The sequence below is a fragment of the Psittacula echo genome (assembly GCF_963264785.1).
Source record: "Psittacula echo genome assembly, chromosome: 11".
In the NCBI taxonomy this organism is placed as follows: Eukaryota; Metazoa; Chordata; class Aves; order Psittaciformes; family Psittacidae; genus Psittacula; species Psittacula echo.
The window spans coordinates 309,033-453,211 of NC_137746.1; the positions used below are offsets into that span (position 1 = coordinate 309,033).

Below are 144,179 nucleotides of genomic sequence, written 5' to 3' on the forward strand. Positions count from 1 at the left end.
CATCAAATGTACTTGTTGGCCCCCAACACATTTTAGTGAGAGGAATGCTATTCCAAGCTCACAAATAATGCTGTGGGGTGAGGGAAAGAGAAGAGAGAATGAGATACAAAGCTCCACGAATAAACCATCCATCTCAAGCCACTGGGAAAATGCCAGTCTCTGCTTCAAGTCTGCAGGACAGTGAAAAAAAAAAATAATCTACAATACTAATTTTTTTATTTGGTATTGCAATAGTAGTGTTATTTTCTGTTTTCTGGTTCACAGATAATCTTTTTCAGCAGCATTTCTGCACTTAAGACATTATTAATAATATAGCTACACGAATACTGTTGTGGCAGTGACATCAGCCAATCTGACAGATTAAAATTCCCCAGTTAATAACAAAATTTATTGAAAGACTCATTGCTTTCCTACATGTGTTCACTTTTTCTCTATTTTGCTCTAGAATGCATCATAACAGCAAATACGTTAGCCAGCTGTTTTAAGATTCTTGCATGCAAGTTATCTGTGACAGTTTGCTTAAAAATAGCTATTCATAATAGATGTTTTCTATCATCTTTCCTACCTTCTAATAGTCCAGAAAGCACTATGTCATTCTTTGAGAAACAACTTCAACCTGCTTCTTTGCAAATTCACAGCAAATGCATTTGTTTGGCTTTTATGCCTTTTCTGCATTGTATCAGTAATGTACAAGCTTCAGCTAATGAGGGACCCATATCATGATTAGGACATCTTCTGCACTGGTGTATTTAAATGTATCTTCCTAAGTCGCTTTCCAGCCACAGAGTTCATTCAGCTCATTGAAACTTTCTTCTTCTAACAGAAATGCGTTGGTAGGCTTTTATTTATTTTACTACTTTTCTCTATGTCCTGGGTTCAGCAGTAGCAGTCATTTTTCTCCTTCTTAGTAGCTGGTGCAGTGCTGTGGTTTTGACTTTCAGCCTGGGAACAGCGCTGATAACACCAATGTATTTAGTTGCTGCTTAGTAATGTTTAGTCTGACCAAGGACTTTCTGAGTCTCATGCTCTGCCAGGAAGAGGGGAAGCCAGGAGGAAGCAGAGACAGGACATCTGACCCAAACTAGCAAAGAGGTATTCCATACCACAGCACGTCATGCCCAGTATATAAACCAAACCACTACTGATACACATCAGACTTCCCCATCTTCCCACATTACCCATCAAGTATATCTGGGTCTCTGAGCAAAAGCAATCCCATGAGTGGGGGCCTTTACCTGAAGAAGGAATAACCCAGACTGTCTTCCCCAGCAAATTCTTTATGTGCACCACAGGAACTTTATCCCCTTCTACAGTATGGTTTATATACTGGGCATGACGTGCTGTGGTATGGAATACCACATTCCTCTAATGTCCATTTCCTTCTTTTCCTTTAAAAATAAAGGGTGGGGGAGGGGGAAGACCCCTCCTTAGGAAGCAAGCTGTAGTGAAACTAAGCTTGCATTTCCTGTGAGTATCAGTGCTGCTTCTGGTTCAGTATCCATGGAAACTTGATCTCCTATCCTGCTGCAGGAACTGACTGAAGATTCCAACCCACTTGCTCAGGGAATCACTACAGTATTATTTCATGTCAGGCTATAAGGCTCCCTTTATTATCTCAGATACTCTTTTCAATAGTTTTAATCAGAACAAAAGGTTGAGTTAGCTTTCATCAACTTAACAAAGAAAAGGCCATCTAAATATTTACCTCCTCAAAACTGTACAGCACATAGAGGCTACGTCTTGGAAAACACTCATTTCAAATGCATCTTGGCCAAAATGTCAACAGGAGATGGCACACAGTTGGGAGTGCTGTATACAAATCTCCTTTTCCATGTCATATACTCAGCTTTATTTTTCACCTATGCTGCTATAGTTGGATTATCTTGGGGCAAAAATTCACTGTCCACCCTTCAGTATCAGAACGTACCTTCCCCTTCCACAGTTCATTCTGTCCTGGTAAATAATGTGCAAAGCTCAAAGAGAATAAGCTAAAAGGGACTTTTGCTAGGGAATATTGTTTTGAGATTCTCTTTGAAAGCTTTTCATTAATTATAAACATAAGCATGTCAAGTTCCCATGGGGTCTGCTCTTGGATCATCCACCTCTGGATATGTACTTTTTAAATTGCTTCCCTCTTGCTTTTATTTCCTGCTTAATTCCCTAGTTGCTGACCCCATTCCCTTTATTTCTCTCTGATCTCCAAATCATCTTAAATACACTGTGTCTTTCCTGCTTGGACATGGATTTATTATTTTTTTTTGGTTTTCATCTTTCTGATAGTTTGTATTTAGCAGCTGGTCCTTTTGTAACCATGACAACTACCTGATGATGTCAGCAAAGGATCTCACTACTCTCTGAGGAACTGGATCTTATTAAATGCCAGGGATGCTGCTTGAGCTGATGTTTTGTGTTCTGTACCCAGGGGAATTTTGTCTGGAGTCTTCTATATTTTTCTCTATGCCAGGAAAGGCCAATTTCTTATGTTAGCTGGTATCCTTCAGATGATTTCCCTTCTGAGATACAGTCCCCCCCCACAGATGTGGGCTGTTGAGGGAGCAGTATAGCAGGAAAGATGGCAGGGATATTATGATAGAATAATCATACAGTCCTTGGGTTGAAGCCAAGAAATGATGCTGTGTTGCTCTGTTACATCTCAGACATGGACAATTCATGAGAAGAAACTGACTGGTCTCAAACTGTAATCTCAGGTGCTGCAAAAGCTGGTTATACTCAGTGCAATAGTTTTGGATTCATGGGCAAAGCTAAGTAGCACTGTTTTCTCTGACTGGTAAATGCAGGTAGGGGAAAAGTAAAAGTAATGTTTTGAACTGACTTAGTGGTAACTCAAGACATGTTAAGACAAATAGGAGGGTGAAGAAATGCCATAGACTAGTGAAAGACTGTACTGGTGTACAAGGACACCAGTATTCTTGGGGGAAATAATTCTCCTGTCTAGCTGGATTTACAAATTATATGTTGTGTTTTATTGTTAACTCACCACCATGTCTGAGAACCCCATCTGTGATTAATCACTCCTCAGTCTCAGGCCCAACATCAGACTCCTTAGGCATCTAGAGATTCAAATGCTGTCAAGAGATAAGAGTCAGCCAAATGTAGACTTCCAGGAAGAAGAGAAAGTAGGCAAACACCTACTTCCCACCCGTAGCAAAGCTAGACCTTCTCTGTGTTCCTCTTCTTCCACTGTGAAAACACCAACCCACACTTCCTTCCTCTTTCTCCTCACATCAATAAAAATCATCAGGTGCTGTGGATCTAAAATCCTGGGATAATATAACACCTCCATGAAAATACCTGCTTTATGTTCAGCTTCAGTAGGAATAATTTTTTTTTCTTTTTTTAACTCTAAGAAAGTGCTTAGACAAAAATAGCAAAATAACAAAAATAATACATACTCATTATACAACCTCTTCTTTCTTTCTTTACACACTTCAGGCCACTTAGACTTCAAAAGGAGCCTTAAAAAAAAGGGTGAGGCTAGCAAAGATAATTTGATGTGAGTTTAGAATGAAAGGATGTGCACAATGAAGCAATGAGGCAGCAAGTCTAGAACAAATAAGCAAAAGTACTTTTCTGTGGTAACGCACAATGGAGCTTAATGCTGGATGATGCTGTACAGGCCATAAAGACGAACAATTACAAAATGGACTAACTAATGAAGGATGGATCTATTGGTGGCTACTAAATATAATGTGGAAAAGCGGCCTCTGGCTTAGGAATTACTTGATAATATATTGGACAGTGCGGACAAAAGAAAAAAAATCACTCTGTGCTTGCTTTGTTTGTTATGTATTATCAGCATCTACTATTGGAAGCCCACAGCCAAGAATTAGATGGGTTAAGGAGACCTGATCTGTCATTTTTTCCAAAGGCAAAGCTCAATAAAGTACAAAAAAATTCTCAAAAAGTTCAAGTCTTGTTTTTAGAAAAAGAACAATTAAATGCAATACAACTATATATATATTAAAAAAGGGGTAAAGATATCTCAGAATGTATGAGTAAGAACACCTCAAACCAAAAAGGAATATTTCTGCACAGTACCTAACACATGTAACTGTCATGAAATACCACAGAGACATACATTCAGCAGCTGCAGAAAACATTGAGCACTACATCTGGTTAGCAAAATGTTTCAGCGTGAATTTATTCTGAAGAGAGACTCTTCCCTCTCCAACCATCGCTACTTCATAGAATCATAGAATATTTAGGGTTGGAAAGGACCTTAAGATCATCCAGTTCCAACCCCTCTGCCATGGGCAGGGACACCTCACACTAAACCATGTCACCCAAGGCCTCATCCAGCCTGGCTTGAACACTGCCAAGGATGGAGCATTCACAACCTCCCTGGGCAACCCATTCCAGTGCCTCACCACCCTCTCAGTAAATAATTTCTTCCTTAGATCCAATCTAAACTTCCCCTGTTTAAGTTTTAAAACAAAAAACAGGGGGCACTTCTTCATAACAATCCAAATAAATCTTGATAACTAGTGAACAGAAGCACCATTAACTAGGTAAAGACAGTTAACACTTTTTGCAGTCATCTACCACTGACTCTCTCAGTACCATCAGAGAAATAAACCTGGGTTGGCTGGACCACATATCTGAGGTGATTCAGCAGTTGTGTCCTGAGCTTTTTTTGGGAAGGGTTTAAAGTTTGCCACAGGAAAAACAGGAAATGGAAACTCTGTATTTCAGATCAAAAGGTAATTTAATCAATCACTTTTATATAAGGGCCTTAGGAAGAAACAAAAAAGACATCTTGTTCCATTATGACAGAAATTTCAAACCAGTATCTTAATATCTGAAATGCTAACAAGAAACTTTTATTGCAACTACACTACACGTAGCATTCTGTTTGGCTTGCTGTCCACAAGCAGTTACAGTACTTGTACATAAGTTAGGTATTGTCAGACCCCCTCGTTTCTACATTTGTTTTTCTTTGCTTTAAGAAAACAAAATGTAGCGTTTCTCAAAGAATTATGCACTAGTTCAAATGCTATTCAGGTGCTCTGTTCACCTGTATTTAGTAGGTCAGCTAATGTTATTAGTGACATTCCTTCTGGCCTTCAGATCTTTTATAAACAATCTTTATGTTTCAGCCTGCCTCTTCCTGTTTCACCTCCTTCAAAGCTTTTACTTTTTGCTTCTCTACAAACTTTTATCAGCTTCCATTGCTACCCAGAAACAGTGGTCAATAATTTTCTTCTGCTTAGAAATGTTTTGGTGTAATGGAGCAATTCTACCAAAGCTATTCAAAATTTTCTCTGTATCATTGCAGACTGATTGCCATCCCAACCCCAAAGCATCCCTCCAGCCTGTTTCTCTCTGCATTTGCAGTGTTGTAAGGGAAGGTGGCATTTGCTACACCACAGGGAGCAACATCTGAAAAGGAACAGGACAATCAATGATTCCTCAGCCACTAAGCTAGCAGCTAAAACCTGACTCTCAATGTTATTTTTTTTTTCCCCTCACTTTAACCAATTAAATGTTATTTTGGCAGGCATTTCTTGGTCTCATATTCATCCTCCTTTTGTGAAGAATCAAACATATCTTTTCAGTCTTTTGCATGGGTTTCAAAAAGAATCTTTGGGACCTACTGTGAAGAAAGAACCCAAGAAGATTCAGACTCTCAAAAGCAGCAAGAAGAGTGCTACTAATTTTCTTTTGCTTGTAATGTTTCCCCTACTACACAACTCTGTAAGTCACTGAAGTGAGAAAAACCACATTTTTCCAGTCTGTGAAGCACAATATCTTTGCTTCTGCTTTTGTGGCTTTCCTGAAGGGCAACTTAATCAGTTTAATGCATTGGAGATGGGGAAGGAGGGGAGAACTTTTGCACATGGAATTATTTCTCAGCAATAGAAGTTTCTGCTATTGCAGGGAATGGTGCAGTCCTTTAGAAAAAAATCTTGAACAGGTTAGCTCAGGTTTCTTTTAGCAGTTTTGTTAGGGATAAGATCAGTAATCAAATTAAGCTTGCCAGATTTGGAGTAGGTCCTCAAATTTCCTTCATAAATAAGGCTAGGATATGATGTATTTCACAATACATGTACTAGTATTTTCCTTCTTTCATTAGATTGAAAAGTTTACCCCAATACAACCCTTCACAGAATGAACTATGATCATATATAAAATATATAATAAATATTACTACTACTGCTACTAAATCAGCAGGTTCTATGTCAGCTTTCTTGGTGAGAAAAATATTTAAGCTACAGGGTTTACAGGATACAGAAGTGCATTGAAACTCAGCAACTAAAACTGTAGAAATGCAGCACATTTCTCCTCCCCTATTACAGGGAAGCAGTCAGGCCCTACCTTGCCCTTTCAATTCTTTCTATACTGCTGTTATTTTTAGTCTGACAAAGTTTTGCTAGTCAAGATTTGGCTCATCTATATAAAAGAGAAGAATGAAGTACAAGAATAGAATTAACAAAAACAATGCCATAAATTCATGGGCAACAGAAACATTTTCGTGTCCTCCAGGAAGACTGAAAGATACCTTTTGCAATGGTTTCATTATTTAATTATACACGATCATACATTTAATCATATGTGCCATTTAATGGACATTTATTTTCCAGTTTTTCTTGCACATTTTTAAAGCATACCTGTCTTTGCATAGTTGTACTTGGCAGCGTAAACACTTGGACAATTAGCTCTGGTGCAGTTCTCAGATCCAACAAACCAGGCAACCGCTTTCAAGTTAGATTTGAATCTGCAGCAGTCTTAAACATTACCACTCATTTTCAGATGCAATCAGTACATTGTGATTCCAGCATATTCTAACTCTCCAAATATTTTGCTTTGTAAAAAATTAACTTATTAAGTATACTCAAAAGCTGTTTATTGCCAATCAGATGTGCTTCACTTTACATTTAGTATGGTTGAATGAAATTAATTCAAAAGGGATTAACATACAAGCTTTCATGTAAGCTTTCTTGTCTCTTCAGATAGCAACATATTGCTCTTGGATAGCACATGACTTAAATTCATCTGTTAACTGCTTTGGGTAACTTTCAGAGAAGAACAGATGCAACATCTGTCTCCAGTACAAAATGATGTGGCTATAATTGCCTACTGCTAAGTTTTAAAATAAATGTTACAGATATTTTAGCTAGCTAATCTCCTGCCCTGCCTCTCAGCAGGTTATTGCTCCTGAATGTCTACTATTTACCTTTCACTTGTCAAGGTTGATCCGTGTCAAAATTCCAAAATAAAGCACAAGTCCTGCTTCAAATAAAATTTGAAGGGAAAAACAACTTTAGAATATTAAAAGATAAACCAGTGCTTAAGTATACAGTAAGTTAAAAATCACCATCCCCTGACAGGAAAAGTCTTACAATTGTTAGAATAATGGTAGACTTTACAGGTTTTACTAAGTTTAGCATGTAAAAGCTGAGGAAAGAAATGCAACTGTAATAAAACTAAAACACACTACAAACATGCTGCTAGAGGCAACGTTTGTCTCCACCTCATGACTAAAGCAGCCCAAGTCTGGACTGTATGCTTACCTTGGATCTTGGGTTTGCTTAAACTGTTCTATTACTAAATGCTAAGTTTTTATCGCAAGCTGAGCGAGACTTCTAAAATCAACCTGACTGAAAGCTCATTGTTGCTTCCTCATCAATATGCCAGAAGGACTATATGACATTTCTATGGAACGTCTCTATACTCTTGGGACTGATGATTCAGTGCAGAGCTGCTTGGAAATTCTACAAAACTTTAGCCCTCCTCACTTCCAAATGGCTTCCTTTTACAAGCCTGTCAAACTCAACTAAAAATGTTTGCTTTGTGTGCAGTAAGAAAGGGAAGGATGGAAATTTCACAGCACAATGGATTAGGCAGCTCACTAGAAAGAGAAAGCTGCATTTTCATGAGCAGCGTGAGATGTACCTCCTAGGTTTAATTCCTTTTTTTCTGCAGTTAGGAAAAAAACACTGCCAAATTTTAAGGTGCATAGTGAGCAACACTCAAGCTGAAAGAGCACGCACTTAAGATCTCTGTAATGTCAATTTGGTGAAATTTTTTCCTTGCTTGTCATAGTTTCATGAAAGAGATCAAGGAAGGAGCCATGTTTAGAACAGGGCTAGCAACTGGCAAAACAAACGTGATCAAACTGGAAGTGTCAAAACAACTATAAAACCACAGACTAATTTTGGTTTTCGCATCACTGCAGAGTTTAGAGACTAGCCTCACCTCAAATTACATGGCATTTGATGGAGAAGACCCATCTCAAGAATCATAGAATCATAGAATAGTTAGGGTTGGAAAGGACCTTAAGATCATCTAGTTCAAACTAATATCTCGTCATACCTCTCAAAATCCAGCAACTGTCCCCACAAGCCTACAGATAGGAAGGTACCAATCTGTGTCCTGTAAGTGATTCCACTACAAACTGTCCTTGGATTCACAGTAAAATACAACAGGAACAAAGACAAATGAAATGGGATCCACTGGTAAGTAGCAGTCAAAGACCTTCACAAACATTCTTCCCACATCAGCTATTTATTTGTAAATATACTTTAAACACATAATGAAACTAGCTAGAGTGGGAAAGTCAAAGCTCTCTGGATTCAATAAGGCCAATAAGAACAAATTTGCAGAATTTACTGTGTGAGAGACCAGCAGCACATTCAAAGACACTAAGGAAGACATAGTATCCACTTTTTTAGTCACAAAGTAAGCACCCACTACATGAAAAAACCTCTGATTTCTGGGAATGCTGGGATAAGTTCACTGTATGTATATTTTATATTATATTGTATGTATATTATATATGACTGGAAATTAGATCCCTTAAGCTTCCTCACAGGCAATTTCAGAAGGAAAGGAACAGAGCAATTTTATTAAGAACTTTTACCAGAACTTTTACTACATTTAATTATATATCCAGATTTTTAATTTTCCAAGGAAACAATTACTTTGAGAAAGACCTACAAAGATAACAGAAATGGTGTTGAAAAGGAACTGAGTAGAATTTTAAAACTTGATACAGAATCATTACTGAATCATATATTAAATCCACTAATGATGCAGGTTAAGATGCATTGTAAAAGCTATTGAACATAGATATGAAAACCAAAGATATCTACAATATTAACAGTTAAATTCCTTTTGATTTCAGGGGTACAGGCTATCATCAGAGGGTTAAAAGGAAAATCACAGCAAAAAGTGAATTAAAAAAAAGAAAAAAAAGAGCAACCTCAAAGGACTATGTGAATATCTACCAAGAAGAAATGTCTTTAATTACCTTCAAAGAACTCTAGAAAACAAGATGTACTGACGAGTAAGAAATCATTGGATCAATATTTGATACATATTATGGCAGCAAGAAAAGATCATTGTATTCGATTTATATTTGCATAATCTCACATGTGGGGACAGTCATTCTGCTGTCAAGAAGTCTACATTCATTACTGAACACTTCTGCAAAACAAGGATTCAGGCAAAATTCACTAAATTCAAAACATAGTGTATTTTATAAGACAACCTTTAAAGCTTTATGTATGTAAAATGTTAGTAAAATACCATCTTGTATGCCTACAAATCCATCTGCGATGCATGGTTGAGATGCATGCACAATAGGAATGACAGTGTCAAGTTAGGATTAAATGAATAAACTAAACAATGTACTCAATTACTTCTTCCTCCTTCTATAGTGAGTAGTCTTAAACAGGCCAGATTTTTTCAGGTTTCATCGTTCTAATTAACATCTTCCTTCTAGCCACTTCTTCAGGATGGGTGTTTTCTTCTGCCACAGATGAGTACATCTGTGTACAGTGACTTCATTCAACCAATGTATGTTCTCCTTGGCCACTTGTTTTGTTGTACCTGCAAGCTTACTGATAAGGTCTTCTTTCCCTGCTTCTTGCTTTTGCTTTCTTGTTGCATGGAAATTTACCATAAATCCTGGCACATAAGTTAGCTCACTCTGGAAAGAATCCAAATGTCTTTGGTGGGACTGTTTCTCCTATTTCACTGCTAGAACATATTATTACTGAATTCTGTAAAAATCAATTAAGGTTATGACTGCTTTTTTCTTTTTTTTTTTTTTTTCCCCCTGCAAGATGAGTATAGTAGCATTTGCAGTGTCTTTTTCTATGATGATGGCAGAAGCTCTATAGCAACAGCATGTTTGCATTCCTACTAGAACCACATTGCTCCTGTACTGTCTATCAGGAAAACAATTCTGACACGTAGAATCACAGTTATTTAGTTTGTGTGCCGGAGAATTTCTACTGCTTAAGAGAATGAAGTTTTAACTAAAAAGCTCCATCTACCTGTCCATAGTTACCAAAGGTTTCACTGCTCCAGCTTTCTTGGGAGTTTAGAGTGGTATTTTTTTGGTGCTAAGGAACTGGAAGTTTTGGTTTCCTTCACCAGTAATTCAGTATTATACACACACATGTAAGAGCTGTTTGGAGGGTTTAAGCATATATTCTTAAATAATTCTTAATTTCTCCTGTAGACTCTCCAATCCTTTTCTTTACATGCAGCCACTCAAAATGGTCTTTGCCCACTTAAGACTGGCCAAGAAAAGCTTTTCATAAAGTACACACAAGCAAACCAAAACAGATTAGATAAAAAGCAGCCAAATGGCTGCTCACAGTTATATGAAATGTAACAATACACATTTTTAAGGCTAAAATCAGAACATCATGGATATATCGCTGTACCCCTGATACTACCACTTATAGCCAGTAGACTAAGAAACTCTAAAATGAAACGTGGTTTTTCACTGATCATTGCCTGTAGCGTGCCCATTAGAAGGAACATAAGACCTGGCTTCACATGTGAAATCCAAGGCAGAAGCACAAATATATCATATTCAAGACAATTAATTGCTTTGTATCCTTGTTTCCATTTTGATCCTTGTCCTATGTAGCCAAATGACAATTACTATTTAGAAACAATTCTAATGGTTTCCGTATGCTAGGAAGAACAAAAATCAGCCTCCCACAAATGGTACAAAAAAGCATGCCAGCTCAGGACAGGTAATTTTACTCTTACTCCATGGGCAGTTAGGTTGATGAGAAGTGCATGTATCTCCTACTGAATGTGCAGAATGGTTCCAAAGCCTCATGGTTATCCACATGATTAAATAATGACAGCTCTCGTGAGTCAACATCATAAGCCAGGACAAATGCTCTTGACCAGATAATGACCTCGGGGATCAAAAGGATTATCTCTGTCACTGTGCTAGCAAACTAAACTGCTTGCCAATCATCTCTAACTGATTACAACTCACAAATTTAGTGGCACTTTACACTTGAGCCTGCTAGTCCAGGAGATGAGGCTGAAATTCCAGAGTTGCCAGTGTTCTAACAAACAGGCAAACTCAAAGTCCAAACCTGTGCAACTCATTAACTACTCCTGTAATAATTCTGCATAGGTCAAGTGCTGTTGTACCATATGTGAGTGTACAACAAATACAGGAATATACACACTTGTTCTCTGGGAAAAGTGGGGATATGAAATATTAGGCTTAGTCAGCAAAATAATGACATAGTATTTTTTGCACGTTCCCAGAGTCAAATACCTTCTATTTACTACATGAACATTTCAGCTTCTGACTGCTGGGGTTGGGAATGTCAACTCTGAGCTGCTGATACAGAAGCAGCAGCAAATCTGCCTCCTTCCTGAGGACATCCATGGAGATGGAAGGCTGACAATTTAGATATTCATAGCATTGGTGGGACAAACTGACAGCAAGGAGGGAGAGGAAGAGAAAGGCTCCACCTACACAAGAGTCCCAAAGGAAAACTACACTTTGCAATGGGGGGTAGTGGTGGGAGGAGGGTGGGGACTAGGCTGAGTTTTAAAGTCAAAAAGGATTTCAATTCAGTCAAAACCAGAGATTCGGTCCATTACTGCTGTTGTTAAAAGCTGGAGACCACAGTCAATCAGCTCGAGACCTCAGTACTATCCAACAAAACACCAAGCTTCTACTTGATGCCAGTAGAACCTTGCGAGATTCTTCTCTTATCTCAGTCACTACAACTGCTAGCCCTGACTACCAACTTTAGCAGGGCCTGTGGAGGATCAACTGTTGACGATAACCACAGAAAATTCTTCTCACAGCCCATTTTTTTTCCCTCGTAATTTCACACACGCTCTGCCTGTTGCCTGCACCACAAGGCTTTCAGTAAGCAAGCTGAGTTCTTGCTACCTGCCCTGCAAACTGCAATTATTTCCTCACCAGTGCAGTATTTCATGCCTGGGTATAGTAGCTAAGTAGTACTGACTAACTGTTCATGCTTCTGCACTTCCACCCAGAAATGGATATTCACCACTCTAACTTTGTACATATAAATTCATCCCACCCTCTGTCCTCCCAAGAAGTTGTTTGCAGTTGCTATTTATGCAGGACTCTGAGATGTAACAGTAATAGTATTTGATTCTGCTGTGATCTGTACCTGCAGGAGCAAAAAGTCTACTTAACAAATGTAATATGAATTCAAGTCCTCAGTTAACAGCTTCAGAAGTGGACGCAACTTAACTGAGAGGCACCATCTAAGTGAAGAAACACAGCCAGGACAAACTAGATTCTCGTAACCTGCCTTGATTTTTACACGGCACAAATAGCAGGATTCTATTAATTTTCATTATCTTTATTCAACAATGGAGGGGTAGAATGGCAGAAGACTAAACACATAAGACAGACATGGAGTTAAATTATAACAATTTGAGAAGATAAAAAACCAGCAGCCTTTTAATGAAAAATATTTACAGGCATCAATAATAAGAAACTAGGGCAGGGGTGGGAGGAAATTACGTAAACTTGGTAGCAAAGAACAAAAACCCATACTGCAGCTCGTAAACTTGTATGCTTGTTCTAGTGACACATGGAGATTTCAATTCAAATTATCCAAGACATTTACCTGCCAAAATAAACCAGGACTCAAAAGTTAATAAATAACTTCCAGAACCTCTCTCCCCCACCCACATCAATAACTAAGCCTCTAGCAAAGTAACTTTTGTCTAGAAGGTGCCACCTCTGCTTGTGTTCAGTTATGCCTAGAGCACCACTTACAAGAGATACCCACATAAAATGGCAGCAATATGTAATATTCAAAATATAGCCCTTGCATGATGCTTTGTCTTGTCAGCTGCTACAGTCTTCATCAAGTTGATGCAGCTTAAACAGACACAATATAATAAGCTTTTCCAAACACTCTTTAACCCCAACAGAAGGGCTGTATTTACATGTTCATGACCCTTATGCCTCAAAGGAAAACTTGGCCAGGAAAGATGCTTCTAGCAGAAATGTCAAAATAACTGAGAAGGGAAATAAGGATTAGCTGCCACCCCGTGGAATGAAAGCACATCTGCATCGGTAACACCTTTTCCATCACACTCTGGGAAGAAATGGAAGAAAAACAGCAGGTCCTTTGAAATAGGAGAAACTAAATGACAGCAAAAGAGCAAGACATTGAAGAGATAGTACAAGATTTTCTTTCATGGTCTTCATAAAAGATAATGTAAAAAGGTACCTAGAAAGAGTCTGGGTAACAAAGCTCAGTACAAGATTAGGATGACTTAGGGTTTTTTACATTTAAGTTGTCATACTGCAGTAAGTGACCAAACTTTTAATGACTACAAAAAACTTGTGGAAGAAGTTGAACAACTCCTTTTTCCCCCTCAAAAAAACCTAGTAACCCAGTCATTTAACATCACCACGCTTCACAGCATGGGCAAAAAGTGACAGAGTCAGGAAGAGGCTTTTCCAGTGTGTGCAATTCTAGACTGCCCACTGGTCATCAAACAGATTGAGCAGTATCAAAGGCAAGAGACTGGATTAGCTGAACCAGTTAAGTTTGGGCTGGCCTCTTCTGTTTTTCCTTTTCTGAGGTAACAGACTTTGAGCATCACAGTGGCTCCACTGATCAGTTACTGTAATCCTGTAGCAAATACAGAATGGTCACAACAGCTGGCTTTTAAATGCATTTTAGATTCTATTTAATTCAAGATATTCATTGCCCCAAATTAGAAAGTGGTAGCAACAATGCTGTAATTTCCATTCAGTTGCTAGATTCCCCATTAGGGCCTAGGAAAAGAGAAAGCTTGGAAAATACTTTGATTTGGCTTTGGCTTTACTTATATCCAGCACATTTCCTTATAAAACTGACACTGAATGTTGCTAGTAGACAGCCTTTACATTACAGCTCTGTGCTGGCAGAGATAGCCATTCACTAATTATGAGACTTAGTCATGAGGGCTCATTCCTATTTCTCTCTAGAAATGACATGTCTATTTCTTAGAACTCTTTAAATCATTATGCAATGGAATACACGCTGCTGGGCTCTCAAATATGTCAGGGCAATCCACAAGTTGTAGTTGAAATTCAGCACCTGCCTGAAAGCACTGTTGTTATTTAACTGATCGTATGATGGAAAAAATAGAACAGAAACATATCAATTATTGTTGCTGGTGGGTTTTTTGTTTGTTTTGTTTTACGAAGTCTGACAATAAAGAATCCCCAGTTCTAGTATAAATTCTATTTCTCTTTCCAACCTTCTGGTATGTCCTGAACCTTCCTCCAGTTTGTAAATCTCATTTAGGATGTTGAAAATAAAAGACCTCCTCTTTTTCATAATCAGAACGCATTATATTCCTATTAGGACTTCCATATATTTTGAGATGCAAGGTCAGATACTCTACATACCTCTTGCTGCTTCCTGCGCAACTTTCTGGCTTATCAGCCACTCTTCCCAGTTCTGCGTTATCAGCAAACTTACAGAGTACACTCTGCCCCCTTGTCCAGACCACTGTGAAGATGTTAAACAGGACGGGATGCAGTGCTGAGCCCTGGAGTATGCTGCTAGCTGCTGGCCTCCAATTAGGCTCCCTGGGACTGATCATCACCCTCCAGGCCTGGCCATTCAGCCAGTTTTTATGCACCTCACTCTGCTCATTCAGCCCATACTCCATCACCTTTTCTATGAAAATCTGATGTGAGATAATGTCAAAATCCCTTGTCCCTTTATGAACTTGTACGGTTAAGAAATAAAGTAGTCAGGGTTTTCCCTGAAATGCTTGCAACAGTAATTAGATTGTGACTGAAAAAAAACCCAAACAACCAAAGAATGAACCTGTCTGTTCTTCAGAATGCCAACTCTCTGTTGTTATGGTCACAAATTATCATAGTAACTGTTAGACACTTACGTATTTTTTAGATTAAAATTGCTTCTATTTTTACGGAATACAGATCCAATTGAAAGAAACTACTCATTCTTACAAGGAAATACTAAACAAAAAATCAGAGTATAAATTATGGCAACACTACTGAATAAACAAACTCAAAGTGGCTAATTACAAAAAAGGGGGGGGAATAAGTCACAAACACTACTATATTTCCAGGAGCTAGAAAATAGCTTGAGTGGACAACAAAAACATTTGAGGACAGCTATTCTGTAACACCATAATCTCAGCAAGCCTCAATGGGAAGTGGCTCAATTAGAAAGCCCAGCAAGATTAAACAGCCTTAGTTAACTGCAGTATTACTCCATATTTCTTCATCAGAGCCCCAGTTTGTCAGTGTCATGTTCCCCCCTCTCCCTCCCCCAGGTAGGACTTTCACTCTCATACATAGGAAATACTGACATTCAACCTGTCAACTGTTGCCAGAAAAGTCTCTGCTCTCTCTTTTTCACGACTGTATGTTATACCCTCTGGTGGACAAAATGCAATTCACAACCCTTCCCTTGCCTTATGGCCTTTAGATCAGCACTGTGCTAACAGGAACTTCGTCATGAAAATGTTGAATCAAAACCAAGCATTGCTACACAGCCTCTAATTTCTGCACTTCAAGGAAGGTCCTTCAAGTAATCTTTACTGGGCTAGATCTGTCTCAGCTTCTCCATTTTCTTACTGGGCTTTCATTCAACCCACACTGTCTCATACATAGCTCAGCATGCCTGAATTTAGACATGAATTAATGGACACATGTCAAAGTAAAAATTTCATTTATCTCTATATGACATTCAGAACCTTTGAGAAATAATTTAACAGAGGAGTCAAAGTGAGGAGTCCATCATTTCAGTGCTTTCCCAAAAAGGCAGCAGCATGAATACAAAAGGTTTGTATTCAATACCAGTTTGACAATCAGAATCATTTACCTCTTAATTTTATAAAGTCACTAAAAATTTTCAACTTGCTTGCTTTTTGGTAAGTTACTAAGCAGTACTTACGATAAAAACTTAGCTCCCTTTTATGTAAAAATCTTACATGCAGCCTCAGTCTCCTCCCTGAGCAGCTGCAAAGAAAATGACTGAATTCCCCACCTTTCATAAGTCAGTATAGCAATGTATTTCTACTGCTGCCACAAATTGTCTAGTCTCAGACAGCTATGTATTACAGAAGACTTGAATTCTTGCTCCTCTAGAGTTCACTCATTTTTTGCAGTCTTTCCAGAAATGTTACTTCTAACATTCGGCTAAACTCAGGCACACCGCTCTTGTCCAAAGGGTCTGCAGTAAACATATTTCAGCCAGAACCCACTGCAAGAAAAGGGAATGACATCAAACTATGCTATTGGCAAGAGATGCTCAGATTCCATCTGGGAATCCAGCCTTAGGCCTTGTTGTACAAGTGACTGCATGATTCTAGGTCACAAGATTAAATAATGGAAAACCACAAGATTTCAGCTCTACAAGACAGGATTTTTCATGTTTCCACACTCAGCAAAATGGAAGTAGTCCTTTGCTTCATGAAAACATGGGAAACTTAACTGGGTCATGAAAGGACAGGAGCTGAGAAAGAGAGCATGAAAATAACTGTTTGCTTGCAAGGGTTTTCAGAAAGGTTTTCGGCAAAGAAGCAGAGACCTAAATTTTACCTGCAAAACTGCAGAAAAAACGCCACCAATTTGCCACTGTTTTACTTCATATTATCTTGATTCAAATTCTCATCAGAAATAGAGTGCTGGCAGTTCTGACTTACTTTTGGGATTCTACAGACAGCTGTGTATATGAGCACAGCGAAGTCCAGCGTTTAGTTAATCCAAAACTGTAGGCTTGGGGGGAGGGGTAGTTGCCCAGATGGAAGATATCCTCTGGAGCTCCCTCAACATATCTACTGCAAAGTGATGCAAGACACCTGATACTCATCTGGTCCTCCCTGTAGATCAGCTGCCTGCAGAGGTAAAATTCAAACTTAATTGCTCTGAAGTGATGAAAGGTTCAAGAATCTCAACGTATGTTGCTCAAGCCCAACTTAGGAAGGATAAGACACAGAGAGAGGTGCTGTAAGAGAGGAATCAGGCTCTGATCTATAGAGCACAGAGTCTAAGTATTGCTTGAGGATCAGAAGGGCAGCAGTATTTCCTGGACAACTCTGTACTGTACAAAAGACAGGTTCTTAGCTGCTATGAAGGCTTACTGTCTTCCTTTACTGTTCAGTTGTTCTCACAAGTTACTCTGAACACTTCTTAAGATCTCTTCTGAAGCCTGTAGGCCTGTTAACAGTACCTGTAAATAATGTAATACCGAGTTACGTTGATTGTGTCTCGTAATAGTGCCAAATTCCAGATTAAGTCACGAGGAATCCTTTCTCCTGAATAACACTGATGCACATTCCCATACAGCATATGCATTTCTGCACAACCCACCTGTCAAATATTAAACTCAGTAGGCTCCAGACCACAAACAGCATACAGGAACTCTTGGGCAACTCGTCCTAGAAGCAAAGAGGTTGAACCAGATGACCTCCAGAGGTCCCTTTGAACTCCACTATGATTCTATGAGCTCATATAGCTTCAGAATACTTTGCTGATTTTCCATGTATCTGACTTTAGAGGCAACTCAGCAGCAGCACAAGATACTTCAGCCAGGTGGCACACTGCAAATTTTTAGTGGGAACGGCAAGAAAAGCTATACTACTGGTGAGTTACAGAGAGATGTGATTCAGCAATTCCCTAGCAAGTATCAGAGTAATGTGACAATACAGTGTCCCCATCAGAAAGAAGGGCAACAATATTCCCCCCTCCCCAGATTTGTCTCTTAGGCAATAAGCCACACTTTCCAGCATTATATGCAAGTTTGGAAGACAGACAGGAGAACTCAGCTCAACTCAATAGCTGCTCTCAAGCATACAGTGACACTTCACAGGTAACATGCAAACCTCCTTGATACAATGCTATGTGCAGATCAGAGAACCAGTGGAGTATTCCATAGTTATCCAGCTTTCCTCCTAAGGCACTATATTTCCTGCTGATTAAGATGGCAAAGAATAAACAATTTCTGGGAAGTTGAAATTCTCTAGAAATCTTGCTTTTCAAGGCAAAAATGACTTGGCCATATATTGTGAGGGAGTTACACTTCCAAGAGGGATGTATAAAAGAAGAAAGCCCAGACTGCAAAGGAACAACGAATGGAACCTCAATTCACTAAAATGGGGGAAGGTGTAGCTTCCCCAGCACAAGCTTTGCAATTTTAAGAACACCAGCATCCCTCTAATACATACTCTACCTACCAAGGAAACTAGCTCAAAAGAAATCAGAACCCTGGACCCAGAAACATAAGGCTGGAGAATCAGAAACTCAATAACGAACAGTAAGAAATTAAGATGTTGAGTTGAAGTGTAATGTTTAAAACCTGACAGTAGTCTCTTCCTATTTCTTACTCACTGTGGAGGATACTGCCAAGCAAGTAAACACTGTTCCCTTTTATGCAGCAAATCATTAAGTTTCTCAGATGGGAAACCACATTTCATTATTGTCTCTTCCAACAGCATTAACAAGGGAATTTCTACACAAAAATATGCCATCCAAAGCAGAACGGTATCTAGCAACTCACTAAGAGGTCATGTGGGTGGTGGCAGATGTGCAGAGGTTTTGATCAAGTGGAGCACAATCCAGCAGTCACATTTCTACTGAAGAAGAAAACAGTATCCATGCTAAGACATTTTTCTTGCTCTGGGTAAGTTCTGCTGCTTGACATCATCAGCTTTCTATCACATACTAGATAACAGTCCTTAACTCTACTTCAGACTGTCTCTTACAACCAGAAGTCATTTAATTCCCTTGTACAACAAAACTCAAGACTGATGCATAGCCACAGGCTAATAACATCAAGCAACAATGCTAAGTAAAAAATACTTAGCACAGGACCTAGCTCAGGAAGACAAAGGTAAACACAAATGCCAAAACTGAGTCTTCAGAAATTCTTTTTGTGCTTCAAAGAAGGAAGAGTTACTACAAATGAACAGATTCCAGAAAACATTCTGGAAAGCCACTATGAAAGCAGAGCAATCTGAGATACCACAACACATGCACAAGGAAAGCGCACAAGAATCAGCATAAGGGGCGACTAATGAATCCTTGGCTTCCAAATCAAATCCCTCACAATGATTTACATACATGACTTGCTACGGAAATTTTTAGTTGGAAAAAAAAGTAATCCAGAAATGTGGTCATACAGATCCTTGGTATATAATGTTTCTCTTTTATTCAGTACAGTAAAATCAAGGACAGCAACTCCTCGCAACTGAACCTTCCACATGATCACTAAAGATTTTTATCCCTTAGATGGACAAAGAACTTTCCTCTGGAAACAGAAAGAATTCCTGCTTCAGGACATGCTTTGCATGTACCAGTGAGACATGTATGCAGTGTTTGCTAACTAAAAAAGAACAAAATACTTGCCTTTTTTTTTTTTCTTTGTGAAACTGAAAACTCAAAGCCACATCAAGGGTTTTCTACTGCCTTCTGGGTAATTTAGGACAAGTATTTCTGGGAAGATGCAAGTTTGTCACATGGTTTGTCAAGACTTAAATTAAAAGCTACAAATAAAACTGATTTGTTTTTTAAAATAGTAAATTCGTAACAATTTTCCACCAGGACAATAGGAAATAAGAAAAAAATTCAGTCCTCATCTTCAACTTTACAAATTTTTGAAGGGCTATTCTTTAAGACAGAAATACTTGTGTAATATTACTTGCAGAAGTGCTTCTATACATCATCAACAGCAAATTACGGGGCTCTGTAAACAATCTGCTGTAATGTAAGAAATGTGACAGCAAAAGATGTGGGAAAACACAAATGTCTGCATCTAGAGCTAAGAATGATATTCCGTAGGGAAGGAGGAGCCAGGTTCCTTTGATAACTAGTTTCACTAAAGACTGAATGAATACTTGACGGTCTTAGACAACCATGTCTATAATGGTGCTCTCCCATTATAGATCTCAACAGGAACCCCACTCATCTCAAATTCCCACTGACTCTGTTGGCAGTTGTACAGGGGATCTCCCCTTAACAATGTTCAAAAGATTAGAATCCAGTATGGCTTGGCATGATGCAAATTTTCTCTGAAGCATTGCAATTTAACTCCCACAATATATATACTACATTCAAGGTAGCTCTATCCCAAGTGTTACATACTGCTCAAGTCTTAGGACACTGATAAACACGGCACATGTTCATCAAAGAAATGAAGAAAACTTGTTCAAGGGCTGCAGCAGGATAAAGCAAGAGGACTCATTGATCACTAATGTTCCTTACTCCCTGCTTTTTACCCCCCATAAAAGGAATCCTGAAATTAGCAAAATTCATATATCAGCTATTTATTAGTTCTCATACCCTGACGACTGGATTTCCTAAATCCAGTACAGAGGATAAGGGCTCCTGAAATTCTCAACATGCCTGCAGACTACACTGAGATTTTCCCCAGTCATCTGCCAGAATGAAAAAACTGTCTGAAGTAACAAGCATCAGGATGACATGGAGTTCAACCACTAAATGGCAAAGCAACAGTCTCCCCGCCAACCTCTCCCACCACATGGGACTCGTCTCACACTGATGGTCTCACAGGAATCAAAGTGAACAACAGAACCTGAAATAAAATTCAAGCAGCTTCAAAAAGAGCCAAAATCTTATGAATGCCCAACTTTCTTTCTCAATAGTTAACTGTTACAGTTACTACTGTAACTACAGTTACAGTATCTACTTCAACACAGGTGCATTTAAGAGCACATTTTCTTCATTACTCAGTTTTTCAATTATCTCCCTTCACCTTCCAGAAAAAAATTAAAACCAATCTCTTCACCTTCCAGTACTAGTAATGTGTATCTAGCATACTCCTCCCATGAGCCAGTCCATTAGATTCAAAAGCACTCAGCATACATCATTTCAGTCACCTTCTCAAAGGGGATGGACATGGTTGGTTTCAGTCCATTCTTAAGGAGGATGATTCATTGTGGGCACTTCTTCACAACACACAGCTGCAGAAGAATACCCAGAGCAAGACAAGATATTTTAGGGAGCCACTCACCCCTGTGGAACTCCAGCGTCTAATATTTTTCCAGCTTCTGTGCAATGGACGTCTCTAACCCTAGTCAGTTCTCCCACCAAAGACTCTCCTCAACTAGGTTTATACAGTGAGAATTCCAAAGCAACAGGCTATGTACAGACATATCAACATTCCCTCCAACAGAGAGATGAAAAGGAGAAAATTCCTGAGGGTGTGTATCCTCTACTCCATGTTCTGAATCCCAGCCTCCCCCTTGCCTCAGAATGAGCTCTACAAAGCAGTATCTGTTATGTACATGAATCTCAGCTCCCTTCCTTTGGAGAATTTCCCCTCAAAAGTGACAGGTAAATCCCAGGACAGAGACAGGTGCTGGGGAAGGGGAGGCTGCCTTAGGAGGACTCAACAGAAGCAAGAGAGCCTGCAGCTTTCTTCTTGGGGCGGGCTTTGACACTTCTTACTGGAAGCTGAGGAGAAAGAAAAAGAGGCATCTTGGGTTAGTTTAACATCTAAATGTCTAACAGAATGATACAAGAATGCAGAGTGAAAACAGAGGACAAAACAACTATAACACGATGACCCTATTCATAGACTTGCAGAGTGGTTTGGGTTGGAAGGGACCTTAAAGCTCATCCAGGTCCAACCCCCTGCCACTGGCAGGGACACCTTCCACTAGAGCAGCTTGCTCCAAGCCCCTGTGTCCAACCTGGCCTTGAGCACTGCCAGGGATGGGGCAGCCACAGCTTCTCTGGGCACCCTGTGCCAGCGCCTCAGCACCCTCACAAGGAAGAGCTTCTGCCTAAGAGCTCATCTCAGTCTCCTCTCTGGCAGGTTCAAGCCATTCCCCTTGTCCTGTCCCTACAGGCCCTTGTCCAAAGCCCCTCTCTGGGTTTCCTGCAGCCCCTTTAGGCACTGGAGCTGCTCTAAGGTCTCTCCTTCAGGAGCCTTCTGTTCTCCAGGCTGCCCCAGCCCAGCTCTCTCAGCCTGGCTCCAGAGCAGAGCTGATCCAGCCCTCGCAGCATCTCCGTGGCCTCCTCTGGCCTCGCTCCAGCAGCTCCACGTCCCTCTTGTGCTGTTGCCCCAGAGCTGGATCAGGACTGCAGGGGGGGTCTCACTAGAGCACAGCAGAGGGGCAGAATCCCCTCCTTGAGCTGCTGCTCATGCTCTGGGGATGCAGCCCAGCACACGGGGAGGTTCTGGGCTCAAGTGCATGCTGAAGCTGGGTCATGGGGTGCTTCTCATTGATCAACATGGCAAAGTCTTCCTCAGGGCTGGTCCTTCCATTCTCCACTAAGCCTGTATTTGTGCTGGGATTGCCCTGACCCAGGTGCAGGACCTTGCACGTGTTGAATTTCATGAGGTTCACACTGTCCCACCTCTACAGGTCCCTCCGGATGGCATCCTGTCCCTCCAGCATGTCAACTGCACCTCACAGGTCGGTGTCATTGGCAAACTTGCTGAGGGTGCCCTCGAGATCCCACTGCCCATGTTGCTGACAAAGATGTCAAAGATGACAATTCATGTCATCTGTTTTTTCAGATGAGCTATTTAACCATTCGTTTTGGTTTTTTTAGTACCCAAATCAGTCTGAGCATATCCGTCAAAGAGCAACCAGAAGAGGAAGACATTCTAAAACTGGGCAAGTATAATAATAATAAAACTGAAGTCAGCTGTCTTGACAAAAGATTAGACATAGTGATATTTCTAACTGGTACCATTCACATGTTGTAACTTTTGTGCTTCTTGACTGCCATCCCAAAGACTATTATCTGAAACATGCACAAACATCTTAAACTGGTTTGTACACTTTAGTCCAGTGTCTTTCATTCTAGATATTAGCAAGAAGAGGGCATTTATGATCTGTAATGAATTCAGACCTTCTGGGCAAATTCAGACATCTCAGTTCAAGGCCTTTTACAATTCCTACATTTGAACTAAAGATCCAAACAGACCAAGCATAAGACCCAATATGCCTGCAAAAGGGATTTACTGGAATTTCTGTATTCAGAATAAACAGCACTGAAGAGTCATTACCCTCTTTCCATGATTTCACTTTAAAAATTTCTCCCTAGGAAAGCTTAGAATCAAATGTTGTTGCTCTTGTTTTCACATATAGTCTAATATGCTAAAGAAAGAAGGGGGGTCAACTCAGAAGTAGGCTTTGGCATTAAAAAAAGATTCAGGCTGATTTTAAATGCATCTTTAGATGTACATGTCCATCTTTGAAGATATTCAAAAGCCATTTGAACATGGTCCTGGGAAACAGGCTCTAGATAGCCTTGCTTGAGCAGTGGGGTTGGACCAGATGATCTTCAAAGGTCCCCTCCAACCTCAGCTATTCTGTGGTTCTGTTATAAACAGTACTTTATCATACATAAAAGTTTCCTGTACACTGTAAGATGAGGTTAATAGTACAACTAAAAATGATGCTCTAAGCAATTACTTTCCTCCAAATAATATTTAGCCTGAAAAGCTCGACAATGTGAGCCGGGCACATAACACTTAAATTAAAAAAATAAAATTAGGAGCCTGAGCTGAATCAAGCAAACAAGAACACACTGCACAAAAACGGACAACCATTTTATCATGTGTAAATCAAACAACAAGAAACATTCAAGTATGAGTCAAAACCTGGAAAGAAGCACCTCAACAGACTGTTAAGCTAAAATGACTCTTGTCCACAGTTGCCTTTATTTTCCTATATGGTTTGTTTAACAATAGGAATACAGGCAACTCATGCCCCATCTGAATGACTGTAAGTATCCTGGATCAACCCATGGCATACAGAGGAGACGTCAACAATGACTAGTTACCCAAACTTCTAGACAAAACCCCCAGGGTGGGGAAGGAGCGGGATGGGTGTGGGGAGCGTTGTGGAGGGGGAAATTACATTTTCCCCGTATCTAATATGCAGAAGTCCAGGAAGGCCTAACATTAGTTCTAGGTACATTAGTTCTAGAACATTAGTTCTAGGTACAGAACTAACGCATTTTAGATGAGAAGAAAGGGCTGTCCCAGGGATAAATGTCACAGTAGTATTATATATTCAGACTGTAACAGACAGGAAAGAAGATATAGTAAACAAAACATGTTAAAAATATCTAACGCTCCCACTCTTCAACACAAACCTGAATGAAAGAGAAGCGAGGACCTAGCTTATGACAGAGGCTTACAGGCATGATAAAAACACAAAAGCTAGAGATGAGACTAGTATAGCAAGTAGACAGCAAGTCCTCTGATGTAGGACTCAATTAGCAAAGACTGAGTCCAACAAAGTTAGAATCATAGAATATTTAGGGCTGGAAAGGACCTTAAGATCACCAAGTTCCAACCCCTCTGCCATGGGCAACGATACCTCACACTGAACCATGTCACCCAAGGCTCTGTCCAACCTGGCCTTGAACACTGCCAGGGACGGAGAATTCACAACCTCCCTGGGCAACCCATTCCAGTGCCTCACCACCCTCACAGTAAAGAATTTCTTCCTTACATCCAGTCTAAACTTCCCCTGTTTAAGTTTTAACCCATTACCCCTTGTCCTATCACTACAGTCCCTAACGAAGAGTCCTTCCCTAGCATCCTTATATGTCCCCTTCAGAAGGCTGCTATGAGGTCTCCACGCAGCCTTCTCTTCTCCAGGCTGAACAGCCCCAACTTTCTCAGCCTGACTTCATACGGGAGCTGCTCCTGTTCCCTTGATCATCCTCGTGGCCCTCCTCTGGACTTGTTCCAACAGTTCCATGTCCTTTTTATCTTGAGGACACCAGAACTGCACACAATGCTCCAAGTGAGGTCTCAAGAGAGCAGAGGGGCAGGATCCCCTCCTTCGACCTGCTGGACCCTCCTTTTGATGCAGCCCAGGATATGGTTGGTTTCTGGGCTGTGAACACACACTGAAGCCAGCTCAGGTTCATTTTCTCATCGACCAACACCCCCAAGTCCTTCTCTGCAGGGCTGCTCTGAATCTCTTCTCTGCCTAACCTGTAGCTGTGCCTGGGATTGCCCCGACCCAGGTGTAGGCCCTTGCATGTAAACAGCTTTTAAATGCAGGGAGACTATGAAGCCAGAGCATTCCAACAAACCTCACAAATCAACATATGTACTGGGAATAATTTACCCACCAGCTTACCTCAGCTTTCATCATCTTCTTAGGAGTTTTGAGGCTCTGGGTACGTTTAGGAAGTTTATCTCCTGCATCTTCATCTGATGGGTCTGTTCTAGTCTCCAATGGGGTTCCATTAGACCTCTGTGCCATACTGCTCTCCTCTCCTGAGGAGTAACAGGAAGCTAAGGAATAAGAGAGAAAGTTTTAGCAAATATGTTTGAAAAACCACATAAAGTCTCAAATGGCCCATCCTGAAGGACCACATGAAAGGGAGATGTCAACAATTCTGAACAAGGATAATCCAAAAAGTAGAGATGTGTTAGTAGATGGCCTAGCAGGGATGTTTGTCATGGTTTAAGCCCAGGCAGTAACTCAGAACTGCCCATCCACTCGCTCACTCTCTGCCCCCTTCCTCCCCCCACTCCCAGAGGGATGGGGAGGAGAATGGAAAGAATGTAACTCCCACGGGTTGAGATAAGAACATTCCAGTAACTAAGGTATAACACAAGCCACTACTGCTACCACCAATAATAATAATGATAAGGGAAATAACAAGGGAAGAAAATACAACCGCTTGCCACCCGCTGACCGATACCCAGCCCGACCCGAGCAGCGATCTGGCCTTCTGGGTAACTCCCCCTAGTTTATATACTGGGCATGACGTGCTGTGGTATGGAATATCCCTTTGGTTACTTTGGGTCAGGTGTTCTGTCCCTGCTTCCTCCCGACTTCCCCTCCTCCCTGGCAGAGCATGAGACTCAGAAAAGTCCTTGGTCAGAGTAAACATTACTGAGCAGTAACTAAAAACATTGGTGTTATCAGCGCTGTTCCCAGGCTGAAAGTCAAAACCACAGCACTGCACCAGCTACTAAGAAGGAGGAAAAATTACTTTGACTCCTGAACTCAGGATAGTGGTTCTGTACCTGAATCCTCAATGGTTTCAAGAAGACTCCCACCAGATGGGCGCAGTTGTGGCTCCCGGCTTTGCAGGTGCACAGTATCTTCATCCCGGATCAGAGTGAGATCCTGCATGCTGAAACTTCGCAGCTTCTCAGACAAAACTCCCTGGCCCTAAGATGGCAAAATAGTAAGGGTCAAGGGCACTTCGCCTTCACCAAGATCATCTCACATGGGATCATTCAGAAGAAGAGAAAAGGTGTCCTATTCCCCAATAGAGTACTCTGGGAAAACAGAAAAGGGAAAAAGAAAAGTATGCTCCCAAGACCAAAAGAAAAGAGGTTAAAGCAAAATCCATTCCACTCTTCCTCACTTTTCTTAAGGCAAAGGATGGAATTAATCACAAGGCAAACTGGAGGAAATGAAAAGTAGATTGGTGTCCACAGGTACCAGCATCCCTAACAAGCTTATACTACTAATTGCTGGCACACAAAACTAAACTTCTGGGGGATTCCTGAATGTTACAGAAGGTGTTGTATTACCTTTGCAGCTGCAGTAACTGCTGCATTGGCAGCAAGGTTTAACCCTCTCTTGCCAACTCGCATCATGGTTTCATAGCTCTTGTCACGAGCCTGAGTAATGTATTCATCGATTTCCTAGGAAGGTAATGTGGAACACGGCATTTAGCTGCTTGTTACAAACATAATCAAAGTTTCCCCACCATCACCCTCACCCTTAAAAACCCAAAGCTCATCTGGACACTTTCTTCCAGACTACCGTCAACAGCTGTCATTGATCACATAACTGAAGCTTCTCTGCTACTTACAAAAAGCTTGCAAATGCAACTTTTCCTCAAAGTATGCTATTTCCAAATTGTAACAACCGAAACAAAGGAGCTGCTTAAACTGACAATGTGAAAAAACAGCATAACTACAGAACATGCTGCTCATATCATAATTCAAAGAGCTTAACTACTGACAATAAGGGCTCATGACACTGTGTTAGTCAAACATGCTTTCTAAGCATTAGGCAAACTACTGGCTACAGTACAATTTTCAGTAAGCTGCAGGATGTCACTGTTGTCAGAGAGAGAATCATTCTACATTGATTAATGTCAGCACAAGCACGATTCCTGCATTTCAGTTTTCATTGCAGCATAACTAAATCAAAAGTCAGTCAACTCCCAGACAGGTCAGTATCTTCTAACAAGTGAGTACCTTCTCCTTATTGGAGAGCGTTGGGTGCACAAACTTCCTGTAGAGGACACTCGAGCCCTTGGTGTAAGGGGAGAGCAGCCAAATGACAAATGCGATTTTCAGCTCGAAATAAAAGGGAAACCTGAGGGAAAGAGGTGGGGGGAGGAAGAGCGAGACAGAGAGAAAGATGGAGAACTGGTATCAAGATTAGCACAGGGACAGATGGAGACAACTGGCAGAAAGCAGTACAGGCAGAAAGAACAAAGACAAGATATAACAGCTCAGAAACAAAAGAATCAATATATCAGGTCATAACAGCAGAACCCTCTGGAATCCTAGAACATACCTGCTCCGAGTCTCACTTAGTCTTTCATCCATAGCCATGAAAACTCCATAAACAGGGCATCTCTCAGCCCTGCAAACACACCAAATTACAATCTGATAGCTACTCTCATCATTCTGAAGTTTGTTCAGAGAGTATCCCCTGGCTATTAATACTACATTACTTTCCACCTCATTTTCCAAAGTTTTCAACTATGACCTCCTTTTCTCAAATGGAGAAAAACAAATCTGAAGTTCCTGCTAAGGCTGATGGCTCAGTTTCTGAAGCTTCCAGTAGGTACTCCACGGGTAACACTCTACAGGAGGATCAGTGTAAATAGAAAAGAGCTGGCAGCATGGACATCTCATCTCTAACCCTCACCCAATAAAGTTTCTGGGAAGAAACAGTAGCAAAGATTGAAACCAGTAAATGAAAACTTTCTTTCTCTATTAGTAGTAAGAGACTTCCGGTTTCAGTAGTCCATTTTAAGCATGTGAACAAGTCAAAGCTCTTGTTCTTTTTAGATCTTTGCTTTTGAAAGTTTATGCAGGAAGAGGCAAAACTGATGAGCGCTTATGTGGCATATGTGGCCATTTCATGTTTCTTTAAGAGATACAATTCTTGACTAGTGTTCTTTCAGAGATGTATGCAAAGCTCAAAAACTAAAGCAAATGAAGAAACCGAAGATTGCCTGCTCAGAAGGTTCAGTTGAAGACACGTAATGGTGATTTGTCATTTTTGGAGGCATCCATATTGCCAAGCATGAAACACAGCACTGCAAGGATTAAGAACCTGCTTTCCACAACTCCACCCCACCCCCACTAAAAGAAGAGAATTTAATAATGGAAAACACCTCTCAGAGCACAGAGGTGCATTTGACCTGCTCCTCCATACAAGAGGCTGGCAAAGCAAAACAGGCCCCTTCCTTCTACCATCCTTTTTTTTTTTTTTTTAAGTGTCTTTTATACCTCCGTTTCTCAAACTTCACCAGTTCCAATTAAGTCTCTCAAAAATGTTTGATATTATGAAGACCCTCTTACAGACATTGGACATTTATTCCAACTGTTTGCAAGTATAGAAGAAAGGTAAGACAGCAACTACTACCCACAATATCTACAAACCTGCAGACTCTTTATAGGGACTGAAAACGCCTAAACAGACAGTTTATTCTTAGGATCCTAACACTACTCCTCCCTTCTTTAAAAAGCAATCAAACAAGCCCCAAACAAAACCCAACAAAAAAAACCCCAAATCCCATACTGCCAAGGAACTCACCAAGAAAGAACAATGTCTGTAAGTGTTTCTGCAGTGGTAAAAAAGGCAAACACAATCCAGTACATCATCCACTTCACCTGCAAAAGAGCAGCCACTCAATACACACCCATCAGAACACAGAAAAAAGGCAAAATGTCTTCTCAGTAAAAATGACTCATCATCTCTACACATTACGATGAATTCCACAACAAGAAGGGCATATATTATCAATGATGGAGGAGGGTCCATACCTAATGGTACATTATAGTTTGGGAAAACATGTAGGATTAATGTGCTCTAACTAGATAAATGCATACAGGTACACGGATGAATGCACACCCTATTGCAGTATCATGAGCAACTGTGCAAAAGCCCCCCCCAAAAAATCTAAAAAAAGTAAGCAGTTCACTTCAAGAAGTTATATTCTTTCATGTATCATGATTATTGTAAAAAATACACACACAGAAGTTTAAACTGTAGCCCTGTATTTTCCAAACCACAAAACCAAAAGACTTTGCTCTTATTAGTAAGCATTATTTGCCTTAATCATTACACCCAGAAATTACACAAGCATTTCTCTTTTCTTTTTAAATAAAGGCTCATGAAGAGAGGTAAGAAAGCAAAAAACATGTCACAAACTCACCTTCCTGTTTAAGGTCTACTTTGTGCTGTGATGGTACACCTGTATGCCTGTCATCTATCTCCCTACTTTCTCACACCTTTCTTTCAAGCAGTAGATATTTCTTTCAAAGCAAACATAAAATAATCCCTCACTAACACACACACACACACTCTCCCCCATCCTGTTTTAGTAGTAAGTCTCTGCATCAGCTGAATTATAAAAACTGCTACCCAAAAATGCCTAATAGTAGAAGAGTTGGTATCTTATATGGGAAACTGCCAATTTTCTATGCTGTGAAGACGTAAAAATAAGTAGCAGATAAATGGAAAGAAGAGGTCACCTTTGCTAAAATCAACTTAGCACTTTTAGTGTCATCAAGAATAGGCACGAAAAGTAAACTGAATCAAAGAAATTCCACATATTAAAGCCACACATAAATCCATGTATTAAAATTACATGAACAGTTTAGTGACAGTCTTTGTTACAGCAAATGAAGTTATAAAAGCAGTTATCTCCTCAAACTTGTATGTGTTGGGGAATTTGGTGATCAGTTCTTGAAAGAGCTTCCAAAACTTCCTTTAAAAAAAAAAACAAACCAAAACCAAACAAAAAACCCCACAAAAATTATACTGCATCCAACCCCTCTAACACAGTGGATGGTTCTTAAAACACGGAATAGTAGTTCAAACTATTTCCACTTTATTATGCATTTTTTCATAACAGAAAGTAGCAAAACTTGCATTTTATGGTGCTCTCCTGCCTTTAGTTTTTCCCTTGTATCATCAGTTTCGACAGGACTAGGCATCATTCACTCAACTTCTAAAGCAACTCTATGAAACAAATGGTTAACGCTTCAATTCAGCAACGTAAACCAGCTCTTTTACGAAAAAGTGTGTGAAGAAGAATAAAGCAAAGGTGGCAAATAGGGATCCCAATGGGCTAGAGATTTCAGAGAAGCTATGTACCAGTAAATCTTACTTCAATATTAGGCAAAATGAAGACAGTAATAAAAACGATCAGCACATATCATTTTGCACTATAGAAGCGCAAGGTCTATACCTGGGTTGGGGCAATCCCAGGCACAGCTACAGGTTGGGCAGAGAAGAGATTGAGAGCAGCCCTGCAGAGAAGGACTTGGGGGTGTTGGTCAGTGAGAAAAGGAACACGAGCCGGCTGCAGTGTGCGCTCGCAGCCCAGAAAGCAACCGTATCCTGGGCTGCATCAAGAGGAGCGTGACCAGCAGGTTGAAGGAGGTGATCCTGCCCCTCTGCTCTTTTGAGACCTCACTTGGAGTATTGTGTGCAGTTCTGGTGTCCTTAACATAAAAAGGACATGGAACTGTTGGAACAAGTCCAGAGGAGGGCCACGAGGATGATCAGGAGGCTGGAGCACCTCCTGTGTGAAGAGAGGCTGAGAAAGTTGGGGCTGTTCAGCCTGGAGAAGAGAAGGCTGCGTGGAGACCTCATAGCAGCCTTCTGAAGGGGACATATAAGGATGCTGGGGAAGGACTCTTCGTTAGGGACTGTAGTGATAGGACAAGGGGTAATGGGTTAAAACTTAAACAGGGGAAGTTTAGACTGGATGTAAGGAAGAAATTCTTTACTGTGAGGGTGGTGAGGCACTGGAATGGGTTGCCCAAGGAAGTTATGAATGCTCCATCCCTGGCGGTGTTCAAGGCCAGGCTGGACAGAGCCTTGGGGGGCATGGTTTAGTGTGAGGCGTCCCTGCCCATGGCAGGGGGTTGGAACCGGATGATCTTAAGGTCCTTTCCAACCCTAACTATTCTATGATTCTATATAACGAGGAATATGTTTTTTGCAGGAAAAAAATTTAATTTCCCAAATGTAGTGAAATTCTTTGCAGGTTTCCATAGCTCTTGGTACAGCGCTTTCCTCACAGGCAGGGTGCATTTCTACAAACTTTCTGACAGGCCTGAATAAACACTCAAAGAAGCTAAATTGTCAAGGATAAAAATGAAGGGACTCTTGAGGATTAACAACCGGTTAAAAGAGAGGAAACAGAGGGTAAAAATAAATTGCCATTCTTCACAATAAGGAAAGTTACCAGTGGAATCACACATGAATCAGTGTTGAGATCTGTGCTGCACATCTTCATGAAAGATCTGGAAAAGGTTGTGAACAGTAAGATGACAAAATGTGTAGAAGATACTTTCCTATACAGAGGATTAGGTATGAGTTGATTCTAGAATTCAGAAACGGATACTGATGGATCTCCAGTTGACATTTTGTCACTAAATATCATTAAATACCAAGTAATGAACTTAGACTATCTGCTTTTTTTCAAGTGATAACTATTGCGGTAACATAAATTAGCTCATGCCACTAAGAAGTGGTCACTGTAGACAGCCTGATGAAACCGTAAGCTCAGTGCTCATTGTACATTTTCATTCTGCTAATAGAATGCTAGAAGTATCAGAAGAGGAACAGAAAAGAACAGAAAACATTGCTTTGCTACTATTTAAATACTCTGTGTTCACATATTTGATATTATGCAAAGGTCTCTGTCTCCTCCTGCCACCCTTCACCCTATGCTCTGCAGTCAAAGACAAAAAGAAATATAGCTCTTAATAAAGTAGAAGGATTCAACTTCTAGCTCTAGAAGTCCCTGAAGTCCAGATGACCAGAAACTAGAAGAGCATCTTAGGATGTTTGTAAGTCACAGATTACAAACATTCAAAAACTGAGGGTCAAACCAGGCCATATTTTTCTTCAGTTCATTAAAAGGAGCCGTGTCTTATTGCTCAAGCTGATGACCACCAAGTTCAGCTAACTGCTCAGTCTCCCAAGTTGCACAAAGAACAAAAACCAAATTCAGTAAATGCATAAACATAACTGGAAGGTAGATTTGATCAAAGGTGAAGATGACACATAAAAAGAAAGAAATTACTTTTAAACTACTCTGAGCTACTAGAAGCAATCTGTCACAGGTGCTCAAGGATTTCTCAAATTTGTATCATGGTTGGCGAAAAGAGAAAGTTTGCGCTCTGATGCCACTGATGGACTGCTTGTGGTAGCTTGGTCTGCGTCAACTCAACCTTCAATACACACACTCTAGCACAGATACACCTGTAAGACCTTTCTCCCCCACCAACACTGGTTCTTAAGCACTACAAGCAAGTAGTATTACATAGACACGGCTGGCTCTGAAAATGCAGAGCACATCATTCAAGTTTTCCACATGAAGAACAGTTTGAACAGAACAGCCCCCTCTGCTGTTTTCCAAATAAAATCAGCTTTCCCCTGTCTTATGTTAAGAAGGAAGAAGCCCTCCAACCATAAGTGACTTAGGCAAATACCAGCCCAATGTCTAAATGCTTATTTCTGATACAGTGCTCTCAAAGAGAAATAATTTATATTATAAAATCAGGTTTAGTAGTTTAAATACATTTCTTTGAGCCAACTCCAGTATTTTCCCTGAAACTAAAAACAAGAGAGAATTTTCTGCTGTAGCAACCCAGAACTATGTACTTCAGGAAAACAATCTCGATTAAATGTTAAACAGAACCCCAAAATGAATGCCATACTTTTCCACATCAGCCTTAGTGGGCTCACAATCAGATGACTAATTGATATTATTGTTAAGATAACTTTATGATACTCAAGTACTGTGTCTCATTTCTTTTTTGCCGTAAGATTAGAGAAGTCTTACAATAATTTAGATAACATCTACCAAAAGAAAATCAGATTCTGCAAGGAAACACAGTATTTATGTACCTCCACAGCTAACCTACCCACAGGAAAGACGCAGGTTTTTACTGTAAAGAATACCCACACGTTCAAAGGCTCCATATTTACCAGGTCTTCAAGCTCCAGAACAAGCAAACTTTGGAGTTTCAAAAAAAAAAAAAAATTCTTTTTTCCTGTCAAGTTCTCAACAAAACGATTTTAAACTCTGACATCTGAATCTGCCTTAAAGTCAACACAGATTCTGTAGCTGGAACACAACCATTCCGTGACAGACACTCATGAGCCAGAATACAATTCTGGGTAAAAAAATATGCATTTCATGCAATAAATGAAGGTTACAGGCAACAGGAAGGAGAGAGGAGAGGAAGGCCAAAGAATGCAGTATACAATACTATTTCATACACAACTTCAAAGGTAACTATGAAGTCACAGGATCATGCAATTATTCAGATAGTTTAAGTTTCTAATGTCATAATTTCAACATTTAGTAAGGCTCTTCATATTTCTGACTGTATCTCTAATACTCACTCAAAACACTGTATCAGTTCCCTTATGAACATTTACATTTTGACTTCTCTGCTGAGACCAGTATAAAACCCCCTCAAAACCCAAGCGCAAACCCCAAAATACTTCAGCCACATGTTGTGGTTTGTAAAGCTGCCCACTATGAGCAAGACTCTCACCTCAGCTGGCATCTTCTTCAAAAACCAGTAGGCTGAATTTTAAGCCAACACATGGAAAAGGTATAGGCAATTCTAGAGGACAGAAGCACCATGAGACAGAAAAGGATCCTGCAATATTTATAGTTGACGTGTCATTTCTAAAGGAGCAATCAGACTGAGAAGGATGAGAAGTCTCAGACTGCACCACAAAGCAATGTTGACAAACTATGTGCTATTCATCCTGTTACCTTTCTTCTCCATCAGGTTACTTCTTGCTCTAGATAACAGAAACTGATCCCACCCACAAACCAAACAGCTGTTATCCCCACTGATCAACTCAGAGTACCCCTTCTGTAAGAAGATGACACATCACATTCCTAAAAAGCATTTGATGTTTTAAATGCGGCAATTTTAAGGATGATGTAAGACAGACAAGGGAAAACCGATTCCAGAACGGAAGGAAGATAAGGCCTTGACTAACAGAAAACACTGATCACAAGCAAGGCTGATAGGGAGACACAAACCAAGCAAGATTACTCAGCTTTTTGGAAGACAACAAAAGTTGCACTGAAAAAAGCTGTAAACGGACACAGAATAAGGATGAAGCTAGAAAAAAGAATTTGTCCTGGACTTCCATCTGTTTCCTGAGTGCAGTGCTTCCACCCTTTTCCCTTCCTCACTCAGCATCTCTTAAGAAAAAACAGATTTCCTAAGTTTACAGTAGGAACCCCCACGTTTTAGTACGCGCCCTTCCCCGCCAACTTCTCCCGAGTGCCGGGCTGCTGCCCGCGCAGCCGCGCTGCGGGGCCGAAGCCCCGGGGACAGCCCGGAGCTGTCGCGAGGGGCGGGAGGGTGCTGCGCCGCCGCGGCCAGCCCCAACTCACATATTCCTTCACGTTCTTCGTCTTCACGGCCTTGTAGGAGGAGTACGCAGGGTAGAGGGTGCCGAAGATCAACCTGCGAGAAGAACAGACCGCTCAGCACCCAGCACCGCCAGCTGCCGCAACGGGGAAAAGGCCCCGGCGACTCCTGGCAGGACGCCGGTGCTCCGCGACACCCCCAAGGCGGGGTTCGTTCGCCCCCTCCGCAACACCGCCCTCGGGCCGCGCAGCCCGCGCGGGCCCGCCGAAGCACGGCCGCAGCCGCCCGCCCCGCAGTCGGCCCCGCAGCGGCACCGCCGCATCCCCCGGACTCCCCGCACACCCCCCCCGCCGCGGCCGCCCGCACTCACACCACGAGGCGGGAGATGATCCAGGAGACCATGGCGGCGGCGGCGGCGGCGGGAAGCGGCTCCTGAAGGACAGGTTCCTGCAGCAGGCGCAGCCCCGCCCTGGGTGCCTGAAGGGGAGGAGCCGGCGCGTCGGAGGGCGAACGCTTCCCGCATACCGCCCCGCGCCTATGCGGAGCCCCCGGTGCTCGGCTGCCCACTCCGCGCAGGCGGGGCCTTGGGGAGCGCGAGGGGCGGCGGCGGAGCCCCGGCAGCAGGCCCAGGGAGAGGAGCTCCCGGAACGATGTCAGGAGAGCAATGTGCGCAGCGTGAGAGAATTACCGAAGACAAAGTGCTGAATTAAGACCATGGGTAGCTCGGAAGACAGAGCAATAGAGACCAGGGTGGGAGAAGCCATCTTCTGTAAAGGCGCCTCCTCTGGGAAATTAAAGGCAACAGCAGTTATGCTTAAAAGCATTTTAAAGGCCCACGGCTTCCACCCAAGCCCGGACGTAAAACAAAACTAACTTGTTTTCAAACCGGAAGGATGAAGGCTGTTATTCGTAGTTTCCATGATAATTCAGCTGCTGTCTACTGCGCTTGTTCTTGGGAAGTTCAGCAAGAGAGACCAAAGATTACTCAACTATACAGACAAGGCTGAACGGGGAAAGGGGCATAAAACCCCCTTGTTGTGGGGTGGGAATGTGCATGCTTTAGCATACCAGAGGACCAGAAATTGCTACATCTCAATAACTCGGCCAGAATCCCCATCCTCAGGCAGTGCCACAGCTAATGAATGGGCCGGTTCTGCCTCCCACTCCCATAGCCTGTATGTGCATTATAGTCGATGGAGCAGGCCCTGTACACAGATTTCTGATGATGATGACCATTATATAAGCTGGTTTTTAATTAAAAAAAATAAAAATTATTTGGTGCTATCGTGGTTCTGCTAACAAAAAAAAAAACCCACCCTGAAAGAAGGCACTATGGCAAAGTCTCATCACTTGCCAGACAGCCTGTATGAAAAGAGACCAAAGAAAGGGTAAGAGCAAAAACAATGAGCTGCTTAGGGAAGAATCTTCTAATGAGTGCATGAACTTTAGTATAAAATGAGCAACGATGAAAAATACAAAATATTAGCAACTCTCCATTACATGTAAGAGTTGAAAAAACAAATGTCTCTACAGAGAGTGATAAAGAACATTTTGTCATAGTCTGCTTTTGGATATGAATGACCACAAAATGATTGCTAAAGGGACTGTACAATTTACACCATTGATGGTGCAACTGACTTACAAACAGAACAAAAGGCATCTGCTCTCACCTCCAAGTAACTCCAACATGCATAACCTTCACCAAAATAAGTCTATTTCTAACTGCACCGGTTTCATATCAGAGAATTGCATAGCAACAGCTCTGTTACTTAAGTAATGGGTTCATATTCAGGTGAGTGAAAGATGCAAACAGAAGAAAGAAAATTCAGACACCTGGTGAGTAAAATGTGTTTAGAATGTGGGAGGGCTAAATAAATGCACCATGGGTACATGGCACCTAAATAAAATGTGCCTTACCTTTAAACTGTTCAATGTGCCCAGGAGCAGTAGGAAGACTTATAGTGCATTATAAATAAACTGTGTTAAGAACAACAGAATATGAACATTAGTAAAGCAGGTGGTCTTGGGAATGTCTGACGTGGCAGCTCATTGCTACATGGCAGACTGAGCTTTAGAGCAACCTCAGGAACTATATTTTAAGCTAGCAATTCAGTTAGCAATAAGCAGCTCAATTTCTTTCCATAAAGAATAGTAAGAAATTAGTTCATTAACTTACTTTCCCACAAGGAAGTACTACTGGTACTGAAAGGCTATTTTGGGAACAAAAGCCAGCTGCAGGTCAAATTAAAATAGAATGATTAGCAGTATTCTTTATATGAAGCTATCAGTACTATTGTATACTGGTGTGTAATTAAGACCTTAAGACCTACCCAGGAAAACAGCTCATCGATTGTTTCCAAATTAAGGCTGTATGTTTTTCCAGAAGGTGTGCTATTGCTGAAATAACTCATGAAAAATTTGTGTTCTACAAATGGTTAAAATAGGTGACCAAAGACCTATCAATCTACTATGGCCTAAACAATAAGGCGTGGGAATCAAATGAACCATTCCTTGAGTAGAGCAGCTTAAGCAAAACTACATTTAAAACAATGCCAGGTCAGATCTGAGATCCTGCTGAAACTGAAGTTCAGGCAGATGCTGCTGTAATGAAGAGGAACAGCAATTAGTCAGGGCTGAAGAATACAAAGTGCCTCTGGGCAAGTTTATCAGAATAAATAAGGGTCTCATGAAGAAAGATTAAGAACACAGTCAGAACCCTCCCTCTGAAGCTTAAAGGTGCAGGTTGTAATGGAAGAGTATCAAATGCTGGAAGGTGTAAGGAAAACACAAAAGTGCAAGCTGACAGTATAAACTGACATTGAGGGACCTTAGAATTGGAAATTCTTCTGAGAACATTTCCCTTCTTTACCTGTTGTACTTTGTGATTGAAAGCTGTTTAAGTTAGAAGGGTCCTTCCTAGGGGAAGCAGCTGTATCTTGTTACATCTAGCTTTTGAAACTCTACCGGTTTTGTATTAGCCTATATAAAAGTAGAGAGGTAATAAAAACTCTTGTAAGGCAGAAGGATGAGGGAGACGAGAGAAGTAAGAGTTCTGCCTATTTTTCAAATGTCTGGTGGGAGCGTGCAGCTGTTTTTCAAGGTTGAGAACAGGGAACTTAAAGACTCTACCAATGAAGAGGAAAAGAAGCTGTGGGCTGATGTCAAATTCTGAGTTACATTGAGAAGCGGCCACAGGCAGGCTGGTGCATCCCAGATAGGCAGGAAATAAGCTTCGGAAAACACTGAGGATGACCACCAGAAGATTAGTTACCAGTAACCAGAACCGGTAAATGCATTGTCCACTGGTGCTTCCACACAGTACTTCACTCACACACTGTGTAGTCTCAGTGCTTTTCCACCAAAGCAACACTTACAAGATGCATGATAAGCCACTAGCATGTGTCATACAGCTCAATCAATAACTCAACTGTAGAAGCTTAGAGAACTATCAAAGGGCTACCAGAAATGAGGAAGGAGAGAGAAGTTGTATGTACATAGGAGCAATAACTTTAAAGAATATCTGTGCCTGGTAACTTCTTCCTTCTTATTTGTATTGCAGGTAAATTCAACTTACTGCTTCGCATCTAAGTCCTCTGCTCCAATTCTGACTTCATATCCTCAGGTTCTGCAAGAGGCTGTATTGGAATCTTTCAGAGGAACAACAAATGGATCACAGCCTTTGATGTATTAAGTACCTATTTTTTCTCATATTTACGTTGCCTAGTTCAGTTGCCTCAGTATAGTTTACAAACAGACGAGAGATTTAAGTGTTGTAAAATTAACCCTTGCAGACTACATTGTTACATTTTTAATCAACATCAAAAAAAGTTGAGTTGTGGTAGTCTCTGTCTCCCAATGCATACAATCCAGATAAAGAATAAAAGTTTTAAAATGTAAGTTACTAGAACTCGTTTGCCAGATCGGTTTACAGATTCTTCCTGTCCTCAGCTGGTCTAAAATCTGGATTGCTACAAATTTCTTTAGTTTGTAATTTTTGTGCAAATCATTCCTCTGATTTTGGATGAATATTGCTTTAGGTTGATTCTATTCTGAGTAATAAAAGAGGAAATTCAAGAGACAGAAACAATGTTTGATATGCTCAAACCAAAGGTTCAGCATGAGATGCAGAACTCAGTGTAGATGACTGCACTTGAAGTTACTGAAGCAATTGCATTATGGATAGCCAGATCTTTTGTCTTTTTTGTCTTTACCAAATTCTAATTCCTGATATATACACACTCACAAATAATCTCAGCTGTAATTAACCATTCAGAATGGGTTATATGCACAGAGCACAACAGGAATATAGTAAAGTTGAATTGTTTGTGGGTCTCGGATAACCCTTTCCATGTGTAGCAGCCCAAATTAGCCTGTATTCACAGGACAGCAGCAAAAGTCTGGGCGTGAACTACTTGCACCCAGCAACCAACCTGAGAAATTGACAGCAGGCCACATCAGTGACCAGAACTGCTGCTGACATCACAACTCCAAGGTCAGAAACCAGTGAACCTTTACCACCCCATCTGTACCTCCAGTAGAGAGGGCAGCTCTGAACCCCAGCCTGTTAGGAAGACAATGAGAGATGGGGAGCACAGCACAAGAGATGATAAGATAGATCCTCCACCCAAACTACCTCAGAGAACCAAATTCTACAGGTACCTTGGTATGATCCCAGCATATATGCGGGCCATGAGGTGTAGAACACCCAAGCCTTCTGGTCAGACACAGGGCAAGAAGTTAACAGGCAGCTGACATTAGCAAAGGCTGACACAAACTCAGAGCAGGAAGATGAGGGTAAAAGTCTGAAAGAAACTGCTCAGGCTGTTACAGTAAATGACTTTATTTTTTAAAAAATGAAATAACCGTGAACATATTAACAGGCCTGCGGGTGGCACTACAGTACAGCTGGATATAAGGTAGATACATTTCTCCGTGTACCCGGACAATGAAATCCATTGCATCAATGCTGACATTAGTAAATTCTGAATACAGCTCTATCAAGCAGGAACATTTTACTTAAAATAGTTCTGGACAAAGTTGACACTGAAAGTTAACTTCTCCTTCACTTTGGAAAGGATAGATGTTTTCAATTAGCACTGGTATTGGGTGAACTATTGCCTGCAGTTACCAGTGCAGGGAGAGATGTACAACATCTCCACATGAGAACAGAGTTTATACTCCTTCTTACTTCTCATTCTGAGGAAGCAAAGTGTCATAGGGAGAGGGGGGAAGACGGGTGAGGAATATGGGCAAGGGAGGTGGGGTGTCGATTTCTATCCACTCTCCTTTGGCTGGTTTTGTGCTATTTTGGACTGCTTTCTAAAAATCAGTTCTTGATTTTATTGTAAGGAAGACTAAATGTAACGCGCCTTTCCTTAAAAATCCAGGAACAGTGTGGTACTTTAAAAATACTAAAAATATCTACTTTCATGAAATATTAACTGTTTCACTACAAACCTAGTTTTTCACTAAATACACAATTCTCTTATTTCTGGAGTCTCATGGGGAAAAAAAAGTGGGTTCTCCCTTTATTTCTGCAACACTACAGTGTACAGAGAAACGGCTACAAGAACGGGAGTGCAGAGAATAATTTTATTCTTTTCCTTGGCCTGTATCTCACATGGGAAGATTGCTTAAATTTCTGCAGTTGGGCTACTCTTGGTCACACTCCTTCAGCAGTTATCAAATAAGTCTGCAGTAGGACAACCCCCTCCAGCACATTTCTTCTAACTTAGTGGAGTTGTAACTAGGCATGAGGAAAAAAACCATCCACACTCTTTATACCATTTCTAACCGTAATATGCACCAAGTGGTTTCCATGTTCTTCCAATTTGCAAAAGGCCACAGGAAAGGGACATGGCACCTTTCACTAGAATCTGGAATTCTGCATGTAATAGCGCAACCTTCCATTAGACCTTGAGTGTTGAGGCAGCGTAGAAAACGGTGGCTGAAGAGTGTGTGTAATTCTGACCACACCAGCTCTTGGTGAGAAGCCCCTGCACCTGCGGAGGCAGTCATGTGCAGTCCCTGTATGTACTGTGAGCAAAAGGCTTAGTTCACAGGGCATTTGGAATTAGAAATTCCTACGATCTAGCTAGCTTGGATTCATGAGCTTTCAGTGTGCCAACAGCATCTTTCACTGCATGGTAGATAATGTTCTTCACCTGTAACAGGAAAGAAAAAAAAATCCGTATCTACAGAGTAACAAGGAGAGACTTATATATCCACAATCAACTTGGACAGCTGAATCCATAAGAGTTAGCAAGAATATTCAAAGTATATACTATCACTGCTTCAGGATATTAACAGCACAAATTTAACTGTCACAGACAGCAAGTATTTTACACAACTGCGCTGATATTAACAAATCATTTTCTGAGTATTCAGCAACGTACATTTACTCATGTGATTTTCAAGTCTCTCTTTTATGAGAGCGAGGAGGAAGTACACTATGAAGTCACATGTAAGAGTTCATTTTGAAAAGTCCTTGTGATCCAAGTCACTCAGATTCACATGAATCAAACCCCAAAGGAGCAAGAAAACAATATGTTTTAACCCTATGTAAATTAAGATGATGCAACAAATCATTCCGTTGTCTTTGTATGGAGGCTAGAAATGTTTGTAATTTGTGCATCTTTCAGAAAGACAAGGTGAAAAATCTCTGGTACTCCCAGCAACGTGTTCCACGCTTCACTATTGAACAATCACAGCTCTATCTTTGTTTCTCACTTTTCAGAAATTGAATTCAGTTTCTTGGTACTTAACAGAAAAGCTTCAAGCCCAAGTGAGCAGCTTCATTGCATTTGCTCAACCAGCTGTCAAGCACCATCAGTTTTTCCTGATGTACATACGATCTCAGTCTTTTCTATCATTTATGTGACAGTTATTATTTCTGGGGGTTTTTTTAATATATTTATATACATATAGAGACAGATGTGTATAAAAGTATTATTAAAATATAAATTAAAAATGACAAAGGAAAGCCATAAAGTTTGCGTGAGGCACAACCACAGCCAGTATCCCTGTTCACAGAAGTACCAAGTTTCACTTTGCCAGCAGTTACTTTTTTTTTTTTTTTTTTTAACAAGAACCATCAGTCATTTCCAAACTTCATTTACAGAAACGCTTCCACATCTGCATAACTACAGCTGAAGAGGTACAGTGTTAGAAGCTGGATCCCCACAGTGAGAGTTGATCCTACTTCTGCTTTCCTTTAAAATCCTGTGCAAATCCATATAGAAATTTATAGCATTTTTTCACTGAATTGTTTGGAATAATTAACATGATTAAGTTCTGACATTCTTGGGTGACACACTGGAGAACAGCTGTATACTGAGTACTCACTTTTGCAAGAACAGCAATTCTGCAGATCTCCACCATCCTTCATTTTACACGCATGAGATTACCAATACACAAAAAATGCTGACACCAAAAAACACAAACTAAACAGATACTAATTTTTCAGAAGTATACACAGGCAAAATACAAAAATGTCTGCCCTGGTCTTCTCTCTGTAGAGCTTACTGTCTTACAATGTACTGCTTCAGTGCATAGTATGTTCTGTGCATAACTATTTGTTTAAGCAGTCACACTTCTTCAAAACACATCTAATTTTCCCATTTGGGAATCAGAATCAGTAATGTTGGAAGAGACCTTTACGATCATCGAATTCAACCATAAACCTAACACTGCCAAGTCCACCACTAAACCATATCCATAATTTAAATAAGCAAACCTTTGCTTTCAGAGCAGTTTTTCTTTAGGCAATAGAGAGACAAATACAAGGTCAAATAAACATCTCTCTTCAAAATAAGCAGACTTCCTGGTCATTCAGGATCTGCCATTTAAAAACTTGTTCACGCTGACACGTGTTAGTCCAACAGGGGGAAAGTTCTCTGGAAATCCAAAAGCTTTACTCATTTTTGTTTATGTAACACTGTAGACATTGATGCATTTATTAGTTTTTAAATACTCATTAAATGAGAACCTCCAAAGTTACAGAAAGTTGCTACTTTTTCTTATATCACTAGCCACATGTTCTAGTACTGAACAAAGCTGGCAGAACACAGGATATATTTAGTGACACTGTCATAAAATCATTACCTGCAGTTTATCCTCATGGTTTGTATGAGTATTAGACAGGTGCCTAAACTCCTGGGTCAGACGGAAGCAGTGTTTCACATGTTCTGGAGATACAAAATCTTCTGCCACTTTAATGCAGCTGTACAAATTATGGACCTAAAAAAATATCCAGATCACATGATCGATACATCACGATTGAATGAACCATAAAAACCCCTCCTTCCCTCTCACCACTCCCCCCCCCCAAACAAAACCAAATCCCAAACCCCACTACCACTTAGTTAGATTCTTCCACATTTACTTGTCAGAAACAAGAACTGAAGCCTATTTGATCACACAGAACTGTGTTGAATAGTAAAACCAGAACAAAATACATGACATCTCTCACATGGTCCCTATTCTCCCACATACACCAGTGTTCCCTAAAACAAGTTCTCTGCTGTCCTCCACACTTTTTGGAATTCTGTTCCCTTGGCTGAAGTTTCACTGCACAGAAATGTTTTACCACCATTCACCCTACTTGGTTTTGGTTTTTTTTCGTTTGTTTGGGTTTTTTTTGATTCCATCACAATACTGTACACATAACTCAGGTATTTAAAGAATTTTTAGTAATATAATTACTAAAATCCAATTAAAATAGTTCCTGTAAGAACTGCATACATAGAAAAGGAACCTAAGTCAGCTGTATTATCTAACAGTTATTTTTAAGTCACAGGTCTGCTATACCTCAAATTAAATTCTATTTGTCAAATGTCCTAAAGCTGGCATACTGACCTGATGGGGAGCACCTGCAGGAATGAATACAGCGTCTCCAAGGAACTGCACTATTGCCCAGCCCTGTACACCATACTCATCATAGAGTCGCTTGCGTAAGGTCTGGTCCAAGTACCAACTTTGGTCATGAATGGGGTCATGATCTGGGGGGTTTTCTTGGCCTTGTTCTTCTCCAACCTAGGGCCAAGATATGGGGTGGGGGTGGGAGGGAAACCATGACACAGCACCTTGACATTGCTGGCTCACAAAAAGCTCTGTACCAAAAAACATAACAAACAAACTATTTCAAGATAGGACACTACTTTCCTTAAGTTCATTTAGGTCTTAACTAGCAACATGTGCATTAGTATGAAGATTATAGACTAGGCTGAGAACTTGGGAATGTAATAACTATTAATGTCCTCAAAGACAGCATTAGAATAGCTATGCATTTGATGTTGATAGCAATTTGTATTATTCAGCTGTTGTAAGCAAGCTAGTCAAGGGATCCTGTCAGCTCAAACCTCCTTTGTAATCGACATACCTTCCGGAGAAGTTCCCGTATCTTTTCAGCATCCTTGGCAGCATAGATATGCCACAATGCTCCGGGTTTCTCTCTTCCTTCATGGATTCGCTGCTTTGTTACATCGTCAGCATCTCCCTCATCAATTGTTTTCAGAACCTCTGAAAGAGGAATCCACATTAAAGAGATATGATTACAAAGCTTCTGATTTCTGACATACAGAAGAGGAAAGAATATTTTGAGCCACTAAATCCAGTCACACTGCTACTGCAACTGCTGCATCATCCAGTGCCCTTTCTAAGCACATCAAGCTTTCTTTTAACTAAATTCAGGAAATGTATCAATTGATAGCTAATCACAAAGCTTAGTCATGAATTCAAACTGAACTAACTGCAACTATTCAAATACAAGAGTCTTCCTCCTTTCTTCAGGGAGATACCAAATTTCTAGCACAATTCTTCTGTGTCCAGAGTTGGAAACCAATGAAGCATTACTGCACCTTTAAATATGCGCTGCAGTCATAGCAAACTGCCTTGTGTATATGTATTCTATATCATAGATATGACAAATGATAAAAGGTACAGTCTGCTTTCTCACACACACAACTAATTTTTAACAGACACAAAACAGCTTTCATCAAACATTACCATCATCATGGGTCCCTTCCCCAATGGGAATCCCAACGTACACCATGACATTAACAGCATCAGACACATCCAAGTGCAGGTTTGTGGTACCAACTCGTCTGTCTTCTGCAGTAATTAAGCCTATAATAGAGTGTAAAATAAAATCAAATTCTATTTAAGCTCTTACAGAAATATAACCTGGCTTTAAGATCTTTCTAGAATGCTAAATCTAGACAGTTTAGACAGCAGTAAGAGCAGAAACCAATGTCAAAGGGCACCTAAAGTAGTTATACTCATGTCATGTGTGGCTTAAGTAAAAAGTTTACTGATAACTAGTATTTTTATTTTGCAGGAAACAGAAGTAGCAAATGTAGTTCACCCAAGCCATGAGAAAAGCATTTTCGAAACAAAGCCTGAACTTGTACCTTACAATTTTGTCTCTCTGAGGGTCATTTATACAGTCTGTAGTACTGACTCATAGCTTTCATAACACAAAGTTAGTAGGCATTCTTTGGCACTGTTTTCTTTTGCTTGGAAGTACAAGAGAAACCCCAACTGCTTTAAGTGGCATTAGCATCATACTGCATGCAGCAAGTCACTAGACTGCTGTAAGTATAAACCTCCAGCAGGTTATTTTCTCATACTCAGCTACAAAATCTGTATGATCAGTTGAATTCACAGCACTTACTGTCCAATTCATCATTAACAATTCAGATGAAAACTATGGAAAAACAGCTGCAGACTCTCAAATGCTTATTATACCTTTCTACATTGAATGATCTTACACCTCTCAAGTGGTTATAAACAACCAAGAAAGATTTCAAATGTTTACTGCTTAATTCTTTCACCTTCTCACCTGACCCTTTAATAGCTCTCTCTTTTTACTTTACCATCTCCTCTAGCATGTAACAGAATCACAGAATCACAGAATATTAGGAATTGGAAGGGACCTCAAAAGATCATCTAGTCCAATCCCCCTGCCAGAGCAGGAACACCTAGATGAAGTTACACAGGAAGGCGTCCAGGCGAGTTTTGAATGTCTCCAGAGGAGACTCCACAACCTCCCTGGGCAGCCTGTTCCAGTGTTCCGTTACCCTCACTGAGAAGAAGTTTCTTCTCAAATTTAAGTGGAACCTCTTGTGTTCCAGTTTGAGCCCACTGCCCCTTGTCTTACCATTGGTTGTCACCGAGAAGAGCCTGGCTCCATCCTCGTGACACTCACCCTTTATGTATTTATAAACATTAATGACGTCACCCCTCAGTTTCCTCTTTTCCAAACTAAAGAGACCCAGCTCCCTCAGCCTTTCCTCATAAGGGAGATGCTCCACTCCCTTAATCATCTTAGTTGCCCTGCGCTGGACTCTCTCCAGCAGGTCCCTGTCCTTCTTGAACTGAGGGAACCAGAACTGGACACAATATTCCAGATGTGGTCTCACCAGGGCAGAGTAGAGGGGAAGGAGGACCTCTCTTGACCTACTAACCACCCCCCTTCTAATACACCCCAGGATGCCATTTGCCTTCCTGGCCACAAGGGCACAGTGCTGGCTCATGGTCATCCTCCTGTCAACCAGGACCCCCAGGTCCCTCTCTCCTACACTGCTCTCTAACAGGTCGTTCCCCAACCTATACTGGAACCTGGGGTTGTTCCTACCCAGATGTAACACTGTACACTTCCCCTTGTTATATTTCATCACATTTTTCACAGCCCAACTCTCCAGCCTGTCCAGGTCGCTGGATGGCGGCACAGCCTTCTGGTGTGTCAGCCACTCCTCCCAGCTTAGTGTCATCAGCAAACTTGCTGATAGTACACTCAATTCCCTCATCCAGGTCATTGATGAAGATATTGAATAATACTGGCCCCAGCACTGACCCCTGAGGCACTCCACTAGATACCGGTCTCTAACTAGACTCCGCCCCATTGACCACAACTCTCTGGCTTCTGTCCTTCAGCCAGTTCGCAGTCCATGGGAAAAAAAATAGAAAAAATCTTCATATCAACACACAAGAATGTGATTATGACCACAAGACTTCTGGTTATGTTTTATGATCACCATTGTATTTATCTCTTTTCTATTTAAAATACAAGCTTCTGGGGACAGGAACTCAATTCACTGTACAGTACCCACCACAACCAACCAGAAACAGTAGCTAATTTAGCCAGTCTGTCTAAACATGAACTTTAAGAAAGCACAACTGAAATACAAACATGGATAAACATAATATATGGGTTGAAAAAAAAAAAAAACCAGGCCAGACAAATTCACAAAAGATAGGTTAGTTATTGACCTCAAGTAATGACCCTTATAACCTCCACCTCAAAAATATGCTTTGGCAGATGCAGCAGGATGTAATTAAAGAAGCGTCATTCCTTAATTATTTGCTAGTGGTGTAAGTCACACAGAGTATGCTGGGAAATACAAATACAACATCAGTGGTAGGTCTTATGTTAAACAGTTCATGTATTTATATATAAAAATTGGTCAGTATTTAAGGCTCCTTTACACACAAAGCCTGTTGAAGGGAATAAGATTTCTTCACAGTTTATTTCTGTAAACAGTCCTTTTGTTTAGGTAACTGAATATCACTTTAAGAACCAAGCTTCAGCCACAATTCTTATATCTTATTGCTTTAAAATGCTAAGCACATGAAAGAAACTGTTGAGAACTTTTTTCCATCCCACACTCAGAAAACAAAGCTATATAATTACAACCAAAATACATTTAATATGCTACAAAAGTTACTCTTATTCAACATAGATAGAATTGCTGGGTTTATGTCTAGGTCCACCCTTTATTTTCTCTCTAAAGCAGCTAAGAGCAAAATGATACAAAACTGTTTTTGAAGACAGACCTAGCTAAGTTTTTCTTTTAACTTGAAAGTAAACAAAGTGTAATATTTTTTTTTCTCTTTGTTCCAAGACCTATACATCTAAGAAGGATTAAGTAGTAAAGGGTTACATTCTATGCAAAAAATTCAACAAAATGCAACTACTCCTTCCATTGCCAGCAACTAGCAAAACACAGCCAAGTTAGCCATGACTGATACCTTGCGTCTTGCCACACTCCTGTATATTCCTCAATGACATTATAAGCCACTTGGTGTACAGCCTTCTTCACTCAACTTACATGTCAAGTAAATCAAAACATCAAACACTGCTGAATACTGAATAAGCAAAATTTGCCTAAGTTTACAACCCCCTATTTTTTTTAACTTTTATTTGTGATGTCATACTGCTAACCCCCCCCAGTGTAACTCCACAAACGCTTCCTCAGAACTGCAAAAGCTTTAATGAGCTGAGGCGAGTTGTTAGTGTAGATATATCAATAATTGGAATGCAAAACCTTACAAAACCCTGCAACCCTGCCTCATCAATATTCTAAGAGAACTGCGGAAGTTACATTAGGGTAAATTTGTTACCACATAATTGCCTTGCAAGATGGCTGCAACTCTTTCCTTATCATTTGACATTTTTCAGTATATATGAAGAGCAACTGCTTTAAATGTTATTTATCTTACCCTAAAGTTGCAAAAGTATGTTCTTCCAAATCAATCTCCTGGAACAATAATTTCTTTTAAAAGCCTCCAAAACCTGCTTTTGACTGTGACCTCAAAGACCGTACATTCAGAACTGAAATAATTCAAGTTGATATTAACTGTTAATATATCCTCTACACTCTGCTACATTAACAATCAGTTGAAAGTTTAATGCTTCACAGCCACATGCAGGGTATGTGTCCAGACAAAAGTTTCCTCCATTTGTATGCTATTTACCTACTATATAATTATAGTCTTAAGAAGACAAAACTATACAACTCAGGTAGCTGAACATGGGGAGAGTTTTGTCTTGCATGCTGTCTGTGGTCTGTGTTGTTAGACATGGATTAAAAAAATTACAGCCCTGGTCAGAAACGTGAACACACAGACTGAAGTGCCCAGAAACCAGCTAATTTTCATCTCGTGTATCAATTTATGTCAAAATACATTAATTTCTCCTTGAACCCTGTAGTTTACAAACTTATCATATGCACATCTATTGGAAACCACACGGCAAAAAAGGGCACATCTGACAGAGAAGACTAGCAGAGCAATCGATCACAGGACCAATTAAAAAAGAAATTATGATAGTGTGCTCTAGAATAAGCACTGAGTTCTGATTAATGCCACAGCCTTGTACATGCCCTAAGTACAATGAAGACTATAACAAAGAGACACAAAAATCAACATCTACAGAACTATTCTCACATACCATATGCATTGTACATTTTGGGGCCCAAGTCAGGACGGACAAAGTAGCTTGGTAGCCTAGAAGCCAAATTAAGTCTGCCATCCCTCTTGGTATATTCAGGAAGAGGAAGGTTTTCCATCAAGTCCTCAAACCTAGAAAGCAAAAAGAGAACGAAGGCATGTTTTCCTCCTACATTGCCTACAGCAGCTCTTGTAGGTATTGATACTAACGTTTTCTTACCTTGTAGGCATCATATCTCTAAAGTCCTCCCCCGGAGGCCAGTCCTTTAACTTTAGTACCATTGGTTGACCATCCTCTGACCGTAGCCGTTCTGCAAGAAACAAATTAAGATTTCTTCATGTAGTATCTTTTTACCAAGCCCACTGCCTTGTTTAAGCACTAAGTCTATTGTACCAACACCTCTCACACTGCAGCAAAATCAATCTTGATTTTTCTTTGGGCTTCCAAGCATTATGATAGTATGCCTGAACAACAGTTTAATAATTTTTTATATCTATACATATATATCACTACGTACAGTAAAAATTTAACAGATCTTGCACAGCTGCTAAGTTCCAGAATACATTTTATTCAGCTTTGAAAACAAGCCTTTCCAACGCATTCTACCTTACTACTTTTACCAAAGTCTAAAGGAGTTTTATCTTTCATTTCAAGAGGACTGGCACTTCTGTAAAATTAAGTTTCATGCTCTGAAATCAACCCTAATCTCAGTATAAAGCAAGAAACCAGGGTACGCTACACTCAAAAAAGCTACACGGCGGGCAGCTAATGAGAAAGACAGCCTTTAGTTTTTTCAATTCTTTTTTTGCTGGAGGCACTCTAATTAGCAGGGTGCTGAATTCAAACATTTATTCTTCACTTCAAGAGCAGAATGTGAGTCCTGACTGGTCACAGATAAAGCTAGTAGCACAGAAAGATGACATTACATACACAACAGTGGATGTACAATACGACAGCACTGAACACATCAACTGCTGGTTTGCCTCAAATGTTAATAATGGCTAAGACAGTGTATGTGGAATTGGTGCGTGGAACAGCCTAGAAGGCTCAGCATAACATTCTGAGAGAAACAAAGTTCACTCTATACCAGATTCTTCACAACTCTGCATGAAGCTATCAGTTGGAAAATGGGGTGTTACTGACTGCAGTCTGACACCTTCAATCCCCCATTCCCCAGAAAGTAGTATCTTTCATTAATTACTACTTTACCAAGGATTGTCAGCCAAACAAAAAACAACTTATCTTACCTAGACCTAGCAGAGCTGCTCACAGCACCAAAAGAGAAAGCATATCTAAGAAACTAGGACTTGGAGACCTGTGACTCACATCAACAGGCTACAGAAGACAGCCTTAGTCTGCAATATATTATTTTATTGAACTTAAAAGGAATTAAGAACTGCAGATATGCAAACCAAACTGACTGATGTAAACAAAAATTTTGATGAGCTATGGATTTTAGATAGAATTTAGACTTGACTTTAAAGCTGTTTCAGAACTTCCTGTAGTCAAGATTTTGAACTCAGCAAGGATCTTTGTTCCAAACATGAAGAAGAAACTTGAAGGAAGGTTATTCAGAAAGGACAGAGTAAAGAGCTATCTGGAAGAAAACAAACAGATCTGACAAATCACACAAAATCAGACAAAGTCCAGAAAACATCTCATTAGCAAAGAAAAGCAGATCTAAGAAGGCTCAAAACAAAAACACCTGCTAGAAGTCCACTTAGAACCCAAAGATATTGAAAGTAAACTGCACAAGATTAAAACTAAAATATTATATAGAATAATGGATTATCTCAATACCACCTCCGAATTCAGTGGCTGTTCTACACGTCTTCAATAACTTAATGCAAGTGTGTGGGAACCAGCCACATATCTGAGAAATCTCAAACTCATGTAATGCAGAGAAGTCAGTGTCATTATATAATTTGCAAATTTTTCATATAAATTAAGTTTGTGAAATTTTTGGACTGGTAGCAGATAATGCTCCTCAAAACTGAGGATTGCACATGGTTGAAAAACACTAAATAAAAAATATTTAAAAGAAACCAGCGAAAGTGATCAGGTTTCCAACCTTGATCACTAACTTCTCATATGAAGTATGGAAATAGTATTGTCTAAATGAAACACAGCAACTAATTTTGTTGAAAGGAGCATCATCTGTCTGGAGACAAACAACAAATAACATTTCTCAAAGATAACTTGACCCATACAAATTTACTATTTTCATGAATGACCCTAGCACAACAATAAAGAGTTTGTGAATTTTCACAATTACCATTAACACACAGAAAGACCAGCCCATTAGTTCCTTCTAGGTCATTTATTTCTCAGCAATAATGGAAACAGTACGAAATTTAACGGTACAAAAAGTAAGACTCTGTACTTGGAATCATATGAAAACATGTTAAAAGTTGAGAGCTCTTTTACTGAAAAATTACTAGGGAAGGGAATATTCTTGGTCTACAAAACTATCCTTTTGTTTGCTATGAACAGGCATTCTATTAAGTCACCATTTCTGCTATGTGCACAAGCAATAAATACAGAGAACGCTTTATTCACAACACTAAAATCAGCAACATTGCAATGAACCATTACAACTCTAACATCTGTAACTATAAACCCACTCTGATCTAGGTATATACAATCTAAAACAGAGAACTCCTTTTCAGAAGCTCTTTAATCTGAACAGTTATATCCCCAGGAATTTTAACTGGTTAGCTTCCACATCCATACTTGACAGAAGGTTTTCCTGAAGAACTGCTCAAGCATTAAGTAATGTGTTATCACATGAGATACACATACAGCATTGCTATTTATAGTACATATACACTTGTATTTGTACTCATACATGATCTACTGCAAAATAATATTCAATGTCAAGTTTACTTAGTTGATGAATTCCACCAAGTCTGAGTTTTAGCACCAAAAGCTTCAGTCTGTGTTAAGTTTGCAGGTTCCCTTTAGTTTTACAATAAAAGTTGAGGTTGGAAGGAGTAAGGGGAGTCAAATTATTGTCTTAGTAACGGTAACTGGTGACTAATTTCACAAAGTAAAAAAACCCAAAAAACCCACCAAAATACAAAGTAGTTTCCCATTAAGTTGATCATCTTTTGACACATGAAAGTACCAAACACCAACACACTATAGTACAGATGAAGTTTTCTAGGGCAGCCCTGCCCTAATCTTCACCATTAAAGTATTATCTAGTGTGTGCGACACCTGAGGAGCAATTGCTTCTTTGGATGATGCTAATAGATATTTGGATTTTGTTGTTATTTTTTATTTTTTAAGAAAATAGGTGGAAAAGGAGGAGGTGGAGGTAGTAAGACAGACTACTCAGTTAAACTAGTCAGTCATAGGTATTACTTACTAGGTATTATCTCAAAGCCATCCCAGAAGTCACGCACTTTCACGTCTGAAATTATGGCACAGTTCCTGCAGTTCACCAAATCTACATCTTGATCTCCAAATTCCAGGCTGAAAGCTTCTGGTTTCCAAAGCTCTGACTTCAACTTCTTATGGACACCAGATACCAGCACGGGCTGAGAATACAAAGATGAATGCTTACTCCACCATAACCAAATTTCTTACACATGCAGCCAAACTTTAAGAGCTGAGACTCCTGTCTACCATCATACAGAAGACACCAGAAATCTATTTCCATCTATGTTTGGGTTTTGTGCAACAAACAAATAACCAGAGTCAAAGCAAACTTCAGTTCCAGGCCATGTGCAATTGCCTTAGAAGGGGTACTGTATTAGACTTACAAGCTTTAAGGCAAGTGTATTGGGTCTACACAGCAATGTGCTGGCAGCAGAAGTGGGCTTTGTGAGATGAGGCTGGGAGCTTCTCATAGCTGGACACAGATGGTTTCATCTGGCTCCAACAGCCCCATTGCTGGCCAAAGCTCAGCCCATAACTGACACTGGTAGCACCTCTGTGATAATAGGAAAGGGTAAAAAATGCTCTGCAGCTGCTGGGGGAAGGAACTGGAACAACCCTGCAGACACCCAGGTCAGTGAAGGAAGAGAGGGAAGAGGTGCCTGCAGCCTGTGGAGGAGACCACTGGGAAAGCAGGTTGCCACACTGCAGCCTGTGGAGGATCATGGTGGAGCAGATATCCACTGCAGCCCACGGAGGACCTCACACTGCAGCAGAAGATGTTCTCAAGCAAGCTGCCACCCATGGATGGCCCACACTGGAGCAGGCTTCTGGTAGGAGCTGCAGCCCTTAAGAAAGAAGCCCATGCAGGAGCAAGTTTTCTGGCAGAAACTGGGGCCCATTAGGGACCCACACTGGAACAGTCTGTTCCTGAAAGACTGCAGCCCATGGAGAGGACCGATGCTTGAGCAGTTCATGAAGGATGAAGGAAGGACTCCACACTGGAGCAGGGCAAAAGTATGAGGAGGAAGGAGCAGCAGAGGTGAAGTGTTATGAACTGACCACAAGCCCCATTACTGTCCATCCTCCCTGAGCCGCTCCGAGGGGGGAGTGGGTAGAAGAGTCAGGGATGAAAGATGAAAGAGGAGTGGCTGGGGGTAGGGCATTTTTAGCTTTGTCGTTGCTCCCCACCATCCTACTCTATTTTTAATTGGCAATAAATTAAATTATTTTCTCACAAGTTGAATCTGGTTTGCCTGTGACAGCAATCACTAAGTGATCTCCCTGTCTTATCTCAACACACAAACTTTTCCACCTCATTTTTTCCCCCTGTCCTGTTGAGAAGGGAAAAGAGAGAGAACAGCTGGGCAGGGGTCTGGGAGCCAGCACAATCCACCTGTGGAAGTACACTGGGTGTTGAGTCCTGCTACCTCTCCTTTTTATGCACAAATGCAACTACCACTAGAAACAGCATTTGTAGAAAAGCCTTCTCATATGAAATTTTCTTACTCTGATAGGACTTTTTTTAAACAATTTCACTCTTTATGTAAATCATGGATCATCATTAACTCCCTACGACAAAGCCAAGTAGCAAAAAAGTGGCTGTTCACTCAGCAAACAGCGTTTTAAGATGTTTAGGCTAACCATATATATATATATATATATTCCACACCATGATTTGAGTGGCCTCTCCCTCCTAATGCTCAAGGCTAAACTAACAATACTAGGAAAAGGTATACCAGACAATCTTCCCAACATTGGCCAAGACCTTGGTCAGTTCCTGTCACCCTGCAATCTCTAGAGAGAGTTACAAGACAGAAGAGTGTATGAACTTGCACATGGACTATGCCATGTAAAGAATTCTAAGGTTAGTAACTGCTACTTATGTTCAAATGCTAATGCAAGCTGTGCCCTATACAGTAACAATGACCTGAAGGTATATCTTGGCTTCATTCATATGAATAGCTCAGTACAACCATGAGCACAGATGCCCCTAGACAGTCTAGTAGTATCAGCAAATTAGGCAAAGATTACCTACAGAGCTATAGATGAGCAACTTGAAAGTTGTTTAAAAACACTCCAGCAACTATCCACTGCTTCATCTGGATTGCCCAATGGCCTTTAACAGGACTACTACCCATTTTAGTCTCTAAGTGAGGACAAACTACTCATTCAAAAATGAATGGAGGAAACCCCACAACTTTGGGGATAACAGAAATAGCCTTGGTTTTCAAATGCAACAAAACATAGCCCTTAACTTCTAAAAAGCAGCAATGAAACCTCACCTCTAGAAGAGTGCGATTTAAGAGAACAAGAAGGGGTTGTTACTGTAGTCCTGTCAACTTCAGGTAAAAAAGGCAGAAAGCTTCCACAGAACCACAGAAACATTTAAGTTGGAAGAGAACACCCACAAACTAGTGTTTTCTTTGTGTTTATGTTGAACTTCCCAGGTTTTAGTTTGTGCCCGTTGCCTCTTGTAGTCTGGCAAGGGATAGGTACAGGCTGTTCAGGAATGACAGTTCAAGTATGACAGGCCAGGAAAGCAAGGAGGGAGCACTGCCATTTATGTGAGGGAGCAGCTGGAATGCATGACATGTCATGCAAGTGTCAGTCAGCACTGCTCCCTCTTTCTCATTTCCTCTCATCAGGTATTTATACACATTGATATGATTTCTTCCCCACAAGCCTTCTCTTCTCCAGGTTGAACACTCTCCCAGCCTCTCTTCATATGAAAGATGCGCCAGTCCCTTAATCATCTTTGTGGCCCTTTGTTAGACTTTCTCCATTAAGTCCTTGTCTTTCTTGTACTGGGGAGCCCAGAACTGGACACAGTACTCCAGGTGTGGTGTCCCCCAGTGTCAAGTAGACAGGAGAGGAAGGATTGCTTCCCCTGACATAGTGATAATGTTCTTCCTAATACTGCTGCCCTTCTTTGTTGAGAGGACACATTCTTAGCTCATGGCCACCTCCTTGTCCACTGGGACCCCAAGGTACTTCCCAGGCAAAGCTACTTCCTCGCTAGTCACTCCCCATCATGTACTGCTGCAGGTGGAGGTTCAGAACTTTACATTTTCCCTTGCTGAACATTGTGAGATTCTTCTCGGTCCAATTTTCCAGCCTGTCCAGGTACCTCTGAATAACAGCACAACCATATGGTGTATCAGCCATTCCTCCCAGTTGTGTATTGCCTATAAACTTGTTAAGGATGCATGAACTCTGTTGCATCTAGGTCGTTAACAAGGATGTTAAATAGTACTCAACCCAGTACTAAACCCCTAGGGCAAACCAATTGTGACTGTGATCACAGCCCTCTGAGCATAGCGATTCAGTCAGTTTTAAATTCACTACACTATCCATACTTCATCAGTTTGTCTGATGACATTATAACAGTGTCAAAAGCCTTACTTACAGTTAAGATAAAAAAACAGTGCTCTCCCCTCATTCACCAAGCCAGCAGTCTCATCACAGAAGGCTGTACAGCAGGTTAAGCATGATTCAACCAGCATGCCTAAGCCCCTCTTCAGGACCATATCCTATGGGATTCTTGCAAGCAGATATCTGAAGAGGTGAAAGTCTGCGCTCCTGAAGTCCAGACTTGTGATCTTGACTTTTGCTTTGCTCCCTCCTCTCAGGATCTTGAGCCAACCCCTTCCATGTGATAATCACTTCAGCCAAAGCTGCCCCTTATCTTCATATCAACAATCAGTTCTTCCTCGTGGGTAAGCACAACGTCCTGCAGAGTGCACTTCTTTTGCTGGCTCCTGGACAGCTCCATCAGGACATCATCATCAATGCACTTTCAGGAGTGCTTGTGACCTGTTGTGTTGCTCCTCCAGGAGGAACCAGGGTGGCCTCATGAGGCCTAGATAATGTGAACATCAGACTTCGTCTGGATGTCTGAAGGCTTTACTGCTTTTCCTTGATCAGGTGGTATGTAGCAGATACTCGCCACAACGTTGCCAGCATTAGTCTGCTCTCTAATCCAGGCCGGTACGCTCTCAATGGCTCATAATCTGCTCCTACAGCTTCATGCATTCCATCTGCTCGCTCACATAAACAGCAGTGCTCCCTCCTCACTGTCCCAGCCTGTCATACCTGAACTGTCCTTCTTGAACAACCTCTATCTATCTCTTGCCAGACTACAGTTGCACAAGCCACCCCACTTCTCAATCATATAGGTGAGATTGTGGCTGTGCAAATGTACACTAATTCCTCCTGTTTGTTCCTTGTATCACATGCATTAGTGTGCAGGCACTTCAGAAAGACACCTAGTCATGCTGATTTCCAAGAAACATTACAAGAACTTTCCTCATAATGCTGTGAGGTACACAGTTCCGTATTGTGCATATGCTTGAGGTGGAGATCTTTCATCCCCATTTTCTTGAGTATGAGGTATCTCACATTCACACTGCTTGCTTGTCAACTCAATCAACTAATTACTGTCTTGATCACTGGTCATACTCTCCCTCCGTTATTGTTCCTGACTTACAGCTCTCCTAATCACACTGGACAGCCTGTTGGCTAAAATACTCTGATGGATCCCATCTCCTCCATGCAGACCTCAATCCTCAAAGAGGTTCCCAAAATCCCTGTTGTTGAAACTAGCTGCACAAACAACGGTTGGCATGCGGGACTGGCCAACCTCTTCTACCTACTCACTGCCAGGATTAAGAAAACCACCTGGGCTCCATGACCATTTCTCCCAGAGCCATACAGTCATTCTTGATACTATTCAGCTACTGGACTGGTACTATTGTTCATACCAATATGGAACAGCAACAGAGGATAAACATCTGAGAGACAGACAAGCTTTGGCAGTCTTTCCACTATGTCCCATGGTAAGGCCCTGATAAGCAGCAAACCTCCCCAAGATCACAAGGGAAGACACACTGATCCCAAGTTTAAATATATTCCTTGATACCAGCAGGAACTGTAGCATTCAGGCAATGGAAAGGTTTTAATCATATTCTACAAAAACCTAGGATCATGGATGAGGAGTAAAATAACAGTACCTTTCACAGGAAGGACAGAAACTGCTGCCAGGTAGACATTAAGGCTAACAGATAAATTAGTCTTCAGTCCAAGAAAATAATGACAAATTTTGATCCCTGCTGTATTTACTCAACCCATTGAACATAAGGAAAAAAAACCACCCGAACTACTTAACCTAGTAGAACCCTTCCAGCTACTAAGCAGAGAATTTCTCGTGGAAGAAAGTGTTCTCTCTAAGTGAGAACACAGCTAAGGTTGCAAGACAAAAGAATAGCTGACTTGGTTGGCAGACATTTCCTGCCAAATCTGCTCTCAGACTACAGGGAGAAAATAGTCTGCTACTATACAAGGGGTCCTCTGAATGATAATGTCATCCAAAAGCATCAATAGCATATCTTGGGGTGAAGCCTAAAATAGAGGGTCAAAATAGTACATGAGCATGACAGTTGTAGCCAGAACTTGGAAGGCAATGCACACTGCAAGCTACACATCTGACAGTAGATTGGTAGTCTCATCTCTGGACTCCACAAGTAGTCTCTCAGGACTCTTTAATAGACAAGAACCCCAAAGCCATGTGCAGCAACTTGCACACAGTGACTAACCAGCCTCATCTGCAGAGAAACAGATAAGCATGTCTTTTTTAAGTATGAGCAAAAGATTTAGGATCCTCCTCAGAGACATGACTACTTGCCGATAGAGAGGGTAGAGAAAATTATCAGAGTATGCTGAACAGAAACTAAGGAGCTCTTTGCTAAGTCAGGTGGATGACTTACACGACAGCACTGCAAAATAATAACTTGAAATCCTTTATAAACCAAAAATATTCAACAGGGTTTTTAAAAAAGAAGGGGTGGAAGGGGAAGCCAGGAGAGAGGGAAAATAAATAATAATAAAAAAAAATTTAAAAAAAAAAAAAAAAAAAAAAAAAAAAAGAGAAGAGACCTTTGTGCACTGCAAAAATCTCAGGTCACCACTGCATCAGGGGAAAGCAGCAACACCAGCACTGAGCTAAGTTTTTCAACTCAGTGTCGAGAATCAAGGGTGTGCTGCACAGTAGCCTCTTCCACCTATAAGGAGCTGGCTAGGGCAGTCAGATAAAGAAACCAGTAATTCTGTGGTTGATGGTGCCACAGTCCTTTCTGCAGTTCTTATGGCTACACGTTACTTATGCTTGTGCCCAGGGGACCCAAAGAACGTACAGTTCCACAGGACATGCTAAACTTAATTGAAAAGTAATCTGCTTCTGGCAGGAATGGACTTTGAGTGCCAAAACAGAAACATGCAGCCTGATCATTTCCTCCACCACAGCTCAGCAGTCCACAACCACAAATAAGTACATGTGATCGCCAAGAATATTAGCATAACAACAGAAGAGCCAACAAAAGACTTGATCCAGAAAACAGGATGTTAACTGTTTAGCACCAATGGTCTCAATTCTTAATAGTCAGTGAAGGTAATGGCATCAGAGGTAGCCACAGAACCAAGAACAGAGTTTGATCGAATGGACATCATATTCTATTAGAGATATGGCTGAGATTCAGCTTGTCTGATCAGACCTTTCTAGAGAAACCTAAGCTGCAGCACTACATACTGAAATCTGAAAAAGTGACAATGCTAGCAGCAGGCCTAAGGTCGAGTCTCTTGACTGAAAGCCTAACCAGCTGATGACTTCTCAGACAATCCAGACAGAGGAGTGCTCAATATATGAAATGCTGAGTTCAAAATAATACTTGGGTTCACACAGACTGTAGGCTCAGGATGAGACACAGCATCAAGTACACTCAAAATTTCAGCAGAAATTACTAGATATAGCACTTTTATTCTTGTACATGCTGCAGCTGGAAGCTGTTCCTTCCCCTCAGGCTATAAAGCATCAAGTATGGGGTAGATACTAGGATCATACAGGAAAGCATAGTGGATTTGCTACTGGGCTGAAATAGAGCAGGTTCAGCACAAACCATATCAGAAACAAAAAGGCTGTCACAGCAAACATCCTCATACTGGCAAGCTTAGAAAAACTCACTGGGCAAGAGCACACGGGCTCGAGTGAGTAAAAGCATGGAGTGGACAGGGCTGCTGAGTCCTGCTTACAGTGCTGCAGTCAAAATCTTCATCATATTCACTCAAGAGCAATTAGCCGAAGTTTGAATGGAGTTGTCAATAACCAAGGTACAGGTTAAAATTTATAACAGGGTATTTATAAGCAGTAAGAGTTGGCTGTCATCACCCACCTGGCCTTGTTTCCAGCACTCCCTGAAGATCTTCCAGTTGTTTTTGTTGCTAGGATCATGAAGGCAAAGGAGTCTACCATCACACAGCCAAGAGTGGGAAGTGTGTGGATCCAGCACATTTAAGCCCATTACCATTTCCTTCACCTCTCTCTGTGTGTCAGCTAAATTACTAGCTCGTTTTGCAGCATCAGACGTCTTCTTATTTTCCACCACAGAAGCAATGATATGGTCTAAGAAGTTAGGCAGGCTGGCTTTACCTTTGGCCCCCTAGAAGATGTAAATCGAGAGGTAAGTTTAGTCTTAAAACAGCATACATACTGACACGTATCTGCTGTCATTCAGATTTTAGTCATGGACATCTTGCTGTCAAAAAAACATCTAACTAATCAAATCAGCTCAGAGGTAGGCATGTATCTAGTAACAACTGAAACAGCTATGGCCCTACTTTATAACAGTAAAATTTAAAATAACCTGCTACAGAGTGCCTAGAAAAAATATTCAGGGAACAATCATGGAACAGAAAACTTAAGTTCTAAGAAAGTGAATTCAACTCTGGCACAGATAAGTTGCTGAGTATACAAACACTAAATAACCACTGACAGAGAGGAGAAAGTGCTTCCTCTATGTGCAACGTTAACAGAAACATTAGTAGACAGCCTCTCTTATTCTGGCATACATGCTCCTCAGAGGACATTTAAAACACCTCAAGGCATGTTTAAAATTCAGAAGAGGTTAATGACACAATCTTAAATCATGTTCTTAACTTAAAAAAAAGTAGAAGACTCATGCCTATAGCAAGATACTTAAGACACCAAATATACTTCATATATTGAACAGAAGATAGACACTAACATGATCATTATTCACAAGACATCTATGGGAGGGGGTAAAGGTGTGATAGATTTCTGGCAGCAAAGAACTTCTTACTTTAGCCAAAAAACCCGAACACCCCTCAAAAACAAACAAACAAACCAACAAAAACAAACAAACAAAACAACACCAAAAAACCCACATCCAAAAAACCAAACCAAACAAAAAAAACCCCCACACCCCAAACCAAACCCACACATAAAAAACCCCACAAAAACAACAGGGGCTGGAAGCTGAGTGAATGGAAACAGTGAAGAACTAATACTGGAACAATTTTGCCATCTTCTTTAAAAATAAAGATCAATAGGCAGAAAATTTACCATATACAGAGCTATGAATTTAAACATAACACTATTCATAACTGAAGATATTCATTCCAGGTCAGAAGGAAGACACAGATTATTCAGCGTAACTGTCTGCTGACATCAGGTTGTTACCCTGGGCTAGGTGAAGCCAAACCTAATATCTCAAGGAAGGAGATTACATCACTTCTCTGGGTAGCCTATTTCAATATTTGAATGTAAAGTGAGAATTTTTTCTTATATCCAGATAGAATTTCCCCTGAAACAACCTGTGTCTACAGCCTCTTGCCTCATTACCACACATCCTTGTGAAAGGAGCACCTCCGTGATCTCTACAACTACCTTTTAGATAGAAGATCGATCAGATCCCCAAAGCATTCTTTTCTCTAAGATGAAGAAAATCAGTTTCTTCAACTTTTCTTCATGTGTGAAACTCTTCAATGATTTAAACATCCTTCATGGCCCTCCACTGGACCCTTCTGTTTTTTCAGTGCCATTCTTCAACTGGGGAAAGCAAAACTGGAAACAGTGTCCCAGGTGTGGCCTAACAAGTGTTGAGTGGAATAATCACATTCCTTGATGTGCTCCAGATGTATGCCTCCTACTGCAGCCCAGGACCATTTGCCTTCACAGGCATTGCACACAGACAGAATGCTGGCTCATGTTCAGCTTGCTGTCCTCTAGGCTAGTCTCAGAGGGGCTACATTGCTGCCAGTTAGACCCCAGCCTGTACTGCTGCTTGGGATTTTATTTGTTTCCAAGTAAGACTAGAGCATAAAATCATCTGCTTACAATGGTCTTAAAAATGTGCCTCTACACCGATTCTACAGAGGCCATGAAATAGATAATATCCAGTTTAATAATTACAGTCAATGCTAACTACTCTTCACAGCAGAATGCCAGTGCTCCAGAAACATCAAGATGATGCTTTTCATAAACAGCCATCTATTATTCCTCTCAATTTGACCAACACAACTGTTGCTTCTCAGGGATGTTATGTTCATTCTACATAAAGCATCTAGGCATTCAAGCAGGGGGCTGGACCAGAGTTACCCTCAAGTTCTTTCAAATCTACATTAGTCTGTGAAGACCAGAAGTCAAGAAGGTGAAAAAAGACATTACACAACAGATCTGATTCAGTGTGGTAAGAGAATGCATGGAGTTGGTGGGACAAGGATACAAGTTGAGACAGGCCCTTTCAAGCCTTGAAGGAGTAACTTGCTATTAAACAAGTGATCAACATTTCTTTGCCTGAACTCAGTGATGAGAAGGGGTAGAAGTGGTATTGAATTCACTTTCCTTTAGCAGTGACGTATTTTCCTGTACAGTTCCCTCTACCAAAATCAAACAACAGGAACACGTTTCAGTATTTAAAGGGTAGCTACAAAGACAACAGAGACTCCCTCTTTAGTATTCACATGGAAAAGATGAGGCGTAATGAGCACAAGAAGTTACTCCTGGGGAGATTCTGATTGGACACAAGAAGAAAATGTTCCACAATGAGAACTATCAGCCACCAGAACAATCTCCCCAGAAGTGATGGACTCCCCAATACTGGGCACTGTGAAGATTCAGCTGGACAGAAGGCTAGGACACCTAGTCTAAGTCCTGCTTTGCCAAGAAAGGTTGGACCAGATAATCCTCGAGGTCCCTTCCAACCTGGGATTCTAGGATTCTCTGAACTGTTCTTAAGGTTCCATCCTTCCAGCCTGACACAGAGGGGAAAAAAAAAATCTGCTATGAGACAAACCATTTCATCATCTTCCTCATCCTACCCACCTAAGCGGCTGGAGAAAGTATTCTCCAGGAAGAGTTAAGCTTGATAAATTCCACAGAATCTATTCTTCTCAAACAAAATGCTTTTACCCATTTCAATAATCATTGATTTGTTCAGGGTTTTTTTAAGGTTATTTCCTCCAGAATGGATTAAAGAGAACCAAAGTACCCAGAATAAGAACCCAAAAATAGCAACTACACTTTAAATTTGATTTCTATCTTAAATGCCTTTCAAGTACAAACAAGTGTTTCTACAGAACTGGTTTGCTCATAGATTTTTGTCTTTTTCTGTGGCATGCTCTTGCAACATTTTTAAAGATGTGGAATTTAAAGCGAGCTTTTATAGGGATGCTGATTATCAGTTAAACAATTTAAAGACTATATTTAACTCACCTTTTTGGTCTCTTGCAAGGAATAGCTTCTCCACAGCAGTAGTAAACCAAACCACTAACTAACAATTCACATCAAAATTTTTTGTGTCTTTGTGGTGTGGTCAGTTTTGTTGAGACATTGCATTTGTTTCAACATTTAAAAATAAGATACTATAAAAACATTTAGAACATCATGAAATCTTCCACAGAACAGATATCAAAGGAATACAAAATTACTTACCGTAGAAGCTGCAGAAAAGACTGGAGGAAAGGGGACTCCTGTGTCTAATGGGACCTGAGGAAGCTTTCCTGGCCCTGTGTGCAGCAGATCTCTGAGGCTGGAGCCTTCGGCTTTATTGCTAGATGTCACAGGGCCCAACAACAGGCTATTAAACAGCTTTGGAGTTAGTGGGGAAACCTTTGTAGTGGAGTTGAAGGAATCCAATCCAAAGGGTGAATGGGATTCTTTGTTAAGCACTGACCTCAGTGATCCTGATTCTGCAAGGTAAATAGCAACATCAGGGGGAAAAAAAAAAAAGACAAAGTTCAAATGACTAAAAAGTTCTCTGGAGTTATTTGCTCTTGCATTACATAGGGTATTGACAGAAACTTGTGGAAAAGGTAAATTATCACTGTAACAGTGAATGAGGCATCTCAAAATGATTCACAGTCATCATATACTTCAGATAAATTTTACCCTCCGTGTACTGTGAATGTTTTGAATAGCACAGTGGATGTGAGTGCCTTTGATACACAACAAACCACAACTCTGTAATAGACTCAATCAAATAAACATTTCCTTTACTTTCTGAACTGATGTTTCAATATGAAATATTTTATATTTTAACTGTGGTCAAAATATTAGTGACTAAGCCCTAAAAAACTAGAGTCATGAACATTTAACACTGACATATAAAGTAGTTCCTGCTAGACACATGGACAGGAATAAATCCTGTGTTAGTTGTGCTACCTCTTGACAACTGGGAGGTGTATTTTGTAAACACTTACTTCTTATTGAGAATCACACTGATACTACTGAATATTAAAGAAGATCTAAGCTTTCATTCTGACCTTCCAATTGCACGCTTAATTCTTTGGAAATACACTCTTCACACAGCACACAAAACAACTTTATTTACTTCAATGAAGTGACAAAGTTGCATCTGAAATTGATTACATCACATACCAGCTGCTTATTACTTAGAAAATAAATACAAAAACTGGCAATGAAATAAACCAGGAGTGACAAGACAGTATGTTTATCTTCAGCTGTACCATCTTCTTTCCAGCTTTGAGTATTTCTAAACCTGTAAAAGAAACTGGTTCTAAGAGGCAAAGGGAGAAAAATATCATCTTGTTCTTTTCTATTTAGGGCTAAGCACTCTCACAAACAATAGCAACCAAACAGTATCTTCTAATTCCAACACCAGAGGGTATGTCTTCTGCTCACCTTTTGTTTCTTCTTTTGCTTTTTGCGTGGCTAGATCAGCAAGCCAGTGTAAGGCTGACGATGGAGCTGTTTCTGGACAAAGTGGTCTGTTAGTCTTTATTTCACCAGTGTTACTGTTTGGTAATGTCTCTGCTTTTGCAGATTCTTCTATCCTATTATCAGTTGCTTCAGATTTTGGAACGGTGTCAGTTTCTAGTTGCCCCACTCCTGCTGTCCCTGCTCCAGTAGAAAAGGTGTTCTCATTTCCAGAGACTGATGCACTAGGATTTACAGTCGGAAGCTAAAACAAAGATATAAACAACTGCTAAATGTTGAATAAAGGGAAGAGTTCAGCTTGGGAGACATTTTAGTTATCTAATGCATTGGATTTTGTTTGTTGATTTTATTTGATCATTTGCTTTAAGCACACAGTAGAATTCCTTTATGCTTACATAGCAGCAGAGTACAGGAGCTTCTTCTCCATGTACATTAGACCTTGTCGTGTGAATTCTTACCACGCCATCTTTTAGTTGTCTTTTAACATAAGCCCAGGCTTTTTGATTTCTTTTTTTATAGGGTAACTTTTGGTGTGAACAGTAACAGAATTGCTGTAGATTCAGCACAAAATTCACGAACCATAACAAAATAAATGCATACATTGCAAACTACTTGGTGGTTTGGTTTAAGATACAGTATCAACATGAATGGCTTCCTACCCAACTTTTACATAAGGGCATTAGCCCAAATATCCACTTGGTAAAAAATGTTGCAGCACACATCTCCAAAAAATACCCCAGAAGATTTTTGCTAAGCTAAACCACTCAGACTACATGCGGAGAAGTTAAAAGTTTGTGTTTCACAATGGATTATTCTAAAAGATCTAACATTTTAATAGATCTTAAAAATGTAAATGTCAAACAAGGCATTTCAGGCTCAAATTACATACCTGTGATATTCCATTAGTGACAGCCGGTCTCAATACTGATTTGTTCTGCCGGTTAATACACGGACAATTGGCTTTAATACCCCATTTGCCTCGTGCTGCATGAACCATGTCTCCAATATTGTAAAGTGCTAGGAATAAAGTTAAAGTCTTCAGTATCACATGTACAGAAATCTAAAACCAAGGCCTTAACTATAAGATCTATTCAGATGAATGGTTTGGGGTTTTTTTCTTCCCCCAGTGTTACTGCTAAGTATCTTTAAGATCACATGCTATAACAAGACACTTGTCTCTGGATAGTGTGGATAACTGCTACCACCAGCTTCACGATGTCACTGAGAGGCTGTCAAGCCTGGCAAATCCTACAGATTATCATCTGCTCCTATTATTCTATATAGGGTTCAATGATAAGAGCAATGAGGCAACTTTGAACCAGCGACTATAGTCTCAGCTAGGCCAGGTCCCACACCTGGGTTGGGACAATCCTCAATATCAATATATACTGGGGGGATGAATGGATTGAGATCAGCCCTGCAGAAAACAACCTGGGGGTACTGGTGGGTAAGAAGTTGGACAGGAGCTGGCAGTGTACGCTTGCAGCCCAGAAAGCTGGGTTGCATCAAAAGAAGCATGGCCAGAAGGTCAACGGAGGTGATTTTTCCTCTCTAGTCTATTCCACTCTACCCCATCCCACCTAGAGTCCTGCATCTGTCCAGCTCAGGATGCCCAGTACAAGACAGACATGGACCTATTCAAGCAGGTCTACAGCAGATCTACAGAAATTATGAGAGAGCTGCAGCACCTCTCCTGTCAAGAAAAGCTGAGACAGCTGGCACGGTTTGACTTGGGAGACAGAAGGCTTGGGGGAGACCATACTGTGGCCTTTCAGTATGTAAAGGGGGATCATAAAAGAGATGGGGAGACACTTTTTACCAGGACCTGTAGTGACAAGAAAAAAGAGGCAGTGGTCTTAAACCAAGAGTAGATTTAGATCAGTCACAAGGAAGACATTTTTTACAATGAGGGTGGTGAGGCACTGGCCAGAGGAGGGTGCCCAGAGAAGCTGTGGCTGCCCCATCACAGCCAGGTTGGATGGGGCTGGGAGCAAGCTGGTCTAGTAAAAGGTGTCCCTGCCCATGGCAAGGGGTTGGAACTGGATGAGGTTTAAGGTCCCTTCCAACCAAAACCAGTCTGTGATTCTATGATTTTTAGGACCAGTTATGCAAACTGTCAAGTAAACGGTCAGCATTGACTATTTACTTCTCTCCCCAAATTAAAAAAAAAAATTAAAAAAATTCTTGCAAGTTAACTAGATTTTCTGATACAATTAAAACCAGCTGAGCACAAGAAGTCACAGCCAGCATCAGCAGGGTGTTTGCTTTAAATTCACAGCTTGATCTGACTTAATTTATCGTCCCTTCAATCCTTCCACTGTCACAAGTGGAAGACTCCTCTGAATCCATGGTAGGAAAGGTATCAGCCAGAACACCAACCATCTTAGTAGTTTTTCCACTTTTGCTTGAGACAAGATTTGGAATTTTTTTCTTTCAGGTTTCAAGCATTACCTGTACCAGGAATGATCTGTGTAGGCATAAGATTCTCTGGTTCATGAGACTGACCCTTTGCACATTTCAGCCATGCAAAGACTTCCTCGTCACCAATCTCCTCTGTCTCTAGAATAAAGACACATAAAAAAGTAAAATTTTGTACAGAATTCACTAAAAATTTACAATCAGAGTATTTCTGCATCAATATTGGGTTTTGTTGCTTTTTTTGTTTGTTTTTTATTCTGTAAAGTGCAGAGATTAACCTGTTTATCTCAGAAATAAACTATAAAATACAGGCCATGAGACCAGGATCTACAACAACTTCTTTGCCTCTTCAGATTATAAAACTACCACAGTCATTTTTATTTCATCTCTAGTTACTTATTTCAGTCAGCTAAAAACCTTGGCTTCTAGCCTCAATTTTTAAATATCATACTTTTACTCTCATTATACTTTCCTAAGTTACAGAGTAATTCTATCTTTTCTTGTCATCATCTCTCAAGCTTTTTCAACAAAAAAATATCTGAAGATCTATTCCAGGAAGAGAAAACTAAGCTCTCCTGTCACCCTATCTACTTATAAAGCTGGAAAGTAGAAAATTAGTAGTTTGAAAAGTAGCCTGACAAATTTGTAATTCTTCAGATTTTACACCACATTTGGTTTACAAATATGTAGCTGCATAAAATGCATGCCATTCTCTTCCTTTAAAAAAAAGAAGGCAAGGTAGAACGACGAGTGTGATAGAGCAGGATCACATAAAACTTCATTTCAGGGTCCTTTAGACCTGGTATCTGTGTAGGTTGTTTCTACAGTTCAAAGTTCAGAAGCCTCAAAGCATGCAATTGTATTTAAGTAATGCCTTGGTTCTACATTTTGGTCCATTCTAAAATTTCAGACTTGATCAATAAAACACCATTACAACACAAGAAACCCTATTCTACTCACTTTCAGCTATATCCACTGTACCCTGCTTAACCACATCATAAGACTGTCATGCTCTCTTCTAGTGTATTCTGGCAGTAATTTCGTAGGCTTCATTATTATACTGGGTCTGGCTGTGATGGAGTTAATTTTATTCACATCAGCTCTTGCAGTGCTGTTTTAGACTTATGATCAAAACCATGCTGATAACACACTAATGTTGTAGCTATTGCTGAACAGTGTTTGCACAGTGTCTAGGTCTTCTGTTTCCCTCTCTACTTGACCCCCGCAGCAGCAAACAAATTGAGGGTGCACAACAGGTTGGAATGGAACACCACCGGGCAGGGGACTCAAACTCAGCAAAGGGATGTTCCATGCCATACAGTGTCACATCGGCAACAAAGATAGAGCGGAGGTATAGTTTGAGAGGGCTAGCCACCTTTTGCTTGGGAAACTGTTGGGAAATGGCCTGCTCCTGGGAGGTGGTGAGTGATTGCCTTTGCATCGCTTCCTTTGTTTTATTTTCTTTTTCTATTCCTCCTTTGCTTATTAAACAATTTTTATCTTGACCCACAAGTTTTCTGCTTTTATTCTTCCTTTCCTCTTTCCCAGTCCCAGTGCTATGGGAGTGAGCAAGTGGCTGCATGGTGCTTTGTTGCCTGCTGGGGTTAACCCACAACAGTGATTTAAAAATAGGTGACTTTATAATTCATTTAGTGCTCTCTGGCACCTTTATCATAATGAATAGACAGCAGTACTCACACTTATTAACATCCAATATTTTTACATCTGCTCCATATAATAAACTGTCACTAATAGCCTTACATTTGACTGTCCATTGCCAGTGTGCATGCTACCAAAGTGGTCTCAATACAATAAAAAAACCAAACCAAAACAAAACACCCCCACAAATAACCAACCAGGTACTCACTTCTGTAAACAGCGCACCTCTCTTTGTTAGAAATCGAACTTACTGAGCTTTTTCCTGAATTATAAACCCTAGTGCACCAAGGAATCAAAAAAAACTTTCTAACTCCTTGTTATAGAAAGGAATTCTCTGCAATGTTTGCGTACTATTTCATGTTGCAATGGTTCCAGTCTGTTAAGATAATACTCAATTTTTGTCTTTATACTCTCTGAGGAAAAGTCAGAACTATACAGTAGTCTCAGCAGGCAGCCTACGCCCGCTGATGTTATTTTAATAACCAAATTCTAATCAAATATATAAAACACAAGTATCTAAAGAAATTAAGAATGGAACAGCAGCACCAAAAACACTCACTAACTCTGCCACAAAACCTTCAGCAACTTCCCAGAAACTATCCCCACTGAAAGCCAGCTAGTTTAAAGACTACAGTGGGGGGAAAGAAGCCCAGCACCCACCGCTACGTGGACGGTTCTTCCTCAGCCGGTAACAGTCCAAGCAGACCCCAAAACCACATTTGCGACAAACCCAATGGATGTTGAAGAGTGTTGTCTCACATACATCACACATTTCCCTCACGCCACGTACTGCTCGCTTCCATGCCACTTTCTCTATAAAGAGAAGGAACAGTAGGAATTACTGCTCTGACATTTTGCATTTCTTCTGCCTAATTTGAGAATATCACAGTAACATCGATAAAGAAACAATTCACAGAAACATGACTTGAGGGCAGAGTATAGAAACACGTACTTTGTACATCCAGAGACACATTCTTTGAGTTGCTAGTCTTGCGACACTATTAAAGCACCCATTTCTAAGCGCAGCTAAGGTCAAGTCCCAAAACATATAAGCTACAAAGAAATGAAGCACCTTACAGAGATATGCAGTAGCTGAATTTCAAGGAGCACTTACAGAACTTAAGAGCAAAAATATAAAATTTCTGCTAGTTTTTATGAACAAATAATGTGAACTTAGAAAACTATGAAGAATGCATAGTTAACTTTACTAATTGGAAGCCTGTCAACTCTGCAGATTCTAAACTGACACATCCACTGAGGAAGGGGAAGCCCTCTCCAAATGGCTGGCCTTGTACATTCCAGAAGCTAATGGGAAAAATCAGACAGTCAGAACTATCCCACGCAATACACTGCACTAGATACCTTTGGAAAATTTTTTCTAAACCTACTTCCCCTTGTAATGGCAATGCTGGCAACCAGTTGCTCAGCTGAGTCCAGGGTGAATGCAGGTACTACTCTATCCCTAGAAAACCCTGAGCTTTTATGTGATGACCCTAGAACATAACAGGACAGGAATATGTAAGAAAAGCTGCTCATTAAAGCATAGCTGGTCAGTATGATAAGCATTCTGAACTTATTTGTATTTTCTCAGAAGCATGGGCCAGCCAATTCCTGCTTTTATTTATTGAAAAATAATTTAAGGATGTCTCGGAAAATCACTGTTAGCTTCCTGGTTAGCACTGATCCAAAAGAAAAATCCTAAATGCTGGTCCAACGATTACACACACCCCCAAAATGGTGAATATAACCTTCTCTTCAGAAGAAAAAGAGAAGCATTTTAACAAAAAATTTATTACACTTTCAACTCTATTCCACTGCATTGTACACATATTACACAGAGAAGATGGACAAAAAACACGTCAAAAGCCCAGCTTACGATGTGGCTCCACCATCATCATTGCCTCCTTCTCTGACATAACAAGCTGGCAGAACTGGTCCCCAACATTGGCCAGGATATATTTGGAAGTTTCCAGATCGATCCCCTCTGCAGGGGAGGAAGAAGGAATCCACAGGCTCATGGCATCAGGGTCACTCTGTTGTGGGTTCAAGAAACCCTCTACTCGTAGAATACCTTTCCGGGTAAATATCAGCCTGCAGAAAACAGGACGGAGTAATCGAGAAGCTGCTCAACCACCTTTAACTAACTTATAATGCTATCTATGTCAGAACATTAACCCAGAAAGAGAGAAAAGGGCTTGAACTAGGTGGTATAATCTGCCAGTACAATTATTATGCAAATCCAAATAACAGAGAATAAGGTACACAAAGGCAACGTCCACAAAACCCCTAGAATGAATCTCCAGGGCCCAGCAAGCACTGGTGAGAAATTCCACATATAGAAAATGGCTACAGTTTAGTAAGTCACTTTTCTCTATACTATTGATAGAAAGAGATGACAAAATTCAATTTATTTGTGCTCCTGCATGATGCTGCTTGTAAAATTGTGCATGGTTCTCATCCTACTCGGGAGAAAGTTATTTCCCACCTTTTGGGAAACCAATATTTCAGTTCTGGCTAGGGCTGCTAGCACTTGGCAACTGTTCTAACAGTCCACATTACAAGACATAAAAATCCTTATTGTACCTACTATTCTTGCCACTGCTCTCCACAGAGGCAAATCACAACTGTTTTACCAGTAGCTGTTGACCCTCCTTTTCTTTGTGTGGTAAAAGGTGCAACAACAAAAGGTTATAGAACCCTGAATGTCTCCTGACAATATTAAAGGTAACTTTATTTTCGAACAAAACCAATCACGTCTTTAACCTCAAAGCTAAATTAATTTTTAACAGTTTGGGAAGAAAAGCAGCTATAATCCTTACTGCATGTGTGGCACACACTAAAAAATTTACTTCACTCTTTACATGTCAGAAAGTGAACAAACATCTTTTCAGAAAAAAACACCTAGCACTTGCTAGAATAGGCAGTTAAGAAAGATGAAGAAAAGCATGAGAGGTAAAGAACTGTAAGACAGGTACAGAAGACAGAAAAAATACAGGCAGTATTCTACTCCTAAAAATCAGTTCTGTTCTCAACAGAACCTAGTCAAACATTAGCCTCATACTAGCAATGTTTTGTTACTTGTGAACTTGTAAAATTCTCTCTTTGTTCTAAACTCTCTATGAAAGAGGGAGACAATAGTTGCTGCGCATAAACTGCTACCAGCACTAAAATTCTACCCAATACAGTAAATTCAATTTCCTGAGGCTGGACGTGGAGGCTCACTTAGTACCATATACCTGTATCTTTCAACAGCAACTCTTACCACCCCAGTGAATTACAGTTAGCTGATACAGGGAACTGCAAGACATTCAAAATCTTCATTATTTTACCCAAGCATATTAAATAAGTAAAACATATTTACTTTGTGCTTGGGTACAGTACAAGCCTGCACAAAGACTACATTTGAAGGAAGGAAGGATTTGAGCACCTCCGAAAATGAAAGAAGCGACATGCCACAGTTGAGTCGTCTTGCTCTTGCTCTTTGAATTTGCGGTACCGCTCCAGACGGCACTCCCGGCACTTGTGCAGGTGTGGAGCCACATTGATGCAAGAGCCATCCTGAAGAAAAGGTTCACCTGACTGTTTCAGCTTTCTCACCTTGCTCATATCTTTCAGCACAGACTGACCAACTGGTTGAGGCAAAGTAGAAGTAAAAATCCGTTAGATAACTGCAACAGCAAAAGGATACTGGCCCCAAAAAACGTATTTTCAGAAACCTGTATGATCATATGCATGCAAAACCAATAAGACTGTTCAAGTCTGCAGCATACTGTTTTTTTGTCCTGACAAATAAATGCTTAAACATTTCTCAAAGTGAATATGTTCATTCACATTAAAGAAGCCTTAAGCTTTAGCCTTGTAAACATCCTGTGTGCTGCCTACTGAGCATAAGGGAGGTTTATACCTGTGGTTAGTTCACATAGTTCATCACACAGGAGATATCCCAGCATCCCACCTCCTTGTGCTTCCAAGACACCCTGAATTCAAGTCATCACCTTTTAGGGGAGCTGTGCGGGGACGGCCCTTTGGGGCTTGCTTCCCTTTTCCTTTCCCCAGCAGCAATTCAGCATTGCGCTCTGCATTGGGGCCTAGCTTTGCCATCAAGTGGTCAGGGATTCCCTTCATACAAGCCTTGGCCTGCAGCTGGTCTTCAGAATCACTCAGATCTGAAAGATCACTATTGGTACTGGAGTCTGAGTCCTGTTTGGATGTCAAGCTTCGCTCATCTAGAGAGAACCTTTTCACAGCTTCAAAAGGGGCTTTGTTCTCCTGTGGAAACTCTGCCTGCAAAGAGAAAAAGCCAGGTGGATGTCTGCCAAACACATTAGAAAAGGTTTTCAGAAGAGGATTGTCCTGCTGGCCAGGCCCAACAGCTGGTTTTTCTTCTGTTGGGCTGGAGGAAAGTGTGGGCATCTCAATAGGCTGTGTCAAGTTGCTGGTTGGTGAGTTGGAACAGCCATTCCCTATAGCGGAAGGGCTCTGAACACCAGCAGCAACTGTCGAACAAGGAGTATTGGAGATCATCTTTGAAGAGTCAGTTGTTATAAACAAAGTCTTCTTCTTAGCTAGGGAGGAGTCTGCAGAGGTGAGTGATTCCAGCCAGCCAGAAGTGGCCTTATGACCCACAGGTGTAGAGGGAATAGAAACCCCTGTCTGAGATGAAGATGCAAAGCCACTGAAAGGACTAAGTTCTGCTTTCTCAGCAAATACCAGGAAAGGGTTTGAGGGTTCCTCTCTTGATAGCTTTGGGGGCTGTAAAAATAGGTTTTCATGACTATCTGGGGGACGAGCATTCAACACACTTCGTGAAAAGGCTGGAGTAAGGGTAGGCATAGATTCCACAGGCAGCTTCCGCTCCACAGAACCACCAGACTGGGCTCCTGGTTTAGTGTCCACTGAAAGAATTTTGCCTTTACAGATGCCAGCACCCACACTCTCTGTACACTGCTTGAATGAGTCCCGACTAGAGGCATCTTCAGTCAAGCTCTCTGAAATGACCGTAAAGTAGTTACTGGAAGGTAGATTTTGGGACATGCATTGAAAAAACAAGTTCTTGGATAGATCAGAATCTTTCTGAGCCTCTTGTCCAGTACTAGAGCCAAAAGGAAATCCAGGCGGCTTGCTTTCTGTAGTCACCACTCCATTTGATTGGCTCCTTCCACCCCCAAATATCAAGGACTGGGAAGCACTTGGGAACGAGACTCCAAATCCAGAAGAAGCCAAAAGTGAATTCTGGGAATTCTGAAACAAAATTAGCATTAGCCTCTTAAAGGATTCCTGCTTGATTCAGCAATACTTCGGTTCATCTACCTGTACAATTAGCATTTTGCTTATCCACCTGGAATAGAAACTTCTAGCAGAATTATTTACAGTGAAGAAACTTCTTTAAGGATTCTGCTAGCCTAACTGTTCCTACCCACAAGCTATTGAAACTAATGAGCTAACAGTGTCCACTACATATCTAAGGCATATGGAGAAAATGAACACTTAATGTCTTACCACGCTTTAGAACAAAAGTGAAACACAAGACAAGGTTAACTAATTCACAGAAAAGTTATTTAAACTACTGATTGTTTTCATTCAAATCAGCAAGAAGGGAATTTTAATTGAAACTTTAATTGAAACTGCAATTAAAAATTGAGACTGTTTTTAATTGAAACTCATCTTTCACCCTCACCTAAAATCATCCTGATAAGCTTCTCCTACTTAACCAGCTCCCTTGAAATAATTAACTTAGTTTGTAAAGTTAATTCCACAAAGAAGCAGTTAGTGAACAAACTGTTCCTGGTCACAGCAAGCTACATTTGCCAACAGGTAGATAGATGCCTATGACGTGTTGCCTTCCAGTGATTACTCAGTAGAGGTTAGGCACAAAGCTTAGTTTTTATGATTTTCAAATACTGGAAAGTTGTCAGATTTTTAGTAGACTCATAACTGTGATATGGAATACTTACTTGCTCTCTTCTCAGTTTATACTTACTCAGATTTTCCAATCCTCACAGTCCTACTGTAATTGATTATATTCTGCGACTAACTCATTGGTTCTACCCCTTTTCTTTGAGTTTCCATGTAGAAACCTTCTCATGAGGAATACTCATGATTAATACACTATTCCAAGGCCATGCTAAATACAGCCACAGCCTCTGTGCAACACATCCTACTGGTAATTAGTGTCACTGCACACCTACTACACCACAAACTAATGTTTAGCTTGCTGCTTGGCATCAACCACCAGCTGTAACAAATTTAATAACCTATTCATATCCCCCATGACAGCTCTTCCAGATATTAGAATTTCAGGTATCTCTTTGTAGAATCAAAGAGATTTTCACAAACTGAGTTCTAACAGTTTTTTAAAGTGTAAGCTTATGAAGTAATTTCAAGGACAAAACCACTAAGATGAAGTGGACAGTCTAAAGCAGCAACACATGTGAACTATCTACAACACTTATTGATTTATGTCAGGTTCCCTCAAGGAAAATACAGTTTGAAACAGATTAGTGATCTGCTTGCAAATTCTGAAGCCAGATTATTTAATAATGATGTAAACCAAATGGTTTGTGGTTTTGGGGTTGTGGAGAGGAAGGGAAGATGCAGTACCAAAATTTCTCAGTACAACTCAAGTTCTCCCTTACTACCACTAATGACAGATACAATTTTGCCTGTTTACCTGCACAATTTGTAGTTGCTCCCAAGTCTGAACTTGTTTCCCTCCTTTTTTTTTTTTCGCAGGGGTGGTGGATGGAGGAGAGCAGGATATAGTATAACAATATCATTAGGTAACACTCCAGTCTTCTACAATTCTGTTTCTCTGTTACACCTTACCATCTAGGAATCCTTATCCCAAGATAAACATCTCATCTTTCCCCCCATTCCATTAGCTAATACAAAAGACAAGAATGAAAGTAATCCATTTAACCCTCTGGCAACCACCTTGGACTCCCTAACATAACTCCCATTTTTCTTAACTTTTTTAATATAGTAGACTATGGGTTACTTAATTTTTGCTGTACTTACTGAGGTGAGGTTTTGGTTTTCTTTTGTTTTGATGAAGGCTTCATTTGGTTACTTAAAAAGTCTTCTAGTTTGTTTTTAACAGTGTTTCCCTTCTACTTTCTCACTTCTTCCCCTAAATACAAAGACGTAACTAAAAAGTCTTCAAGCTGCTACCAGACTGAGTTCTTTATTAACATTTATTCTAATGGTACCAATCTCAAATGTTTTAACTATTTCTTTGTTTCCAAAGACAGTATATGATGAGAATGGCACATTTTCTACTACAGAGATATCATAGCTGCAACAGACAAGTTAAGACACCTGTAAAAGGTCCTCTAAATGTAGTCACATTGTTTTTCTGGTTTTGAGGTGCTTTTTTGTTTTGTTAAAGTAACTTAAACATTCAACTTGGTGAACGTTCTCATGCATATTTATTTCTATGAAGGCAAGAGATACTATGTAGGTTATTTTCCTCACGACACAACAGGGATTAAAGTGACTTTAAAGCTGCATTTCTCAGATTAACGCTGAATAAGGGTAAGAGTGCTAAAAAGTTGTCTCTTACAATGCCACCAAATATCTTAATTTTGAGTTCTTTCTTAGATCAGGTAACAAGTTTCCTTTGAGAGGGAAGAGATTCACCAGAGAAAAGTAGTTTTCTCAATTCCATGGACACACTTTGTAACATGAATGTGCTGCAGAACACCTGTTGCAGATATATGTCTTTCTTGAATATGCTGGATCATGAGCTACTCACCTCTCCCTGGGCTTGTGATCGGCCTGTTTTCAATTTCTCCTGCCCAGTAACAGATGGCAAACTGGTATCAGAGATTCTCACAGTTGTTGGTGTCAAAGCAGCTGTAGTAACTGCAGTTGCAGAAGTCACCGTGCCTTGGCCAACCTGTTCCAGTGATTTTCCTGCCTCTTTACATCCAGATCCAACTAGCAGAGTTTGTCCAGCCACAGAGGAAAATGGAGTGAAGGGCAATGGTGTGTCACCACCAACTGGCTCATCCTGGACTACTAATGTTCGGCCATTCTCTTTGGTGTAAGTGGCAAAGCGAATATTGCGATTAATCTGCGGAATGAATGAAGGCAACTGCTTGGCCCTTGGATCCAGTCCTGTTTCGCTACTGGAGCCTCCTTTCCAAGGACCTCTGCTTGCCTCACCTCCATCACTACCATTGCTATCCACCTCACCCCTCTCCTTTAGCTTCTTTGTTGCAGGATCACACCCAGAATCTGAAGCATTTTTCCTCCTCCGTCCATCCTTTCCCTCCAGACTTTCTTTCTTCTTTTTCCCTTTAGATGATTTAGCTGCTTTTAGGCCCCCTCCCTATAAGAGACAACATCATGCAAATCGCTAAACAGAACAATCAGGATACCTAGTCAAAGAACATTTTTCCATTAGAATACATTACACTGCTCTTAAGCTTAGGAACACTTAATCACAAATGGAGACATCTAAGGAAAGATACCATGTGAACACAGAACACAAGCATAAATGCAGTCTTATCTTTTTTGTACTAAAACAGGATCTTCATGATGAGATTTGTAGCTGAGCTGCTTTGCTGTAGCATGTACCACATCATGCCAGATTTTGGGAAACATGCAACATGGCCATCCTCCAACACAGTTCTTGCTAACATATGAAAGCTACCTGCACAGTAATTTTTTCTACAAGTGCAATCCCCATAGTTCTTCTGAAGTGCATACCTTCTGTCCACTATCCAAAACTTACAATATTTAACTACAGGAGATAGCTTGCCCTTTAGCCTAGGTTAAAAACAGAGATTCAAATGTCATCATGGACCCTCTCAACTGAAGCAATGAAATGCTTGTCACAAGCACACAAGCCTGCTTCAGAGAAGCCAGATGGTAATTTTAAAAAACAGTCTGTGAAGAAGCAAAGTGATTTCATTAGAAAAAGGCAGAGAGCATAGAGACTTTTTTTTAATCAGAGCACTTCCCCTTAAAATGGAGCCATGATTATTAAAAAAACCACTGCCCCCCCAAGATCCGTGGCTGAAATTAGTAAAACAGGCCTGAACAAAAAGACTGTTTGAAGAAACCTTTAAAGAACCTCAGAGTGGTCATTAAAATTTTCCTTTGCCAATAACATTATCAAAAGCCCACAGTGAACACAGCATCAGTTTTCAGTTGCTTCCATGTTTTCTATCTAAATTTTTATGAAGTTTCACACTGTAAATACAAAACCTGAACTGCTGCCGTACCTCACTTGGAGAAGTATTATCCATCACCACATGAATCAGTCGAGGATCCACTGACTTAACTTCACCACTCTAATTTTCATGCAGATTGATATTGAGGAGGTAGGAGGAAAAAAAAAGAGGAGGTTAGTTTTTAATTCAGAATATATAGTATCAACACAAGAGACCTTAAACACAGGGTTACTTTGCAGCTCTTCTCCCATTTGTCTTTTATTTCTGTCACACTTCCGTAGTAATAATACAGGCTTCCAGTTTATCTTATATTCTTTTGCTCCTTCCCTATTTAAACATCTTTCAGACTTGATTCTTACTACTTTTTCCTTGTAAATTTGTTCTACTGAGAATCTCTAATGCATTCATTGCATTAAACACACCTCTTCTTAAATTTGGTTTAGTATTGTTCTAGCCTTCTGCACATACACTCTACCAGATGTAGGAAAGGCTACTGGAAGCCCATCAATTTATGCTAGCTATCTTTATCAGCTTCTCCCCAAAAGGAGCAATGAATACCTTATCTAAGTAATTGTGCTTGGAGGTTACCTTTTTATTTCACAGTAGATGTGCATTAAGTTGGGTGCTTCCTGGCATGTATTTGCTGAAATCACATCCTCCACAATTTCAGTGCCTTTCCAAAGCACTATACTCATTTACGGTACATGGTAAACTTTTTTCCTGTGTGACAGCAATAGATCTCAGAGCGCAGGAGTACTGCATGTACACACAGGACTTACTGGACATGTTCAGTGCACTCATTCTGCACATACATTTTACTGCACAAGGTGAAGGCTATGAGGGTGGGTGGCATAGGCATGGGACCCAAAAAAAAAATGAGAAGAGTGTTACTGCTATAGTAATTTACACACAGCACCACAGACTTCTTCCTAGCTGCTCCTGAAAAATGAAGCCACTGGGAGCAGACTGCTGGTAGGACTGAACTACCTGTCACACCACACAGTAGCACACAATACAAACTAGCTAACTCTAGCACTGCACAGATTTTCTCACTAGGTTTACTGATAGGAATAGGACAAAAGTAAACAGCCTAAGCTAAAATACACCAATCACTTTTATTTAGACTAAGATTTCACCTTCTATGCTACACTTGTTTCAAGCCACTTGTACAGCCTACCAGATAGAACCTGAGAGAAAGCACAAGAAGACCACAGCATAATAGAGCCAGAAGGTAGCTCTGTACATCAGCACTCTCTCCCATACAGAAATCCACTTTTGATTATTTTTTCATATAGTGCTCATTTCTAAAGAAATTCTTGCATCTTCTTGTATAGCAGTGGGCTGTGTTTCATCATTTATTGTGGAAAGTCACCATAACAGAAGAAAAATAATCCTGTGAGTAGCAACATGGATAATTACTCATATTTTAAAACAAATAACAAAGAGCCAAAGTGCAAGTTTTGTGACGTTGTCATTCTCCTTGAGTTACTGAAGTCTGGTATTTCAGAAACACCAAAGCACTGCTTCATGTTTTTACCTCAGTCACAGACACCTCCATAAGACGAGTTATAGGGTCTTGATGGCTCACAACACCACAGAGCCAGCTATTTTCATCCTCTGGTTGGTAAACCTTAACTCTTTGGCCTTGGACACTGTAAGGACCTGGAAAAGAAGGACTCTAAGTGAATTTTCCAGACAAGCTTTGTGTCATATTAGTTAGAAGTCATGCAATCACAAAAAAAGTTCTGTACACACAATTAGGGCTTGAAGGGTCATCTTTCAGGTGGAAAGAAATTAAAACACTAGGGCTTCTGCTGCAAATCCTGCATAAGCCAAGCATTCTATTGTAAAATATCAGTGAACACTTCAAAGCTAAAGACAAAATATAGCTTAGAAGTTTAAAAAAAAAAAAAAAAAAAAAAAGAAAAAAAAAAAAGAGCAAAATAAACTCACTCCTTTGACAAAAGCAAAGCAGACAGGGGCTCCCTGCTAACTAACCCCTCGGCTTTCTAAACTATAAGCCAGTAATTATGAAACATCAATCCAGTGGACAGTCACAACATTCTGACTCAGTTCAGATGCATGAAATCCCAGTATAAACTGCATGCAGTTCAGAACAGAACCACATCATTTATAACTGTGAAAAATTTAATATAATTGCACAAATACCTGATGTTTATACACCAACCAGTCTTAGTTCTCTGACACAGGTAACAGATTATCTACAGAAAGGTTTCCTCTGACCCTGCCCTCATTCTCCACATCAGCATGCAGACCTTTCCTCCTACCCTAAGTCCAGACAAAAACACCTTTATTGACATTAGGTCATCAAAATCCACATGATCAAAAAGCCTGTATCTGATGCAACCAGAACCAGGCACTTCAGAAGAAGGCTCCAAACTGGAAAATTCTGAAGCTACTTACTCATGTAATAAGTATTGACCTCATAGTATTTTCATCAGCAAACATTTAACCAAAATGCACCAAATCCCCATTAAGGATTACATCGTCCTCCCAGTGTAATACAGCCTATCTCTAGGGTGGCCACCTGGCCCCATGAACCCAAACTCTGGATAGAAAATTGTTTTAGCACTTGAAGACCCCAATCTGACAAAAGCTACAATCAGGCTTAACCCTAATACAAAATCCGAACAACAGTTAAGGTATTAACTCTATACTGAGCACCTGTATCTGTGACAAAATAATGCTTCTTTGTAAAGAACTTTCAAAACAATACAGAAAATTGGCCTTCCAAATCAAACTAACAAATTCTATTACTAATTCTCCTTCACAAATTCCAGCATGGTCTAACTGTTCCACAACAAAGTAGCTCTGAGATAGAAAAACACAGTCTCACCTCTACTAAATATCTCTTGAAGCTTCTGGTCACTGATCAATGCATTGACAGATTCTCTTAGTGAAGACTGTTCCTGCAGAATCCGATTCTGACTCTCTGTTCCCACCTGCCAAGAACAAACGGTTTTAACATAGAAGTATAGTCTTTTAAGGCAATAGACTCATTAGTTTTTAAGGGACAGCCCTCAGAAACCAAAAAACAAACAAAAAAGTAAAACTAAGGAAAGCACAGCTGAACATGCCAGGAGGAAAAAAAAGCACTAACTATGCAAAAGCTGTTGCAAAACTTTCATTGCAATTATCAGTTACACTATGCTTGACAGCTAGCTCTCCCACTGACCAATACAGAGAGGAACTAGGACTTCTCAAATGCAGATGGAGGTTAGTATAAGCATCTGGACAAGCAGGGGAAAAAATAAATTAATCTGACAAGCACAGCAAAGTTAAATTTGCACTTTAACTGAACACAGTTCAAATACCTGAAACAACCGTAATCCACTGGCATCAGATAGGAAACGTAAATGCCTGTCCAGAAGAAACTCTACTGGGACCACAGAGCCTAAGCCCAGCTTATCTACTAGAGGAGTGAAGGTCTGTGATGGACAACAAAAATCAAAGGTTATAAAAATGACTAAGCACACATACAGGCCAACAATAGCTGTTTTCACATGCTATTTAAGTATGACAAGGAATAAATTTCATTTCTCAACTTGCACCATTTGCCTGACTTTTAGTGCAAAAAGAAAACCTCTTTATATCAGTAATTCTTGCAAATGTGGCATATCACAAGAAGGAATTATATAAAATTGGCTATACTTCTGCATTAGAAATTAAAGCATACTGAAAACACCTTCCATGATGCAAACTCCTTCTAATGCTCAGGTTAAAAAAACCCCAAAACCTCAAAAAAACCCAAAAATAAAAAACCAACCAAGCTTTGGTTAATGGTTCAAACTATCCTACATTTTTTGGGTACCGCTTCCTGAAAGGAGAAGTTTTATTTCTGCACAGAAGTCAGGTGTAAGTAATTTACAGGCATACTATTAAAGGGGAGCTTTTTTTGCTCATGCTTTGTGCAAAACTAAAGTTCATAACAGGTGTACTAATTGCATTCAAGCTGCAGGACAAATCAAAAAACACCTAGACAAATGATAATGATAACCTTATAACGTAACTTGGTGACGGAAGAGAAAGTTGCCAACCACCGAGGTCTCTGAAAAGTGTTATCTGTCTCACACTCACACTTAACTGATTTTAACACACAAGTAGTCACAACATTTTCCCCTTAACAGCTCTCATCAAGTTTATTCACACTCCATTCTCCTGTACATAACAGTATGAATGTATTCTCTCAGTTTATGCAATTATTTCCTAAATGAAAGTGAACAGGACTACAAGCAAGAGAGAAGTAAGGAAGAACACACATTCATAAGTGATAGATCTCAAAAAAACAAAACCCAACCAACCACCCAACCAACCACAACAACAAAAACACACTACCATAAAAACCCACGCAAAATCACCACCACCACACTCCAGTCTACCATAAAAACCCATGCAAAACCACCACCACACTCGAGTCCACACCCCAAACCATCTACTTTGTAATGCTAAGTAGTTGGCTTCCCAGAGTTGTCTATGCATACCTACTCTGGTCCTCTGGCTAACTAAAGTCTATATTCCCATGCAGTTATGCAGGTAGGCCTCTAGTACTTAGTGAACTGTTGAAAAGCTTGAGTGCTCACAGAGCTATCCAGAGCACAAGGGATAGAAACATTTCTTCAGCAGGTCCACAGATCTAGTTTGAGTCACAGTGGAAATATTCTGGGATTGTAGTGGACCCATATTTGCTTCTAACAGTCTTCTAACAGGTTCTGACACAACTCATCACACAATTAATGTGTGAACTACGGTTAACATCCCCAAATCACTCAGATAAAGATACCTGGGAATCATCTGAAATAAACTGATCCTGTATAAACACAGTTTCCCCAGATAAAATTAAATTGGACTTCAATCTTGGAAACGAGTTGGAAATAACACCTAAAGGAAACTTCACCTATAGAACAAGCACTATGTACAGAATCTCTGCTGTAAAGCCTTGGTTTTCTTCTGCCTTAAGACAATAAAGAAACCCTCAGAGAAAGGCACAGTGCAGAACTTATTGCTTTGAGCCCAAGTGTCCATTTAAAACATTAAATTCAAATTCCACCGAGCCATAAAGTTGTTGACTATAAAAAAACATTTCAACACGTCCATGCACAAAGTGTAGTATTAAAAAGCAGAGTCAGATCCTAAGCAGTCCAAGGACTGCAGAAGAAAAGAAACAAAAGGACAAAATAATAAAATTTAGACAGCATGAAAACAAGGGTAGGATTCTCGCATCTAATGATATTTCCTCTTCAGAAGACACTAAGAGAAAAAAGAAGGATGTAAGAAATGCCCTTCACTATACTATACTATACTATAACTCACTATACTATACTTCACTATACTATAACTCACCAGGATGTTTCCAGAATGGGTGTACTCAGATACGCCAGCTAAAACATACTGGCTTTGTTCTCAAGCGTCATGACATACAACTGCCGTGTAAGCAACAATATGGATAACCATCTCGAGAACCAGGAGAAAATTTTGCATGTCAAGTTAGTTAATGCTGACAATAACACTTCAATAATCTTTTTCAGTTTAGATGAGGAGTGGCAAACTTCTGGGTCAGACAAAGCCCACAGTCTATTCACCTCCTTAAAATGCCTTCAGGAATGCCTATTAGAATTAGACAGCAACCTTTACCATACAGAGCTCTAGAGAGACCATAGAAATCAAATGACTTTGATTTTTTTTTTTTTTTCTGAATTGTGAGAATATCTCACAATTCAGAAAAGCCTAAAATAAGGAAAAACCAGTATTTTCAGATATGTCGCACATTTGTTCAGAGACCACTGGTAAACAGTATCTCATTTCTGTGAGGTAACAGCTTTCAATTCCTGGGGCAGGAAATGGAAGCATGCTGCCTCACATATGCCTTTCTGAAGACACTGTAATTCTCAGTCAACTGCTCTCCTATTTACCATTTAAGAAAAAAAGCAATCCCCAAGTGATTTTTGGTATTTCCAAATTGGTGCTCTGCACAATATCCAAACCATGTGTTCCACAGTAGAGTGAAGATATGAGAGGTTTTGGCCAAATACTCACTAGTGCAGGCCACTGTGCCAGTGAGACACGAGTCCCCTGAAGCATAACTGGATCATTTCGAGGAGCCCAAACCAATGATCCTTCCAGCAACAGCACTATAACTTCTTCAGCATGGACTTTCACCCAGGCATGCTGCTTCCAGTTACAGCCATCAAATTCCACAAAGATCTGATTAAAATAAATAAATAAATAAATAAATAAATAAAAGAAGGCTCTTTTCAGGCACCAAACAGAATCTACAATCCTTACGGATGAGGAGACAGCAGCTTTAGTCAGAGGAACCAGTATAAGTATTGTAATGGTAATACTGAGAACATCACATCTACATAACTACCAATCATGAAAAAAGAAACAGGAATCAAATTCACAGTAATTACTGACCTATGAAAAATTATTTATCCTAAACATGCATCACTGGCTTCAACTACTGCATTTTCCCCTACAAAATTAAATATGTGAAAATTGCTCATCCCAAAATACAGCTGATGCCTCAATGCAAGCCTTTTCACATTGGGGTATTGCAGAGAATTCAGACACGCTTATTTCAACAGATGACCTGTATCAGCATAGTTAACTGACATTCACAGAATTAAATGCTTCAGCCTGGAAAGTTTATGTTGCCTTGTACACTATTAAATTCACTGAACCAAATGCAAATATTTTGGATGGCATGAGATTATCCAGAAATACCTACTCACTAGATTTTTCATTACCTTATCTACAAAAGTGACAATACAACTCACACCGCAGGTCTAAATCACTACTCTGAGATATCATCCTCATTTTTTCTATCCTAAAGGACAAATGTTAAAGCCCTATGAAATTACATGGCAAGAATGCTAGGACCAGGAATGCAGACTACAAGTCTCATTCCACATCCTGACAACTAGAGCTAGTAAGTATTAAACCAGTTGCATTCCCATCTTTCACCTACAGAACTAACTACACAAATATAATCAAATATGTCAGGTAAACAGCAAGAAGTTTCTGATCAGTTAAGAAATATGTTACGCTCTGAGAGAGTCAAATCAGAGTTCTGGAATAATTACAAGATCACTAGGGATAACAGGGCACTAACCGAGAGCTCTCTCTTTGCTTTACCAGTAATCCCTATTAAAAGAGGTATTAGAGACCATTCATACACTCCTCTTTCACACACCAGACTCAAAAGCTCAAACTCCAAGGGCAGAGGGAGAGAATACGAAGCAACTCTCTCAATGAATTCTTGAACTCAAGTACTGCTTATGCTGCCCTACAGAGAAAGAAGACCGGACCTTTCAAGATATCCTTCCTTCCATTCAACAAACTTCAGCAATATAGTGGAAATTTGACTCAACACTTTTCCTGTTTCAATGGGCCTGTAGCTTTCTTGGCAGTAGCATGTGACATAAAGAGAGGACTACCAGATACAAATAACAAAATGGAGTTGTTTATATGTACAGTATCAGTGAGGTAATCATCTTGTTATGATCCTCTTACTGTGCAGTTACATGAAAAAAGGCTGTCAAAAAGAACTATTAGAATAATGCTGACTTTGGAATATATGCCTTTTTTGCAACATATTGAAGTATTTGGTGAAAATTAGGGGAGATTTTATAAGCTGCTACACAGAGAGGACCTCTCACTAGCACATCCCCTTAAACCAGTTGGCAAGGATCACTAAAGAGAGGCAAATTCAAGCAAGCAATAAAGTGAAGCTTACCACTCTATCCCAGATAAATAAGGATACCTATTAGGTTTTTTTTTAATTTACTCCTTCAGACAAGATTTAAGTCAATTCACCTTGTGACACACAAGAAGTAAGACTATAACAAAACTTCTTCCAGTTTTAACCTATAAGACATCTCACATTTCTATGAATCATTATAAATTGATGAAGTGGAAGAGTAGTGCTTTTAGATACAAATTTAACACATTACTTCCTATTAAAAAAATACTACAAGAAGTGGCCAGTGATGAACTTTAAGATGAGTGTTCCAGGTTTAAGGGGCTCACAAAACATTCTGACAAATACTGTGCACCCATCATATACAAAGCAGTAGCAATGCCATCTCTAATCTAGGGGATGTTACATCTAGGATGTTACATCTAGGGGATGTTATAGCAGGACCTCTCTCCATCATCTACCAGATTCTTGGGATTCTGGGGAGGTCCTCACTTATTGGAAGCTGGCCAGCATTATTCCAATATACAAGAAAGGCATGAGGGCAGAGCCAGGGAACTACAGATCTGTTATCTAGCCACCTGGAAAAGCTATGAAAATCACACAGGGCACTTGAGGGACAATGCAATCATCAGGCATCATCAACATGGGTTCACAAAGGTGAAGTCCTGTTTAACTAATTTCATCTCCTTCTACAACAAGACCACCCGCCCAGTGTATGAAGGGAAGGTGGTGGATACAGTTTTTCTGGATTCCAATAATGCTTAGGTTTTGTCCCTCATGGCATCCTTCTGGACAAGTTGTCCAACTGCAAGATAAGTGGGTTCAAAGTGCGCTGGGAGAAGAATTGGCTCAATGGCAAGGCTCAGAGGGTTGTAGTGAATGAGGCTACATCTGGGTGACGACCAGTCACCAGCAGTGCTCCTCAGGGCTCAGTGCTAAGGCCAGTGCTGGTCAAGATTTTTATCAATTATATGGATGCAGGAGTTGAATGCACCACTAGAAAGTTTGCTGATGGTATCAAACTGGCAGGTGCTGCTCACTCTCTCAAGTGACAAGAGACCTTGCACAAAGATCCTGCACTGGGCAATCATTAATACCATGAAATATGAGAACAAATGCTGGATTCTGCACTAGGGATGGAGCAACACTGGACAGAAGTATAAACTGGGAGATGAGTGGCCAGAGAGCAACCTGCAGAAAGGAACCTGGGGGGCTGATTGGCAAGAGGCTCAATACAAGCTAGCAGTATACCCTGGCAGCCAAGAGGGCAAACCAAGTCCTGCCAATATTTAAAAGGCATTTGGACAGTGCCCTCAACAATTTGGTTTAACTTTTGGACAGCCCTGAAGTGGTCAGGCAGTTGGACTAGATGATTGTTGTAGGTCCCTTTCAACTGAACTACTCTATTCCATCACATAACTCAGAAAATAGACTTTACAGTTTTCCTTTCTAAAACCCCAGACCCATGAACTGAGTGAAAAGGAGAGAAAAGAGTTACAATATTATCATTCTAAGATCATCTCTCTCCCTGCAGAACACAGAAGTCATGGCAAGTTTGTTTTACACACTTTATGTTCAATATTCTGTTTTGTTCCATCTTGGTATCATCAACAGAAGCAGTGGAGTCCGGACAAATTCTGACTTCCAACCTTTACAACAGGTGTTACTAATTCTAAGTCAATACCCAACAGACTATTCTTACACACATATGCAGGGCAGCTGCTCCAGATCCATGCAACACCACACGATACTGTCAGTATTGTCAGTAGCTTCCAAGAGATCACATAGCAACAAAAAGGATGAAACCCTCATTAATAACAGCTATGTTCTCAGTTTCTGTTTCCAGAATGTGCAATAAAAATCACCTTGTGTACTGGGTGTGCAAGAAGCAGAAGCTGACTTGCACGGCACACCACATCTTTGTGTATATGCTACTTTGTATTACTACAGAAAATAACTACAGCATATTTGTGAACTGATGCCCAGTATACTTAAATTCTATGAGAAAGACACTAAGAGAGTCCTGAAAGAGATACCTAAAGCAAGGAAAGTACGGACAGATTAGACAGACTTGAGAGTGACTAGACATATTTTCTTCTGATACTTAAAGTGGTAAACAGGAACAGTCTACCTTTGCTGAAAATCCCAGAGCCTTAAGGAAAGTGGCTGCATTATGACTGAGAATTTCCAGGGGGTGGAGAGTGTTTCATCTTAATTTGGAAATTGTGCAGTTCTGAGTCAAAAGGGCAATGTCGGTGTGCTAAAGCCCTGGCTACAGCAGAATACATTACCTCTCAAATGTACCAATGGCCCTACAGTTCATATGGTCACATCTACAAACAGTATCTTCTGCTGACCCTCCTAACTCTGCTCACAATCAGTTTAGATGAGTCATTGATAAGAACAGCAATGGTGCTTTGTTAATACTAACGGTTCTAAACAGTGGTACTGGTGATAGTAACTAGACATTAAATTAGTGCAGATATGACTGTATCGTATTAAAAAAAAAAGAAAAAAAAAAAGAAAAAAGATGCTGCTTAGACAAAAATGTACCTGAAAGACTTCCCAAGTTCTCCTACAGGGAAAAAACACCTTCTCTAAGCAACATCTGCTTACAAACAAGAAAAGATTTTTATGTTTGGTTTTTAGGTTTTTTTAAATCTACAACACTTTCCCCCCCCCCAACACAGAACAGAGGGGGCACACAGCCCTGTAATTCTCCCAATAAAAAGCGATACTACAAAGCTGAGCTGCTTTATCTGATCTACAAAATTTGAAGTGCTTTTTCCAGAAAACACATTCTTATTTAGCTACTACACTAAAATTCAGGCCTTAACACACTATTGAGAACTATGGTCTGGTTAAAATGGAATATCCCCTAAAGTTTTCCAACATCAGTTCCACCGTAAAAGCAGCAACAACAGGAAGACCATAGTGAAGGTAAGACAGACATATTGGTCTTTTTCATCATGTGATACACAGGCTCTAAACATGCTTTATAATAGGAAAAAGTATTGCAGCTTATTGCATTAGAATTTGTACAAAGGTCTAATGTAGATGCCATCTATGAAAAACAAAATCTTTACATTTTAGGGTTTTATAGATTACAAAAAGCAGAAGATGGCAAAAAATCCAAGTTCAAAAATATCCCTTAAAATGGTCTTAAATTTTACCTAGTTTTGAAAGGAAGGATGGTCCATCAGTTGCTAGAGAGTAGCCAAAGACTCAGGTTCAATTCCCTGCTGCATCAGAGGCTTCCTGCATGACCCTGGTCAAGCCATTTAGTCTCATTGGCTGAGTTTCCCCATCTGTAAATTGGAATAATAGTACTTACGCCCAGAAAAGAGGCACTAGTAGGAATTTGTTCCACACTATCAAGTAAAACTAGGCAACAAGCTGGCTCATGACTTCTTCCTCATGACGCAGAAAGAACTACATTGTCAAGATGTGAAAGAGGAAGGAAGGGAAGGTAGACACTGAGATTGACCTTGGAGACATCTGAGATCTCATTCAGCTAGAACCATCAGTAAATGGGATTAAAAAAGAAAACTAAACCTACTGTAGTTTTCTAATAGTTTTCTAATGCAGTCAAGGTATTACTTTGGAATTCATTACATGAAACAAAGATACATCAGTGCTTAGAAAACTTTTACCTTCCAATCCAGTAATCATGCTTCAAACTATTTCTTACAAGCAAAGGCAAAAAAACCCCAATCTGAAATATACAGATAGACACACACACTAGGTGTTTCATTGCAGCTGATTTCCAAACCAAGAAAATTAGAAAAAGAAACTAAGGAGAAAAGTCCTCCTCCAAAATAATTTGTATCAAGGCAGATAAAAAGTAGATTTCATCATATAACCAAGAAACCACAGTTATTAGAACAATTATGCTTAAAGGCTGATACTGATTAAGTCACAATATATTTAGTGAAGACATTAAATATATTATTAAAATTAGAACACATACCTTGTTTTTATATTTCCTTGGCACTTTTCTATGCTCATAGCACATACTGATTATTAAGCAAAACAATCTAAACCACCTTTGACAGGAAAAATCCTAGAGGGCATAAATAGTATTAAACCATCAGCAGCTAGAGAAATGGTAACTCTGCTAAAGCCATTACTTTAAGGGTGGTGACCACTAATAGCTACAAATATCACATCCCTTCCCTCCAACGTATCAACCGAACCGCACAGCTTGGTGTCATCGGCAAACTTGCTGAGGGGCACACTCAATCCCACTGTCCACGTCACCGACAAAGATGTCGAACAAGACCGGTCCCAACATCAATCCCTGAGGGACACCACGCGTTCTTTATCCACTGAATGGTCCGCTTTGCACAAGTCCAGGTAGATGACGTCAACTGCTCCGCCCCTGTCCGTCAGTTTCGTAGCCCCATCATAGAAGGCCACCAAATCAGTCAGGCAGGATTTCCCCTTAGTGAAGCCATGCTGGCTGTCACCATGCACCTCGTTGTTTTTCATGTGCCTTAGCATGCCTTCCAGGAGAATCTGCTCCAAGATTTTGCCAGGCACAGAGGTGAGACTGACTGGTCTGTAAGTCCTCAGGTCATCCATGTTCCCCTTCTTGAAAATGGGGGTTATATTTCCCTTTTTCCAGTCATTGGGAACTTCACCAGACTGCCATGATTTTTCAAATATGATGGCCAGTGGCTTAGCAACTTCATTCGCCAGCTCCTTTAGGACCTGCTGATAGATTTCATCAGGTCCCATGGACTTGTGTACGTTCAGGTTTTTAAGATGGTCTCGAACCAGGTCCTCTCCTACAGTGGGCCTAAGGTCATCATTCTCACAGTCCCTGCGTCTGCCTTCCAAGACTTGGGTGGTGTTGTCAGAGCCTTTCCCAGTGAAGAACAGTTTTGGGTTGTGGTGTTTTTTTTATTACAGGTTTTATATTCTTCAGCTGCTACAATACTACTACTGAAGCTTTCCAAGAAAAATATGAAAAAGCTTTGCTAATCCACTGCTATGAAGAAAGAGCAGTAACCTTCCCATATAAAAGTTACCTAAAAACATTCAAGGGTAGATACGGATTAGATACTTTAAGGCCCTGTCATTCTCTGCTTGAAGAAAGATTACCATCTCTTCCAAATAGAGAAATACAGGTCTCACACCTTGAATTTAGACCTTGGAACACTTCTGTATAACATTTCACACCAGGAAAAGACAACCTACATGCTGAGCACAAAAATCAACTATTCTCTGATAAAAAGGAAACATTTGACTGAGGGTCTTCATAGGAATATGTTCCAAAAATTAAACTGACTTGAGAACAGTCATTAAGCATTGTAACCAACACCGGGACTGTCAAGTTCCCCAGAAAGATCATATGCTGGAAAGCTCTGCAAGCACACTTGAAGGCAGAACTCAAATTACCTTGACAAATTTGATAAACTGCCTCAGATCAGAGCACAATACAATCAAGAAAATAAGCACAAGGTGCTAAACAAAGGCAGAAACTACCAGTGACAGGACAAGCATCAGTTTTATAGAAAAATAAAAGCGAGCAGGTATAATAGGTCATGAGGTGGTATACATTCAGCTACCTCATGCTGCTTAAAAAAGAGGACAGACATGTACCTAAATGTCTATGTACACCTGAAGCAACTGTCTCTCTACTTAGGTTCAGTAAGTTCTCTGCTAAGATACTTATGAGCAGTTTGAGTCAGAACAACAGGAGACAGCAGAAGAAAGCACAGAAGAATGACTAAAGGTCTAAAAAAGCTGAAGCTTTGGAGTGGTCAAACTAGGTTGCTTTATCAAGAAAACATGAGACTGAAAAGGGAAATTAATAATATATTCTTCATGAAAGGCCTGCCAGAAAAGACAGTGAATCCTATTTGATCTGTCTACTACAGAGATAAGACAATATTGGGATTACGATTCAACTAGAAATATCTGAGTAAAAAAATTTGCTTGTATGACGACTGCAAAGCTGGAAGCAATGAACACTGTACAAACCTCTATTAGTAGAGAAGGAAAAAAGAGGATCCAGAAACTTGCCAGGAATGGCACTGGCAGAATGAACGATGGTTTGATATAAGAGGATGGAATGACAACACAGACAGAAGGGGGGGACATGTGTTGCTACTATTATTCAAAGGTGGCTACTTATATGAGCAAAAATTGACAGAAGACAGTATGACATGGCAAACCCAATTAAGTTGTCAGGGCCAGTGCATTAATAACTATTTGTATAGCCATTTCAAACAACCACTGAAACAAAAAGCTTCCTAAAATTTTCAATATCTTGCCTGGCATTATGATTATTACATCTGAAGACTGAACAATGCTCTGACACCACAGTAACATATAGCAAGCCCTACAGTAAAATTTAGAGCTTAAAGTACCCAAATACAGCATATCTAAAAAATATGTGTTTATTTACACTGTTCATTTGACAGAACAAAGATGATAAAGTTTCATGTTCTGTTTTTTTATTGTTGGGTTGTTTTCTTTGGGTATTTTTATTTTTGTTTAACACAGGACAAAAAAGAAACATTTCAAGATTAATAAGTAACAGAATTATAGCGGGTACCAGGAGCAAGCACAAAACACCACCATAGCTAAATTCTGTAATCATTCTAAAACCCCAGGCAGTTCCAGGCAGGACCTGGCTTATTAAAGCAAACCAAAACAAAACTCCAAAAAAAAAAAAAAAAAAAAAAAAAAAAAAAAAACCAACACCAAACAAACTAAACACCACACTATATTTCAGCAAAAATAGTAGAGAAAACCATTCCTGAAAATACTGGTTTTCAATACCTCTTTATGTGGCTCAAAAAGACATGTATTTAGATGAGTCGGGTTAAGTAGGTAGGAAAGAACGACAAAGTGCCAAAACAAGAGAATCTTGCACAGCACTCTGTTAGTATCTCATTTCTTTCAACATTAGAGCAGTCCCAGCTTGAGCATCATTACTGACCCTCACACTGGTCACACACATGGAGGAAAATGTCAAGGAATGTGAATATCACAGCTAAAAATCAGTGCTGGAATCTACACACAAGCCACAACATGCAAGGGAAGAAGCGTCATCTTTGGGAAGGCCCTACCCCATTCTGCACAAGTGTCACTTGAGTCATTTTAGAGCATACTGCAACTGCCACTCTCCTGTTGTAACAAAAATGAGCAATGCTCAGAAACATGTATGAACAGCCCTGTCAACACCTCTGCAACACAAAGACAGCCCACAACCTTAATTCTCACAGGTGTGAATGCGACAGCAATCTAGTTTGGCCTCAATCCATCTAAAATACCTCTTTACCTAATGTTTGCCTGCATCCCAATCAAAGTACCATAAAAACCGACTTCAGTGAAATAATAGCAAGACAATCTTTTTTTACTACTGTTTCTTTCTGCACCTGCAGAGATGATGATATCTGCTGTTTCACAAAACAAATCAACTAGAAAACAAAGAAAGCTATTCCTAATCCCAAGTATTCTACAACCCAATTATCAGCAAGAAAAGGATGAGGAAGAAAAAGCAACATCTTAAATTGCAGGTTTGATAGCCAGACTTTTCAAACAATTTAAAATTGGTGCTTGCATAATTGGCAAGCAGCAAATACAACACCTGAATTTGAAAATAAGGAAGGAAAAAACTGGTAACTACTAGTCCATTCAAACAATACCAGTGGTTTGCCAAATATGAGAATAAGTTTCAGGTGAGGAATGAGGTAGGGAGCTGCAGAAAAAAGAATGGTAATAAATGGAAGGAGTTAAAAGTGAAAGAAAGTTTTAACTACATAGCTTACATATGATATGAAGGACTTTCTTTCACTGCATCTAACCTGAACTTGAGTATCCAAATGGCACTGCACTGAAAATGTAGGTGTATGGAATTTACAAACGTCTAAGGGCAATGATAAATGCAGAATGGAAAATAATTAGTTTTAAAACGGCAACTATTGGAGCAGTAGAATTATTATTTCAAGATATTAATAATGTCACTGATAAAGCTGGCATAAAAAGTATCAAATTTCTTTACACACATTCCTGCCTCAAATCTAACAGTACCTTATGCAGATCAGAGACACACAGAGCTTGCCTAAGGAATATGTAGAAAGTTGTTATCCTACAGGAAAAAAAAAAAAAAAAAAGAAGCCTTGTACCTTAAGAAGTTGAAACTACAGAACGGGCTTCTTGAAGCAGTGGCTTGGTTAGAACACTGGCCTCCCCTTTTCATCCAAAGTGTTTAGGAAATGGAATGCCATCAGGGATTAACACAGTAATAACTCAAGACAAAACTTCCACTTTCCCATAATCACCTGCATTTCAAGTAGAAGTTTCTCCATATACAACAGGTCCATGTGTTTTTACCTCCTATGAAATAATCAGTCTTCCGCTTGAAACCTGCCAGAAAAGAGTATGCAATTGCTAGCACGTATCCCACAGAACTCCTGCATCAGGCAGTGCCCTGCAGTCACACCAAGAGGCATCAACAAATGATGCATTTCAAACTTCTAAGTAGCCCCACTGATACCACCACTGAAAACTGAGAAATCATCTTAGTATGGATATTACAGAAACCTGACTGTCTGCAGCCATTTGAATGATGAAACGGACTCCCAGGGGCCCACCTGTAGCTCAAACCCTTATCACCACGCGGAACTACCCCCCACAAATGTATCATTCAGCCTTTTGGGTTTATCTGAAGTGTAACACATATAACACCTTAGAGAAAAACATACCAACAAATGTGTCGACAGGCACCTAAATTATGATTATATATACTAGTTTACAATTGCTAAATTTTACTCTATTTGCACAGCTCTTACTGAGTCTACTGCTTTCTGTATCCATCACTAAAAATACAGCTAAATGAGGTGACCACATATTCACTGATCAGATCATAAAACATGGTTTCTGCTTCCCCAGCTTATGGCATTTCATTTGGTAAAATTGCAAGCCCTGGCCATACCATGTCAACGATGTCCACCCAAGAAAACAGACTCCCAAACTGCTGTGTTTTGACAATGATGGGAGAAAAAACTAAGGTCTTGCCAAAGTATATCTTCCTAGCCTTTTCTCCTTGTTTCGGCTGTTACATTTCAACACTACAAAACAATACTCACAAAGGTCAAAACAAGTAATTTTGATGAAATGTCTGAATCTCTTCTGCCTGTAATTGGAACTTCTGCAAAGGCAGAAAGGTTGATCCGCAAATGCAAACACTTACAAGGAGCTTCCTGCAGACTTTGCCCGTACACAGTAACTCTCCAGCTTTCACTTGCAAAAGCTGTATCTGAATATTTCTAATAATTTAACATGTAAGAACACTACAAATTTTCCTATCACTTATATCAGTATAAATAAAACTTGTAGATGCAATTACAATTAAATATAAAGATGGGTTAACTCTAGAAAGAGGTCCCTTGAATATAGATTTTAAACAGTAAGCCTATTTGAGCAGCAATTTTCAAAGCCAAATAACCTCGATTCACTAAGACTGAACCAGCGAATCTGAAATCTTTGATTCTGCCGCAACAAACACCACAAAGAAGGAAGAAGAGGCCGACCCTCCAAAGTCAATCCAAGGTCAGTGAGCTCTACAGAGCATCCACTATCAGATGAGCAAAGACTTATTTTATATCCCTTTGCTGGCAAATACAGAGCAGTCATGCTGCGCATGACTTTACAGCTAAACATCATTTCAGAAAACTCCCACCTGGCAGCACTCAACAGCTTTGATTCCCTCCACAGACACACAGTGATGTCCACATCTCACCAGTGCAAGACTGGGCAAGGCAAAGGGGTGGACTGGGTGAGCCTTTGACCTTGTCCATTCTTTCACTGACACAAAAGTAAAATACTCATTTACTAATACATGCTGTATTACAGGCAGCAGTTCTCTTAGAAGCTTACCTTCTCAATCTAGAGCTTCCATATTTCTACCCAGACTTCCCCAAACATGTCTATTTTGTGCAAGTCCAATAGGTTTAATATGTATTAAAATTACTGCACATGTGCAGATCAGCACAGCATGTGTTCAATAGTGTGACACTTCTGGAATATCAGAAATACCACATAAACCCTACGTATGCACAGCAAACATCCAAAGTGGGCACTTCCATAACCCTCAGGAATAAGGCAGTTCAACTAAACCTCTGGCACATGTACTGTAATTGCTACCACGTGTCAAGAAATTACAACAAGTACCCTCAAATAAGGAAAACGGGAAGAAAAAATGAAGGGACAGGGATTTTCAGTGTCTTGGTTAACAGAAATACAGGAGACAGTAGGGTTGAGAAGGTACCCAGCACAAACAATCCGTGTTGCGTAAGAACAGCTCTGCAAAGTTGTAACCAAACGCATCAACGCTAATAAGCCTTTCATACACAAACTTTGTTACTGTTCTTTCTCCATTACCTGTATTTTGGGGGAACGGTCCCAATCCCACTGTCAGCCCTGATAAAGCCACTACTGAGATCAGTCCTACCATTCCTTCCACAGCCACCATCTGCCCTGCCCCTTGCTATTCAGCAGGCATGACACATGGACACCAGAGATGGCGTAAGACTAGGAATGTTCCTCAGCTTGAGTCTCCACTCCAGTCCTCATCTATAACTTCATAACCACTTCAGATCTGCCAAGATCCTTTTAGAGAATTTTACAAGTCACAGAGTTACCTTTAACTGCAATGACAGTGCCAAAAAAGCCAAGATTGGTTTTTTAATAAATCATGTAAACTTATAGTTACATAAGCTAAAACCAAAGAGGTATTCCATCCACTCACACATCATCCCTACTCCTTGCATTTCAGTAGTATAAACAGTTACAGAATCCCTCATGACCCTGTTGAGCCCCAACCCAGGAAGAGTGTAAGTGGAGCCACAGAAGACATTGCTCACCATATGAATGAAGTTTTCAGTGTGGATGTCTATTACACATAGGAAGACAGAAAGACTATCAGAAAAAACCTTCTGGCATAACAAGAATTTATAGTGTTTTGTACTTAAGTATAAAACACTTTGTGCTTACTCTACAAAGTATTGCAAAGTAGAGGGAATGTACATCAAGTACTTTTGCAGTCAGCACTCATTCAACGAACTTTTTTCCTTTGAAGAGCTGTATTTTACTTGCTTTGCAAGTAAACCACTTCAGATCCACTTTTTTACTTGCTTTGCAAGTAGAATTTACTTGCTTTGCAAGTAAAATTGAAAAAACCTGTATTTTATATATATTTTTATATCTTTTTAATATATTTTTTTTTACTTGCTTTGCAAATAAAGTATGTTCAACATGTGCTTGTTCATAAACATCTCTTTTACAGAAAAAGGCATTAAAGATATACCTACTGGTCTTAACAACATCCATCCACCCACCCCAGTTTTCTGCCTTTAACAGCAGCAGTAGGAGACATTATTTAGTTGATTTTTACTTTGCTAGGGTAGTCTAAAAGGTTGGTCAGCAATGACTGACCAGGAAACAAACTCTTACCTTTTATTGGACAGATTTACTGGAGGAAAAAAAAAAAAAAGAAAAAGGAAAACACCCCACCAATCCTTCCAGCAAAAGAGCATTAAGACCAACACACCAAAAATTCCCTACATCATACTCATATTTGGGATGGATGATTCCAGAATGCAAGAGTGCTGACAATACACTTGTCAAATGCAGTCTGCTACAAGAGTAGCTCTCCAGACCAGGTCTTAGCCCAAAACATTTTGACATTTCTCATCTCAAACACTTGCTCCATTTTCCTTTGAAGATCCCCTTTCTGCATGTTAAGGAGGTTTCTTTTTCCCTCCTTAAACAAAAAAAGGAGCAGCTAGAGTGCATCACCACAGCTCTCAACTGCAGACACAGGGTGCCAGGGCACCTGGCTTTGCCAAACTAAATTCAGCATACCCCTTCCCACTGATTGCACAGTTGAACTACTAAGACAAGGCCAAAGAAATCAGCATCATTGAAGGAAATCAAGGCAACTTCTCAAAACTGGAACTCTGCATAGAAACCCAAAGAACTTAAAGTAGTAACAACAAACGTTTAATAAAGGTCATCAGAAAGAGAACTAACAAGACTCTTCACAAACACAGAACCTCATGCCTTTTCCCCATGGGTCTATTTAACAACCACAGTTCTCAGCAGCATACCACCAGGTCTCTGAAGCATACCACTGCTCACAGCAAATACCTGCAGAATTGGCATTCGCAAAGAGATATATAGCATTGGTATCATAGAATCATAGAATAGTTAGGGTTGGAAAGGATCTTGAGATCATCTAGTTCCAACCCCCTGCCATGGGCAGGGACACCTCACACTAAACCATGTCACCCATGGCCTCATCCAACCTGGCCTTGAACACCGCCAAGGATGGAGCATTCACAACCTCCCTGGGCAACCCATTCCAGTGCCTCACCACCCTCACAGTAAAGAATTTCTTCCTTATCTCCAATCTAAACTTCCCCTGTTTAAGTTTGCACCCATTACCCCTCGTCCTGTCACTACAGTCCCTGATGAAGAGTCCATCCCCAGCATCCTTGTAGGCCCCCTTCAGATACTGGAAGGTTGCTATGAGGTCTCCACGCAGCCTTCTCTTCTCCAGGCTGAACAGCCCCAACTTTCTCAGCCTCTCTTCATACGGGAGGTGCTCCACTCCCCTGAGCATCCGCGTGGCTGTCCTCTGGACTTGTTCCAACAGTTCCATGCCCTTTTTATGTTGAGGACACCAGAACTGCACACAATACTCCAAGTGAGGTCTCATGAGAACAAACTAGAGGGGCAGGATCACCTCCTTCGACCTGCTGGTCACGCTCCTTTTTAAGAGCTCTTCTTAAGATGTCCACACAAGCATCTCACTGAGCTATACTTGTGCTGTTACCTTCTCCTGAACTCAGGACAACTAGAAGTAAACCAAGTAAGTGCTAAAGACTGTTTAAACACATTATATGAAGCATAAACTCCTACAGCTGAAAACAAAATCTGAGACAGAATGAAACTCATGATCCCCACTCAAAAGTACACCTTCAAACAAGGGCATCAGTTGGGCTGCTCGAGAAAACTGAGTATCTTACCGGGGAAAAATAAACAAACTTCAACCCTCAGAAGTTACATACAGATGGATCAGCACCAAAAAGCAGAAACCTCCCATGCGCGAGTTTCACACGTCGGTTACTTCCAGCCACCGCATCCGAGGCCACTGGGTCCGCTCCGCCCCGAGCAGACCCGTGTCCCGGCAGCTCCAGGGCCGATCCGCCACCGCGCCCGCCGCAGACCTGCCCTGCCGCCCCTCAGCCCGGAGCGCGTCCCGGCAGGCCCAGCGGGGAGTCCGGGGCGACCGCGGGGAGCCAGCACAGCGCTGCCACGACCCGCACATGAGAGGCGGCGCGCCGCGGCCCCGCCGCCTCCCCCGCAGCCCTGCACGGCGGCGGGAGGCCGCGGCCCACGCGGGCGGCCCGACCCGCAGCGCCCAGCCTGCGGCTGCCCGTCCTCCCAGTCCCAACCCCCCCTCCCCCCACCGCCGGGGCCTCACCGCCAGGTCCTGGGGCACGGCTCCGCTCATGGCCCGCACCGTGCCGCTCCGCCAGGCCCGGGAGGGCAGCGAAGGCCCCGGCTCCGGCCCCACCGCCTCGCCCTCGCCGGGCCCCGCCGCCAGCAGCAGCAGGAGCCGCTTCCCCACGGGGGAGGCCGCCGCGTCCGCCATCCCCGACGGGCAGGAACCTCCTCCGCCGTTGGCCCAAGCCCACCGGTCGCCGCCGCACCGAGACACCGAGCAACAGCCTGCCCCGCACTGGGCCTCCGAGCGCCGCCCGCCCCGTTCCCGGCATGCACCGCGCCGCACTGCTCCCCCCCCCCCCTCCCCTGCTCTGCCCCACAATGCCCCGCGCCACCCCGCCCGGAGCGCCCCGAGGTTCTGCGCTCCGAAGGCGGTGCCGGCAGCGGCGGGCGGGGCGGGTGACAGGCAGTGCGGCCTCGAGCGTGCGGCGGTAGGGCAGGGGAACCGGAAGAGTCTCGCAGCTGAGGGACCCGGGGGGGACAGACCGGGAGGAGCCGTCGCAGGCGCAGGGCCGCTCGTAACGGCGAGTTCAGACTCCGGAATTACCCTAGGAATTACGGAGTTGTCACGGAGGTGAACGCAGACAAAACCCGGCTCGGCAGCTCCAGGTGCAGGATCCAGTTGCTGGTTGGCAGGAGGAGTTGCTGCTGTCCCAGAGTAACAGCAGTGCCTCACAGGGTCCGGGGCTTCGCTTGTCGGTGAGGCAAAGTTTGAAAAGGCGTTTATTTAGGAGGCGATTAAGATACAAAATTGTTTTGCTCATGGTATGTGGCTGTCGTGATGAGCTGATACATTTGAACAGTTTTCATGTAAACCAAGCACAATACCCTAAACCCAACCCTTTTTGGCATACTTGGGCAACCACAGAATCCTTCGGGATCCAACACTTAGAGAAATGACACACAACTTCACATCTCTCTACTTGCACTGTAGCACTGACAGATACTGGAATCGGGAGCAGATGCTATCTTCCATACCAGAACAGAGAGATTCTTGTGGAAATAAGTTTTCTTGCACACATAATACTTCCTTGCTCTGGGAGTGCCACACATGACACTGAATAAACAGCAGCAAAGGCAAGTTGCTTTCTTTCACTTTCATTTATTCAAAGAGATTGTACCAGGCAGTTTTAAGTGGATGACAACATTTTATCTTTGTTAATTCCTGGTTAGAGGGATGCAATTCACTGGGAAATGGGCAAGGTAGCACCAAATACCAGTTTGTACAATGTGCCTGTCCTCAGAGTGCATTTCATGATTTCATCGCATCATCTGTACTCTTTACAGTGTGATTTTAGTCCTGATGTGTCACACAGATAAGATACTAAGACTTGCATCAAGAGCAGCTCAAAAGACTCTGTAGGTAAGGCTTCCATAGACAGCAGTCATGTTCTTTAGAGAACTTTATTAAAATATATCCAAGAAGTAATCAAACATTTTCTAACGAGGCAGGAGAGAACTGAAGTGAGAAAAACAGCTGTACAGAGGACAGTGCTGGAAGGTTTAGTTTACATGCTTTATTTCAATGTTTCACAGTTTAGTCATTGTCTACAAAAATATATTTCTGAAACTCTGAATCCTCTATAAAAAAGCTGGTCAGCAGCAGTGACCTTGACAAAACAGAAAGTACCTTAGGACAGTGTGAGCATCTCCTGTAAGCAGATTAGTGCAGCTAGGACACTCCTGCCTCACCCTGGCAGACTTCTGTTCTTTGGGATTAAAGCTCTGCACTAGTTCTGAAGGAAGGCATTAAAACAAACAAAATAAACATCAATCCTTCCACTTCTGTAACCTGCAACAGCTTGGGAAGGGAGCTGCAAGTCCCGAGTGTCACACATGAGAGAGTGGACAATGGACTGGGCACTCAGGGGATGGAGAAGACCACAGAGTACTTAAGTACTGGAAATATTTTTTTTGTGCTATCTGTTCAAGAATACCCTTTGTCTGGTAATAACAGATTCAGTCGATAGGTAGAGGGACAAATGTTGTATAAGCAAAGTAATCCTATACACACAGAGAGAGCCTTTGCCCTTCTTTGAGGTCATGATAAGGGTTCTGTTCTTTTTTACCTCAGTATTTTCTGCTGCAGCTTTAATCAGGGGGAAAATTGCCTTCATATACAAGCACAAGCCTACAGAGTGTTGGCTAGAACAGAGCCACTATCAATGCTGTCACCTTCGATTCCTTAGTACCCATAGCTGGAAGTATTTCTTATTACATCAATCAATTCCCACTAGGGAATTACTAGTCACCAGTATGTCTAGGCACCAAAAGTAAGAACCAAGAAACTCAGGTGTCCCCCAGATGAGATCTTTCCACTCTTCCTCTGCTCAGTTGATTGGCCTATAGAGATATTTGCAGTTAAGAAGAGAAAAAAAGAAATAAATTGCTGCCTCTTTAAAAAAAAAATAAATCTATCTTGCATTGTGCTCTAGAAGAGATACGGTCAATGTACTCTGATTCTCTGTAGTTACAAAGCTTGTAACTAGAAGCCGCTTACCACAGAATAATCTCAGATCTGAACCTCTAAGCAGGGCAGGAATTTTCAGCAGCAATTAATGAAAGAGTAGTTACTGATAGATTGTGGTAATACACAGAGGATGAGCTCTCAAGCCCTGAAAACTATTCCCCATCTGCCTGTCAGGAGAACAGCTTTCTGAGCTAGTAGCTTGTAAAACTTCGATTTCCTAGAGGTTAGAGAACTCCAGAAGGTGCTGCTGGTTATTTTCCACCAGACCCAGTCTCATCTGCTAAACCTGAGCTGCCAAGGAGGTATATGAATTTTAAGTAGAATCAGCATCATCCATGAAAACACAGAAGTGAAGAATCTTCACCAAGACAAACATCAAAAAGACACTCAGCACTAGAGAACTAATATTATCTCACTAATGCTAAACAGTTAAGGTAAAATCTGTAAGAAAACACCTGAAGTTTACTTCATTTTCCTTTCTTGAATTGTGAGGTGTGAGAGGTTGGAAGGGAATTAATCACTTCACTGCATCAGTAGCAAGCCATTATATGAAGGCAGAAAAATTTAAAGAAAAATTTTAATTAAGGAAAAAAAAAAAAAGAAATCAAAACCCTGAAAACTTAGTGACTGTGAAAGCTTCCCTCAGCTTCCCAAACAGCCCAACGAAAGGATCGGGTCCACACCTCAAGCTGTATTTCCAGTCTATTCCCAGCTGCTCAGCTTCCAGTCACAGACACACAACAGGGAGGCAGACCAACCCACACACAGGGGGTGCCTCCCACATAGCACCGACTTCAAGTAGGCTCACACAACATGAACAAATCAATTGTGAATTGTTACATGTTGTGCATGGAAAGGCTGTAGCTAAAGTGTAACACGGTAAAATTAAAGGAAGATGTGGAATTAAGGATAATCTTCTCCTGTGGAACCTGTTTTGCTCCATCCCCCTCAAAGAAGTGATTCATACTCAATCATTTGGAAAATAGGAAAATTCGTGAGAGCAACAATCCTGCCTTGGCTTCCGGTGACAAGCTAAGAGGGTTCTTTCTCCTTTAGTATCCCAAAGCTTACTCATGTAAAAAAGAAAAAAAAAACCAAACAAACCCACAACCAAAAGAACATTGTCCTGCCCTGCGCGCTGTTGGAGATGCAGCGTATGGTGGCAGAGCTGGCGTAACTTGCTCAATCAGTGAAAGCTGCCTTCTCCATCAGCACAGGAATCAGTGCTACATTACTTCTAGTTGATGCAGTGATGTTAAAAAAAAAAAAACCCACAACCAATCTGTAGCACAAAGCTTAGAATTCTAACAGATACCTTGATACCTTGTGGCTAACCACACACCTGTGTATGAGGAACAAGCAACTGCAGTTGCAAGTTACTGCTACCTGCTGTATCCCAGGGCATACAGCATACAGCATACACAAGTTTTTCCCACTTCTGGATTCTTTTGCCTTCTCTGAGTTAGAGAGACTCCAGGGTGAACTACTGTGAACCCTCACAAACACAGTGGTCACCACAACATATCTGATGACAGTTTAATCCCTTCCAAACTATTTACAGGGCTGACTTTGAGACTGTTACTTTTAACCTCAGGCCTGGTACTGCATAGACTGAACTTGTATGGTCAACAGTGAGCAATGCCTGTTCTCACAGGAAACCTTAATTAAAACAAGCAAAGTAACACACACAGCTGAGCCTAGGCTGCATTCTACCAAGGGCATAATAAAGACAGTAGAGTCACAACTTCTCCAATTCACTAGTATTTTCCTAGAGCTCCCCATGGCTACACTTGAGAGGTTCAACCAAATTAAATTTAAGCTACAAGTCACAAATGAATGGTGTGCACTGAAGTCTGGTGTTGGGAACCTTGAGGGCCACTCCTGATCAGACAGCTCCACTGCAGTGTTTGACCCCACAAGGACAGTTCCCTGTCACAGACAAGCGGGGTAGATATATGGGAAAATTCATTTGTTAAACTAAGTGTTTCCAAGAGGAGGCAAGGTCACTGCTGCCTTGCCCCACGGAAGGGGAAAGATTGAGGGACTAAAACTAAAGGGTTAAAAAATAAAGGCAAGAGCTAAAGTTTGCCAGTAATGAAATGCATTCTCCCGTCCTGCATGAACAGGAAACAGTCTCTGTAGGGTGTTAAAGAAGGTCCTAGGAAGAGATGCCTTCCTACTTTTATCTGCTGTCAGATGAAAGGAAAGATCCTGCTATTGGTCAGCAGGAATCTCTCTGTCTGCATCCAGTTTGCTTGTCTCTCCTGGGGAAGGGGTACGCGGTGCAGGGTGGGAAACAGGAGGGATCCCATGAGCTACAATCCCTTCCACTACTGGCGGTTCTGGCAGCGCAGGGGTGGCTACTCCCACTACTCCTGGAGGAAACCTAAAACCAACAGAAACAGAAATTACAAGCTTGTCCAACAGTTATTCAAGGGGCAAGGAGCTATGCCCTCAGGCACCTGCTGGATACAAACCCATCTTTCTAACAGAAATGCTCTGTGACAGAACACAGGAGAAGTCTCCAGAGCTGAAGAGTAGCAGTTATATCCTAATGACACCCATTCGCAGATGGGTCATGTATTCAGCATTTAAAAACTGGTACAAAGTTTATTTCCAGTGGAAAACAGTGTAAGGTGTTGTGTGAAGGTACTGTGAAGGACTAGAAATTCCCTCTCCATCAGCAGGAGGAGCACAAGCTGCCAGTTATCCTTCACTGGACTCCAAGATAGAAAAAGTAAGGAACTGAACTAATAAAAACAGCTACAAGTGAGATGAGAAATAGGACAGCAAAAGTCATTAACTGCTAATGAACTATTCTTCCATTACTTCCCATTCTGCCTCCCTATGCTTTCTCCAGAAATGTATCTGAACCTCTGTATGTCTCAGAGAAGGGAAGAGAACGTATGTCTTACTTTGCAGATGGAAGAAAAACAGAAGGGAAGCAACCTTCCCAGAATCACTTGGCAAGTCTGTAAGACAAATAAACTGAAATACACTTTTATTTAGGCCACTGCCCAAATCCACCAGACAATGCCTCTTTAATACTCCGTATCTGAGCTAGAATTGAGAAGTGTGCTTTGTTTATACAACTCTAATGATACAAGCAACTTCTAAACTTCAAGATCCAGACCTCTTCTTCTGGTACCAAGCAGGCCTTCTTATATAAGGAGATCTCTTGGGCAGGTCTTGCAAGGATTTGGAAAAACAAACCAGTATGCAGCTGGAACTAAATATGACCAAGTAAATGTTAGATCCTAGTACAGCTTCAGAAGTGCTGCTGTTAAGTTTCTGGAAAGAGTTCATATACAGAGCATACAGGAACAGAAACAGCTTGCAGCTACAAGTTTGGGTTCTCAAACCCAAAGAGGGATGCCGGCCTATTTCAGTAGGAAGATAGGCTTGAAAGCAGTAATTTGTACAACCTAAATACACATCTCACCTGTAAGCTGCAGCTCCATTGAGTTCTGGGTGGACAGTTGCAGGATCAATACTGGACCACTGAGCTGCTAGCAGCAAGTACTCCTTATTAACACAGTTCCTCAAAGCATCAGGTATGTGACCTGCAAGAGTACCAAGAATTACAAAAAAACCCAGGACTCAAGTAGAAAGGGCTCGTCCCCTGAAGCATTTAGAAAGGAAAGTAAAAAGGAAACGCACATGATTTTTTCCATCTATCTCCACAGGGTAACACTGGGCAGGAGAGACTCTTCTGAACAGCTACTCTCTGGAGAATACAAGAAATTGATCCTTCCTTCCCACTTCTGTGATCTTATAGAAATTATTTGCCACAAACTGCAATTGTCAAGCCTCACCTTCCCCAAGAGACAGTATGTACTGCTCCAGAAAAATGGTGTACAGTATAACTGTCAAAGGAATTATTGCAAAGGATGTACTAGGTACAAGGTTTTCCCAGGGAGGGAAAATGCCACTCCAGCATTAGTTACAAGACAATTACCAACTTACAGTCCAGTTTTAGATACCAGTTACTGAGCCTAAGTTTTCAGAACAAGGACATAAGCCTTGCAGTGAACTAACAAAAGAACACTCTGCAGTAGCAGCTGCAGAGCACACAGTCTTCCTCATTACCTGTAATAGCTCTGCGGATTTCTTTAGCTGCATCTTCTCTGGATTCAATGGATGCTTGCTCACTGTACCAGGCAGTGTGAGGCGTGCAGATCACATTAGGCGCATCTTTTAAGGGACCCTGAGCAAAGCTGTGCAGGGGAGGGGAGGAGGGAAACAAAAAAACAGATAACCCATCTGTCCTCTTGGCTATCACCATAACTTGAATATCAAAAAGCAAGAGTCATCCAGTGTAGGTGAGTCACATGCTAGCAGTAGACACGCAGGTGCAACATTACCTGAAAGGCTCAGATTCGTGCACATCCAGTGCTGTTCCTCTGATTCTCCCCTCTTTCAAGGCTTGTGCTAAGGCTTTCTCATCTACCAGCCCTCCCCGGGCTGTGTTCACTAAGAAGCAGCCCTGGCGCATCTGGAAGAACAAAAATATTAAGTGGTTTGAGAATGAGACTTTTCATGGAAGCTAAGTGAATCTTTGAAGTCTACTGGAAATGAACAGGAGCCTGCAGTGATTAGATGAGGCCTGAACAAACTAGGGATACTCTCACTGCAAAGCTAACCGCAAGGGAAATGCCTGCAAGCAATGCTTGAGAAATTTGCTTTAAAAATGTACAAACAAAATCACAAGACAAGGGCAAAAGTGGAACTCTCAAATTCTGCACTCCATATTCATCCTACTAATTAAAAAGAAAAAGGACATGAATCAGGAATCCAGCTTGTCATGGATAAGCCCAGCCGGTAACTCAGAACCATACAAAACTGGAATACAGCGTCCAGATGTCTCACATGAAAGCACTGATAAGCATTCATAGACTAGTGGAGCAGAGCCCGAGACTGATTTTGCAGTGGGCTTGGACAGAGAGGCTTTGGCAGAGCCGTGTAAAGAAATTTACACAGTCCCAGCCACAGCACATCTGGCTCGAACAGCCAGAGTCAATTATGCAATTTAAAGGTAATTTGAAATTATTGAATCACCTAAAGCATTTAAAAGTGAAATTACTTGGCAAGAAGAGCCAATCCTATTCTCCTCCTAATGTGAAATTCTATACAGCACAAAGCACAGGGACCCGGATCCACACATTCCCAGCCTCCAAAGGCGGCAGCAGCAGGAGGCACATCACAGAGGCAGCAGGATTCACATGCTCTCAGCCTCTGTGAAAGCAGCAGTTTCTGTTTGCATTCATTTCCACAGTGTTCTGTGGGGGAAATCAAGCTCCTGCTGCACCTGTTTAATAGTGAAGTCATTGATGAGGTGATGGTTATGTTCATTCAGGCTGCAGTGCAATGTGATGCAATCGCTGTGCATTAGTAGATCCTGCAGGGTTCCTACTCGTTGTAAACCCAAGGATCGCTCCACTCCATCCGGCAGATAGGGATCATAGAAAATCACGTTGAAGCCAAAGGACTTGGCTCGCAGAGCCACTGCCTGTCCAACTCGGCCTTCACAAAAGAAAACCCACAATCATCAAGGAAAGGTAAAACAAACTTTATAGACAAGATACTGGGGTAGACTGGGAGCCTACACTGGACTTTACTGCCAGGGCCCAAGGTAACGTAGCCCTGGAAACCCCTGAGATTGCCACAGGGATCCAGAGGAGGTTATTCAGTGCTGATCCCATATGGCTAATTCTAGTCCTTCCCCATGCAATATAGCCAGAGCTTAGCCTAGAAGGAGCTCTGTTTTTCCAGACAAATCTAGACCCTTAGCCAGAAGCAACAATAATCTGATTACAAGAACCTGAGGAAGGAGCTGGTAGCTTTCAGGTGGCTTTGTCACAGAGCCTAGCACACAGGGAAACAGTCACTGAGAACTGTCTAAATATTCCAATTATTCTAGCCATTTGAAAATAGAAAAGAAATCCCCAAACCCATGGCATATACCCAACTCTCGAAGATATCCAGCACCACAGAAAAGGGCACTGGTATTCCTTACAAGTCAGTGCGTTTCACAATAAAAAGCTGTAACATTGTCACTTGTTTTCAGCCTGTGGCTCTCATATTCACAGAAACTTTCACAGTTCACTTTCCAGTCTAACAATTCCCATCACTTACCTAGTCCAATGATGCCCAAAGTCTCCCCACGGATACGCACAGCACCACCAGCCACCTCTCGAATCTGTTCTACACTTGAGGCTCGATTCCCTTCCCTCATAGCCTGATGTAGCCAAGTAACACGGCGATAGAGGTTCAAGATGTGGCAGAGGGTAGAGTCAGCAGTCTCCTCTACTGAGGAGGAAGGGATGTTGCAAACTGCAATGCCTACAAAGCCATAGAGGTCATATAAGATTTTCAGCATCACAATGCTAAACCAACATAGAGCTCTTCAGGCATAAGTGCTGAAAGATAATTCAGTGCTCCAGAACCACTGCCAAGAAACAGGATTCATCTCAGCTCATTCACAGAACACAGAAATGATCACCAGCTTTTTAACCCCAAGGAAATATCACTCCTTCCTTATAAATGTCCATTTGATTGACACACTCACCAGAAAAAAAAAAAAAAAAAAGACTGAAATAAGAAAACTGGCTCATACCAGTGATGCAAGAAACTGACTTTTATAAGATCTGCTTCCAAAAAGATGCACTCATTCCAGAGAGAGTCCTGACAGATTAACTGGCAGACCGAAGAAGAATTAAGACAGATGGTTGAGCTCTTTCGTGCCTCACAGTCCAGATGCTCACTGCAAGCATCAGCTTCCCCAGGAGCAACAATAAGTAACTAATTCATTAAACACAGAGAAAAGCCACAGGAGCCTCTCTAAATCCATTTGAAGTTATACTTAAAAATGGTGACACGTAACACTCCCACTCTAGAATGACATAAAACCACAAGGGGCCATAAAACCTATGGCTAGAACTATCAGGTAAATTACTAATGCAAACTGAGTTAAAGTCCTGGAAGTACAAAATACTGTCAGAAAAGGGAAAGACGGAACACTGCAGCAAAATCTGGTCTTTCTCTGTTGTGGTTGTCCTTCAGTCAACAATCCAGCTAAGAAACAAAAATAATTAGATTAAAAATGGTCTCTTCCCAAATGCAACCATCGCCACTTGCCAAACCAAGAAAACTCTCCCTCTCAAAAGTCTACCACCCATCCTAAAACTAGGCACAACATCTAGGCAATGGTTGAAGGCACATAAAATTCAGCAATGCATCACTCTTTTGTAAGCCCATTACAGAGGAGACATTTGACTAAACTCAGACTATGTTCTCCCAAGAGAACTAGGGAAATCTCTATGAAATCCTTTGCAATTGTGCTGTAATACCACATAGACTACTCAGAGACATGAGGAGGGAAGACAGGGAAACCTAACTTCTTTTAATCTCACTGATTACCACCTCAGTCAACTTCAGACAAGCTACATTCATCTCTTACACAACTAGATACAAATTTGTGTTTACATGCAATATTATGCCTAAATGTAAGAAATGCAAGCACATACAACAGCCCTTTGGTCTGATTCGAAGACTCAGAACAAATAAGGAACAGTATCTTACCTCAGAATGAATTAAAGGGCCTGGGTAAGTATGAAAATAACCATTAGCTGTCCATGATAAAGGAAATCTGGCCTTGCCTGAGGGTCATCATAGTACCTCTCCAAAGCAAAACTGGCAAGCAGCAGTCTTGATGGTGAAAGAATTTTACCCATTCATTTCTCTTTGAGTTAATTAGAGTGGGGAAAAGCTTTGAATCAAAGATATGGAAAGTGGAAAAGCCCAAGAGTAGATCAGTTTCCAAACTCAGCCCAAAAACGTAATGGCTGGATGAGAACCAGAGACCTTGCCAGGAACTATTGAGCCTTTCAGCTGAAACATTCAGACCAGAAGACCTAATTCAAGCACTAGACAAATAAGCACTTCTCTTTTACTTGCAATTCAGCTGTTCTTACAGATCCAGAATTTGTAACATCTATATCAATTTTACATGCATTTGATTTAAGCTTAATCTAATCTGCATTACGTTAAGAAAGATTTCAAATCACTTACACAAGCCCAAAATAAGAAAGAACAGGGTATTTAGACGACCTAAATCACCTGGGGGACTACAAGGTCTGATAGTCTCACTGTCTAGCAGCTTTGGTCACCTGATCCAGACTCTTCATACACATAGGGCTCTAAAGGAATCAGTAATAGTGTTGAATCAGAACCTACATGTATATTAAAAAATAACAGGAAAACTCACTTATCAAGTATGTACAGTGAGTTTATCCTGCACCAGTATTTGCAGGCTGCTTTTGGACGTCAGAGTTTGCTGAATTCTTTTTTCACAAACAACCTAAAGCTGTCTCACCAAAAGTTACCTGGACACCATACTCAGGTTTCTGAATCACAAACAACAGAGACACTGACACCTATAGCAGAGCAATCTGAGCTAAGAATCTTTCTTTCAAGTCACCTACCAACTCTGATATCGTCAGCTTCTTAAAAATGCCCAATATTAAGCAGCTTCAAATCTTTTTACATAGAAGATCTAAAATGCACTCAGCTATAAAACAGAAAAACATGTGTAGTGTTCCAGTTCCCATTCAGTTCTGATCACAACAGAGCTCTAATGGTGTCATCATACCTAATTCTGCAGCAGATTTGATGTCAACATTGTCATAGCCACTGCCAATGCGCACAATGACCCTGAGGGCTTTGAATTTCTCCAGATCCTGACGAGAAAGGGTAATGGTGTGATACATCAGAGCTCCTACTGCCTCATTCAGCACCTACAACAAAAACCCGGGCAAATCAGTCTCCTTCAGTTAGCCCAAGAGGCAGAGCTCTATGTCTGAATGCTCACACATTTTTGTGCCCACCTTTTCATGGATTTCCTGAGTTGACTGAGCATCACAAAATGCCACTGTAGCAACATCTTTCAAGATGGGCATCTCCACAGTGCAATCTCGTCCATCCAGGAGTGCAACCAGTGGCCGTGTTGGCATTGGGCCATTCACAATAGGAGGTCGTATGCCTATTAAAAAAAGTCAGCAGGAGTGGTTACATGAAAGACAAGAATTCTGAGTCTCATTTGCTAGTCCAACAAGTCATTAGTTCTATTCGATTTCTGTAGTACTTCAGAAGGGCTTAGTCAATGCAAAAGAAAAAACAGTAAATAAACAGGGAAATAAAGCTAGAGAAAAGAAAAAAACAAACAAACACAAACAACCCCAAACCTCTGCCACCACTATAAAAAGAAAAATAAGCCACGTTTTATCAATAATAGTAATAGATAATATTTAGATATTATAGATTATAGTATATATATAATTTATATATATTAATATATATTATATAGTATATATATAATAGATAATAGTAGCGGTCTGCTCAGAAACACGCCTCCCTACCCTAGCCTCTCAAAAGTAGTTACAAAGCCGCTTCAGGCCTACTGCCTGTTAACTAGCCCCTTCCCTCCCCAGCGTGCCAAGACACAGTCTGTTTCCTGCTTAGTAGCGCACAAGAACCCGTACGCTCATGGCCCCTGACAGCCGCCCCTCTCTAGAAGCCCCGGCGTTCCCCGCCTCAGGCAGCGTGCTGCGGAAGCGCCGGGTGGAAGCGTGCCCGCAAGCGACAGGATAGGACAGGCGGTCGCCGGAAACCGCGGCTCGGCGGGGAGAGCAGCTGCCGGGCCAGAGCCCCCGTCGCACAACGGCGCTCTGCCCTGTCTGGCGCTGGTCCCCGCCGCCGGGCGCGGCCCCACGCGGCGCGCCGCAGCCGGAGGCCTCCCGCGCCGCCTCACCTTCACAAATCCTGTCCAGGCGCTGCCGCTTCACTTTGTGCCGGTCCATGGGCCGCGCCGGGCCGCGCCACCCCTCAGCGCCGCGGAGGGACACTCCGCCACTCGTCTCCGCCGGCTCCCGCCACCAACGCAGATACACCTACCCCCGGCTCCCAGGAGGAAGCGGAAAAGCCGGGCCCTTGGCCCAGCCTGCCACAGAGATACCGCAGGTTGGGGCGCCGCTCGCTTCCGCTTCCGGTCCCCGGCGGCAGCCCGCCCCATGGGCCATTGCGGCGAAGGGGCGTCCAGCCGCGCCCTCATACGCCTCAGTCACAGGTGGCGCCGGGCCGCGAAGAAATGCGGAGCTGTGCTGGGCATGGCGCTCGCCGCCCTGCTCCCCCTATCCCGGCGCCGGGCGAGACCTGCGCGGAGTTTACGACACCGTCCGCGGGGAGGGGCTGCGTGGCCTGAGCCGCCTCGCGCTCCCTCCCGCCGGGGCCCACGCAGCCGGTGAGGCTCTCGGGCAGTCCGACCAAGGCCTTCGGGGCGCGCGGGTGCGGGGCCTGGAAAGAGCCACGGCTACCAGGGAATCTGACCACGGTGGTCTTGGACCCCGAGGATCCTTGAGGACCGCCAGACCGCGTACGAGAACGGGAGAAAGTAACGGCTCCTTGCGGCTCCCTTCAGAACAGGGCTGCAGCAATGACCCCACTGGCAGGTGGCACATGTGTGGCACCTTGCCTGCTTTGTGTTGGGGGCATGTTTTTCTCTGCCTGTCTTGTGCTTTTAGAGACAAGAAGCGTATAAAAATGTGACAAACATGGGCTTGTATTGCCCCAGAGAATTCTTCATTATTTAGCAACTTGTGGTAACTGTGTGTGTAATAGCCCTTGGCAGGACCTTCTAGAAATGTTTTCCATCTGTTGTTTTTTGGGTTGGTTTTTTTTTTTTACTTTTCAAATCTATGTAAGTTTACAGCGTTCATACTGCCTTGTTACGGACTTCCCAAGCTTCATTGTATTTCATGTGTTCTGAACCTGACACCTGTTTACTTTTGGTGCCTGCAGTGTTGTATTGACTCTGTACAGTTTTCCATTTCATGCTCTCCAAGGAACTTGGGGAGTGGTCAGTAGGTCGAGAGAGGTCCTCCTCCCCCTCTACTCTGCCCTGGTGAGACCGCATCTGGAATATTGTGTCCAGTTCTGGGCCCCTCAGTTCAAGAAGGACAGGGACCTGCTGGAGAGAGTCCAGCGCAGGGCAACTAAGATGATTAAGGGAGTGGAGCATCTCCCTTATGAGGAAAGGCTGAGGGAGCTGGGTCTCTATAGTTTGGAGGAGACTGAGGGGTGACCTTATTAGTATATATAAAGGGGGAGTGTCACGAGGATGGAGCCAGGCTCTTCTCAGTGGCAAACAATGATAGGACAAGGGGTAATGGGTACAAACTGGAACACAAGAGGTTCCACTTAAACTTGAGAAGAAACTTCTTCTTGGTGAGGGTGACGGAACACTGGAACAGGCTGCCCAGGGGGGTTGTGGAGTCTCGTTCTCTGGAGACATTCAAAACCCGCCTGGACACATTCCTGTGTAACCTTATCTAGGTGTTCCTGCTCTGGCAGGGGGATTGGACTAGATGATCTTTTGAGGTCCCTTCCAATCTCTAACATACTGTGATACTGTGAACTCAGGGGTTTATAGACCTCTGTCAGATCCTCCTCAGTCTTTACTGAAGAATTTCAGTGTATTCAACTCTTCCAATTCATACTTTGATCAGCCTTGCTGCTGTTCTCTGTATCTCTTAAATCTGTTGTATTCTTTGATATAGAGGGCTTAAAAGGACTTTATACAATTGCTTAATGCTTTTCTCTGTTGTTTATTCTTCATATTTTATTAAGTTTTAGTTTTAGTTCTGTGAAACTCCCAAGACCTTCCTCCTACGTAATCTGTGCAGAGCTGGTATTTTTTCATGTAAAGCTGGGATTGTTTTCTCCCCATGGGAGCTGACCTAGCTAAAGATACTCATGGACTGCCTGACTCCTAATTTGTTCAACCGATAGATTTGTGCTTCTGTCTACTACCTGTAGGTGCCTGTATGGATAAACAGTAGTTATGTCCACACTGAGAAAACAACATACTATCTACTTTTGTCCACCCAGCATCTTCCAGTAGTAGGCACTAACACTATGTGTTTTCCCTCCAGTTACCAGGAACTTTGTGAACTCAGAGCTATTGTCCAATGCACTATTGGGACTTCAAGACAAGACACCAGCTCTTAGGGTGTCTTGCCTGAAGACTGCAAGGCAGTATATGTCATTAGTAGTATGATGTTCTCACCCCTCCTACTTCAGACAGGAGTCTCCATTTTTTTCATCAGTACCAAACATTGTGAATGTTCTTAGTTGCCACTTGTTATCTCTATATAGACTCTAGGTGGAGATGGCAAGGCTGAAGATCTGATAGGTTTACATGGATTTATATAGCACCAGCTAGCAGACAAGGGGAGCTTTCTATAAGGGAAGGTTACTCAGCTTCTCCCTTTGGGAGGTTTTTAAGGCCTCCTATGGAGCAGCTGAGGATGGCTGTTTTCAGAGAGAGACCAGGGCTAGGATGGACTCTATTCTGCTGCTTTCTGCCACTCCAGTGCTTTGTCATGGTTTCTGAGGTCTCATGTAATAAGCAAATTATCAAGGAAAGAAATAGTAATGCTAACAGAGTTAATCACCATGCACAAGGAGCTTGTATGTTCTGCTTTACATTTGAGTTAACAACAGAGATCCTGGCAATTATAAAAGGCATGATGTCATTATAAAAGGGGTGATGATAGTAGAGTTAAACAAGGTCTTGCTTTTCTCTTAGAATTCTGTTAAGTGCTAGAGTAAAATGAGTTGCACTCTATCACCCACATATGCTTTAGCTTTCTTCTGCCCTATGAAATCATACGCCTGAAGGTTGTGATTCTCAGAAGATGTCTCCATGCTAATTTATCAGCTTTTATCTAACAAAGCCCACCTGAGGCCGAAAAAGCCTTACAATCGTGCTCGTTAGGAAAAGCCTGTCACCTTTCCTACACGTCCTCTGGAGATGATCGAAATACACAGAGAGCTGTCCCAGCAGCGTTTGCTGGACACTGTTCGAGGTATGTCAGGCTGGGAGTGCACCCGGAGGGCTTGGCACGGCCCGAGGGCGGGACCCGCCAGGTGGCGCTCCTGCAGCGCTCGTGCACACTGCCGGCGTTCCTGCGGCTTTCTTGCAGCGTTCTTGCAGCGCTCCAGTGGCGCTCCAGCAGCATTCTGGCAGTGCTCCTGCAGCGCTCCGGCAGCACTCCTGCAGTGTTCTGGCAGCGCTCCTGCAGCGTTCCTGCACTCCGACAGTGTTCCAGCAGTGTCCCTGCAGCGCTTACTCTTGCAGCACTCACTCCTGCAGCATTCCTGTAGCACCGCAGGAAACACAGCCACAGCCAGGGGCTGCAGCTGCTTTTCCAGCTCATCACTCCTAAGAGAAGGCATTAGGACAGGTCTCGCTGGGGAGATGGCACAAACAGGAACTGCAGGGGCACACAGAGTATCTTGTGCTTTCGAGCCCCTCCAGGCCTGCATGAGGGGCTTGTTTTTGACCCCAGGGCACTGGATGGTGTCAGACTCTGGTAGCCCCTGTGCATGTGTCTGCATCAAGAAGAGATGATGCTGTACTCTGTCTTCCTTCCAGCTATTCTGCCTCCCCAGCCATGACCAACTGAGTCCTGGGGCCAAGCTAGAACATCTTCCATTTTATTACAAATTATATAGATCACTGGGGTAAAAGAAGTGCATAAGCAAGCCTGTGATGGTGCCTCAGCTATTGACAGCTTCCCTTCAGCATGAGTTAGTTAAAATAAACAATAAACCCTTCACCACAACAGTTTCTATATACTATTACCAAGAAAAATTGGGCAGCGTTACCCACTTTGCCTGCATGCACGATCTGAGACGCAAGCCCTACCTTCCACCCATTAACCAACACCCTTTGTGCTCTGGAGCACATGGAGTCTCCCTCTGCGTTTACGCTGACGTTCACCTCTGTATAAAACTCCCAGTAACAGCTCTCTTGAGAGCAGCGAGGTGTGCTCCTGGACTGTCAACTGCATCTTGCTCATAGCTCTTTGGGCAAGTACTGTGTTGGACATTTAAAAAAGAACAGGAGAGATAGGAGGGAAGAGAGCATTTTCCTGAGGACAGACAAAAAAATTGGAAATCTTGAAAACCTTGTTGCTAGGGGCAGAGCTGGTAGAGAAAGCCTCATCTGTCTGGGCACAGCAGCTCTATGCTGTGGTCCAAAGTCCTGCCAAGTGGGAGTGGCTCGTACCTGGGTCTTTCCTGGTAGTCTCTAAAGTACCTAATGCTGCTGATAAGATGTAAAGTAAACAGCCCCTGCGCTGCTGCCCTCCATGTGTCCATCTCTTTTACAAGCAAAGAGGAGAAAATGTACAGGAGTGATTAAAATAGAAACCAACTGCAAGCAGCTGGAGCCTGCTCCCTCTCACTCTGCCCTCCGCAGCACTGAAAGGTAGTGAAGATGGAAGCAAGATGGGACCTCTGATCTTTGATGCCTAATGTGCCTTGGAGTCCCATCTCATGGCTTGAATTAACGGAAAGCCAGTCCATCTCACAGTGGAACACAGCTGCACAGCTGCTACTGAATCAAGTGGAAATAATTCTGTAACTTGATTGCTCTCATATGTGTTTGAGTTTCTTGCTAGGAATAGTAAAATCTTTTTCTTGTTTCCACTGATTTTCTGTTTGTTACCATGTTCAATATAGTACCTGTCTTGTGAACAGCTGCTACCCTGAAGGCCTGGGCTGTTTTGCACTGCCTGTGTGCTGATTTAGCTCACTTGAGCCAAGGAGAGAGCAAGTAGCTGCTCTGACAATATGCATCATGGATATACTAGGATGAGAACAATGGACTCATAGTGCATTGCTTAAATGTCTTTGAATCAACATCTAGTGTAATGCATTATTAACACTACTTACTTTTTCTATGTTCCTGTCTCTGAAAAGATTTAGATTTAAGGTAGTAGAGCAGTGCTGCTCTAAGGCGCCCCTCCTCTCTTCCCTTGAAGAAGTATTTTGCCTTTCCAGTTACAGATAATTTTTTTCTAAGCTGCTCATGACTCAGGTTGCTTCCAAATCTGTCATCCAAGCACATGCACGCTGATCATTGCCTTGACTAGCTGGCACAAAGGGACTGTAAAGGAGGCTGTAATCCAAAACCTGTGTGCTAGGTGGTACTACTAACACCAGAGCAAGTCAGCTGGGCTTTTTCCTGCAAGCTTGGATACAGACACCAACACATCTCTGGATAACCTATTCTAGCACTGCGCCAACTTTTTAGCAAAAAAGTTTTTCACAGTATCCAGCCTGACCAACCCAACCTAGAAACTGTGGCTGTCATCGCTTCTTGTATCACCTGCCATTGCCAACATGAGTTTGGATTTGTCACTTTGCAACTTGCCTTCAAGTATCTATAGGCTGGTAACAAACTGCCTCTGAAATTCCTCTTTGCCAAGTAAACAAGCCCAGCTCTGTCAACCTCTTTGTTGGTCACATGCTTGGTACCCCTCCACTTGGACCCTCCCTAGTCCCTCCACATCCCTCTTGAATATCAGAGGTAGTGAACTGTGCACAGCAGTCCAGGTGTGGCCACACTCCTGCAAAGTAGACAGGAATAATGTCCTTCAGTCTCTGGCTGTGTTCTTCCCAACACAGTGTGGTGTGTGGGTTGTCTTATTCAGGATCGGAGCATAGTGGTATCCATGCAACTTCCAGGTCCTTTCAGTAAGGCTGCTCCTCAGCCACTCACTCACCAGCCAGAACAGACACACTTCACTCTCCTTCCCAAACTTCACAAGGTGCCTGTTAAACTAGCCCTTTCATTTCTCAAAGTCCCTCTGTGTCCAGCATGTCAACTGCCCACCCTAAATTATTATCACTGTAAATTTACTAGTTCCTTTTTCCTGTAGGATGACGTACAGACAGTTATTCTCAGCAAAGATATAGTCTGTCCATTAGGCTGTATGACTTTGTGTGTATCCAGACAGACACCTAATTGTCTCTCATCTTCCTGCTGTGAACCACACTAAGGCTAAAATCCAAGAGCAGCTTTGAATGCTTTATTCGTAGGAGCAAAAGAATAAAACTATCTGAGCCAGAAGTGGCCAGATACCACACGTAATGAAGCAGCAAACTATGGGTACTGCTGTGGATGTCAAATCCCTGAACCTTCTCTGGCAATGAGCAGCCAGAGCAGTTTAGGGCACTAGCACTCACACTAGGAAATGGAAGCGGTTTTTATTTGGTTTTCTATGAATATAGACATTAACTTCTACTGGGCTGTTTGCATTAGGTTAATATTTCTGTAATGTACAGGTGTTAATATGAGCTGTGAGTGTCTGCTGTCTGTCTCTAGCCCTGTAGAGCAGTGTGGCTACAAATATTAGCCCAGGTAGAGAAGTGTTTGCACACTCTGTGCTGACTCCTGCAGTAGTACTTTGATAGTATCCCTTACAAATGACCAGAGCTCAGCTATCAGAGCCTCAGTATCTCCTGCATTGCAGAGTAAAGTGCTCTGATTTTGACTCAAGAAGGGTTGTAGAGATCACATCCTGATTAAAAGCAGCAGTGTGCTATAATCCTTGTAAGATTAGTATTACACAAAATAAAGTACGACTCAGCAAATACCACAAACAAGATGCTTGGTCAAACCCACTCTTTACTGGCTGTGGCAGTGGCAGATGTAGAGAAGAAATGCCTAGCACATCACTGGAACTGCTACTCGATTTAATACAGTGATATACAGTCATTTCAGAGATAAACTAAAGATTTGTGCTGTAAACTAAAAGTTTGTTGAAAAGGGCTCCTCAGTAATGGAAAGGCCTGTCCATTGCTATTGAACAGAAGAGGAAACACAAACTATCCTCCTGCAGAACCCATAAGGATCTTCCTGCCACCAAAGAGAGGAACAACTAATAAAGAAACAGCACCAGCATAACTACATCATAGAATCATAGAATAGTTAGGGCTGGAAAGGACCTTAAGATCATCTTGTTCCAACCTCCCTGCCATAGGCAGGGACACCTCCCACTAAACCATGTCACCCAAGGCTTTGTCCAGCCTGGCCTTGAACACCCCCAGGGATGGAGCATTCACAACCTCCCTGGGCAACCCATTCCAGTGCCTCACCACCCTAACAGTATAGAACTTCCTCCTTATATCCAATCTAAACTTCCCCTGTTTAAGTTTTAACCTTTACCCTTTGTCCTATCACTACACTCCCTAACGAACAGTCCCTCCCCAGCATCATTATAGGCCCCCTTCAGATACTGGAAGGCTGCTCTGAGGTCTTCTTGTTTGCAGTGAGGATTTCTTGTTTGCAGTGTGCACCTCACACAGAGCCTAGGGTAAGATATAACACAGACATGGCCTGCCATGTGTCCAAGCCTGCTGAATCAGTTCTTAATGTTAGAGGAAAAACTTTCAAACACTGTATCAAGTCCTTTATAGCCTGACAGCAATATGAAGATAAACTGTAGTGGCTCCAATGAATTTCAAGAATATGAGGTTTGGTGCTAGTATTTCCCAGTAGAGGCAGATTGGATTGTAATCTCCACTGCAAGGACCAGAGGAACCAGACTCGTAGATGGTAGAACAAAAATGGAAAGTAAAGTACAGCGGTATTCCAGGGGAGGAGGTGGGGTGGTGAGGAGAGAAAATGTGCAAAACCATAGTGGTCATATTGTCTGTAACATACCAGTAGGAAGAGAGTTCCTGTGACTGCTGTAAAAGCGGTTGCTCTCTTTGGCTGATCTAAGTTGTAGGGAACGATAAGGTCCCCCTGAGCCTTCTCTTCTCCAGACTGAAACCCCCAGGTCCCTCAGCTGTTCCACATCACACTCGGGCTCCAGGCCCTGCACCAGTTCTGGTGCCCTTCTCTGGCCCCGCTCCAGCACCTCAATGTCTCTCTTGTAGTGAGGAGCCCAGAACACAGGATTCTAGGTGTGGCCTCACCAGTGCTCAGTACAGGAGGACATTCACTGACCTGTCCCTGCTGCCACACAGGTGCTGATACAGGCCAGGATGCTGGTGGCCTTCCTGGCTGCCTGGGCACAAGCTGCTCATGTTCAGCTCCATCAATCAGCACTCCCAGGTCTTTTCCTTTTCCAGTTGCATTTCCCCAAGCCTGGAGCATTGCAGGGGGTTGTTGGGCCCAAGTGCAGGACCCAGCACTGAGCTTGGTTGAACTTTAGAAAATATGTCTTTGCCCATGGATCCAGCCTGGCCAGATCCCTCTGCAGAGCTTCCTACCCCCCAGCAGATCAGGACTCCTGCACTACTTGGTGGTGTCTGTCATCACAGAACCTGCTGACATCACTAACCCCAAATCAACCAGGACCTACATGAACCAGCAAAGAGCAACAAAGATAACAAACCATGGAATGGGTGCTAAAAGCTGAGGAAATCAGATCAGAGTTGATCACTGTTTCTGCAGCTGTTTAAGAAGGTCAAAGGCCTGGACCTTGCACAGAATTAGAGAAACTGATTCCTGAGATATTACACATTACACTGGTAGATGACCCCCATAGGTCAGAGCTGGCCTATACAATTTCAAATAGAAAGAGTGATGAAAGCTCTGGTCGTGAGAGACTGGTAATTACCCAATTCTCTGAGACCTATAATGAGGTTACAGTGCTGCTCTGCATGTGTGTGGGGAGGGAGAAACAACCAAATAACCTTGTATGTCATGGGTCCCAGGAAAGATACATATATAAGCATGCAAAAACCAAAAAAGGAACCATTGCACTGCCCTCGCAGGCTCTGCTGCCTAGTCTGGCCAGCTCTTCACCAGACACTACATCAGGGTTCCTCTACTTGGCCACTTGCCAAGGCAACCTGAAAGCGCTGCTGCAGCATTCAGCTTTAACATGGACGGAAGAATCTTCCCTTTCCTTTTATGTTTGCTGCAGAGCATAATTCAAAGCTGAGTTAATGAACCATTTCAGTGGCCTTTGGGTGAAGATTTATAATCACAGAATCAGAAAACCAGTCTGGAAATGAATTTGAAGGATCCTTTAAACTATTCTCTTGTACCAAGCTGGACCAACTTGTCTAAAGCTGTTCTTAAAGATCCCCAGTACACACGATCTCTTCTTTTTCTTTCCTCTCCACAAAAGTTGTTACCCTATTGTAGAAGAAATTGTATTGGTCCTTGACAAATCCACCTGGGAGACAAACAGCAAGCCTATTATTTTCCACATAACAGATTGGTTATGCATCCCAGAAATCCTGGAGCTTGATGTTAAGATCAGTTGTTTATATTCTTCCCTTTCTCAAGGCACACACACTGCTTTCCCTTCCCAAGCTTTTCTCCTGTGAGATGCTGGCTGTAAGTTCACTGAGTTTACTGAAATTTGCCTTTACTTAGAAGCGTAAAACCAGCAAAATAGAAGGGACTGAAAGATCACAGGCTGACGATCATGACTACCCAGACAGTCCTTTATGTTAACATTCTCAAGAAGCTACACATGTCAGCTACAGTCAGGTCTAGCAGAGCTCCCCCTCCTCTGGCTATCATCATCTCCTGTACCAAGAAAGTCAGTACCACGTTCCATAAGCTTTGTGTACTACCAGTACTGTGGTAATGAGGGATGCCTGGGCAGCTATCATCTCCCACTGCTGTGCACTGGATCATTCTGCTTGAGTTTACTGCCAGGCAGCCTGAAGTATAAATGGCAGTGGTGAGTCTCCTTCCCTTCTAACAATCACTCAAACTGCATAGAAAAGATCCTCCTACAGTCTCAAAGCAAGTCTACAAATCCATGACACTAAAGGCAACATCTCTTCTTCTCCTGCATCTTATTCCTCACAAGTTGCACACTACTGTCATTAACACTCCAGCCATAGTAATAATCCAAACAGATCTTGACTGTACCACATTTCTAACTTGGATCAGGATTAAAAACTTTCTGATCTACTTGTTTAATCTTGTAATTTCTGACAAAAACATAGAGAATTTCACAGGACCAAGACACTTCTTGTTTTTACATGTTATCATTACAAGAAAACCTCTACTCTTTCTTCAGCCTGACTACCCTCTTTCCTCCTCCTAAATGATAACTGCAAACAATTAACTACAAAGTCAAAAAGGCTCCGTCCCATCCACTGTTTTCTTTAAGCTCCTCCAAATACTAGACTTTGGTTAAACTTCAAGCTATGGTGAGAATGATTTTTCTCTCCTCAAGCATGAAGTAAGAGCTCCCAGTGTTTGGGGACAACTTGAACACATTCAGAAGAATTCTGTCAGCAGCTCCCTGCAGGAAGCAGAAGGACTAATCTTGTTCAAACCCCAAGAAGAGGAGGGCATCCCTGAACTGGACTGTGAATGCTTACTGTGTTTGCACAGTTATTACCCTTTCTCTTGGGCTTTTCAAGCAGATGGGGTAGGTTTCTTTATGTGTGCAAACAGTCGACCTACAAAAGGTTTCTCTCATTTTCATATACTAATGTTTGATGTGCACATGTTTGACTGCTACTTATTCTTGTGTTAGTTAACTTGACTGTAGGATATAAACTAAAGAGAAGGATCTGTTCAAAAAGCACGGCTGCCTGAATGCTGGGCAGGGTCTTAGAAATGCCATCCTCAGCCACGACAGAGCCAGCACGGGTAAGAAGCTGAAATAAGACCCTCCACAACAAAGCTAGGAGGAAGAAGCCGAACAAAGCTCGCTCATCCCTCCTGCGGACCAAAGCAGCACTCCGCTGGAGACTTTATTTTACCCAGTGCAACCCGGCGAGTGCTTGCCCTGCACAGGCCCAGCCTTGACCCCAGCGCGGGACGGACCGTGAGTCCGAACACGAACCGCGCAGCCCCTTCCACAGCCCTTCCAGCAGCTCCCCTTCGAAACGCGCTCGCAGCTGCCTCCCAGGAGGCGCCTGCCGCGCTCTGCAGCGCAGCACCCCGCCGTTCCCCGCCGCGGCTCCGAGCGCAGCCGCGACCTCTGCTGGGGCCGAACCCCCGAGTCAGGTCCCGAGGGCGGGCCGGGCCGAGTTGCGGGGCGGCGCTCGCCGCCCGCTTCTCGACGGGGCGGGCCGGTCGGTGCCGTTCCGTGCCGTGCTGAGCCTAGCCGCGCGGGGCAGACCGTGGAGAGCTGAGACGGGGCTGCACGCAGCATGTGAGCTGCGGCCCCAGCGCTCTGAGAGACCGACCGCTGACGCGGGCTCCAACATGGGATTCGCCCTGCTCCTGGGGCTGCTCCTCTCCCGAGCAGGTAACAGCGCCCGGAGCATGGGGCGGTGGACGGGGCGGGCTTGGGAGGGCTGCGGGGCAGGGCTTCGTCCCGCTCCCGGCGGGGGGAGAGTGGGACCCGCGCCGCCGCCCCGAGGGACCATCCGCATGCCCTGCCTGCCGGGAAAGCGGCAGAGAGGTCCCGGGCCGGTGTCCCCCGGTGCTGGGCGGACCCACAGCGCGTCCCGCGGTCGCGGCTCTCGGCCGCTGCCCCAACCTTGCTTCCCGGCCACCGACTGCGACGGAGGGCGAACGCCCTGCTGCCCCGGGGGAAGAATCGCCTTCCAGCCGGGAAAGGAGCGCTGCTACTTGTGACCCAGAACGCGAGTGGCATATGCGGCGGCGAGCGGAGCGGAGGGACGTGCTGGGGAGGGGACGGCTCGTCTTTGGGGCTGGCGTCGGCGCCGTGCTCGGCTCCGTGCTGTGGAGCGGGGCAGCGGGAACTGACCCCCTGGCGGCAGGAGAAGCAGCCGGAGAGCGCCGGCTCTGGCTGCACCCGTCACACGGGCTCCGTCGAGGGCCTTTTTTGACACCCACCCTCTTGATCCCCTCTCAAGTGCTGCAGGCCGGTAGTATTATAAGGTGAGGCTCAGTCTGCAAAGACCAGAGTGAGGAACTCCTGCAGAAATGCAGCAGTTTGCTCTACTCTGCCGTCTATTACTGCCAAGTCACAAGAGCCAAGGATAGAAACGGTTCCTCTCTCCAGTTCATCTCCTGTGTAGTCTTCATGGCTGATATGACTAGAAATGCAGAAATTACGGAACTGCTCTGAACCGTTCCTAGACTCTGACTATGAGATGTCAGTGCTTTACTCTCAGAAAAAGCTGCAGCTGCTGAGTATCACAGTGACTGCTCTAAAAATGGGCCATGGCACTAAGACCTCAGCAACACCTGCAGCCACGTGAGTACAATAGATATCCCTCAGTTTTCCATGTCTCAGTCCTAATGCTTCTTTGATAGGTTTCCCTTCTGTAATCATCCTCTTCCAATAGCGTGGTGCACCAAGGGCATGAAATTAATACACATATATAAATGGCAGGACATGGAGTGAAAAGGGAGAATAAAGGGATATAGTATTATCTACCCATTTTTTCTAAGGTACAAGTAATCATAATCTGTGAAGTTATTATTGCCTTTAAGTTGTGTTAGGCCTTAAAATAATGCATAGCTATTAGATGATGTCTGTAGAAGAGTTTTGAATTTCTCTCTGATGAGAGATTTGCTTTTCAGGGAGCTTACAAAGTCACAGTCTCTATGTAACAGCCAGATGAACAACAACATACAGTAAAAGTTGCTAGAAAAACAAAGACATTTGTACAAGTGAGACAGAGACACCTAGAGAGTATTACAGGGCTGCAGGAGTAGGTTTGAGAAGCAGACTAGCACACAATTGTGCTGTTTATGGCTTACAGCAAATGAACTGATGAAGCCAGCAAAAGTAAAGGAAGTGAGAGAACAAGTTAGATGGTGAAGGTGGTATATCAGGTACAGAGGCACACTAAGATTTTGTTCTAATCTGTAGTGAAGGCAGACTGAAATATACTACTGCACCTACTGACCAGGAGAGTGACAGGTAATATAGTGTACCCAAAGAACATTAAAGGTAAATGTAACGCTCAGCACAGTCCTTTCTTAAAACCAGCCAAGCAATATTGTCATACAGGGAAAGGGGGCGTGTGTATGTGTGTCTATATATAATCAATGCCTGTGCTATGCAAATATACACACACACAAATAGATAGAGTTCACAGTCAACCAAGAGATGAAACATGGCAGACCAAGCCTGCATCCCAGCATTTTTTACAGGGATTTCAGGGACTGGGTCCTGTGTACTTGAATTGATTAAACATCAGTGCTACTATATGAAGCTACTTGCATCTTATGTCAAGGATTTATTCCAGTATGCAAAAAATACACATTCTTATTCCTAAGTTTCCAAGCTCAGTAAAGCAGTTGTTTTTACACCCTACAAATGGGTTTCTCAGTACATCTCTTAATGACCAGTATACACTTTAGCAAGTGCAGCAGCACTGACTCACAGCACACAGCATGGTGTTATTATGTGTTTATAGCACTGCGGTTTTCATTACCCATAGATAATAGATAGAAGAGCTTCTTCAGAGCAGGGCTCATCAACCCAAGGTTTCTATGGGGATTTACTACTCCATAAAACACAGAGCCATCCCTGATCATGGCCAAGTTGAAAGAGTTAAGGGTGATAAAAAAACGTTTTATTAAACAAAATTATTTCTGCAACTTTTCTTTAACCTTTTGTTCCCTCTTTCATACATTAATATTCATCCTTCTGTTTCTAAATGGAGACAGGTTTTGTTTCCTACTACTCCATATGAGAGACCCCAACCAGTTCTGCCTTTTGAGAGGAGTCCTCATTGAATAAAGGATGCCTACAGAACAGTGACAAGGTGCTTGTGTGGCATCCATCATGACTGTGATCCTAATAATCTTTTCCCTACTTGACCAGGAGACCTCCTGGCTCTACCAAGGAGTGACTGCATAGCAGCAGAACAACTGTGCCTCTTGGACTCTACCTGCAATGGCACCTACAGGATCCTGGAAAACTGTGCCCTGGCTAAGACTCGCTTCCTTCCACTGGACCATGATAGCAGGGTCCAATGTCTGAATGCAGAGCTAGACCTCGGGAACAGCTCTTTGCTGCACTGCAAGTGTCACCGGCGCATGAAGAGAGAGGAGCACTGCTTGCGTGTTTACTGGACCATTCATTCCAGCATGACAGATGGTGAGATGAAATAATAGGAATTTATAAGGTACTAGTGAGGCTTGCCCCTGCCCCCCATCTGGAAACAACTGCAAAAGGTGACTTCCCAACAGTGCAGCTCATTTTGGAGCCACACCTGCCAGTGAAGAGAATTCACTATTGCTGTGTTTGATAAGCAGAGAAAACTGATCTGGGCTGGGCCTTCAAATACACCAGGAACCCCAAGAGACAAAGATAGATACTCTGAGGCAGTTAGATTTGGTGCTGTGAGGGGAGAGTGCTATGAAAATCACCTCAAAATGTGAGTCTGTCATCACTGAAAACAACACGTGGTTATTACACACACTAACGGCATCCGTGAGCATGCTGCTTCTCTCCAGCTTCAGTGGGATGCTTCTACTTGGCCTCCCACTACAGCCTGTGCTCCACATCATGTCACTGCTACTGAGGCTGAAAAGGCCCAAATGACAACACAGACCAAATTCCAGCCAGAGGAAATAATGATGACAAAATGTAACACTGTTTTTACATGGCTTCTCCAGAAGAACCATTCTTGGCATTTGGCTTTGAGCAAAACAGAGCATCTCTGAACTCCAGCCTGAGAAAACAGCCAGGCACAAATAAGAAAAAAATTAAGGAGGGGAAAACAAGAAAGAAAAAAACCCAAACCATGTTTCCACTGCATAAAATATCTTGTATCTTGCCCAGGTTATTTCAATTTGGAGGCCTCTCCCTATGAGAACCCAGCAAATGAAGAACACTGGAAGACAGACTATAATAAACTGGCAGCTCTGTTATCAGGTAAGGATTGTAATGGTTACGTGATATAATGCTGTCATTTCTTATCTTTTCAGGGGCTGAAAATTATTAAGAACAATTTGGGGTAATGGACTCTTTAATTAGATGAATGCCTGCTCTGGATACTTGCCTAAATTCATCCCCCCTAACAAGTGTAAATATAGCCACAGATAAAGGTCCATGAAACGGGGAATAACTCACAATGATGCACTCACTGAAACAAGCACCCTAACATGAACCAACAAAAAATGATTTTGTAACTAGTACAACTGCAACATCACACTGCAGGCACACAGCAGGACTAATGTGCTTTGTTCTTTTTGATATTCCTAATCTGACCACCAAGGGCTACTCCTATTTCCACACAGAATCTCTTCTGGAGACCTCCTTCATTGTTTCTGGATTTCTTTTGGTTTTCTAGGCTCACAGTTAGCAAGAGATGCAACAAATCCATGTGTAAAAGCAACTCATGTCTGTAATCTGAGCAAGAAGTGTGTTCGTCTGCGCACAGAATATGCTTCTATCTGCACCAGGGGAGCAGGAAGTGAGAACGTGTGTGACCGTCGAAAATGCCACAGAGGGCTGAGGAATTTCTTTGAGAAAGTCCCTGAGGATTTCACCAAAAGGATCCTATTCTGTCCATGTCAAGATGAGCTTTGTGGAGAACGACGCCGGAAAACTATTGTTCCAAATTGTTCCTTCCAGTATAGCACCAAACCCAATTGCCTCTGGCTTCTGGACTCCTGCTTAGAAGACCATATCTGCAAGTAGGTCCAGCAGCAGTGGACATTGGCCAAGAGAAGAGAACAGCATAGACACTGACAGTCTCATTTTCCTTCCTACAGATCCCGACTGGCTGACTTCCAACAAAATTGTCAACCTGCAGACACATCTCTAGATGGTTGCTCTCAGCACAGCCGTGCTGCATGCCTACAGGCTTACATGGGGATGATTGGTAAGTGAAACACAGGAACACACAGGGCGGGTGCCTGTAGGACACAAACTTGCAGGCACACTGATGCTGCTCAGTATACCAGTGAATAATTGATGCTGGTGCTCCTTCTTGTTTCTGAGGTAAATGCAGCCCAAAAAGAGCTGTCTTCTCAGAGCCAGACAGAACATGGCACTACCAGCTGTTAGGAGGAAGGTCATCTTTGGTTCTAGGCATTCACTGCCAACCTGCTAATACTTTGTCAGAGTGTGTCAAAAGAGGAGCTGTAAAGAGCAGCAGTATTTCAGGAGCTTTAAACTATACTTTCTGGTCTTTGCTGGTTTTCTGCCAAATGAACTGTGGCTGAATGGCACCCCACAAGCATGCAGCATTTCTGTGTCAAAAGGCATTTGGCCTCACAGTGTTGCCAGCTACACAAGAAACAAGAGCACCTTTTGCTGCCATATGCCAGTTCTGCAGCCAAGTCCCTGCAGCTTTGCATCCTATCTGATGCTTGCACCAACTTCAGCTATCAGCACACCTCACCATCAGATTGCCTGAGCCAGGGGTAGCAATCTCCACACTTTATCACAGCCCAGCAGACTTCATGTAGATTGACCAGGCCTGGTCACCTTGCAGGGGCCCCTGGCATCTCCTGAATAGTGTGTATCGCAGTGGAAGGCTTCTGCCTTCAGGGCAGCATTCCCTTTATTACAGTGCAACTCATGATTCTTCTTTCATCTGGTAAGTCAGTCCTCATTCTGGTTTCTGGCACTTTGGGACAGGCACACCCATGACACCCAACTATGTCAGCAACTCCAGTGCGGAGGTATCCCTGTGGTGCACATGTGAGAGCAGTGGCAATGAGAAGGAGAAGTGTGACCAGATACTCAGCATGTTTGAGAACAACAAATGCCTTGGTAAGCATCAATCATATCTCAGAATGAGAGAGACTGCTCAGCACAGGGAAATTCAAATCCTGTTGATTTCAAGATCCTATGTTGCATTGTTCTTGGGTATAGTTCTGCCTTCTTCTGCTGTGTCTACATGATCCCTTATCCAACCTATGGGACCAGCCTGGATCTCCTCTCAGAAGTGCTTCTGTATCTTTTGGTGACCCTTCTGTTTGTCTTAAACACCATGAAGCTATTTCCAAACAGTATTCAAATGATGGGGTTGCAAAAAAAAAAAATCACAAGGGGAGGTCAGACATGCTGTATCCATAGGTTGCTGAGTAACCACATCAGTGCACCAGGATTCTGCAGTTTGGCTTCCTCTCCTGCCCCTTCCTTGCCCCTCACTTGGTCAGGATAAGTAGCTCTTGACACAGACCCTGTTACTAGATTCAGCAGCACAACAGTTACAAAAATCCTGTTACCTTCAACTATGTACTCCTAAGTCTGTTATCTCCCTAGCATTTTAGCAACAGACTGTAATAAAAGTTAAATATTTTATGTTTGTAAAAGCTCCCAAAGGATATCACAGAAACCAGCATCATTACATAAATGATTAATATTTAAATCTACCTCCTGTTGTATAGAAAAGCCTTACACCCAGCACTATAGATACACATACAACCTAAACATCCGATATGAGTTACTACATACCTGTGCCTTACCAAACTGACACTCGGGAAAGTCCCAGAGGGACCCAGAGGTCCTTAAGTACAGTGCAAATTGGCTTTGCAGTTGGCTCAACCTCGCAAGTAAACCCACAAACTAGCAGGCTCTTCACTAAACAGAGAATACGTATTTTCTGAATCAAAGCCACAGAGGCTGTCTGAAAGCTAACAGCTTCCCTAAACTTCTGCTCACTAGACTCGAAGATGTGCAGAGAAAAGCACAGTAAGACTCTTGCTTTACTTCTGTTTGCAGAAAACGCGATTTGGTCTCAAATGCACCTGAAACAGACAGCTCTAGAAAGACAGGAAGACTTCTTTTATTCATCTTCCCTAAGCTTCCAAGGAGACAGTGCCAGCACATCTCTTGCTTCAGAAATGTCCCAGGTATGCATTGCTTTGTTGCCTTCACAAAGCAGCTAGTCAAGTAGCCTTGAGACAGTAGTTGAGAAGTCTTGAATCTGGAAAGGTGTGATTTTGGACACCAAAGTGAGGAATGCCACATGCATACAGAATCCTTGGACCTTGAGCTATTTCCCCCACAGACTAGTAGAAGCAGGAGGCCATGCTGCCTGGCTACAGGAGTTTCCTATGGTCTCTCATCAGTGCTCAGAACTGGAAGCTCTGCAGCCAGACATTTGAGCATAAATGTGTCTAACTGGGATTCATTCCTCCTTTTAATTTCCTAGGTGGCTGAAGGGAAGACACAGCGAGACATCTCCAAACACAGCAGTATGCCTATGGCCTCCTCAGTATATTCTGGAGCTGCTGTTTCTTGGCCATCCCTGGCTCTGTTCCTGCCCCTGTGGCTGAGCCCACATTAACTTGGCAGAAATGGCATCTTTCCTTCCTATATTACTAATTTTATTTCATATCCAGGCATCTCCCACTATGGATTTACCTTTGGAAAACAGAAAGCTTACAGAAAAGAGGAATGGAACAGCCTTAACCCAGAACGGCAGTCACTGAAAACTTCCCCACCTCGCACCCCACTTTCCCCCACCAGTTTGTACTGAACTCTGCAGATCTGGTGCCCACCATTGCTTCTGCCATGTTAGCATTTTGAGTAACAGTCTGGCTAATGCTTTAAAACAAAGGTCTGAGTTCTGACAGAACTTCTGCAGCACTAGATTCTGACTGCAGGGACACCACACCATGCACCCTACTGCTCCATGTTCTGGAGCTCTTCCTTAGGCATACAATCATAGACTGGTTTGGGTGGGAAGGGACCTTAAAGCTGATCCAGTTCCAACCCCCTGCCATGGGCGGGGACACTTCCCACTAGAGCAGATTGCTCCAAGCCCCATCCAATCTGGCCTTGAGCACTGCCAGGGATGGGGCAGCCACAGCTTCTCTGGGCACCCTGTGCCAGCGCCTCAGCACCCTCATAGTAAAAAATTTTTTCCTTATATCTAATCTAAATCTACCCTGTTTCAGGTTAAAAGAGTGCAGTACAGTGTCCCTGTTTCTACAGGCCTTGCTAAATAGTCTCTCTTATGATCCTCCTTTATATATATCGAAAGGTCTCCTCAGAGCCTTCTCTCTCCGGGTCAAACCATGCCAGCTGTCTCAGCCTTTCTTGGCAGGAGAGGTGCTCCAGCCCTCAGAATTTCTGTGGCTCTGCTCTAAACCTTCTTAAACAGGTCCATGTCCTGTCACTTGGCCTTGCTGAAATTCAGGAGGTTCACATGGGCCCACTTCTCAAGCCTGTCAAGGCATGGAGTACAGCACATCATCCTAAAGGCCAGAAGTCCATGCTCCAGGGTGGGTAGCAAGTAAAGTTCAATAAACACTCTCATAAAGTCTCTGGTAAACACCAGTTCTGGATTACGTTCAGTTCCCTTTTCAAATTCATTTCAAGTATGAAAAATACCATCCCAGATCAAGGACACTACAGTTTTATGTTCTTGCTCCTTTGTGGCTTGCCCCTTGCAACATGTATATATATACATATATATAATCATCACAGCTAGCAACAGACTTGGATTTTGCAAGTTAGAGTGGATTTCTGTGCTCAACCCCAGTAAATTTAGTCTTATCTAGTAAAGGATGACCTTGGCTGGCCTCAGGACAAACCTTAGTATCACTTAGAGAATGCATATAGCTCACTGACCACAAAATCCCTGGGATATTCAAGCTGCGAAAATCTCTGGGAGCTGTAACTACCTTATACGTCTCCACGTATTCCAGTTATCACTGTCCCCTGCCACACTGCCTGCCCAATTTCTGCCGAACTCTATTTCATGACCTGTTTATTCTGAGTGTAAATGTGTGCACTGTGTAACTGCTGTTACTTGGTACTGCATTTGCCTGTTAAAATGTGGTGTTAAGTGAATATTGATTTCTGAGCATAGGTTAATAGTCCACAATCAATTGTGTTCAAGAGGTGCCTCATCAACCAGCCTAGGCTTTCAGGATAGCGGAAACTCATCTCAAAGCAGCTCCTCCATGCACACAATAGTGTCCCTTGCTTGTTCTATGAGATAAAACAGATCTGAACAGTATTACCCACAGCCAGACAATATTACAATCTTCAATATATTCAGAACATGGGCGTGTTTATTTTTACCCTGTGGTTTATCTGTTGCCAGGGAAGCATCAGCTAGATAATATGCTGTGGCTTCCAGTCACTGTCAGACACCTTCTTATTACAGAATCTCAGGTTGTTTCATGTATCAGAGTAATTGTCCTTCTGCAGTGGTAATATCTGCATTTCAAATTCCAGCCTTCTGTTTACTTCCTGGGCAGGAAATCACTGCATGGAGCAGAAACATCTCCTCTGTCACACAGAGAAGCAACACCTTACTTCCATGCAGTAGGAACAAATATAATGTCTTCTTAATAAAGAGGAGTACGAATGCTGGTATTTCTGATTACCTACTGCAGTATGGTTGTTTGGATCAAGAGACAGCACTGTGTCCATGTGTTTGCTAACAGTCTTTAATGGGAAGAGTCCACATTACCGTATTCTAGTATCTACGTTAGACCATCCTCCATATGGTTGGACTAGAAATAAGTCACGATTGTTGACTAGAGTAATACTGTCTGTCATCTCCAGAATTCAGTGGAGAGTTACAGGGAAGAAAAAATGTTCTTTGCAATACTCATATCAGTGAGGGTATTTGTTAGAATACTTGAGTAGACTTCCCTGAGCCATCTGACCACACACACAGTGTACTGCATTCCTCTTCCACTTATCTGCACTGTGATCCTTCCTGTTTCCCCACTTCCATGTTCTAAGACAGGCTGATATGGAAAAAGGTACCAGCATTTTGTTGTTCATATTCAGGACACAGTGCACCTTTAACCCCTTGCCCCTAAGTTACTGACTGCAGTTGCAGCCTCCTGTCATGTCCTGGATTACATAGGAAAATGCTTAACACTCAGACAAATCCCACTACAGACTGAAAGGAAAGCAAAACATGTCAATCTGGGTTTTCTCCAGGTGTCCTATGTTCCCTTCGCATGTACATGTGTACCTCTATACACATAGCTGCCTCTCAGGCTTGTTCATCAGTAACTGCAAACAAAATTCACCTCTGAATATTCACAGGTACTCACACTGCTATAAGTACAAACCTATTTTCACTTAGACTTTTGCAACACCTGTTGTCCAAATATCAGTTATTCAACTACACAGCATACATGCATGCACAAGTATAATTACTGCTAGAAGTGTCAGCCAGTATCACTTCAGTTCTGTTAGCACTGCCAATGTTCAAAGACTGCCAGTTACCTAAATCCTTTCAGAACAGTTCTTACTAAATATATTACAGGGGAATTTACAAACCCTCCTCAGCTTCTAGTCCCCAGAAACTGAAATACGACATCCTGTGAGTACCTTTGCTCCAAACACAAAAAATAATTTAATAAAAATTCTCTATCCTGACAGACTTAACCTTGAGCTCTCAGCAAGCACCTAAAAGGAGGGAACCTTCTCATTGTTGTAAGGTAGATTATTTTTAAAAGTGTGAAACAATGCCAAATCTGACTAATAAATTTTATCCTGCAACTCTAGAAGTCTTCTGCTTCCTTCGCGTTTGATAGAAGCTATGTTCCTTGTCTCCACTGCTGGAGGCATTATGGGAAAGAAGTTTAAAGAACAGAGTTAGACAGAATCCCTTACAAAACAATCTTAACTTTTACATACATCACTCACTGACACATACTTCAGACGTGGCTTCTATAACTGACATAGCTTTAGATTCCTTAACATGGTCTAATGCAGCATTCACAATGGGCATTCATACCATCCTCCAGCAGGGAGCTCAGTCACTCAGTTAGGCAATTTTTTCCCTTGCGTGACAAGTGGGAAAAGCAATACACATTTTTTTGCCTGACGTCATCAGCAAGGTTATGCCAGAGATAAGCCTTGAATTTGGAAGTCCAAAATGACTGTATCCTTGCCTCATTAAAAACATTCCCACTGCCTCCAACAAATACGTATGTTTCAGTAAGAATCAACTGACCGCAGTTTTCCTTTTAAAGGGGGGCACAATATGTACCACAGATGAGGAAAAGCTAAGCTTTACTTCAAACAGTAATTCCTGGCTACAGATCACTGCTGCGCCTCTTAAAATCTGAAGGTAACTTCAAGCTGACAAGACAACACTACAGGTTCAGCACCTATAAAGAACGAAAGTCTCTTTCCCGATACATCCTAAAAATCACTCTATTTGCTAAAATTGTAGCAATTTTACACAAGAACAAGAAAGAAAACTTTCAAAGTAACTTGAGATGTCCATGAACCAGACAAAGCTTTTGGGGCAACAGTAGAGAAGCAGGAAGCCAACCAGCACCATGGGCTCAACAGGACCATTCAATGCTGCTATGGAATCAAAACCAGCCACTATTCTGCAGTTGCTTCCCCCACCGAAACAGATACTGGTAAATACAATCAGAAGCTCATCACTCCTACCTCAGGGATTTTGTGGCTGAACCATTTCTCAGATGAGGGAGGGTGGGCTTGGTTTAGGCCCTAATGGAAGCTCTTCTTAGAGGTGATTAGCTGTCCTCCAGGAAGTGACTTGGTGGCTGGGTTTCTTGCAAACCCCAGGGTTAGCAGAGGTCAGGGAATGCAGCACTTTCTCAAGTGCCTTCATGAAAATAGGCCCACAGACTTTCCATTTACAGCTGATCAGCTCCATTATCCCCAGGCTAGGAGGAGATGATCAGCAATTGTTAAGTGCTTGAATCAGACTAATAGCTCATTGCTAATTCCCCCAGTAATGGGAATCCAAATTCCTGGTAAACAAACTGACTGCTTTTCACACACAGGGATGAATGCCAAAAGCCTAATATTAGACCTCTGGAGCTAAAGCTTTTAGAGCAATCCTGTCCACTCAAAGATGTTTAATGACATTATACTATGTACTAAATAATTAGAAAATGAAGGCCCACTTGGAATCAATAGGTTACTGTCTAATTAAGATGAAAAAGGGGCTCTACACTGTTTTAAACAAGTTTATACTAAAATGGTGTACCTGATAAATGGCACTGATAACTATGTCTTTACCTTTGGGTGGAACAAGGCAGCCATTAAGCTAGCACAAAATAATTGTGTGATTTTTGGCTCATCTTTCCTCCTATTGGTCCCACCTGTTTTCCTGTAAGGCATGAGGTCCAGCTCTTCATCCCCTCTACCCATCAGACGACAAAACTGATTGGGCAACATTCAAATAGTTTATCCTGATGCAGAGAAAATCATCTTTGCTTCTGTATTATTGTATGTCCAGAATCACAGAGTTCACACCACTAGATGCTTGAAGAGCTAGGAAATGTAGACCGGAGCCTCTAGAAGCACTTCGCAAGAAGAACTGCTGGTAAGCTCAAGAACACAGGAGAGCTACAGCTACCTGTGTGCGTAGAGAAAAAGACTGAGAAATGTTCTACTGATCATCTGACTGAAATGAAATTAATTAATAGATTAGTCTTCCACTGAATTGTATTTCAGCAACCTCTGATCAAAATAGAGAGCAACATTTAGAAAAGCACTATACAGAGATAGAGCAACTGGAACTCTGCATCTAACAATGTTATTCCCCTTTCATTACAACATGCACACATACACTTTGTTGCATATATCATTCCTTTGAAGATAGTGCAAGAATAAAACAGTTGCATGAGACTTCAGTTTTCCTTGTCCTGTCACAACCACACAGGATTCCACGTTCACATCCAAAACTAAATTAAAGATTTTGATCTTTATATTCCTGTTTTTCTCCTTCCAGTATACTCCTCAAGTAAGGAAAACAGAAGTGTTTTCTTGTTACAATGCTGCATGTTCTAAACTGTGGCCACCCCTGTTTCAAATTCTTTGGTGTTTGGTCAGGGAGGAATATTACATGGAAACATCTGCATTGCAATGCATACAGAGAAGCAAAATTAAAATGTTGGTTTACAGTGACATATTCAGCAGAAAAAAAGCTGCAAGCTGATTTATAATGCTGGAACTGCTGCTGCAGATAAATTCCCCTGGCATTCACAAATGACCATTTAAACTCCACTGTAATAAAACCATTTATTCCATTATTGGGAGACACATAAATCTTAACGCATTTGCTCTCAGGAAAAAACCCAAGTATTATGTGACAGATTTTATGGATGAATTTGTGACTGCAATAACAGGATATTGGACCTGGTGACACAGGTTTCATGCAGTTTCACTCCCTAAAGAGAACATGGAAACTTTTCAGAAGTGTTTTCACAGAATCATAGTATCACGGAATGGTTTGGGTTGAAAAGGACCTTAAGATCATCTGGTTCCACCCCCCTTGCCATGGGCAGGGATGCCTCACACTAAACCATGTCACCCAAGGCCCTGTCCAACCTGGCCTTGAACACTGCCAAGGATGAAGCATTTACTACTTCTTTGGGCAATCTGTTCCAGTGCCTCACCACCCTCACAACTTTGAGCTTATATTATCAGGCATTCCAATGGACTCCAGAAAAGGTGATTCCCTCTGGGTTTCTTTTAACGTCTAGCACTCAACAGATATAAGCAGAACATGATGAAATGTGTAAGAAAAGGACACTATTAAAACCAGCCATGGCCATGCCAATTTAAAATACTGCATCAGAGATTTCACTATGGACTCTTTAAAAAAAAAAAAAGGAAGAACTGTGGGGTATTGGTTATAATTTGGTGCCTCCTTTTACCTAGGACTGCAGGAAAATGGCACATAAGTCAGAATAACGTCAAATGTATTCTTCATTCTTCAAATGTTTCCCACATGACATTTTTGTCTCTAAACTGGATGGACATGAGTTTGATGAAAGGACCACTCAGTGGATAAAGAATTGGCTGGATGGCTGCATGCAAAGAGTTGCGGTCAACAGCGCAATGTCCAGCTGGAGATGAGTGGTGTCCCTCAGGGACTGGTGTTGGGACTGGTCTTGTTCAAAATCTCTGTCGGTGACATGGACAGTGGGATTGATGCACCCTCAGCAAGTTTGCTGATGACACCAAACTGTGTGGTTCGGTCGATACGTTGGAGGGCAGGGATGGGATCCAGAGGGACCTGGACATGCTGGAGAGGTGGCCAATGCCAATCTCTTGAAGTTCAACAATGTGAAGTGCAAGGTCCTATGCCTGGGTCACGGCAATCCCAGGCACACCTACAGGTTAGGCAGAGAAGAGATTCAGAGCAGCCTTGTCGAGAAGGACTTGGGGGTGCTGGTCGATGAGAAACTGAACATGAGCCGGCTTCAGTGTGTGTTCACAGCCCAGAAACAACTCATGTGTGGGGCTGCATCAAAAGGAAAGTAACCAGCAGGTTGAAGGAGGTGATCTTGCCTCTCTACTCTGCTCTTGTGGGACCCTACTCAGAGCACTATCTGCAGTTCTGGTGTCCCCAACATAAGAAGGACATGGAACTGTTGAAGCAAGTCCAGAGGAGGCCACGAGGATGATTAGGGCCTGGAGCACCTCCCATAGTGCTGAGAAAGTTGGGGCTGTTCAGCCTGGAGAAGAGAAGGCTGCGTGGAGACCTCAGAGAAGCTTCCAGTGCCTGAAGGAGGCCTACAAGGATGCTGGATAGGGACTCTTCATCAGGGACTGTAGCAATAGGACAAGGGGTGATGGATTCAAACTAAAACAGGGGAAGTTCAGGTTAGATATAAGGAAGAAATTCTTTACTGTGAGGGTGGTGAGGTGCTGGCACAGGTTGACCAAAGAAGTAGTAAATGCTCCATCCCTGGCAGTGCTCATTGCTAGGCTGGACAGAGCTTGAGGTGACACAGTCTAGGGTGAGGCGTCCCTGCCCATGGCAAGGGGTTGGAACTGGATGATCTTAAGGTCCTTTCCAACCCAAACCACTCTGTGATTTTATGATTCTATGATTCATAATGGGGCATGTTAATATTCCAGGTCATGCACACTGGATAATTCTGTTCTTCCTGCACCCATTACTTCTGTAATCTCTAATGCGCTTGCAGATTCATATATACAACTCACTTGAGAAATGTTTTAATAAAGTGTGAGCAAAGTGCCACTGTACTCTATCTCTCTCTCCTCTCTTTTGCATTTTTCCCCATCAGTCTAGCACTTAAATTATTTTTCCTTCTACTTAAGTTTGCCCATTAGATACTGTCATTACAGATTACTGAACCCCACTGCAAGGAACTGAAATGTCTTTACCGTCTACACACAGTTACTTGTTCTGCAGCTTTTCAAACCTGCAGCCTTCCCCCCCCCGAATCTTTTGATTAACTGAAGTCAATTTTGCTAAGTGCTAGTGGCTCTCAGAAGCTTGTTGTGTCAGTTATCCCCAGGGCTCCATTATGTTTTCAGGGCTATAAAATAGGAATTGCTCAGTCTTTTTGTAGAAATGTGAGATTAGCAGCTAATTCTTACAGCCTCAAGCTCTTTGGATTTCATTCCCATCATTCCAAATCAGAGCATGTGCATCTTTTATGACAGTTCAAGTAGAAACTAGTTGAGAGATATCCCATATTTTTTCTCAATTTCAATCCAGCCTTGTCAAAATTTATTAAATTAAACTAAGCAGTCCAGGTCCTCAAATGCACTACACAACTGATTGCCAGTCTACATCCAGCTCGGAGCTGCAGTGGTATCACATCAGAAGCACACTTCTAGTGCACTGAACACTTAATTCTTAATATGCAAACACAAATCAAAGTGCAAATGGAACTAACATGGAACTGCAACTCACAGCGCAAAGGCACATTTTATATATATTTTCAATATAGAAAGGCCCTTTGGCAGAGAGACATCATGACTTGTCACGAAGGAATTTACTAAAAAAGTTGGGAGTAAAATCCCACCCTTTTTATTTATACCATATAGGACATAAATTCCCCCTAGAGGGGTGAAATGCTCTGTAGCATAACACAGATTAGAGTCAGAAATTCTTTTTTATCATTATATGACTATAATAACATGGGAAACAACTTGCTCCTTAAGTAAAGAAACTACTGAAACCTGTTTTCACAGATCTGTTGTCATCTTTGAAGTAACAGCATACATATATATTGGTGGGGATGTGGGGGGTGTACGTACACACACTCACCCCAATAACCCTCTATTCCTAACAATATCCCCATCAAGGAAGAAATGGAAAATGCTGTAAACCCATTCAGACCTATTTTGCACAGACTGAGCTAATCTGGACAAAATGTAACATACAAGGACGACACATTTCATAACACAAACAAGTGAACAGCTTCAAGCAGGGAGCTCTTGTTCAGCCTAATGCAGATGTCAGTTAATTAGAGAAGAAGGTTGTATCGTTAGCAGCCAAATCGATATAAAAGGAATTAAGAGCTGGCCAGCGAGCTCCCCTGCTCTGCAGCACAGCACCCGGGGCTCTGTTCAGCTACAATTCAATACACATTAGCGGACAATCAGCGTTGTCTTGTATGGGGATGTTTTCTTGAAATACTTTAATTGGACTCTCTAGTGTTATCAGTGCTAAACAAGATGTCAGATTAATGCAGAAGCCTGCCCAAATGGGACTGGCAGCCCACAGTCTGGAGAAGCCACATTTACTTCTATTAAAACCTCACTGGTTTTCCAACATGTATTAATAGTACTATTTTCACAGTTATCTTAAGAAAGAGTGACTGAAAAGCATCTTTAAATACAGATGCTCCATCCTGTAAAACTCAGCTGCCTCCATACCAGCAACAGCAGATCCACCCCTTTTTGCAACTTCAGTCTTAGGCTTTATTAATCACAAACCTACCAGTCACACAACAGCTACACTTTCACCCTGAATTTATAACCTCTATAGATAATACAAATTGACATTAAAATCGGGAAGTGTAAAACATTCAACTGACAACTCCTGTAACTGGTATGAAACTTGACATGGCAATATTATATGTAGCAGCATCCACTTTTCATGACAAAAATTTAAACTACTTTCCATCCTGTATATTCCCTATGTAAAACTGCAGTACTGTCTTATCACCTAACCAGGAAGTTATTTTTACTTATACTGAATTTCACCTTTGTTTTAAAGGAAGCATACAGCATCTACATTACAAATTTCCTGCTCAACAGAGTGGATGGTACAAACCAAAGCTGAACATTTTATCTAACGAGATAAGACACAAGTAGATCTATAAGAGGACAGTACAAAGAGAAATAAGGACCATGTTCATGTTACACAAATGTGTAGAACCTAGGGCTTTGACATTTCACACAGAATAGAAGCAAACATTGGCTATATCTAAAATGACACAGAATATTTAAATACTTTCTGACAGAAATTTAAATTCCATAACTGATGAGGAATAGGCAGTACTGCAGCTAGTACTGACTGACACTACAGTCTAACATCAGAGATTACAGCAGCCACAACCTGCCAAGGAAGACTAATATCTGTAAGGCAGAAACTGGCAGTAACGTGGAACTTACGTTAATCCTGTTTAGATGAGTAAGCATGACAGCATGCAACACTATAGCAGACTGAGAAACACATTATCAGAGATATTACAGAATACAAAAATCAGAAATAAAAATGAACTTGAGAATTTTAACTACACATGAGAAATAGTAAGTGTCCTGGTCATCACAGAAGCAGAGATTCCTTCAGAAAGAAATGAGTCCTGATGGTGCCCCTTTCACTATAGACAGTAAAACAGTTTTCACAGTGTGGCTTCTACAACCCCATTCTAAAAGTTCTGGAGGAGACAAAGACATGACCACAGTTTTGGTGTCCCATCTCCCTTCTGTTCATGACACTACACAACAGGAAGACAGTTCAGAGTACAATGGTTTTTTTTCCATGATTTGGATACTGCAGGTCTTGTTATAAGAGATTCCACTGGGGCAGCTCACCTCCACACTACCATTTTGTCAAAAGAAGTGATAAAAAACCTTCTCCGGCTCTAGTAATGCTCTAAGCAATAATCTGCTCCCCCCAGCTGAAATTCTCCTTCCATCCAGATCAGTTTCTTTGCTCCATTTTGTGTACCTTGAAAAGCTCAAGTGTCACAAAGGAAATGAATTCTTGACAGCACACAGTCCTGCAAAGGACTTAAGGATATGACTTAATGACTTGAACATGATGTCTTTTCTCCAAATATTGCATGTCACAGTATTGAGAAGACAGCCTGAATTAATGAAAAATCTTCATATCCCCCCTTCAGAACACCCTCATTCTAAGACTCTCTAAGCCTTAATGCCTTAATGCCTTAATTAACCTTTTATTATTTAAAGGTTATTTCAATACTTATATTCTTAAAATACAGGCCTCTATTTACTTATCCTATTAACTCCCCCATTCCCAGGAGTTTATTGGATAACCTTATTATATAGGTTTTTTTCTCATATTTCACTTTAAGCATAAAAAGGAAGATATCTGAAAGGGGCCTAAAACGATGCTGGAGAGGGACTCTTCATCAGGGACTGTAGCAATAGGACAAGGTGTGATGGGTTTAAACTGAGACAGGGGAAGTTTAGGTATAAGGAAGAAGTTCTTCCCTGTGAGGGTGGTGAGGCGCTGGCACAGGGTGTCCAGAGGAGCTGTGGCTGCCCCATCCCTGGCAGTGTTCAAGGTCAGGTTGGATGGGGCTTGGAGCAACGTGCTGTAGTGGAAGGTGTCCCTGACCATGGCAGCGGGTTGGAATTGGATGATCTTAAGGTCCTTTGCAACCCAAACCATTCTACAATTCTATAATAATTGACAACAACGGATGCATCTAAAAGAAATTAAACTCTTCCCTCCTCTTTTCTCATACTAAGTCTCCATTCCTTCATGCTTAAAAGAGAACACAAAGTTTGCCTCTATTTTAAAGTATCTTCAACCAAAGGTCATCTTGATACTGGTAACTGTGCAAAAGCATTCACATTGTAGCCCAGATAAGTATCTGCACATGGTAAAAGTTCTAACTTTGGATTACAACTACTACACACTTTCAGTTGGTTTAATATACTGGTATCAAGATTTCTGGATACCACAGTCTATCCAAACTTTACCAAAATCTGTCCTATTGCCCCACCCTTACACGATACTTATTAACTTTATTTCTAAAAGACTAATCTCAGCATACATGCTCTTTCACACAGTATCACTGTCCACCAGGCTTAATTTTATGCATGGGATTAACATAGTAAATGAAAAGAGTGACTTCATGGTCAATAAGCATCAGGAAGGTTTCATAAGGAAAGCCCAAATACTGGAAAACAGAAAATATGAAGGGTAATTCAGGGTCTTAAGAGAATATATAAATTACTGTGTAATGTGAAATAAAAAGAGATGATTTTGATTAGACTTTCTGAAGTCAGTGTACAGAACTGCATCTCTTTTAATAAGCAACATGTTCCTGAAGCTAAGGATCATCAGTGCTCACTGCATAATGTGACTGTCAGGAGGAGATTTCAGGTAAAAAAAAAGCCTATTCTAGGAAGAAAACTGACATTCACTCCCTGCACAGCACTCTGCTGTGTGTGAACTTGAAGGTACTGCTCAATCAATCCCAGCTACTGGTTTTAAAATTTATGCCCCTGAAAAATGCAATGCAAAGATCAGCTTCTCCTCATGCAACTTCTGTAAAGACAAAGTGCGTAACTGCCCCACAACATAAATATGCAGCATGGTAAATCTCCAGCTGACAAGCAGCACATTCACCCAAGTTTTCTCCATCAAAAAAACTCAAATCAGGGAGGAGGAGGGAGGGGGAGGAAAAGAGGAGAAAAAAAAAATAGTCTTTCTAGGGAACCATAAAACTATTTTAACAGACAACACACTGTAACAAAGTGTACTAAGGAGGTGTCATGCCTAGCAAGAACTGGTTATCAATTCATGAAACACACACTGACACAAGGAATTGGATTATAACCTTCGACTGCAGACTTCTGTAGCATTTGTCAGATTTGCCTTTTAAATAACCGTACCACAAACTCTTCACATGGGCCACCAGAATTGATTGCTTTTGGATGTACAGTCCGAAAAACAAGTCACATTATAATAATTCTGAAGGTTGTATCAATGTAATCTACGTAGCTTTCAAATGTTATACAGCACTTTCCTACTGTGTCCTGGAAAAACATGAAGCCATTATTTCTCCCCAGTAATACATCATCTAAGCACCCTAGTACTTTCTATAATGGAAAAGCTACACACTGTATCTTCCATTACCTTCCAGTTTAATTAAATGTTCCTCAAATAAATCTTATGCTTACACTCTCATGACATGCTACCAGTGCTGACTTCTCCATTTATAAACTGGCTGGACTTAGGCCAAGCATCCTTGCTTATCATACCTGTCACTCACAGAAAACTCCAGACTCTTAGGAACAGTCCTCCTGGGGTCCTTCTTTGCTAGTTACTAATTTGATATGTCTGTAGACTGAATTAATTATATGAGCTAGGTACCAACAGACTTCTTTTAGCTTGCTTGTTTAGAGCAGCCAAGAGGTTGAAGAGGGACAGGACACCAACATTGCTAGAAGTCTGAAAGAAAAAGTCTGTTTCTAAGCAGAAATACAGGCATTTGACTTAGTTTCAGTTTTCAATTACGCAGAAAGCATTGGTTCAGGGAGCATGAAAAGCCTTCTCTTTGCCTCTGAATACAGAATCTTACTTATCTACCCTGACATTGTAATAGCAGTATGAGAAGATGACTTTGGACGATTTTAAAACATGAGTATCCTTCAAATGGCTATGCATTTCTAGTCCACTGAAACACCACAGTGACCTGAATGTGCACAAGTCCATGGGACCTAATGGAATCCATCCACGAGTCCTGAAGGAGCTGGCAAATGAAGTTGCTAAGCCACTGTCCATCATATTTGAAAAATCACGGCAGTCAGGTGTTCAAGGCCAGGTAGGCAGAGCCTCGGGCAACATGGTCTAGTGTTAGGCAGCCCCGCCCACGGCAGGGGGATTGGAACTAGGTGATCTTAAGGTCCTTTCCAACCCAAACCATTCTACGATTCTACGATTTAAGCTAACCTGTTTTAGTTGGAATAAACGAGAGGAGAATGTATGTTCAACTATCATCCTTCAGTAGATGAAGGGGTATCTTTCAGAGGAGATGCAGCAATAGCTTAAATCGCTATTAACTTAATCACTAACAGTCATCTGACTGAATGCCACTATGCAACCTGGGAAGAGAAAGCAACAAGTGCCATGAAAGTTCTTCCAGATCACGTCAGCACCTCATAAAACAGAATGAGGATAAGTCATACTACTGGCTGTAAGCCTGTGTCAAATGACATTTTCCTTCACTGAACCAAAACTGTTACCAGGAATTTTTATAATGCTGCATTTTAATATGCACTCTGTGATGATCAGTAGTAATCCTTGCTTTTCACAGTGTTAAAAAAGCCAAAGTAATCTACTTCACTAAAAACACCCCTACAAATTCCCTTTCATTGCATCTCCATTATATTAATGGAGATGAGGGTTTTGTGAGGGTTTTGGCTTTGTGAGGGTTTTAGATTTCTTGCTCTTCAAAGGGAGGAGAAAGGACACGTTCTGTATATATGTTTAAAATACTTTAACAACCTGGGCATCTAGACAAAATTCATAGAAGTCTCACAGCAATGATTTAAAAGCATGGATAACAAAAATTATTAAGTACTTCAATGGCTTGAGTTAACACTCAGCATATCAGTGTCTGAGTTAAACTGAAGGCCTTTAATACCCCAACTTCTGCTGACCTGTGGAAAATTAACTGGAAACAAGCAATGCTATAGAAGTCACTATTAAGTTTCTTAGACTTTCTAACCCATCATAACGCATCTAGCACCAGACAACTTAGATGCACTAAATTCTGTTTCAGAATGGCATTACTCTCAATTAAAGAAAATAAAGTCAATTATGTGCAGAACATACTTTACTAATATTTAACTTCATTTTCCTCAGGATGTCTAATATGATACACATGAAGGAAATAAATTTTGTCTTTGTATTCGATCCACTGACAGCAGAAATCCCTTTTGTAGCAATTTATCAACACAATAGAAATCTACATGGGCACTATTTCATCTTCCATCAGAATCAGTACAGCTCAGTTAA

The 144,179-nt window shown here is 41.7% G+C and overlaps 4 protein-coding genes across 9 annotated transcripts; 1 reads left to right on the plus strand and 3 right to left on the minus strand.

The window, feature by feature from the left end:
- Nucleotides 1–18,580: 18,580 nt before the first annotated feature.
- REEP2 (receptor accessory protein 2) lies at nucleotides 18,581–35,360 on the minus strand. The gene is made up of 9 exons (XM_080627182.1): nucleotides 35,260–35,360; nucleotides 34,913–34,985; nucleotides 29,059–29,135; nucleotides 27,808–27,876; nucleotides 27,483–27,603; nucleotides 26,808–26,921; nucleotides 26,292–26,439; nucleotides 25,393–25,550; nucleotides 18,581–21,730 (listed from the first exon to the last, which is right to left on the minus strand). The coding sequence occupies exons 1-9, from the start codon at nucleotides 35,289–35,291 to the stop codon at nucleotides 21,656–21,658; spliced, it is 867 nt and encodes a 288-aa protein (XP_080483308.1). The 5' UTR covers nucleotides 35,292–35,360; the 3' UTR covers nucleotides 18,581–21,655.
- Nucleotides 35,361–39,713: 4,353 nt separating this feature from the next.
- On the minus strand, nucleotides 39,714–99,287 carry KDM3B (lysine demethylase 3B). 6 transcript variants are annotated; one of them, XM_080627380.1, is made up of 24 exons: nucleotides 99,009–99,287; nucleotides 83,839–84,006; nucleotides 81,120–81,233; nucleotides 80,642–80,747; nucleotides 79,322–79,446; nucleotides 77,836–77,904; nucleotides 76,359–76,937; nucleotides 72,601–73,837; nucleotides 72,033–72,234; nucleotides 70,482–70,696; nucleotides 69,266–69,418; nucleotides 66,980–67,087; nucleotides 65,418–65,545; nucleotides 64,493–64,772; nucleotides 63,284–63,540; nucleotides 59,724–59,990; nucleotides 52,490–52,661; nucleotides 49,339–49,429; nucleotides 49,120–49,250; nucleotides 44,895–45,014; nucleotides 44,269–44,408; nucleotides 43,746–43,922; nucleotides 42,993–43,127; nucleotides 39,714–41,053 (listed from the first exon to the last, which is right to left on the minus strand). In XM_080627380.1, the coding sequence occupies exons 1-24, from the start codon at nucleotides 99,177–99,179 to the stop codon at nucleotides 40,973–40,975; spliced, it is 5,226 nt and encodes a 1,741-aa protein (XP_080483506.1). In that variant the 5' UTR covers nucleotides 99,180–99,287; the 3' UTR covers nucleotides 39,714–40,972. The 6 variants fall into 6 exon arrangements, with proteins under 6 accessions (XP_080483506.1, XP_080483505.1, XP_080483507.1 ...); XM_080627379.1 differs by having other exon boundaries at nucleotides 72,601–73,846; XM_080627381.1 differs by lacking the exon at nucleotides 83,839–84,006 and having other exon boundaries at nucleotides 72,601–73,846.
- Nucleotides 99,288–100,416: 1,129 nt separating this feature from the next.
- On the minus strand, nucleotides 100,417–112,794 carry LOC308226112 (C-terminal-binding protein 2-like). The gene is made up of 9 exons (XM_080627520.1): nucleotides 111,310–112,794; nucleotides 110,387–110,541; nucleotides 110,152–110,296; nucleotides 107,637–107,843; nucleotides 106,810–107,024; nucleotides 105,866–105,996; nucleotides 105,591–105,718; nucleotides 104,944–105,064; nucleotides 100,417–103,887 (listed from the first exon to the last, which is right to left on the minus strand). Exons 1-9 carry the CDS (start codon nucleotides 111,356–111,358, stop codon nucleotides 103,716–103,718), a joined length of 1,323 nt encoding a protein of 440 aa, XP_080483646.1. The 5' UTR covers nucleotides 111,359–112,794; the 3' UTR covers nucleotides 100,417–103,715.
- Nucleotides 112,795–122,544: 9,750 nt separating this feature from the next.
- Nucleotides 122,545–129,512, plus strand: LOC308225933 (GDNF family receptor alpha-4-like; the record flags this gene model as incomplete). The annotated part of the gene is made up of 8 exons (XM_080627166.1): nucleotides 122,545–122,587; nucleotides 125,087–125,362; nucleotides 126,050–126,142; nucleotides 126,561–126,906; nucleotides 126,985–127,094; nucleotides 127,856–127,990; nucleotides 128,945–129,075; nucleotides 129,378–129,512. 8 exons carry the CDS (start codon nucleotides 122,545–122,547, stop codon nucleotides 129,510–129,512), a joined length of 1,269 nt encoding a protein of 422 aa, XP_080483292.1.
- Between the last annotated feature and the right edge of the window lie 14,667 nt (nucleotides 129,513–144,179).

What these genes read in the sequence shown, in the direction of transcription:
- REEP2 (XM_080627182.1), bottom strand. Translation starts at nt 35,291, where the DNA reads ATGGTCTCCTGGATCATCTCCCGCCTCGTGGT. An exon ending in ATCATCTCCCGCCTCGTGGT is followed by an intron (nt 34,986 to 35,259) that starts GTGAGTGCGGGC and finishes TTCTTCTCGCAG; the next exon opens with GTTGATCTTCGGCACCCTCT. An exon ending in CGCTCTCCAATAAGGAGAAG is followed by an intron (nt 26,922 to 27,482) that starts GTACTCACTTGT and finishes TTACCTTCCTAG; the next exon opens with GAAATCGATGAATACATTAC.
- KDM3B (XM_080627379.1), bottom strand. Translation starts at nt 99,179, where the DNA reads ATGGCGGACGCGGCGGCCTCCCCCGTGGGGAAGCGGCTCCTGCTGCTG. An exon ending in GATCACAAGCCCAGGGAGAG is followed by an intron (nt 73,847 to 76,358) that starts GTGAGTAGCTCA and finishes ATTTTGTTTCAG; the next exon opens with AATTCCCAGAATTCACTTTT. An exon ending in CCGCACAGCTCCCCTAAAAG is followed by an intron (nt 72,235 to 72,600) that starts GTGATGACTTGA and finishes TGCCTCAACCAG; the next exon opens with TTGGTCAGTCTGTGCTGAAA.
- LOC308226112 (XM_080627520.1), bottom strand. Translation starts at nt 111,358, where the DNA reads ATGGACCGGCACAAAGTGAAGCGGCAGCGCCTGGACAGGATTTGTGAA. An exon ending in CCTGGACAGGATTTGTGAAG is followed by an intron (nt 110,542 to 111,309) that starts GTGAGGCGGCGC and finishes TTTTTTTAATAG; the next exon opens with GCATACGACCTCCTATTGTG. An exon ending in TTTGGGCATCATTGGACTAG is followed by an intron (nt 107,025 to 107,636) that starts GTAAGTGATGGG and finishes TCTTTTGTGAAG; the next exon opens with GCCGAGTTGGACAGGCAGTG.